The sequence below is a fragment of the Peromyscus eremicus genome, chromosome 22, assembly GCF_949786415.1.
Source record: "Peromyscus eremicus chromosome 22, PerEre_H2_v1, whole genome shotgun sequence".
In the NCBI taxonomy this organism is placed as follows: Eukaryota; Metazoa; Chordata; class Mammalia; order Rodentia; family Cricetidae; genus Peromyscus; species Peromyscus eremicus.
The window spans coordinates 32,024,557-32,168,735 of record NC_081437.1 but is presented as its reverse complement, the minus strand read 5'-3'; the positions used below and the strand labels follow the sequence as shown (position 1 = coordinate 32,168,735).

At 44.4% G+C, this 144,179-nt stretch overlaps 2 long non-coding RNA genes across 3 annotated transcripts; one reads left to right on the top strand and one right to left on the bottom strand.

The window, feature by feature from the left end:
* Positions 1-84,537: 84,537 nt before the first annotated feature.
* Positions 84,538-131,056, bottom strand: LOC131897400 (uncharacterized). 2 transcript variants are annotated; one of them, XR_009375670.1, is made up of 3 exons: positions 130,980-131,056; positions 119,448-119,559; positions 84,538-84,938 (listed from the first exon to the last, which is right to left on the bottom strand). It is a non-coding gene; the product is annotated as an uncharacterized LOC131897400 (long non-coding RNA). The 2 variants fall into 2 exon arrangements; XR_009375669.1 differs by lacking the exon at positions 84,538-84,938 and adding an exon at positions 102,376-102,848.
* LOC131897402 (uncharacterized) lies at positions 127,511-141,251 on the top strand. The gene is made up of 2 exons (XR_009375671.1): positions 127,511-127,576; positions 140,784-141,251. It is a non-coding gene; the product is annotated as an uncharacterized LOC131897402 (long non-coding RNA).
* The last annotated feature ends 2,928 nt before the right edge of the window (positions 141,252-144,179 follow it).

The window sequence follows — 144,179 nt, the reverse complement described above, 5'->3', positions numbered from 1 at the left end:
TCTGTGAGCATGTGCACAAAACCATGATCTTTGGCAGCCTAAGCCTGTGACGGTCAGGGCAGGGCTCAGTGTTTCCCCTTTAGATAGAAGAGAGGGTCCAGGTCATACTGAGTAGGTGAGGTAAATTTGGCTCAATGCTGAAACGCCCCCCCCAAAAAATAAGGTTTTAACGTGGAAAGAACACATCCCCTCCCCTAACAATTGATTCTCTCTCTCTCTCCCTCTCTTTTGCTTTCTCTCTCCATCCTAAAAGTAGTCATCTGTGTCTCAATTTTTCATTTTTAGTATTACACTAGAAATATTTTAGTATTACTTAAAAATTAATGTGTTCGACGGAACCTATTGTTTATACATGTGGCTATGTGGACGGCTATTTTCCATTTGGGAATATTGAAAATATTTGCCATTTTCCCAGTGATGGTTGAAATTCACTAGGTTGTATCATCCATATAATTTTCAGCAATGAAAAACCAGGAAAGAACATGAAAACCTTTGCTACCTGTTATTCCATAAGTTCCCGCCAACGAGCCTTGTTCATTTACGTAATGAGAATTTTATTTTGCATTATTTACTACTACTGAGTGTGTGCGCATGATGGATGTGGGTTTGGGTACCCATACAGAAGATGCATGTGCAAGTCAGAAGCCACCTTTGCGAAGTTGGTTTTCTCCTTCCACCTCTGTGTGGGTTCCAGGGATTTAACTTAGATTATCAGGCTTCAGCTATCTCAGGGTCACAAATCATCCGAATTTTAGCATGGCAGTTCCACTAGACTGTTGTTTGTTTTTGCTCTTTTGGGGGGGCCTGCCACTCATCTCCCAAATAAATCACACACAGAGGCTTATTATTACTTATAAATACCCAGCCTTAGCATGGCTTGTTTCTAGCCAGCTTTCCTTAACTTAAATTATTCATCTGTCTTTTGCCTCTGGGCTTTTATATTTCTCTATTCTTCTATACCTTTCTTTATTTCTTACTCTGTGGCTTGCTGTGTAGCTGGGTGGCTGGCCTCTGATGTCCTCCTCCTTCCTCTCTCTTCTCCTCCTAGTCTCCTTCTGTTTATTTTCTCCACCTGCCAGCCCCTCCTATCCTTTGTCTTGCCTTGCTATTGGTTGTTCAGTTCTTTCTTAGACCATCAGGTGTTTTAGACAGGCAAAGCATCGCAGCTTCACAGAGTTAAACCAATGCAACATAAAAAAATGCAACACACTTTAAAATAATATTCCACAACACTCGACTCTGCCAGCACTGGAGGCCAGCAGATTCTGAGAGAGTTTTAGTGACATTTTGTGTGGGTAGTAAAATGATACAGTAGAATTTGCTCTTCTTTGATTTTTCTTTTCTTGTTTCCTTTTTGTAAAAATTTATTCTTCTCTCATACATTACATCTCAACCACAGTTTCCCCTCTTTCCTCTCCTTCCAGCCCCACCACCACCTCCCCCTCTGCCCCAGATCCACTCCTCCTCCATTTCCCTTCAGAAAAGAGGAGGCCTCCAGTGATATCAACCGAACATGACATAACAAGTTACAGTAAGACTAGGCACAAACCCTCATATTATGGCTGGATAATGCAACTCAGTAGGAGAAAAGGGGTCCCAAGAGCAGGCAAAGGAGTCAGAGACACCCCAGCTCCCACTGTTAGGAGTCCCACAGTAACACCAAGCTACACAACCATAACATCTATGCAGAGGACCTAGCTCAGATCCATACAGGGTCCATGACTATAATTTCATTCTTTATGAGCCCTGCTTAATTGATTCTGTGGGCGGTGTATCCATGGTGTCCTCAACTCCTCTGGCTCCTAAAATCGACTCTTCTTCCTCCTCTTCAGCAGGGTTCCCTGAGCTCTGCCTAAGGTTTGCCTGTGGGTCTCTGCATCTGTTCTCATCAGTTGCTGGATGCAGCCTCTCTATAAGTGACTGGGCTGGGCACCGATCTGTGAGTATAGCAGAATATCATTAGGAATCATTTCATTGTCTTTTTTTTTCACACACCCGATCTTGTTTTCTTTGATTTTTCAAGAGCTAAGTGACCCTTGCCCTGTGTTTACAACTATCTGTTTTTCCTGTTGGGAACATGTCTGTCTCCCAGTCTACTGTATATACTGGGTATCTACTTTCTATCTTCGCTGCAATGTGGGCTGCCTTTGATTCTGTTCTGCTAAGATGCTATAAGCCAACCTCAGGGTGCCCTCACCAGATCAGTACAGGAGCCTTGTTTCCCCGGGCAGAGAAAAGTGAATATTCTAAGTGGGCACTTCAAGGCAGAGGCAGGCTGGGTCTCCAGAAGATGCTCACACCTGAAGTAGGTTGGCCTTCACTTTGTGCTCTGCTTTGCAGGGCTATGCTCTTCCTATGCTTTACATAGCCGCTTTCCAGAGGTCAGAATGGACTGGATGAAGAGATGCTGGAGTCAGCAGAAACTGGTCAAACACCCAAACTCTACACGTGCAGACAGCCTTGCACTTGGATATTTGAAAGCTTCTGGATGCTGGGCCATTTTTGCTTTCACTTGAAAGGAAAGGCAGAAGGTTCATAGAAAAATAAGACATAAGTAAAAGTAATAGTCACTAATAAACAAATCACCGATCGATCAGTTAATTCTTTTAGTCAATTAGCTAAGGTCTGTTATAGATAATACCGCCAACATGGATGACTACTGCTTTGGGGTACTTATCATTTACAAGACCCTTCACATGTGTAGCTGTGTGTTACAGTATCTGTGAGGTACATATTACCCTGCCCAGTTTACAGAGGTAGAAACAAACCCAGGCAAGGGACCTAGAGAGTACAGAGATAGTTTTCTGAAGTTGAATGTCATTCATTCATCCCTGAAACTTCATAATCATCATCTTTTGGCCATGTTCCAGACACTGAGCTAAACCCAAGAGAAAAAAGAAGTGTGTGTGTGTGTGTGTGTGTGTGTGTGTGTGTGTGTGTGTGTGTGTGTGTGTCTGTGTCGGGGGAGGGAGGGGTGATTCATAAGATGCTTAAAAGTGTAATAAGGTGGACACATGGAAATTTGGGAAGAGCATGGTAAGAGGTGGGAATACAAAACCAGGCCCAGACTGCTGGGCAAGTGTAGAGGCAGGATCCTAGCCCAGCACTGGTCATCTGGGACACTTCTTGGAAGAGGTAGCCTTTTAGTGATATATCTTTAAGGATGACTATGTAAGATTAGGTGGGGCTGGAGAGATGGCTTGGCAGTTAAGAGCACTGGCTGCTCTTCCAGAGGACCCAGGTTCAATTCCCAGCACCCACATGGCAGCTCAGAACTGTCTTTAATGCCAGTTCCAGAGGATCTGACACCCTCACACAGACACACATGCTAGCAAAATACCAATGAACATAAAATAAGAAAAAAAAAGCCCATAAAATATGAAGTTAAAAAGAATTTTTATTTTATTTTTTTATTTTATTTTTTTTTTTTTAGGAATGAAATAAGATTAGGCAAGTAGAGGAATAGTGTGAACATTGAATAGTTAGAACAAATTGTAAACTGCAGGTTAATTCCTAGGATCAAAAATTGCAAGTGAAATCCTCGTACCTATTTGTAAGTGAACTGAATCTTTCTTGAGTTTTAGGCAAAAAACAAAATAAAACAAAAACCCACAAAACAAAATAAACAAAACCTCACCAACTCTGATTTTTCTCTTGCTTTAAAGATTTGAGCCAAAGACAATGTGTGAGGTAAAAGCTTAACAGAAGAAGCCGTCGGACCCACTGGTGAGCTAAAAGCAGACATCGGAAAGAACAGATGTTTTGGGACTTAGGCAGGACTGTCAGGGGATGAATGGGCATTCAATGAAATGGATGAAACTAGTTGGAGGTAGACGGCCGCTCTGGGTAAGCCGGGCAGAGTCAAAGGCTCAGCCCTCCTCAGCAGCAAACACAGATGTTTGGTTTGTTGAGAGGGATTATCAACCCAGTATATATGGATGGGGACAGTAAGTGGAGTCACACATCTATTGTGATTAGGGTCCCAGATATCTCACCAAAATGGATTTTCAGAGATCAGAAATAGGAATGTTATCTGGGCTTTGACGGGTATGACAGAAAACACCCTACAATCTGCAAGGCACATCACATCCTTTCCAATTTCTGTCTTCTCTTGGACCTGTTGTTTGAGCTTGTTATTTAACTCATGTTCAGTATTGTTTCACTCTGAAGTATTGATTTGTTAATTGATTGACTACTAGTGAGGAGGAATCTCTACACACTTCTTGGTAACCAACAACATATTCTGCTGTACACTTGGGTGAAAGAATAGGAAAATACCAGCCTTTCGATGTAACATGAATTTTAAAAGGTCTTTTAATAAAAAACCCAGAGCCTGATATTGGTGTATGTGCTGAAAGATCAGAGAGACAAAGGAACAAGCCACAGCCACCACCTCTTACCTCACCAACTCCTTAGCCGAAAAGCCTCTAGTTCCTGTCTCCTCACGCCTTATATACCTTTCTCCTCCTAGCCATCACTTCCTGGTATTAAAGGCCTGTGTGCTTCCCAGTACTGAGATTAAAGGTGTGTGCCACCACTGCCTGGCTCTGTTTTCTCTCCTAGACTGAGTCCATCTCATGTAGTCCAGGGTGGCTTTGAGCTCACAGAGATCCAGACAGATCTCTGCCTCCCGAGTGCTAGGATTAAAGGTGTGTGTGCCACCACTGCCTGGCATCTATGTTTAGTCTAGTGGTTGGCTCTGTCCTCTGATCCTCAGGCAAATTTTATTCGGGGACACAATATATCAATCACCACATTTCGAAGTCTTCCTAAAGCTCTCCAGTCTGTCTCTGCTGAACCTTCTGCTTTGTTTTGTTTTTTGTTTTTGTTATTTTTGCACTCAGGATGCAGAGCCAGGAGGATCGCTGTGAGTTTGAGGCCAGCCTGGGTTACACAGTGAGTTCCAGGACAGCTAGGATTGTGTAGAGAGGCCCCGTCTCCAAAAACAAAACAACAGAATTGTCAGTTGTGACTGGCTACAGACCTGAACACTAATGCAAAACAAGAGCAAGTGTTCATCACTCATAAGCTTATTCAATTAATGTATGTGTGTATCTATATGTACATATATACACACATGTATACATATTAATTGAATAAGCTTATGTGTGATGGATATACACACATATATGTATATAGATATACATATACACATAAATATGCAAACACACACATTTATACACACACACACACACACACACACACACTCACTCAGTGAGCTCTTGAATTGCTATGCTAGAAGAAAGCACTGTGTAGGTGAAGGGGACATCTGCTCTGTGGGACTGTAATGAACTGAGGATGACTTGATTCAGGTTGAGGTGTCAGGGCTGAGAGGACTGGGATGTATTTGCGACCATGAGGAGAACACTGAAGTCCTTGAAGCTCTGTGGCTTCTGCATATTAAATGCTTTTGTAAACTATGGCTTGCCTGTGGGGACTGATTCTTTCATAGTTCCCAATGTTTTGAACTATTTAAATAACGATTATTGTTTAAAGTGTACTTGGCTAAATGCCCGCCATATGTGAGACCTTCGCTAGAAGTCCTGCCTAGTGCACTCAGTAGGTACAGCCGCCTTGCGAGGCAGGCATTCAGTTCATGTTGTAGTCAAGGAAACAGGCTCTCAGGGCAATTGCTAGAGGTAGAATGCAAGCAAGCTCCTAGTAATGGCAAAGCTGATGGTCTATCATGTGTCAGGCATCTTTTAATAGCCTCCTCAGTGATAAGGATTCCAAGGTTTCTCTCCCTTCTTCCTCCTTCCCTCCTTTCCTCCTTCCTTCTTCCTCTCTCCACTCTTTTCCTCCCTCCCTTCCTTCCTCCCTCCCTCCCTCCCTCCTTGCCTATCTGTCTGTCTGCCTGCCTGCCACTGGACAACATAGGGATAAAGAAGATGGCAGTCTCCATAGTCATTCTATACCAGGGCACAGATTGGGAAGTTACAAATAAAACCTTAACAAAAAGACCAGTTCCCAGGAGAGATTATTGAGGACCAATCTACCAGAAGCCTCTGTGGGAAGTTACAAATAAAACCTTAACAAAAAGACCAGTTCCCAGGAGAGATTATTGAGGACCAATCAACCAGAAGCCTCTGTAGTGCCCGGGCACGTCTCAGCCTATAGACTTGGAGGAGAATGTCAGCAGTCCATGAGATTTCAGGGGCAGGAATCTGAAGCCGTCGCCAATGGTTATCAGGATTGTGTAGGTTCGTTCTGAATTGGTGGCTGTGCCTAGCACGGATGGGTTCCCAGAAATTTAAATGTTCTATCAGCATTGCCAACATTTGATCTGCTGCTTTATTTTAAAAGAAGTCCGAAGAAGACTGTATGTGCATAAGGGAAATAATAGGATCCAGATTTTGCCGGTGCAGCTGGAAACCAACCCGGGGTGTTGAGCCAGATGAGCCTGGAAAGGTGCGTGTTTCCATATACCTGATGCCAAGAGGGGACTCGCAGGTTCCTTAAGCCAAAGGCTTCAGAGTTGAATCTTTGATTCTCTTGGTAACTTACATTTCCTTTGTCCATTTTCCTAGTGTCGTTGATGCGTGGTGATGCTGGGGTCCCTGACTGATGGCACCGTTGGGAGGCAGAGCCAACTGTAGGGATGGGAATCTAGTTAGAAGAAGTAGGTTATTAGGAGGATGCCCTTGAAGGAGATCATTTCTCTCTGCATCTTCCTCCTCCATGTTTCCCACTTCCTGCCACCATGACGGGACCAGCTGTGCTCCGCTGCATGGTCAGCTTTATTTCAAGCCCGAAGTGATGGAGCCCAAGTGACCATGGAGGGAAACCTTGAAGCCATGGGCCAAAATACCCTTCCCTCATTGCGTTGTCTTACACAGGCATTTTGCCACAGGCTGCAGATCTGATGAACACACCTGACCCAAGCCGTGTCTTTCCCTAACCTGCCCCGCAAGCATTTTCTGAGCATCTTCTCTACCCAGGAGTAGGCACTTGGGATATAACACAAGTTCTTTGCTCTTGAAGGTCTTCTGTGCTACTTGAGCCATAATCAAAGTGCCACCAGGTGATGTGCAAATCCCAAGGAGGGGTCTCCAGTCCACCTCTGGCTGATAGTGAACTCGATGTCCAGGAATCTGTTGGTTGATGGGCTGCGTGCAAAGGAGGAGAGAAAAATGTCTAGAGAAAGGGGGAACACACAGACCTTTCAGAAAGAGCCACGGCTTGTCATAGATGGCCCAGAGGAATTGGGTATCATATTATCATGGATGGGGCTAGCAAAGGAGAGAGCTGAACTTCCTTCTGTAGGTAATAGGGAATCAATTAAATGAAGGTTTGATTGTATATGGTGCTTTAGAAAGATAGGTAGGGCTTCTTATTTGGTGCTGATGTGGAAGGTGGAGTCCAAGGGAAGAGAACAGTGAGGAGAGAATCACTGTAATGTCTCATCAACGAGGGCATCCTTTTGATGGATTGAGGTAACGCTGGATTAATAATGAAACCAGAGATGTCCTAAAGTACTGGTGAGCATCAGCACCCGTGTTCTGAGTAGGTTATTAGGAGGATGCCCTAACTGTTGCCAAACATCACTGAATTCTTCAAAGGACAGCTTTAAACATCACTGTTGCCAAACATCACTGAATTCTTCAAAGGACAGCTTTAAACATGTATGGCCTCTAGTCAGGTGTGGTGGTGAATGCTGGCACATCCAGAACTTGAGAGGTGGAAGAGTTCTATGCCAGTCTTAACTATACAGTGAGATCTAGGCCTGCTTGGGATACACGCAACTGTAAGATGAATTGCTAAATGGTCTTATTAATAAAGAAAACCCAGAGCCAGATGTTGGGGTGAAAGCTGGATAATCAGAGAAACAGGATAAGCCAAAGCCAACCTCACCTTACCAACTCCTCAACCTCCAACGTGAGACTTCCTGTTTACTCATGCCTTATATACCTTTCTGCCCTGCCATATTCCTTCCTTCCTAGTGCTGGGATTAAAGGTGTGTGTCACTGCGTCTGGCTCTATTTCCAGTGTGGCCTTGAACACACAGAGATCCAGACGGATCTCTGCCTCCCAGAGTGACAGGATTAAAGGTGTGTGCCACCACGCCTGACCTCTATGTCTAATTTGGTGGCTGGCTCTGTTCTCTGATCCCCAGATAAGTTTTATTGGGGTGCACAAATAAAATATCAGCACACGAGACCCTGACTCAAAACAAAAACAAACTACCACCATCACCAGTGTGACCCACAAAAACCAGTACAGCCCATCGGCCATCTCCCAAGAGCTTCAGAATCTCTACAGAGAGCCCAGCCAAAGGCAAGCAACATAGTTCACAAGTAACTAATCGTATGAAGCCAGGCAGATGGACGTGTGTGAAGCTCAGTATTGTAGCACTTCTTCCTTTTATAATGGTTCTTCCTTTTTTTTTTTCTTTTTTTCTTTTTTTCCAAAAGTAATTATCCACTTAGTTGCTCCAATGAGAACTCAGACCACTGTCCCCCTCCTGGGGTGCAGAAGCAATTTATTTTCCGTCTGCAAACGGCGGGCGCACTGTCTTTGTTTAGACTGTCCTCTTCATTACTCCTCTCCCTGGTGTCTAAGGGCTTTGCGCGCCTTATCTCATTGAATTCTCGCATGCGGCTACCAGACTCCCCATGGTAGCATCGTCCTCATTGTAAACATGAGGAAGCAAATCACGCCCAGCTAAATCTGCAGTTCACAGGGACCGTGAGCTGTAGAATCGGCCCCTCACACAGCATGCTGTGTCTTTGGGGGTTCATGAGGCCTCACAAGCAGAGAAAGAAGCACCCCCAAAGACAGGACTTTGGCCTCTGGAATCAAGCTTCCTTCCGTGAATTCTGCCTTTTATATATTTGTTCGTTTATTTTAGTTACTTATTTTTATCTTCGTCTGTGTGTGCCACAGTGTGTGTGTGTGTGTGTGTGTGTGTGTGTGTGTGTGTGTGTGTGTATGTGTGTGAAGGTCAGAGGTCAACCTGTTTGAGGCAGGGCTTGTGTGGTTGGTTAACCGCTATGTATGGCAGGCTAGGTGGCTTGTGGATTCTGGGAATTCTCTGCCTCCCATCATGACACAGGAGTGCTGAGCATGTGCTACGTCCTGCACATGAGCCTTGGAGTTTAAAACTCAGGTCCTTCCTCACTCACATGGCAATGGCTTTGCCTCCTGAGCTATCTCCCCAGCCTTGAATTCTACTTTGGCACAGGCTACCTGTGTTTGCCAGTCTTATGCCAACTTGACACAAGCTAGAGTTATTGGAAAGGAGGGAACCTCATTTGAGAAAAGGTCCCCATGAGATCCAGCTGTAAGGCATTTTCTTAATTGGTGATGAGTGGGGGAGGGCCCAGCCCATGGTGGGTGGGAGCATACCCAATGGGTGGTCCTCGGTTCTCTAAGAAAACAGGCTGAGGAAGCTGTGGGGAGCAGCCCAGTAAACAGTAACCCTCCCGTGGCCTCTGCATCAGCTCCTGCCTTCAGCTTCCTGCCCTGCTTGAGTTCCTGTCCTGACTTCCTTCAATGATGGACTACAATGTGGAAGAGTAAGCCAAATAAACTCTCCCCACCCCTACCCCCAACTTGCTTTTTGGTCATGGTGTTTCATCACAGCAATGGAAACCCTAACTAAGACAAGTTGGTACCGGGATAGTGGGGTATTGCTGTGACAGACCTGGCCAGGTTGTTTTGGGGAGGTTATGGAAGGACTTTGGAACTTTGGGGTTAGAAAAGTCATTGAATGTCGAGAGCAGGGCAGACAATGGAGGCCTGGCTTGTGAGATTTCATACGGAAGCAAAGACTCTACCAGGCTTTTTGTGTGAAGAGTCAGCTGTGATTAACAAGATACCAGAACAACTAAAGTGAAACCTGAGATACTTGACGGTGGTCGGCTGGAACTGAGAAATTAGCAGTGATTAAGAAGAGACCAGCATCACTGAGGTGAAGTCTTCTGGGAAGTGTTTCCTGAGAGCACATGGAAGCTGTGTTCCAGCGGCAGCCAAGTTTATGTTATACCACATGCTGGCAGTCAGACTTGGTAGTGCAAGAGTTACCCAGGTGGTGCTAGTTTTGAAGGCACGAAGGGGTCATGGAGAACAGCTGAGGCTTGGCTTGTGAGAGGCCGTTGGTGAAGGTACAGCCTCAATGGCAGTCCCGGTTGCGGGCCCAGGACTGAAGGGGTCATGCAGAGAAGTTGAGGCTTGACACCATGAGGAGAGCCTATGAGAGGCTATCGGTGAAAGTGCAAGCCCGGTTGCAGCAGAGGACACCAGCGCTTTGGAGATGCCAGTACCATGGCATGACCACCAAGAACAGCAGCGGCTGTGGATGGAGCCAGCTGGAGCCTCGAAGACAAGCTGTGTGTGCTGCAGAGGGCGGAGCCGGAGAAGTGACCCAAGCCCTTTGGTGAGGAGCCCAGAAAACTGTGAGTGGATCCCAGACATTGGGCATTCTGTTATTCATACTGTTGGGAGTGTGGTTTTGCTTTGTTCAGATTGTGATTGTGCCCTGGTTCTTTCCTCTTGAAGTAAAGAAGTATTTATTTTTTTATTTTACTGGAGCCCACAGCCGAGAAACTTTGAATTTTAAGATTTGGGGTTTTAAAAGAGCTTGACTATTTTAAAGGGACTGCAATCTTAATGTGCTTGAATTTGTGAAGATTGTAGGGCTTTTAAAGTTATTTTATGATTTGAAAGTTATTATTGTAATGTGAGCTCTTGGGGACGAATAAGAAAGGAAGGGTTGTGGCTTAATTGTGATGTGTTTGTGTGTCAAGTTGACAAAGGGTCAGTTGTGCTGGCTAGTCTTAAGTCAACTTGATACAAGCTAGAGTTATCTGAAAGGAGGGAACCTCATAACTGTAATGATTTAACAACAGAAGAAACCTTGGCAGGTTGGAGCCAAGGGGTTCCATGAAGTCACAGATCCCACATGAAAAGTTTATTAGTGGGGGTTGCAGAGGTGGCCTGAGAGAGAGAGAGAGAGAGAGAGAGAGAGAGAGAGAGAGAGAGAGAGAGGAGAGAGCAAAGAAAGCATGGAGAGAAGGCACTTGCTTTTTACCATGGGCATAGGGAGAGTGCACGAGGCAGTAGCAGCTGGCTGCCCTTGGTGCCTGAGGGCAGACCGGTGGAAATGCCTGAATGCTAACAATAGGTATAAGGCATTTTCTTAATTAGTGATTGACGGGGGAGGGCCCAGCCCATTGTGGGTGGAGCCATCCCAGGGCTGGTGATCCTGGGTTCTGTAAGAAAGCAGGCTGAGCAAGCCCTGGGGAGCAAGGAGTATGCAGCAGCCCTCTGCGGCCTCTGCATCAGCTCCTGCCTCCAGGTTCCTGCTCTGCTTGAGTTCCTGTCCTGACTTCCTCCAATAATGGACTACATTATTGTGGATGTGTAAGCCAAATAAGCCCTTGTCTCCCTAACTTGCATTTGATCATGGTGTTTATTGCAGCAATTGAAACCCTAAGAGACTAGCTATGGTCTCTGTTCAGGGGCACATAAGCAGGAACTTATATGAAATGCAACAGTGTAAATAAAATGCTCAAAAAGGGCCCAATCAAAATGGGTGGTCAGTACTGTTAGGTCTCAAACTCAGAACAAATAGCTCACTGGGGTGCTTCTCTAACATTTCAAGGCAGATGCTGGCCCTGGTGGCATCTCAACCTTGCCAATACCTGTTACAAAGTCATCCTGGCTGGTATACCCCACCCCTTACCCTGAACCTCTCCAGCCTCTGAGCTTCCCTTCCCTTCCCCCAACTTCTCTGACTCCTATGTAACCAGGCATTTTGGCTATCATGATTGGGTTATCTTGATTCTCTTGATCTCTGGGTTCCCAGGAGCAGTCATGTCCTTTTTTTTTTCTTTCAAATACGTTCTACCATTACATAAGAAATTGTCATGATCAATCCTCCCAGCCTCAGGTGACCCCAGTATTTCCAAGCAAATTGTGTGTGTGTGTGTGTGTGTGTGTGTGTGTGTGTGTGTGTGTGTGTGTTTTGGGGACTTGATGGAGATGTTTTGTAAAATGTCATATGCCCATCTTGGGAGAAAGCACTGGCCAGCATATATCTAGTATATACTGATTCATTTACTCCCCAACTAGAAAGTGCACAAGTCAAGATTCGAACTCAGGCACTGGCTTGCGGGCCAGCACATGTCACTGCCTGTCATTGTCCTTGTTTGTGGCCAAGTCTGGAGCAAGAATAACGTGAGCAGTTAGAATCCTGAAAGGGACAGAGTATCTGTGCTTCACGGGTGCCCTTGAAGGGATTGCTCTTCATGTAAGATTTCAAATGACACACATTTGTTCTGAACGATTAACTTTGTGGAGCTGGGATAACACAGATTTCTTTTTTTTTTTGGAGTCCTATAAACAAAAACAAGATGTTAATTAAATAGTTACTTTTAAGAGCTCAGTCATTTACTAGCTTGGAAAAAAAAAACCCTAATCATTGCATTATCGTGTTGCCATTAATTCAAATATTTCTAAAAAGAAACGTGGAGATGGAAGGCTTTTATTGGGTGTTTAGACTTACATAAACTACCTACTGGGCTGACTGGTTAATATCCTTTCTGATATAAAATCTTCACCATAAGCTCATGAAGTTATCCCCATGGCTGAGAACAATGCAACGCTCAGGGATGCACTATAGCTTGCCCAAGTTCACAGCCTCAACAATGGAGACCTAGAGCCAGGGTCTTTCTGTTTTATCATATGCTCGTCTGAGCAGACAAAGGGCCTTCCAGATTAAAAGTGGTGAACCCCCTCTCCCCTACTCCCCCAAGACAGGGTTTCTCTGTGTAGCTTTGCGCCTTTCCTGGAACTCACTCTGTAGCCCAGGCTGGCCTCGAACTCACAGAGATCTGCCTGGCTCTGCCTCCCGAGTGCTGGGATTAAAGGCGTGTGCCACCACCGCCCAGCTGAACATTCATACTCTTGATCTTCATCCTCCACACCTTGCAGATATGACATTGAGCCCATGCCCAGACACTGGCCAAGAGACACCAAGGATAGGCCTAGAGGGCAGAGCAATTCTCAAAGACGTTTAGTCTCCAGTTACTCCGTCCGTGAGCAAGTAGGACATCAACAGTTGAGTTGACGAGGGGACAGAGATGGGACTGGAGACAGAGGAGACGGTGTTCAAACACATTGATGGGGTCATGATGCAGATCTCTAGAGGGCTGGCATTATACGTGGTTTAGAGTCATGAGTTGAATTAGGCAGGTGTCTTATATACTCTGCCTGGGTTGGAATAGTCTGGAGAGCCTGTTGGGTCTGAGTCTACAAGCACTAGTGGAAAATGGTCATTGGTAACTGAGGAGCTGGAGATGCTGATAGGGAAGTTGGGTTCTGACCAAGGGAATGCGGGCAGGGAGAGACAGGTCATGAAATAAGCCCTAAATTATTTCAGAAGATTTTCTAAGCAGGATGATGGGCATGAGTTCTGTGGAGAAATTAAACTTCTGAAACATGGCTGGTCAGGCCTTTCTGTGATAATGGAGGATTTTTTGTAAATAACTATTCTCTTTAATGTGCAGCCAATGGCTACATGTGATGATGGAATATTTAATCTGTGGATAGTGTAACTAAGGGACTGCACTTTTTGCTTTATTTAATTTGTATAAATTTAAACTTAAATCGTAGTCTGTGGCTAGTAACGACCATGTTGGATGGAATTGCTCTATTTAAAGAAGTATGGGCTAAATGGTGTAGATTAGTGGGTAGAGGGCTTGCCTGGTATTCACCAAGTCCTGAGTTCTACCCAAAGACCTCATGAGCCAAGTATGGAGATGTATCCCTATACTCCCAACACTCGGGAAATGGATGCATGAAAATCAGAAATTCAAGGTCTTATGAGCTACACATAGAGCCTGAGGCCAGATCGGAACAGTTAGTCAATCAAACGATCCTAAAAAGCAGAAAATATTCTAAATCCATTTTTTATCAGGGGCTTGTCAACAACTATGAAGGTTAAGCTATAAGTGGAAGAAATCCTCCTCATGGATTCACAGGTACCCCTTGAGTAAGATTTGATGATGGCTAAGTCAGCATAAGAGAACACCCCTGGTTAATTTTTTATTTTCGATGACTATCCACAATTAATTTGTAAGAAGTTTATTCAAAGCACTGTTGGGTGATGGCGTCCACCAGGTCTTTTGGCCATTGTCATTTGGGAGTGGGCAGGAAGGAAGAGGTTCCAAAGGTAGACAAAGGAAAAATAATTTTTTCCTAGTATTTTGAAGGTTCACCCTAAAAGAGTATTCCATTCATTATATGATAATAATTTATTACAAGATCAACCTAATTTTCGAGTTGCTCATTACAAGGCCAGGGAAACCTGAGACAAATGTATAAATGGGTTAAAGGTCGAGGCTAACCCTGCCTGGCTGTCCAGCCATGGCCAGTAGTAACAATTCCACCTTCGAAAGCCTCATCCAGTAACAAGAATGGTCCTCAGGATCACAGCCCCTGTCCCCTAGACAATCCCCCTTCAGGAGAGAGCTGATGGGATCCTGTGGGGAAAAGGCTGAGGCTTCCTTTGTACTTCTAGGGAGCTGGGAATGGGTCTTGTTTCCTTTTGTAGGAAGCCTCAGTTTCAAAAGCAGGGGAAGCAAAAGTTGCAGGGCCAAAGATTCTAGAGACCTTGCAGCCTCTGAGGTTCCCGTGGCCTCCTGGGCTCTGTGACTATTCCCTGGAACAGAAGTAGCTTTTTCCAGGCCTATAAATGAGAACAGTTCTTCTCAAGCACAGAAGAACGTAATAAGCATTTCATGTCTTAATTTTTTTATAATTTTATATCCAGGGAGTAACAGTGGGGATGGCATGACTTTATTATTATTATTATTATTATTATTATTATTACACTATTATAGTTTTCCAGTCTGCCTCTTTGATATTTACAAGTTCAGACAACGTGTGGTTTCCAAGCCAGATTTCATAACCTTAAACTACCTTCGCACTTGGCTTTCGTCCATCTTATTCTGTTTTAGATCTTGTTTATGTTTGGCTTGAATAACGAATTGGCGGTGGAGTTTATTTTGCCACATGGGTGGAAAGCATCAGACGAAGACAGAGTTTTGGATGGCGTCTACGTCGAAGCACAGCTACAAAGCTTGGGTGTCAAAGCTTGCCAGCCCCTGTGACTGGTTGGCTGAGTCCTGAGATGCCCACTGAATTCTGCCTGATCCCTATCAAGTGCCTCGTGAGGCTATAAGCTTCATGTCTACAGGTCTGGTGTCTCTGTTCAAAATATAGAAAGTCTCTTTGCTACCCGATTTGGCATCGAGAGCCATACATCACAAGTGTGTATGTGTGTGGCCTGACATGAAATAACAGGAGAAGCAACTCTAAAAACACACTGTTGAGGGATCCTAGGTGCCAGACTGACTTTGTACCTTTCAGGGGAGGGCAGGTTCCTGAGACAGCATTGAGACCAACTGGAAAATTGCTACAAATGCAAGTTTTGCAGCCCCTGTCCTCAACCAACTGTGTCTAAGAGCATGAGGATGGGTTCCACCAAGATACCTTAACAGGCCTTCCAGGTGCCTCTGAGCTACTCTTAGCCTATGGTGTAAGGGATAGGAAGGAGCCTGTAGAAAACGGCGAGGCAGTGAGTCAAAGTGTCATGCATGTGCATTTAGGAATTTCTCATCCAAAACAGGAGAGACACTGGAGCCAGTACTGAATAGTCAACCAACTTAATTGCAAAATGTCTGCAAGGATATGATGAGTGTCTGAGCTAGGATCTAGCAGTGGGGGCTAAAACTCATCAAACTCATCTAAAAGATGGCAAGGGGGTTGAATGTACAGTGCTTGCTCAATGGTATTTATTGAGTTATGAGGATAAGAACTCAAATGATTCCCAGTTTCTGACATAGGTGGATACCTACATTATTTAACAAGATAGAAAACATGGAAAGTTCTCCCCCGCCCCCGCTTTTTTCTCTTCTTCAAACCAAAAAAATGCCAGAGAATAATAATTCAATATACAGTTGTATTTGTGTGGTTTGGTCTGCTTGGCCAGAACTCTGGAGGAAGGATTCTGTTGAAAGGTTGATAATAAAGTATTGACCACAATGTCATGAGCACAGCGAGGCTTATTGAAACCACATGCCTCATGAATGGGAATACATGTTATGACGACTCTGTCTTCACTTCTCTTGGGCACCTGGATTTTCGGCTGAAGACTTGACTGTGATGGTTTTTCTGAGCCTGAGCACAGGGAGAGCCCTGTTAGCACCTTGGTACCGAGGGGCTGGTCTGTGTGAAGGAAATGGACCCTTCACCATGCCATGTCACATCTTTGACACGGGCAACGGTGCCAACACCAAGGATGTGGTTTTGACCGTGGTCTGTATAAATGTAGGCATTGAGCAGCTCTGCAAAAGAGTGGTTATTCTGTGTGGTCATAGACTTGCAAAGGTCAGAGCATAGCAAGGTCACAGCATTTGATGGCAGAAAGAGACCTCACTAAGTCATCAAACCTGCTTATTTCATAGATGGGAAAATTAAAGCTCAGAGTTGTTCCAGACGAGGGACCCCTTTCAGGGTAAATACAGGATGCTTTGCTCCCCAATTGCTTGAACACAACCTCTAATTTTGTTGCACATCTCACTCAATGGCAGTGATAAGGGGGGAACAGACATCAAGCATGCTAGGTACTAGCAGGCACAGCAACATGGATTTTTTTTTTTTTTTTTGTGCCTCCTGTTGAACACTGGGGACTGGAATTCCTTTTTCAGCAAATGGAAATACAGAGGTTCAAAAAAGAGTGGGATCTTGTTAAATCACATAGATGGCCATGTGTTCTATCTGTCATTGGTAGGATTTGGATGTGTAAGGCTTCTCACAGGCTCACTTGGTCTCCAACTGGCAGTGCTGATCTGGCTTCTAGAACTTCCCCATCTCCTAGTCCTTGCTTCTCTTTGTGGATGCTGCATCAGCTTGATGCCATCCTGTGCCTCTGTCATCACTGTCGTCCTCTGCGAGGAGCCTGTCCCCCGTTTGATTACAAGCTCCAGGTTGGGAAGAACCTACCCTGTCACCTTGGTCATAGCTACTCGGGCAACTGACACCCAGCAAGTGCTAGATGAGTGCTGTTTTTTGAGAGAAGGAGTAGGTGAAGGGATGCGGGCTTTCCAAGAGCAGCGGCCACGAGGTGGCCATGCCATTCTTCCCCAGACCTCAAGTTCTAGAGGCGCCACCCAAAGTTGTTCGAAGCAGAAGTGAAAAAGAAGAATCTTCACTTATGGGTCTCGGGTTCAGGGAAGGCTCAGCTTGTTCTGGAAAAGAGGGCAGTTGCCATAAAAAATGAGAATGAAGAATACCGTAGAGACTTTAGGGGGAGTTTGCAGAGCACTGTAAATCTGGGGAACACTCTCCAGGGGAGTGAGGGACGAGGAGAGGAATGAAGGACACCTTTGTTTAGTGTGTGTGCTGCTCAGCCTGCCCTTCCTCCTGGGCCACACAACCACCTGGCCTCCAGCTGAGGTACCTCCCAGCATGAGTGCACAGTAGGTACACTGTAAATGGTACTGGTGAGAAACGCCAGTAGTTGGGATATTTGTTCAAGCCTTTCCTCTCACGGTAGATTTGGTCATAAAGTAGATTACCATGAAGCTGGAGGAAATTGGCATCCTGGGGGACGGGGATGATGGGGGTGACTGTACAAATGGCAGGTAGCAAGAGGGGTCTGAACCCAATAACATACCTACAGTTAGTTGGCTGTGGGTAAAATGCTACGGAACTCTAGAAGAAGCCCCCAGGAGCATCCTTTCCTGGCGGCTTTTCGGCATTCAAGAGTCCAGAATGGTGATCCCTAAGAGCAATTATTAATCAGCAGTAACAACAGGAAGCCCCAAGAAGAGCTTCTAATTTAGACTATGGGTCATTGAATGGAGATGGTTGGGGAAAAGCTAGTTTTCCTGCACTTTTGTGGGTGATTGCTTGCTGTCTCAAAAAGATAGTCTCAAAAGTCCTGCCTGCATAAAGCGTACCCTAGATTAGAGCATGTTTACTTGTAGGTGGACAAGGGATTGGCCAAACTAATCAGGCCGAGGGACAGAGACCGGAGCTGTCTCCTCTGGGTCTGCGCTCCCATTGTCTCATACCTTCTCACCTGAGACTCAGTAGCCTTTCAGACACTGAGCCCAGCAAGAAAAAGGCAGGTAGTGCTGGGAGAGTCCGTTCTCAGCACACTCTACCTACCAGTGGGCTGCCGAGCTGTGTGGTCCCAGGGAAACGCTTTCAAGGCTTGGCCTTTTGTGTGTGGAGGGGATGGCGATAAAGCTTCCCTGCTCCTGTGGACCCTGAATGAAAGTCAGTGGTTGAAAAGAGCCCCGTGAGCGGCTTGGATGGGGAGGCAGCCACTGAGGGGTCCCTGTGGTAGGCCAGCCTCTGGGAAAGCTGGGCTGTCTGACCCAGTGTTCTGGCAACTACATCTCTCCCTTCACACACTAGTGTGTGAATGTGTGTGCATGTGAACGTGCCGTTGTCTGAAGATGTTCACCATGGCAGCCAGCACTTGGATGGCTAGACAATCTTGTCACTCACTGGGTTTTTTCTAACTCTGTAGGATAAACTCTGTCCCCAAAGCTGACTGCTCTGCCTGGCATCTATTGCATGCACCTGTATGTGTGCACGTCTATGTGTGTGTGTATGCATGTGCGTGTGCCCACCTGTGTGTGTGTAGGTTCATACATGGAAGCTAGAGAAGAACTAGGCTGTGGTTGCTCAGGTACTGTGTATTGTCCTTGTTCTTAAGACACAGCCTCTCACTAACCTAGACTGGCCATAGAAGGCTGGGCTGGCTGGTGAGTTCCAGAGATCCGTTTCCTCAAGGGTAGGGCTACGCAGGCCTCACAAAGTCAGGTTTCCTTTTTAATTGAGTACTTGTGCTTGCAAGGCAAATACTTTGCTAATGGAAACATCTCCCAAGCCCCAGCCTCTATCCTTTAACTCTGCCTTCCTACGACAGAGTCATGGGGATGTGATGGGGACATTACTTGTCCATGTAGCAGGGACTTGTACCCACCATGCTCTGAGCACTCCCAGTCCACGTGTGCGAGACTCCCTGGGAGAATGCACCTCACACTGTAGCCAGGAAGGGGAAAGGAGTTAGCCCTACCTGCTTCCAACACCGTGCTAGACCTAGCCCAAACCATGTCGAGCATCTTTCATTCTCAGTTAGAACTCTAGGAGGCGCTATTTTCCTCCTGGTTTACCAATGCAATAATGGAGGCTCAGAGAGGAGATGTGAGGAGCCAGTAGCCCAGAGACCACCAGCGGGGGAAGCCAGGGCTTCTATTTTTGTTTTCCTGTCAAGATTTCTGAGTCAATGACTATCGAAGCTGTCAAGGCCACTAACTCTGGTGCCTTCTCCAGGCAGGCGCCCCAGATGGGACACTTGTTCCTTCTCTTCGGAGCCTGCATGCTTGAACTTGGCTTTCTCTATGACAAGCTAGTTCTCCTCATAAAACTCGTTTATTTCCATTTTTACCCAGAGCAGGTGAGGTGGGCCAGGTAGAACATTCAGAGTTGAAAGACTCTGAGTTCTAAATGTTGGTCTGCACAACTGTGGAGAAAAATTCTTCCTTCCTTGGCCTTCAGTCTCTTCCTCAGTGACATAAGGTTACTCTAGAATGCTATTGGAGGACCTCTGTTGCTCTGCATTGCATCCTTAAGCATCCTCCTTTTTTCTAAGATCCTAGTCTCTCTCACAGACACTTCATCCCTCAGGCTAGCCTGTCTTAAAGCATAGCGCCACCTTCTGGTAATGAGGTTACTGTAGCTCCAACCCCCCCCCCCCCACACACACACACAAACACCCTTTTTGGCTAGTGTCTGGCTCTGGTTCCTCCCTTCTCCAAATGCCAGACAGAAAACCTAATGAGTAGTCACTGTCTGCTGGCTGTGGGCACCACTCTTCAAAGCTTGCTAGGCAGATCCAGTGGTGAGCTACGTCTTTCTTTTTCCAGAGGTCCTCATGCCTTGCCCATAGCTAAGAGCTGGGGGGTGGATGGGGGTGTGTGTGACTGCTCGCTGCTAGTAATGAGTCCCAAGGCCTAGGGTGGGGAGCTTCTAGAAATACATAAGAGAGAAGGGATGCGTTCCTTTGGAAATCAAAGGCAGAAGTAGGTAGGGTCCCCTGCATACGTTCCTTTTTATTTGTCTTTGAGCGGCAGAAGTGGGCGTCAGAAAAGTATCTGAGGAGCCGAGTCTCCAGATGCTCTCAGATTTATTTACTTATTTATTTCATGTACTCAGGAAAAAAAAAAAAAAAGCCAAGACAAAAGACGTTAGGGAGGCGTGTGTTTCTAGTTGTCTCTGAACACCTGGCCTTTATTCATCTGGCTTCTGTCTCGTAAGCACATGAAGGAACTACTCCAATGGCCTCATACCCATCGATGGACTGAGGACTCAGGGGCTGTGGGCTTTTGTCCCAGGAGCTGTCTGCTAATTACCTGTGGGATGAAGTTTGGACTTGTCTTTATGTTGGAGAAACTCAACTGCCCTCCAACAAGATAGGCTATGTGTGGCTTTAGGTACCCAGAAGTACACTCAGCATTCATCTGAGGAACATTTGCTGAATAAAGTCTAGACTGACAGGTAGGAAGGAGTGCTGGTCCCAGAACTACCATGCACTCCCTGCTCTCTGTGTTTGCGAATGTCTTCCCTCTGCCGGCCTAGAACCTTGCTCTCTAAGGAGAGTACAGATAGATTAAGTTTTCTATGTGTCTTTCTAGTCCATGGTTCTAGGAGTTAGTTGCCTGTTGAGTTTTCGGGTCCTGTGCATGCTTAAGCATCTAGATTGTACCTGCTTGCAGGGTTCTTGGGGAGCTGTGCAATGCTATGATGAAGTGTCGCTGCTGTTAATGGGGGGGTCCTTTGGCACACACAGGTGCCTAGGTCTGGATGGAGCTGTGTACCAGGGTGGCGGTAAAACCCACTTGGGCGGCACATGATCCCACACTTAGAGTCACTAGTGTCCACCACTAAGGCTCCCATCCTAGTTAAACCACAGGAGCTGTGAACAGTTTTAAGAGGAAACGTAAATGGTTCCAAATAACGTGGTTGCTTGTCTCCACTCGGTCTGGTGGTCCTGTATGGACACACCTGTGTGCACAGGTGCTAAATGAAAAGACTGGCAGTGAACAAGACCAGCAGGGTGATGCTCCACTGCCAGATCTCAGCCCTGCGGTGACTGGCAGGAACTGTTGGTGAATCACTCGGAATTCTGTGGGTACCTTGTCATGCTCATTGAAGATATTAACACCTTTTGTCGGGAGCCAGAAGCCGACAGTGCAGTCCCCCCTCCCGCCCCATGCTAGACTTAGCTTGGCCGGTGGAGAAATTAACAGCATAAAACTCAGTTAACGGGGAGATGCTATGGGTTCCATGGGTTCCTTAGCAATTAAAGGAGAATTATGAGATCTTGAGTTTGAGCTCTCTGGCTTGGAGAGCAATTTGGATGGGTTGATGTCACTGGTTGATGTCTCCCCTGAAATTCTGGGCTGTCAAAGTGATTTGGGGAATTACTTACATGCCCCTGCTTCCAGGCAAATGCATACTCTTTCCTATAACCCCAAAGGGAGTTAATTCCTTCAGAGCCCAACGCTGGAGGGAAAAGAGGAAATTCTGTCTTTTAGAGCTCTATAACTCTGCATTCTGCCCCCCCCGCCCCAACACACACACACACACACACACACACACACACACACACACACACACACACTAATTCGGCCACCTTTTAAGCTCCATGGGCATTGTTGGAGATCTGTGGCATTATTGGTTTTTTAACTCGCTTTTCATTGTATTCATTATGCACTTCTTTATGAGACACCGTAAGTGGGAATATGGCCATTATGCTGTTTATCTGTGGCAGGGAGATTTAGTCATGTTGAGACTGGGAATAGGGGCAGCGAGCATGACCAGTGCTCATTCCGGAAGCCGATAGCTCTCCAGCCTCTTAGTTTTCTGTTTTCTTCACAACGGGAACCACAGCTATAAAGAGTTCTCTGCAAACGAGTCTTGAGTCATTGGATCTGGAATCAGCCATTCTGTACGATCTTGCTAGTACGGGCTCCTGACCCTCAGCTGCACTGTTGTGTAAGGCGTAAGGACTTATGAGGAGTGCCTGGCCTCACATCTCCTGCATCAGAATCAGTGCTCAAGCAAGAGCCCCTGCATTTTTTTTTACACATGTGCCAGTGTGAGAAGGAGTGGCTATCTCCCAGGTATGCTTGTTTATTTAAGTGAGGGCTGGGCGGCCCGAGTCTTGGCTTCCTTGGTCCAGAAGACACCCTTTCCTCCCAACCCATCCCCTTTCCTCCATCCATCTCTGGCACCAACATTGTCTCTGAACCTTCTTTGGTGGTCCAGCTTCAGCATCTTGCCAGCCCAAGCAGAGACACCATGCCACACTGACAGATGGCCCTAAGTCGAACAGACAGAAGAAGTGAGCGTTTATCAAATCGGGGAGGAGAAGACCCCCGCTCCCTCCGCAGAGGCTGTCAAACATCTGTCATGCAGGGACATATGGCCCAGCGGTGAGGGGACCCTGGCTAATCCCACTCTTGTGGAGATTAAGTCTGAGGAGTGAAGATAGTTGTACTGCCACCAGGGGCTGCCTATGAAGGGATGGTTGGGAGCTGCGGTGTGGCTACGTTCCCAAACTACCTTCCCTATCGCCCAGATTGAAAAAGACAGCGTAAAGGGTGCTGATGGAAATAGAAACAATAATGATACAAGAAGAGTAACGTATCATACCATAACACTGCGGTCTTATCAATTGCCGGCTGTACAGTATGTCAAGTGACGCACCAGGGTTACTTCTATCTGCTAATTTACTCATTTCCCCCAAGAGCTCTTTTAGGGGTGTATTCTCACGTCCATTATGCAGATGAGGAAAACAGGTATCTGAGATACAACTGTGGGTCTCTTGGTGGTACCAGCGATGCTCTTGGCAGGGCAGGCCACACACACACTCGTGCACGCACGTGCACACTCACGGTGTTACGTGCAGGGACTTACTTCGAACCTGATGATTGTATTTCAGATCTAGAATGTTGTCCCAGACTCATGTCTTAAACACTTGGGTCCAAGCTGGTAAGCTGGTAGAGAGCTGTTTGGGGGGAGATTGCGAAGCCTTTGGGAGATAGGATCTAGCTTGTGGCCACAAGGGGCAGGGTTTGGGAGGTTGTATTTGCCTGTCTAATGCTCTGCTTCCTGGACTGGTCACCATGGGAAGAATTCTGTCGTACACTCCTGCCGACTCCCAACCCCATTGATGCTTCTGTGCCTTGACTGCTGCAATAGATGAGAATAAACTCTCCCTCCCTTGTTCTGCTGCTTTCAAGCGTTTTGTCTCAGTGATGAAGGAAGTCATCCCAGCTTTCAACTTTGCTGTATCCAGGAGAGGGAAGGTGGGACCGGCAAGCCTATCCCATTCAGTATTCCGTCTGGTCCAGAGGCAGAGTGTCTGTGTACCCTCCTAAGGAACATGGTTTCCGGCGCTCTCACCCCTTTACCATCCATCAAGGTGCCCTCCATGGCAGGGGTGGCTCCTGAGATTCCAAAAGTACAAGCCCATCCTCAACGGTGCAGCTTTCCAAAAGCCAAGCTTTCTTGTAGACAGAGGTCACAGAGCCTGGCCCGGAGGGGTTCCTGCCCGTGGAGAGTTGGAGTCGGGGCTAAGGAGAGATGGGTACCTTCTGTCCTAGCGACTGGAGAAGGTGCCTTTGCAAGCCTGAGGTGGCTCCTGGTGGCTGGCATTCCGGAAGTCATTCTGCGTCTTCAGCTGAGGCTGTTGCTTTTGGATTGCCAGGTGCATTTCTCTCTCGGTCCAGGAGCGGAAGCTGCAGGGCTGGAACCTGTTCCCAGTTAGCAACTTGCATTGAGATGATTCTGATCTGATTAGGCTAGGGAGAGAGCGTTGACAGCAACAGCGGAAACCGAAACACGTCTGTTTGTGTTACAGGCTTGGGAATAAAGATCAGACAGGCCGTTCCTCAGTCAAAGCTCAGGAGGCTTCCTCAAGTGACCTTGTGGAGGTTTTTGACCAAGGGCAAGAAGTAGTTAAGTTCAATACATGGTCCTAGATCATGCCCATAGACCAAGAATGCAGGTCTGGCTGAGTCATGGGCCTCGCCCCTCCCAGGAGTTCATAATTGAGAGAGACAAACAGGCGAGAGAACACTCTGTTCGAAGCCTTGTTTCTTAAAGATTTATTTCCGTGTGTATGTGTACATGTGTGTGCATGTATCCACAGAAGCCAGAAGATGACATTGAATCCCCCAGAACTGGAGCTCTAGGGGGTTGTGAGCTCTCTGATGTGGGTGCTGGAAGCTGAACACAGGTCTTCTATAAGAGTAGCGAATGCTCTTAACCACTGAACCATCTCTCCAGCTACCAAAGTCATAGTTTTATTATGCACAGTTGAAATCGTTACTGGGGGGAGAAAGTTAAGTCCATGACCTTTCTTGTAACTTAGTGGGGTGTGCTATAGGTTGTGTCCTAATGTAGTGCTAGAATTCTACAAATTTGCTACCTTATGGGGCAAAAAGGATGTTGTAGAAGGGAACTGAGGTAAAGACCTTGAGAAGAGAAGATGATCCTGAGTCATCTAAATCTGCTAACCCCGAGGGTCCTTATAAGTGAAAGTGGGATGGAGCTGGAAGGGAGGGTGTTTTGTTAGGACTTCTATTGTTGTGATAAACACCAGGACCAAAAGCAATTTGGGTGGGAAAGGGTTTATTTCATCTTACAGTTCCATAGCACCTTCCATCACTGAGGGAGATCAAGGTAAGAACCTGGAGGCAGGCGTTGAAGTGTTGGCCAGAGGAACGCTGCTTGCTGGCTTGCTCCTCATGCCTCACTCAGCCTGTTTTCTTATGCCAACCAGGACCACCCATCCACGGTGGCACCCTTCCCTGTGGGGTAGGTTCAGCCCTGTCAGTCATCAGTCAAGAAATTTCACCACATACTTGGCTGTAGACCATTTTGGTGGGGGCATTTTCTCAACCGAGGTTCCCTTTTCCAAAATGACTCTAGCCTGTGTCAAGCTGACTTAAAGACTAGCCAGCACAGATTGCTGAGTTTGGTTCCTAACACCCACACGGTGACTCTCAACGGACTGTAACTCTAGCTACAGAGATTCTGACGCCATCTTCTGGCCTCCTCCAGCACTGCAGTCAGATGACACACATACAAAACATTCGTTCACCTAAAATAAATAAATCTTAGGAGTAGGAGGAGAAGGAGGGAGAGGGGGAAGTGGGGCAGGAGGAGAGGAGACCACAGTGTGAGGCATGATTACTATGACTGGTCAAAAAGCCTGGGCCTGCTGCTTTCTCTTCTGGAGACTTAGAAAATCCTACAGGTTTTATTCTGAGGCTCTTGGTGTACTCTGTCCCAAATCATCCAGTGGTAGAGTTCTGCCTTAGCTGTAGAAACAGTCAACACTATTCTGTTGTCTATAAATGTGCAGCATCGAGGATTCTGGAAGCTGTAGGTGAAGGGAAAGATGGTTTACAGCAGAATTAAGGTATTCTGAGAAAAGCTTACTGATCATAGAAGTTAACACTGGATCATCACGAAACACCTGCCCTTCTACCCTCAAAATTCCAATGACAGTTAGGGATGCGCATCTGAAGAACACATCCCAGTGACTTGCAATGTCAGAAAGTGATGAATGAACACTCATTCTGGGCCTGTCGTGGAGATAAGGAGTAGCTGCTCATTCTGAGGGAGGCAGGGAGGGGTTCTCTGGTGTCACACCCCAGGGGCAAGTCCTTGGTTTGTCCCACTTGGGTGTCTGAAGGGTCCGGGAAACCTTTGCCTTGGAATGACTCAGAACGGAGAACGACAAAGGGCGTATAAAGCTACAGAGCAGGTATAGAGAGGACCAAGAGATTAATAATACTAGGAGAAGTACCACATGATCATAGACCATTGGAGCTCTTGATGGCCCCCTCACTTGTGTATTTAATGATGTATTTCTGGGTGACTATTTGTGCACCCACTCTGTGAGAAGCAGAGAGGGTACAGGGCAGGCTTCTCTAACAGGTGTTTCCCTGGCAACGGGTCTCAAAGTAGGACAAGAAGTAATGATAAACAGTAATTTTGTACTTGGCCTCTTTTCATACCTGTTAGATAGATGCTTCTGGGAGACTCAGTGTCACAACTTGCAGAGGGGATTTCTCAACAGCGCTCTGATGGTATTCGGTTTGGAAAGGCACTTCCTCCATTGCTACCTCATTAAGATGTTGTTTTCAAATACCTCAAGATTGGTTTCTTTGTTAGACAAGTTAAAGAAAAAAAAATCATCAAAAACTATCATCCAAAGGTGATGCACCAAAATTCAATCTTGGCGTCTTATTCTCTGAGTGAACACACACACACACACACACACACACACACACACACACACATGCATGCAGACAGACACACAGACAGATTCAGAGTTTCAAGATATTGCTGACCTTGAGGAAGCTGTTCCGGATAACGGACGTGATCTTTTCCTTCCTATTATTCACTGAAGAAACATTTTAATCAGATCACATCTTTCAAAGCATGAGCTTGCGTCTATTCCCCGACAGGGTCAGGTTGGTGTAGACCAGCAGAATGACCACAGTCTTCAAGATTTCTTTAACACCCTCATCAAGGTCAGGAGACACGCAGTTAAGGTCCAGCTGTGGATAAGCAAGGGCCAGGTTGACCCAGGGTGTAACTCTTATCTGTGTGATTCATGTGGCATTCAGGGTAAGACTCCTGCCTGTTTTAAACCTTTTATCACAGCCCACTAGGTAGTCATCCTTACCACGAAATAATTGGTGACCTGCAGCATGCTTTTTTTTTTTAAATAATATACATATTTTTATTTTGTGTGTTTCGCCCACATGTATAGGTACTATGTGCACACCTAGTTCCCACAGAGGCCAGAAGGGGGCATCAGATCACTTGGAACCGGAGTTAACAAACAGTTGTGAGCCTCCTTGTGGGTGTTGGGAATCGAACCCGGGTCCTGTGGAAAAGTACCCAGTGCTTTTAACCACTGAGCCATCTCTGCAGCCCCACTGTAACCTGGTTCTCAGGGACAAATACACAGTAACGTTGCTCACGTGGCTGTGCTACACATACACCTTCTGATCAATGGTGACCAGTGTTCTTTCTCGTCACTGCTGCTGTGGGGACTACTCACCCAACAGTATTAGCTCCTGCGGGAAGTAGATCCCCTGCTTCTCTCGGGAAGTAGATCCCCTGCTTCTCTCTCTGAGCACAGTATTTATTGTTAACTCTGTGGGTGGCTTACAAGCTCCTTGACAACAGTGTAATTGTACCTGTTTTTGAGCCAGAAAATTTCACTTCAAACAATGCTTCTTAGGTTTTTCTTTCGCTCCTACATTCGGTAATACAACTTGTTAAATTTCCATAGAGAGGTATTTTATCTAGTTCTGAAATGCTCTATTGGCTTAGCAGAAATGTCAATAGACTTGACTGGAACGTTTCATGGCATGCTATGACGAAGTTCCGTTACATTGTGCTGAGAACTAAGGATGAATAGGTCCTCCATGCCCCCCAAAATCTGTTGTTTTTAGTTTAAGTCATTCTCCTTCCTAGCTCTGTCCTTTTCTCTTTTCTCCTTTTTTGTCTTCTTGAATAAACCATTGCCAGTGGACATGTCCCTGCTCCAGAGTGTGTGGAATCATGTTTTGAGTCATGTTTATTTGCTTAGTCTTTGCTTTGCTTTGTTCTTGAGACAAGGTTTTTCCCTGTAGCTCAGGTTGCCCCCCCCCCCTTCGTGCAGGCTCATTTCATTTAAGACGGAAGTAATGTAGGAAAAGATAAACGCTCTGTGTCTCCTGGCATACTCTGGTCATACAGAATGCTTCTGTGATAAAATGTGTAGGGTTTTCTTTTAGCATGCCAAATAAAAAATATTGATCTGTAGCAGCCTTGTGGACACCAGCTGAGTGTCCGGTATTCAATCTCATTCCAAAACCATCTACCTGGGTTTAGCTCAGAGTCCCCCAGGTTGAGGACATAGTCCCACACTGAGAGGCCAGTTTGTAAGTCCTATGAATGTCTGATCTACCGATCCCGGCTCTTGTGACTCCTTCCCTGGGGTCAATAGATTTACTAGAGTGGTTCACAGAACTTGGGGAAACACACTGGCTAGTTTAACCGAAGGCATAATGAGATAACCAAGTGAATAGCCAGGTAAAGAGGGAGTTCTAGAAAGTGTCAGTATATGATGCTTTGGAGGCCAATCCATAAGCTCTTTGGGCTATCTTTTTGGTGGAAGTTTCACTACGTAGGCATAAATTGGTAACTCCATTTGTCAGTGGGAATAACCTTGACCTCCAGGCTTTGTCTTCTCTCAGAGGCAAGGGTTGGGGTTAAAAGCAACTGCCAACCCTATCATCCTGCCTTGCTCTTTCTTGGTTTCGGCTGCCATCCTGAGCTACTCTCTAGGAGTGCTACCTACCAGTCACCTCATAGCACACACAAGACATTTTTTTTATATTGGCAGTCCCAAATATTTTAGGAGCTGTGTATAAGAAAATGGAGATGAAGATCAGCTATATGTCTGGTAATAGCACACTAACTTTACTGTGACATAATTATTTACTACTTTTATGGTGGCTTCCATACTTGCTACTTCTTCTAGTTCCACCTGTTAGCCAATAATTCATCATTATAGGACTTGGAAATTTGCACACCTAAACAACAGGAATATATATATATATATATATATATATATATATGTATACACACATATATGTATGTATGTATATATATATTTTGTAGATTTCACTAAATATATAATAGCTTGCAATGGGATGAAGAAAACTTTGCCAACATATCCTAGTAACAGAGTTTCTTAAGCAAACCACACAATTGTGAAGCATATAGTGATTATAGAGAAAGCTTCTTTGACAAATCAGAAACAGACTTCCATCTCAAACTTGCGAACTGTGTGTGAACGCTGCTGTTCTGTCTCCTTTTTATCTGGAACCAGTCCACCACCTGTGGGCACCTGTGAGATCACTGAGAACCTCCAGGGATCTGGGGACCACACTTGAGAGGCACCAGGTTTCTTGGAGCTGCATCCTTTCCATATGGCACTCTCTAGCTCCAGTGTGGAGGACTTGGGCATCCCCTGAGTCCCACTACTGCCAGCTGCCAGTATTTGTCACGGACATCATTTGTGACCTTTCACAGTGGGTTTCTCCTGCTCACAAAATGAAGTCCAGCTTGCTCAGGGTGGTAGCCAAAAGCTATGTGTGTGGCCTGAAATCTCTCTGTGGTGATTGTTTCCAAATTCTTTGGCTCTTCTTAGACATCCTGTGCATGTCTTTTTGCTCAGGTGACGTGTCCTTGCTCCTCCCACATCCTCTGGTCCACCTGTGATGATATGACGACGTCCTCGTCTGCCTGAGAAGTACCTGAGTTGATGCCATAGGCTGGCATCACTTCTGCCCTCACACAGACATACTGGTATGACGGTAGAAAGATGACTGACTGGCAGGCATCACAGCACCCCTAAAGATTGAGTTTGGTCCAGAAGTCTGGGCCAGTACTTTGTGGTGCCCATAATGGTCTCCCTTTAATCATGGGTGTTTTTCCATGTGAGCTGTGTGCCTGCCCCATCTGCCCATAGCTAGGGATCCTGTTGGGCACCAGAGGGTGTCACTTTGTCTAGAACAGTGGTTCTCAACCTCCCTAAATGATGAAATCTTTTTTTTTAATACAGTTCTTCATATTGTGGTGACCCCTCAACCATAAAATTATTTTCATTGCTACTTCATAACTGTAATTTTGCTACTGTCATGAATCATAATATAAATATCTGATAGCAGGATATCTGATAGGTGACCCCCCCCCCCCGGGGAATATCGACCCACAGGTTGAGAACCACTGCTCTAGAAGGTCATGACTTAGGGTTCAGCTGCCAATTACTGGCCATTCACATCAGGGGTTGTGGTCTTCCACTGCTCAAATACACAGGCCCTTGTGAATCTGTCACTTTTACGGTCCATGTATCCTTGAACTTGACCACATCTACAGTGCGCACCTATTTAATCCTGAACTCTGGGATGGCCACACCTATGTGTCCTCTGTCCTTACAGAACAGAGGAGCCTAGTTTCCTCAGCGCAGCATTTATGGTCTTCCACAATGTGTGTCTCCTTGTCTCTTCCACGGGCCCTCTGCTCCTCCTTGTCGTGGGCCCTGATTGTTCCCGAGGGTGTCAAGCGCTAGCTCCCCTCCAGACCTTTGCTCACAAACTCCCCAGGTCTCTTTCTGCAGCACCAGGAGTCTCGTGGGGCTTCCCTGGCTCCAGTGCCTTGTTCTGTATTGTTCTCTAAGATCCCCACCAATACAGGTTCTAACATGAGACAGACGGACATCCAAATTCCAGATCCGCTTGGGATTCACCTTGCATCCTTTCATTTTGTTTGCTTAACCCATGTGGGTTGAGCCCTTCCCAACTCTGAAACAGGAGCAGCCATCTCCACCTTTGAAGGAAGTTGTCACAGTAAAAGCAACTGTGTTTCTCTGCCATTTCCTTCGCTTTCCTTCTCTGTGTTGATTTTACTTCTCCTTTGGTCTCTACTTCATTTTCTTTATAACCAGGGGAATTCTTCTTCTGTGCTTGATCTGAAGTAGGTGGCTGTGTGGATTTCTGATCATCCGAACTGGAATCTTTGTTATCATTTATATACAATATGCATCTATATGATTTATGCATTCACTTTGGAAAACAGTGAAAATGAAGACAGAGCAGGTCTTGCTATGTCAGTTAAAAGCACGGTATAGCTAGAAGAGCAGCATTTTAAGATTTGTGTAGATGGTGCTGTGCAGAGAACAGGGAGGAATTCAAACAGCTTCCTACCCCAGGAGAGAAAAAACAAAAAACAAAAACAAGATGGACAGGAAGATTGAGGGCACATTCAATGGGATCCTGAAGCTCATAGTCCAAAATCTCTCTGCAAAATATCAGCGCTTCTTTGGGCAAAGAAAGGGCCATGGTACCAACTGAACAAGTACCTTGTTCAAGCCGACCCCAGATATTAGAGGGTTAAAGGCACAAACACACATCTAGACACACACCACTGTTTCCTCTTTGCAAGATTAGAGTTGCCTGATTTCCCCACAACCGTATTCCTATGTGATGATCCTTCGCCACACACAAGACTGTCATTGTACATTCATTCATTAGAGATAATGATTTTGAGTCTGTCCCCACTGACCTGTGGACAGATGGCTAGCATGAATGCCATGTTTATCTGGACACCAGATCAGCCCCGGCAGCCCTGTGATGGGTCTGATCACCGTGTGGCAGCTGCATCACAGACTTCCTCTTTTCTCCTCTCCTCCCAGGGTGGGGGGCGGCGGGGGACTGCCAACTGGGTGCACTGCCTGTGAACTTCTGCAGAAATGGGCCTTTTGGTCATGACCAGTTCTGCTTTCTTTTCATGACCAACCGATAAATGTCAGGGCTGCTTAGAGCTAATCAGTTCTGATTGGAGGGGAAACAATCTGAAGTTCTAGATTGCTGGAAGCATGATTCAGGTCCGAATGACGAGTCGCTTACCCTCCTTGCCTTCTCCACATTAATGTGGATGTGCTGGAACAAAGCGTGGGTGGAAAGGCAGGTCCCCGTACCTGCAGAATCTGGGCTGGGTCTAAACGTCTGGCTGCAGAGGTAGGAGGAGAGATCCATCCCTGCCTGGATACATTAAGGCAGACATGCTTAACAAAAATCAGACCAGCCACTAACTTGATCACTGTAGACATACAGGTTTCTGCAGTGATTATTGTTATCATTTTAACAAACATTGTTTCTTTTAAGAAGATGGGGCAATTTACAATATGTCAATTCAAACCATCTATTTTCTCTCTCTCTCTCTCTCTCTCTCTCTCTCTCTCTCTCTCTCTCTCTCTCTCTCTCTCTCTTCTCTTTGGTTTTTTGAGACAAGGATTCTCTGTTTCCCTGTATAACAGCCCTGGCTGTCCTTGAACTCACTCTGTAGACCAGGCTGGCCTCGAACTCACAGAGATCTGCCTGCCTTTGCCTCTTGAGTGCTGGGATTAAAGCCATGCGCCACCACGGCCTGGTTAACTATTTCTTCTTAAAAAGATACTCAACTATGTGAAACTCACAGTAATGCCAGATTTATATGAAAGGATCAAGTCTGTTCATTTTTATTTCAATTCATGGTTACAAAATATCTTAGGATAAATAAACTCAGGGCTTTGGGAGATCGGTAATAATTCATTAATTTACTTGATACATAATCTTTAGTTAACCTCTATATGTCAAGATAGTTTTTGGCTTTGTCAAGGAAGATGGACTGACTGTCTCTCAAACTTCACCAGGAAAGGAGAAAGGGGAAGTCATGTTTAGAGATCCCTGTGAGATTTCACAATTCACTCTGTCCCATTAGCACAGCCATTTCCTCCCTGTAATGTTAATATTTTGAACCGAGGTTCTGTGTGTGTGAAGGTCCTTAAGCAGATTGTTCCTCCTCCTCTTCCTGCATCTTCTCTCTGTCCAGAGTGGCTTCCCTCATGCTCAAGCCAAGAGTGAAAAAAGCCACTTACGGCCACGCACAGCTATGGATTTTTCTAGTCAAATATGGCATATTTCTTTCAAGACCTTCCCATCATTTCTTATATTCTTTTTCTTTAAAGATTTATTTATTATTTTATGTGGACAAGTATTTGTCTGCACCTATTATGTGTATGTACCATGTGCATGCCAGTGCCCACAGAGTCCAGAAGAGCTGTCTGGTCTAGAAACTAGAGTTATAGGTGGTTGTGAGCCACCGTGTGTGTGTGTGTGTGTGTATGTGTGTGTGTGTGTGTGTGTGTGTGTGTGTGCTGAGAACCTAACTCAGGTCCTCTGCAAAAGCAACAGTTGTCTTCAACTGCTGAACTCTCTCTCCCTCCCCACCCCACTTTCTTAATTCGTAAGTGGCTGCATCCATCTTCACCCACCCTTGCCTCACTCACGCTTTGAGATCACTCCAGGGTCGCTTTCTCCATCTGCACGCTTCCGTCTCCCCTTCCACATGCTTCTTCTAGTCTTGTCGATCCTTCCTCTCACGAAGTCCGCTCACTTCTCTCTGCCTGCGTATGAGATCAAGTCCATGCATTGACTTGGCTGCGGCCTCCCGCTTAATTTTAAAAATTACGGATTTTATTATTCTCTCTGTGTATGTGTTGTATACACGTGCATATGTGCATGCGGAATTGCCTGCCTGTGTTTGTGCATGTGTAGGAGGCAGAGGTTGGTGTTGGGGCATCTTCCTTAGTCACTCCCCACCTTTGGTTTTCCAAGCCAAACTGTACCCAACTTTATCCAGGATCCTTTTTGTGAACAGGGATGCTACTTCAGGCAGGATATGGGCAGAAAGTAACTGACACAAGAACTTTTAAACTCTTCTCTCTTTTTTTTGGTTTTGGTTTTTCAAGACAGGGTTTCTCTGTTTATCTCTGGCTGTCCTGGAACTCATTATGTAGACGAGGCTGGACTTGAACTCGGAGATCTGCCTGCCTCTGCCTCCCGAGTGCTTGGGATTAAAGGTGTGTGTCATGCCACTGCCTGGCTTTAAACTGTTTTCTTACATGGACTACTCAAATCAGAATCACACTACGATGTCTAAGCGAGTCCTCATTTGATTCTTTGAACAGAAAAAGTTTAGAGTTGGGGCTGATGTTTCGCGTTTATTATTTTGTTTGGCAACTGCTCACAGCCGATACTGACTTTTGGAAAAATGAAATGAAAATGGCAGAATTATGATTTAAAAACCCACGGTCTTTTAGAAAAGGAGCCTCTGGCGCTCTAGAGGATTACAGTTCGGTAACATCACCACAAAGTCCAGGTTGCCCAACATACTGGAAAATCCCAATTTAAAGGGGTCAGATCCAATAGGTCTGTGGTTTTAAGGGAGTTAAGTATGTGCTAAAGGTGGAGAGGGAGGACATAAAAATGAATTTCTAGTTTTCTCACAAGACGAGGCATTTCGTAGCAAGGTGGCTACGTGGGACATCAGACTATCCTTCCTGAGTCATTTTCTTCAACATCTTTCTTCTTTTTCTTAATATTATTGTGTGTGTGAAGGTGGATACCACTGTCTGTATGTGGAAGCTTGGGAACACCTTACTGGAATTAGCTCTTTCCTTTCACCACATGGATTCAGGGGGTTGAACACAGACCTCCAGGCTTAGGGGCAACTATCTTTACCAGCCAAGCTGTTGCATCAGCCTGAGGATTCTTGTCAAAGCTAAAAGAGAACAGAGTCCCCCTCACCCCCACATCAATTCTTCTTGGGAAACATTCTGTTAGTGACACATGCTCCTTCCTCCCAAACAGTGAAATCGTCTGTGTTAACAACGCAGCTCCTTTGAAAAGAAATAAATAAATAAAGGAAAACAAAAGTCTGCATTTTTTTTTTTTATAAAACTTGATAAAAATAGTACTCCATACTGCGCAGTCCCCAGAAGCACACAGTTATCAAAAATGCATGCTTCCCATGTGGCTTCTGCAGCGTCAGCTTTCTGTGCCGGGGTCTGTTTCTACATTTGCATTTTTCTGCCGGATGGTTCCCACGCTTACCGGCATCATTTGTCCTTTGGATACCTTCTTTCTCTTGAGCTTTCAGGCTTGAGCTCCAACTTTGGAAAAACAGGTGTACCATATAACCTGGTAGATCTTCTCTGTGGCCTGCCCTTCATCTTGGCTTTATCACCTCCAACATCCCCCTTCCTTGAGGGGTAGGGATGAGGGAGAAGGAACATGGGTGCTGAATTAGAGGCTATTGCAATGCTAGGCTGTGGTAGTCCTGGCCAGGGAGGGGGCTGAAGGAGCGGAGACTGTTATCACTGGTCACGCTGCTCCTCTCCATTTTAATTTTTGAGAAGAGTCTCTCACTGAACCTGGAGCTTACCCATTTATCTGGGATGGCTGGCCAGAGAATTCTAGGGATCTGTCTGTTTGCATCTCCCAGTGCTGGGATTACAGATGAGCCTGCATACGGAATTTTAACATAGGTACTGGGCATCTGAGTTTAGTCTCATCCTTATGCTTACATGGCAAGCATACCAAGTGAATCATATCCCCTAGCCCCAACATATTTAATTATTTAAGAACAGTTTTTAGATTTCCTAGAGAAGCTGATATGATAGTATAGAGCCTACTCATTTAACCTCTCAAAATATCACAGTATATACGTTATAATTAAAAAAAAATAACGCTGGTCCATTAACAACCATTAACAACTAAAGCACCTCTTTATTTGAATTTCTGTTGCTTATATATAATGACCTCAACTTGGACATCAATTCACATTTTGTCATCCTACCTCAAAGGGTCCTTTTTAATCACCTTGTCTGTTTGGGGAACACCAATCTAGTATTTTGTAGAAACCTTTTCTCCTCGCCTCGCCCTGGGATTTGTGTAATAGTCCTTCTCACAATGAAGGTAAGGCTGTGTATTGCTGAGAGGAAGACTACCAAAATAGAATGACCATTGTGTTGTATCAACCACATGACTAATGGCTCCTGACACTGACCTAGCTCACCTGGTGGAAGTAGTATTTTTCAGGTTGCCCTACTTCAAAAATTATCCCTCCCCACATTCAACATTGTGTCCTTAAGGACAAAGTCACCCTATGTAGCCTCTACCTAATACAGTAGTTCTCAGCCTTCCTGATGCTGTGACCCTTTCATACAGTTCCTCATGATGTGACCCCCAATTATAACATTATTTTGTTGCTACTTCATAATTAAATTTGCTGCTGTTCGGAATCATAATGTAAATACCTGATATACAGATTATCTGATATGTGACCCCTGGGCGAAGTCACAGCCCACAGGTTGAGAATCTCTGACCTAAGGATTGCCGACCTACACACTAACCTTGAAGGCAGAACACATATAACAGCAATTTGAATTAGTGAATTCTGCACAGAAAGTTTGAGTCTTCTAAAAAAAAAAATAACAACAGTTGACACCCAAAATTGAGAGAGTTGAAGTAATAAACCTGATGGTGGGGTGTGTGGGCCTTTGGGACTAGTTTGGTGGGAGGAATGCGGAAGAGTCTGGAGCCGTAGGCGATAGAAGCCCAACCATGCTGTCAGCAGAAGTAACGAGCACATCTCCTGGGAATGCGGATGACGAGGATGCCAATAGAAATACAGAATATGGACTCGCTTCTTGAGGCATCAGCTAAAGAAATGTGCCAAGAACTGGGCTAGAGGCCATTTCGTGGTGTATTCTGAAAATGAATTTGGCTGCATTCTTCGCGTGTCTTAAAATTTTGTGTGAAACTGCATTCACAAGCAATGGACTAATTTACTTGGCAGAAGAAATTTTAAGACAGCATAGCATTTGGGCTGTGGCATGGTTATCGCTGCTTTTAGCCAGATTTACAGTGAGCAGAAAGTAGAAGAGAAAGTGGTAAAAATATGTGAAGTTTGGCAAGGAAAGGGTTGTGAGAACATTTAAAGTTTGCAGACAAGGCAACTGAGGACAAAGGAGTTGTTAAACAGATCAACAGCATAAAAAAAAAAAAAAGGAATGCATGCTTTGTATCAAGACAATAGAAATGATGCTTTGAGGATGGGACTCTATTCACTGAAGGCTTCAGGATGTTAAACACACAGAATCATTTGAGAACACTTTCCACATTCCTTCAAAAGTGGAGTGTACAAAGAAATAGAGCTTCCTGATTGTCTTGTTCCAATAGCCCCCATGTCCATTTCATTCTCCAGTGCTTGAATAGCCATAGCCTAAGAGGAAAAGGGTACATTGTATGCTGGTAGGAGAACTGGGCACTGTTCATATGATGCTACTTTTGCAGTTACTTAGAATGCAAGAGCTTTGAGGTCACTGAGGCTTGTACCAAGGTTCTTGGGGGAAAAGAAAGAAAAAAGCTGAGGCCAGGCAAATGCGTAATGAAGTTGAATTCATTAAAGATACGCCAGAGAGGCCCATGCATGAGGTTATGAAGATGAAATCTTTGTTGCAGCAGTGACCTCAAGCATGAGAAAGATGATGGGAACACGAGACATTTGCCAATGAAAGGTGCAAGCACCACATAGAGGTAACACGAGAGAGCGCCCATGCGTGCTACAATGGCCAATGCGATAAAAGGACACTCAAGCTGGTTGAAGCCCAGATGATACTGCCACAAACTGAGATGCTGGACATGGAACCCCAGGGTTTCACGTTCACCTTGCTGGCTTTTATTCTGATATGGTCTCCTCCTTCCTTTTTAGAGTGGGAATGGTTACTTTGTGCCTTTGTGTATTAAGTATGCAACTCCACCCCACCCCCAGCCATCTCCCCACCCACCACCTTCCCACCCAGGCATTCACAGCTGAGAGTTTGTCAGAAGAGACTGGACTTTTGAACAGCATCAGAACTCAGACAGCAGAGAGATTCTTAAAGTTGTACCGGACGTGTTTCATGTTACGATCCAGTGCCTGATACTGGTGGATGGAAGCCTTGGGGACCGTGGCTTAGCCGGTAGGAGTCGAATGGACCCTGAAGGTGACATCCACTTCAAGTTGTGGTCTGAGCTTTCTGCCTTCTGCTGCAATGTGAGCATCTGTCTCCTGCTCAGATTGCCGTGGACCAGGGTGAATCCAGTGATCTCTCTGAACTATGAGGCAAAATGAATCCTCCTCATGTTGCTTTGTCAGATGAGAACTGGACACTGACAATGAGAAAAAGCAGCCCCTACAGCACCCTAAGCTTTCTTGATATGTTCCTCGATACTTCTCAAGTGCTCTTTTCCTTATTTCTTCATTCGGCTGTCTCATGAGCCCTTTGAAGTGCAAATGTTTTGATTTATTCGTTATTTATCTCTCCGTTACCAGGCACAGTAGCTCATGTCTCATGTCTCCAATGAACAACTAGCTGAATCATTATGACATGGCTATGTGCCTATCAGGGCCAGAGGTGGGAGATTATGGTTTGAGCATGCACCGTCCATCATTAGGATCATGTGTTTGTGCAGTTGGTCCCCAGCTGACGGTGCTGGCTGGATGACTCTCTACACATACACCTATAATTGTCTCCCTGCAGGGTGTCGATGTGGAGGGCATATAATATGGCTTTTTCTTCTTGACATCCTCATTGGACGCCCAATGGCACACCTATACACAGCGGGCAGTTAGTACCTGCTGTCTGGTGGCTGAGAGAGAAGTGCGGGGGTGAGTCCTCACTGAAGGATGGATTTGCCGTATGCACAGAGAACTGATGAGTGTAAACAAGTCATTGAACTAAGTGGCTGCTTCATCTGAAAGTCGGTTTTGGTTGCTGAAAAAAAAAAAAAATGCTGACCATCCTTTAATACCGAGACAGGAAAGCGGCACTGCAATCAGACATAATTGGAAAATTACAGGATCTCAGAATTACCCTATTGCAAAAAAAAAAAAACTCTCTTTCATGCTAGGCAGAGAATCCCAGGCATTGATTTTTTTTTTCTTCCCCCCCCCTTAACTTCATGTGAGGAAGCCTCTTGAAGATAATCAGATTTTACAGAGAAGATACAATTTGTGAATTTCTGTTAAAATAATACTTCAGTGGGTATTCGGGACGCTGTCAGAAGCAACACAGGAACCCGTCACGGGGGAAATTTGGATTTGTGTAAATCTGAGTTGGCAATGATGGCGTGTGGAACTCACTTGCCGATTGTTTTCCTTGCTATTCAGGTATAAAGCCCTAGGTGTGCCGTCACAACTGGGCTATAATACCCCATAATAAGCTATTAGTCTTTCTAAAGGCATAGGCAACTGAGATACACACATTCTTACATATATGCAAATGACTATATATTCTCCTAAAATATTATATCCTCAGCGTTTTCACACACCACTAGCAGGGCTATAAATTGCTGCAAGCTTTGTAGAAAGCAACTTGACAATGCATTTTAAATACCCTGGAAGCACTCATAGCCAATAATTTTATTTCTGGGTGCATATGTTCAAGTTTTTTTTTCCCCCTGAAAAACTACCATAATGAGAAATTTCAAGCTAATACAAGAATGGAAGAGAATAATGAACTCCATTGCAGCCAACCTCCAGCTTCAATCATTCTCAATTTGTGGCTGATCTTGTTTTCTGTACCTAGTCACTTCTCTTCTACTGTATTATTCAGAAGCCCATGTAAGACAGAATACCATTTCTACTACTTATTCTGGAAATACTTCAGTCCATGACTTTCAAAAAGATAGGGACTCAAAGAAAAATAAGCATGATGCTATGATCACACCTTAAAAATAGTCACACTTCACTAATATTACCAGTCCTCAAAATTATCTGATTACTTAATAATATTTCATGGTAGATTTGTTTAACATGAATCAAACTAGATTCTTATACCACATTAGGCTTATATGTTTGCTTTTTAAATGATTTTATGTTAAATTTTAGTTGAGTATATATGTATACAAAGGGAGGGTACACTGAATTTGATGCCCATGGAAGCCAGAAGAAGGTATCAAGTATGATGTGGTAGTGCATACCTTTAATCCCAGTACCTGGGAGGCAGAAGGAGGAGGATCTCCAAGTTTGAGGCCAGCCTGGTCTTCATAGTGAGTTCCAGGATAGCCAGGGCTACACAGAGAAACCCTGTCTCAAAAAACCAATGAATGAATGAATGAATGAATGAATGAATAGGTATCAGATTTCCTGAAGCTGGAGTGACAGGTCGTTGTAAGTTGCCTGATGTGTAGGAACCACACTTGGGTCATTGGGAGGATAACCATGCTCTTAATCCCTTAGCTATCCCTATGACCCTGGCTCATGAGCTTCTTATGCCTCCCAAGGTTCCAGTCTTCCGTTTTACTTGTATTGCAATTTACTTGTTGGAGAATCTGGATTGTTCTATAATTCCCCACATGTTTTGCTGCTTGTTCTAGTTAGCTCTAGTTTTCAACCTGACACAGCCTAGAATCATGTGAGAGGAGTGTCTCCACGGAGGAACTGCCTGGATCAGATTGACCTGTGGACATATCTTTGAGGTGTTTCCTTTATTGTTAATGTAGGTGGCTCCATCCCACTGTGGGTGGCACCATTCCTTGACAGGTGGTCCTGGACTGTATAAGATAGATGAGCACGAGCCTGTGAGTGAGCGAGTGAGCGAGACAGTGAGCAGTCTTCCTCCACTGCTCCTGCCTCCAGGTTCCTGCTTTGAGCTCCTGCCCAACTTTCCTCAAAAGAGACTGTGACCAGGAAGGGAAAAGTTAAACCAAATAAACCCTTTGTTTTCTGTTTCTTTTGGTCAGAGTGTTCTATCACAGCAACAGAGATCAAACCAGAGCATTGTTTCATGAGAGAGAGCGAGAGCGAGAGAGAGACAGACAGACAGACAAACAGACAGATAGACAGACAGACAGACAGTAGCTGCTTGACCTGTCTCTCTGTCATCTTTCTGCTCCCTCATCCATCTCACACACTGGAGATTAGCTCTAGAAATCTTATATCCTGGTTTAATTTTTGGGCAAGAATACCTTCAAGATAGTGCTGTGCACTTCTGTTGTGGTTTGGATATGACATGTTCCCCCCAAAAGGGTCACATGCTCTCAGCTTGGTCCATCAATGGTGGAACTACTGAGGGGTGAATGGGTGGTAATGGCACTAATTGGTCCATGGATTAATACATTGGTAAGTCTGGTTGAATGGGCTCCTAGGGGGAAGTAGGTGAGTGAGGGTGTGCCTTTGAATGGTATATCCACTCCCTGGAACCTGGTTTTTTGTTCATTGTTTTAAACCTCCTGTCCTGCCTAATGAAGACCAATTTGCTTCATCACATACCCCATCCTGATGTCTTGCCTCACTGTTCAGGGACCTAGAAGCAATGGTCCAAGGACTGAGACCTCTGAAACCCTGAGACAAAATAAATCCTTATTTCTTTGAGCTGGTTTCATCAACTTTCATTAGCAATAACTAGTTATCCCTTCCATGCTGCTCAAAGCATACATTCAGGTGACTCAATTATTGTAATGTTTACCAAGAGCTTTTCAAGGAATAGAGTTAGTGCTAACTGACGATCACTGCTTAGATCTATTACTTCCTTAGGGTTACACAAAGATGACATCTGATTTTTTTGCCTTTTAAAATTGGTTAGCTATACAGATTTTTGTTTGTTTTTGTTTTTTGAGACAGGGTTTATCCTTGTAGCCCTAGCTGTCCTGGAATTTACTCTGTAGACCAGGCTGGCCTTGAACTCTTGGTGTATAATACATAGACTATAACAGATGTTCAGTGAGTGTTAAACACAAAGGTGGATCAGTTAGGTGGAAGAAACCCCTAATTCATTCTAGACAGTTATAAAGGAGTAAGTGAACCCAGCTAGCATCCTGCTTTTCAGACTTAAACTGAGTTCAACCAAACTTGGAAAATTTGACAAACAGAGATGCTGAAATCTTCACTAGTCCACAGAACAGTGTAGGATGTTTCATGGTTGTGGTTACAAAACCTAAACACAGCTTCTCTCTGAAGCTGGCCCTGTTTCCCGGCTTGATGTCTTTGGGTTAAGGTACTCGAGTGCTGTGCATATGACTCGAGATGTCCATTAAGGAGCTAGACTAGCAGGGGTGTATTTCATCTTTTTAAATCAAGTCAGCCTTGGTGGAAGCCTCACCCTGTCTGCTTACAGGGTGCTGAGAGGTTGGGTGTCTGAACCCAGAAACCTAAGAATGATGCTTTCTTCACACCAAAGTCCTAATACTTACCTAACTCCAATCTCCATACCATCTCCCATTTCCACAGTCACCTGTCGTATCTGTGGAGGTGCACAGTCTCCAACTACTTATCATGATGATGTTGATGATGAACAGATACAGGTTTTTTTTTCCCCCACTGACCTATATTGCTCCATGTACATTACATACTGAAATTAAGCAAACAATGCGAAACTTATAAACAACAGGAAGCGGCCCCACCCCATGTCTGATCCAACATTGCAGATCCCCTTTTTTTTTTCCCACTTGCAGAGGCCATGACCCTGGCCAGCATGGTCATGGATGTGCTCTGAGCAGCCCCAGGAAGTGCAAGCAGATATGTCTCCAGATGTCTCCAGGTCACAGGCCTGCCCTTCTCTGCATCTTCCAGACACTCCTCTAAATAACCTTGTCCTTGGTCACAGCTACTCAAGGTCTCCACTTGGACAGATGACAGGCTCAGAGCGTAAGTCCCCAAGAGGCAGAGAGTGGGAGCAAAAGGGAGGGTATTCTGGGAAACAAAGGGCTTTGGGAGCGTAGAGAGAAAGAACAAACACGCTAAGCACAGATTTAGACATTGCCGATTTGATTTGATTTTTCAGACGAGGAAACCAAGGCTAAGGTAAGCTGAAGCCTCAGGCGATGTTGTGCTGTGGGCAGGGATTCTACCATTTCTTAAACATCCCACAGCTCCGCTTCCCTCAAATAGGAAGAAAGGAATAGTGAAGTCCAGTCCTAAAGGTGAGGGCTGAGGACAGGGAGATTTCTAGAGCTTAGCTTTATGTGAGCAGAGACGTCATTGTTACCAAGATAGACCCCAGGGTTAATGCAATATTTATCCAAAGAAGCTAGTGCTCCTCCTGGTCTGCTTTGTCATCTTCCTGATGGACTCATGTGACACTGGGACAGCCAGGCCAAGCAAAGGAGGAAGCATCAGTGGCTGTTCTAAGGCAGCGGGTCTCTCAGCACGTGGCCCTCAACAGCAAAGGCAAGTGTATCACTAAAAATGGGTTTGTGCAGATTCCATGACAGAAGCAGCTCAGATTTGAAATCACTGGCATCTACCCACCCATCCACTCCACCTACAATTTAGTCTTTCTTTCAGAATAAAATTTATTATTGGAGCTCTGGTGATACCTGTATCTATAAAGCACAGGCTGTGTAAACATGATGACCTGAGTCTGATCCCTAAGACCCACACTTTTATTTTAATAGTTGGGTGTGGTGGTACATGCTTCCAACCCTAGCACTAGGCAGGAAGAGGCAGACCAAGCCCCGAGGCTTGATGGTCAGCCAACCTAGCAGGTTCCAGGCTATAAAAGGAGACCTTTTTTTTTTTTTTTTTAAAAAAAAAATAAGGTGGATGGCTCCTGAAGAATAGCACCCATGTGCATGTGGCCTTCATACACAGAGATACACAGACACAGACACACACAGACACGCACACACAAACACAGAGACACACACACACACACAGAGGGAGAGAGAGAGAGGGAGAGAGAGAGGGAGAGAGAGAGGGAGAGAGAGAGGGAGAGAATGAGAATGAGAATGTATTGAATGTCTGCTGTGTTCTAGACGTCGTACCTAGTGTTAGCAATAAAGAGATGGGTAAGGCCTTGGAGTCTATGGGAAGTTGGAGATACAGAAAGTACATGATTTCCACAAAACAAAGGAAGAGATGGTGCAATGGAAGCTATATAAAGGATGGAGAGTGCAGTGGAAGATGCAGATCTTCTTATGGGTATCTGCAGTTTTCATAAGGAAGAGGAAGCTTGATTTTGGTCATTATAGATGAACAGGAATCTCCCAGGCAGACGCATTGACAAAGGCCATGCATGCTTGGCTGTAAGAAGCAAAAACAGCAGACACAAAAGCATAAGAGTAGGAATAGGCCATAGTAGCCCATGACTGAATCAAAAACTTTGTGTGTGCATTGGGGCAGGGGACCGTTCGGTCTTGGGTGAGGGTGGAAAGCGACCAGACCACAGGGTTAGAACCAGACTAGGAGGCATCGCAGACACTAGGGCAAGAAGACTTGAGAGAAGGCACAATTAGTAAGATGCTTACCCCACAAGCATGAGGACCCAAATCTGAATCCTCAGAATCGATGCAAAAGTTGCCTCTGGGAGGGTGTGACAGTGCATACCTATTCCTCAAGCACTTGAGGAATGGAGACAGGAGGACTCTTGAAGCTCATCATCTAGTCAGTCATTCTGGCCCAATCAGTGAGCTCCTGGCCCCAGTGAGAGCCTCTGTCTCAAAACATTGAGCGAGGAGTGATGGAGGAGGGCATTTGATGTTGACCTCTGAATCTACATATACATAAAGTTAATAGTACGAAAATGAAATGTGTCTGATCCTGTAGACTTGGAAAATACTGAAGTTCTCCCTAGATTCTAATCTCCACATTGGTATCACATTGTAAGCTTACCATGTCCAGTTGTGTTCTTTAGAACAGCAGTTTTCAACCTGTGGGTTGTGACCCCTTTGGAGGTTGCCTATCAGATATTCTGCATATCATATACTTACATTATGATCCATAACAGTAGCAAAATTCAATTATGAGGTAGCAATGAAAATAGTGTTATGGTTGGGGGTCACCATAACCTGAGGAACTATATCACAGCATTAGGAAGGTTGAGAACCACTGCTCTAGACCGTATTATTCAGATCTGCCAGCTTGTGTGATTAGTGCACATTTATGAAAAGAGTTTGTATTATACTGGTGGAACATGAGCTTATATAAACTGTACCAACATCTTGCTGGTATACAAAAGATATTTGTCAGAATTGATCCCTAACACCCCAAGTCTCAACAAAACACCTCGAGTGGTCTCAGGGACCCTTGAACATGGCGTCTCCTGTGATGCAAAGGAGAGGGTTGTATTTGCTGACTTGGAAAAGATGGCATGGGAGAGGAGGAATGTGTGCAATTGGAGGTGGGGGAGCCTTCCTGATGACAGGGCTCTTGGGCTTTTGCTGCTGTTGAGGTTTCTATTGTTGGCAGGTTTATTTTCCCATGCATGCTCGGGGCTCAGCCCTGCTCTCTGCCTCGCTTTCTGCTGAAGAACAGACGAGACGATGCAGATGAAAGCAAGAGAAGGCAAGTCCCAGGAAAGGAAACATCAACATGAACATCGCATCAACCTCACAGGCTCACCTGGGGATCCTCTTTGTTATAGGACCAATAGTTATGGCTGCAACCACCTAAGACCTTTCAAAGACATGCTTGGGATTCTGATAAATGCTGAGCTCTGTGTTCTATTTGGAAGAATAAGACGAGATCAGACAAGATCCTCAACTCTCAGGAATCCTTGCTAAAGAGACTTTGGGATGATGACGCCAGTTGACCCACTCAGCATTGACTATCATATATTCTCCTCATGCTCTGACCACTCCAGCTACCAGGGATGACCCTGTCATAGCCTTTCAAGATGGAGTAATAGTTTATAATTGCCATCAGCTCAGGTAGAATCTTTGTTCAAAAAACTCTACCGCTGAGCTATACCCCCAGCTCAGAATGTCTTTAGATTGCTGGCACCCAAGTAACAGAAGACTGGTACCTTAAATATTACCTGGGAGTTCAAAGAAATCCAAAACCCTTGGGCCTTTTCTAGGCTGAGTGCACCAGAATCTGTCACCTAATCAGTCTTCAGGTGATTCATATTCATGTTAGAATTGCATGGACACTGCTGATAATTGGACTGGATGATTCTTTGTTGAGAAGAGAGGACTGTGCCCTGTGTATTGTACAATGCTTAGCTGCATCCTTGGTCTCTATCCACTAGATACCAGTAGCGTGTCCTCTCCAGTTGTGAAGCTCAATATTGCTGGACATCTTCAAATGTCTCCTGATGAGCAAAATCACTCTATCATTGACAATCACTGGGTTAGAGCAGGGTTTCTCACAACATGGCCCCAGCTGCCACCTAAACACACTGGTTTTCAGGGCCACCCTAGGTCTGCTGAGATGCATAGTTTTCTCATGTGCTATAGGTAGTTCTGGGGACATTAAAGGATATAAGAATCATGTGGTCTTGTCCCTAGGGCAGCGGAACATCAGCTGGGAAGTTTGACAGCTGTGTACTGTCCCCCACCTGACACCAGTGAAATCAGGGCACTGGCACTGAAGACCAGGGAGCTGAAAAGACACAGCCCAAGCTGAGAACCAGTCAAGACAAACACAGAAGGTAGGATTCATCCAGGCTTGTAGAGGAAGCCAGCAAGGAAGAACCAGATCCCCAAGTTCCTGACTTGCTATTTCAGGGGCCCTGCCCACTAGGAAGATTGAAGGTGACAGTCCCTTCAACTAGTCCTGAGGAATTCCATATCTACAGAGTGTGTGAGGGGGGTACATCTTTGATCAAGCATACTGGTTGTGTGCAAAACACTATCATATCTGAAATGCTCTGTGACATATGCTTCCTGGCAAATTTCACAGATAGGTTTTAAACAATCCGCTCTTATTTTCTGGACACCAGTGAGGAATTTGGGGGCACAGACGCCCTTCTTTTTGTCCACTGTCTCCACCCTCAACACCCTGAGGTCAGAGCATGTGTTGATTGCTTTTCACAGGGCACCCTAGGTGACGTGGTCCTATCAGGAAACACCAGAAATGTCAGCACTCACATGAAAATGTATGTCGTGGGTGATAACCCGTGTAGTCACTCAAGTACCACAGGACAGAAATAGCTGGAGGAGCTTTGGAAATGCCTTAGGGGAAGTTAGGTGGTAACCGGGCTGCACACACTTTTCTCAGCCTCCTCACATGCTGTCCCAAACAAGATCAGAGCTTGACTCCCGGTGAAAGCAGACATTAGCCATAGAGGACTCTCTTGTTCTGTCAGAACCTGAGCCCAAATGCCACATGGACCACTCACGAACTTAGTATTGTCCCAAAAATTCTGTGGAGAGGGATTCACATCTTCTTTCCAGTTGTAGAAATAACCTTTACCCTTTCTTCCTGTTCCGTTGGCCCGTAGACATATTTTGGATGTCAACAGTTGAAGATCTTAGCCACACAGTGGGCAGGTGGTGATTTTTGCCAGTCCAAATGATCAAAGTCAAGATAAAGTAAATAACACATCATGTGGGACTGAGCTGGTTATTTATCCCATACTCTGCAACACTGGGATGGGGTCCGAAGATAATATTTCCCAGCATCTCTTGATAGCTTTGTTACATCTTGACACTAGTGGGTGACATGGAACTTCCATCTTGTTTCTGCAGCTCTTACACAGTAGCAATAGAGAGCTCTAACCCTCATGGTTTGTGGGGATTTGAGAAAACGTTGTGTTCTCTACATTACACTATACCTGGTCTCACCCATCTAGGGACAGTAGGACCCCAAGTCTCAGTGTGTCCCCTGACCAACCACGTTTTTGCCACACTTAGATGTCCAAGCACTATTTCGGGCCCTTGCAGAGGCCCTAGCCACACAAATGTGACAGGTACTTGGTGTTTACCTTATGCCCCTTCACTAAAGTTCTAGATCCTGGAAACCCCACTTACTTCATTTTGTTCCTCAGACACAGTCATGGCTTCCCACATCCCGAATAAACTCCATACCAATTTTGGAAAAATCCATACTAGCTTTTCTAAGCCTGTCTAACTGGTATTAAATAACCTTAATGTGAATAACCTTCTAGGTTCTGACTAGAGTTTGATTGAGCTAAGGAAACTAAACTTGGGGAAGGCTTTCTTAAGAAAGCGATGAAGCTGAGATTTGGACAATGAGGAGGAGGAATCCAGGTGAAGGAGGAGGAAGAGTGGCAAGAAAGAGGAAAAACATGAACCAAATTCCAGCAGTGGGAGGGCACTTGCTGCAGTATGAAGTCACTTCCTGTAGTGTGAGGGCACTTCTTGTAGTGTGAAGATACTTCCTCATTACCGGAACAGGGTATGGGGTGGGGAAGCATTGAAGTGTTGGAAGCATATGTGAGGCAGGGTGTACCTTAGAGGGCCTTGGGCCTCTGCGTAGCTGTTCAGTACATCCTTCTAAGCGGCACCATCCCATGCATATCTTTCAAAAGTGTGATCACCCCTGCATGTGTAACACGGATGGATAGCAGAGGCTGGGCCTTGTGTGCACATGATTGGACCACCGTCTACATACTACTCCTTTGTCCTATGGGGAAAAGGACTGACCCTCACATTCTCTAGAAGGTTGTGAACCTCCCAATTCCTCATCCAAATATCCCCCCACCAACACACATGCAGTGATTGCCACTGGCTTGAAATGCTGGGTGGTACTGGGAGTTGGATTCTCAGCATTCCATTGCCTGAGAAGTGTGTGCTGACTGTCTGGAGGTGACTGACTACCCCTCCGAATTGCTCTCTTTACACACAGACAGCCACTCCATTGCTTGTGGCTTTTACTAGAAGACCAGGGGACACTTGTTCACTGAAACTTCCCAGCCCAGTGAGGCAGCGGATCAGATGGCTTCATCCTGGCCTGTCACTTGTCCGAAAGCTCCTGAGGCCACCATAATACCTACCACCTCATGCAAAATGCCTTCGGGAAGCTGGTCCTGACTAGTGGCCATGGTCCCTACCTGTCTCATTGCTCCTTCCCCCTGGCATATGCCTTCCTCCAGACTCATTCCTCTCCCCTCTCTGGCCGCATAGCAGAACTGTCCAGAAAAATCAAAACCAAGTTAAACTCACCCTCAGTTTGTTTGAACTGGGCTCACTAGGTCCCATCTTCAGAGGGAAACACTGCTTGGTGCTGTAGAAATTATCTTCCTTTTGGTGAAACTGGGTAGGGTAGCAGGATGTTTTAGGAAAGACTAGGGTCTTCCCACCATGCCCTGGAAACCAAAGCTGGATGCTCTTAGTTTGGGCCCTCCATGTCCTGCCTCCCAGCCTTCAGCCTCCCTCCTGCAATCAGGCTGACAGTGGAGACTCAAATGCCTTTCTGATGACTCCCGCGTGCCCCGTCTTGCTGTGATTTTTTTTTTTAAATTTCTCTATGGAAGATTTTTATGGCCTGTGGCTCTGGTCACTACAGGGCCAAAAAGACAATGGATTTATGGCAAGTCTGGAGAGCGACAATCCAAGGATGCATTTCCCCAGCCTTTTGTTGGTAATTTATTTTTAAATGATCTTTCTATTATTTATGGGTCTCAGTGACTCTGATGGCCCTAGTGAGCTGCCTCTTAGTAGACTAGCCAAACTATCCTGATTAAAAGAAAACGATGGCATTTCACCGTAGGGAAGACCCAGAATGCCGCTGATATAGCTAATGCCTTGACTCCCTTTTGTCCTTGAAGAGCAACTCTGCTCAGGGACACTCAGGTCTCTGAATGCACAGAGGTCACACCTTCCTCTGGCTCTTCAGTGACTCACAGCACAAAGGCCTGCCCTCAGTTTGAATTCCGAATGGTAAGGTTCATGACACCCACCACGTATGCTTGAAGCAGGAGAAGAGGAATTGCAGAAAACATCTGGCCCTTGTGTACTCAATAAACACTACCTACGGGACTATTATTCCTTTCTTTACTGGGCTCACGGCTCCCCTTTGGGAGTATACAGGCCGGAACCTAGGATGGAAAGATTTTCATTTTCTCATGGGTTTGAAGCTTTTATAATATGAATGCAGACAATAAACCCACTTGGAGTTCTGAGCCCTGATGTTCCAATACCATCGGAAGGTAGCCAGGCGAGCAAAGATGGCGATTTATTCTCCCCCAGAAGCAAAGATTGGCCTCCACTCCGGCATAATTACAGTTAGCAGGGCCTTGTCTGAGGCTGATGATTCTCCCAAGTACACAACTGTCTATTGTTCTCCTGCAGCTTGTTACCATGGTGATCTAATTAAAGCAGCATCCGATGCTGCCAGCCCAAAGGTAGAGGCTGTGTGTACATCTCCTAGTGGTTGGGGGGGGGGGGGGAGACACATCTTACTACTCCTGAGGGGCTTTCCAAATTCTGAATGGAAGTTGGTAGTTCAGGATACGACTCAGAAAATGCCTTCATTTTAGAAAGGGGCAATTAAGTGTTACTTTCTCTGTGATTTTTTGAGGGGAAGGTGGTGAGCCAGGTACGGAAGCCTTTGTGACCTCCAGCAAGTTGTGTACAATGTTTCATTCTCAGGTCCCTCACGTATAACCGGGGTGACAATATCTGTCTCCCCGAGAAAAGAAAAGGCTGTGAAAGCACCTGGACAGAATGCAAGGGAGGAGGCTTTGTGTCCCCACATTTCTGCTGTATCTATTTACAGAAGTACGAAGAGAGAGGAGTCATGAGGAGGAAGCCTGAGCCTTGCCTGGTTGGTTAACGTCTAGATTATGGCCTCGAGGCTGACAATAAATGAAATCCATGGATTTTTACCTAGTATGTATGATGGAGACAATGCCATCCGTTCACATGGCAATGAGCACGCCATGTGAATTTGTGTGACGTTGCCCGACACACAATAGCCTCTTGGTAAATGCAGGACAATGGGAGACCTTCCAGGGCTCCCAGTACAGGGGCCAGTTGCCAGCATGATGCTCTGACCAGGCCTGTGATGCAGTGATGAAGAGCATGGGTTTGGAGGTGTGCTTAGAGTTCATATTACTGTATTCAGTGTGACACAGTTAATTTCTTCATGCTCCCAGTCCTGTCTCCAAATTGTGTAGAATCCCAGGTTAGCCTTCTTGCTCCTGATGTCTGTCAGTGCTTAGAGTACAATGAGCCCCTTCTGGATACAGCGTCCCACGCCTCAGCTCTGGTCACCTTTCTGAAGAATGAGAGGTTACTCAGTGCCGACATAGACACATGTTACCTTCTGGCATCCTAACATCCGCTCTACAATGTGAGTAGCATCCACCCTCCTCCCATTCATAAGAAGGATAGCCACAGATTTGGAGAGGTAAGGTGCCTCACCCAAGGTAGCTCTGCTCGTAAGTGGACCAGGAGCATCACTTCACCCCAACCCTGCGGCTATTCTGAACCCCTCTGCTGTGCTGCCACTCACTGGAACGTTGAAAATCTGTGAGGCAGACTTTGGGTCCCTCCACTTCCTTCGAAACAGGTCTCATCATATGGTCCATTTAAGTACAGATGTGAACAGATATTCATTACATGGATTCTTCTTGGGGAGCCATAAATAAACATCTCCTCACCCCATATAGGGCACCAATCGCAGACCAAAGTAACCTTCCCTCCAGAGTCCAACTTGGGAAACCAGTGAATTCCTTTTCGAGCGTGGATGGAAGATGACATGCAAGAGCGTGAGTGACATCCAGACAGCTGTGACACTAACACATCTCACCCCAGCATGGATGAATGAAACCTTCCCCATAACTATATGAATGGAGTATCCCCCTTCAGCTAACCTTCTAAACTCTGTATATCGCCGCCCATACTGAGAGACTCCATGAGGAGGCAGAATTTTATTCAGCTGTCGGTGTGTGTGTGTGTGTGTGTGTGTGTGTGTGTGCGCGCGCGCGCGTGCATGCATGTGTGTATGTGTGCAGGAGAGATGTCCTGGAATCTCAGCTACAGGTCTTATGACTCTGACTCTGCCCAACCCTTCCTTCTATGAAGGGGGGCCAGCAGTGCTGATCTTCAGGGGCTCTTCTGAGTCGTCACGGCTCCTCTGTTAAAAATGACAATGGCTGTTACACTCAGAGGACCGCTTTTCATCATGACAGATTCAGGGAAAGACAATGCCTAATATGATGTCCAGCGGTCATATAATAGAGGGGAAAGACCCCCATGTTGACTTTCCCTAAATTCAAGGACAAGTGTTCTCCTCGTCCACTGCCTTAAACTGGAAATGTCATGTCTGATGTTAGCAAGTGATCCAGTTAGCCACCTGCCAATGTCTCCCTCCCTGCGCCTCTCCTCAGGACTTCCTCCAGCATTCCCCGAGTCCTGTGTGAGCTGGCCAGTGAACATGTGCTCCTGATTATTCCCCGGGCTCATCAAAGGCCCGCTCTCTTGCCTTGTAGCCAGAACAGCTCAACACCTCATCCACCCACCACAGCCCTTACTTCCTTTTTTATGAAGATTGGGGAGCAAAATCATTTCAAAGGCTACCAATTAAATGAACCCTGCCAAGTCTGTAACCACAGTTCACCTTTGGAGAGCCAGCGAGTTACAACCCCTGTAACGGACAGGCCGGCACATGTGGTTCCTACCCCCTAAGACACTGACTGCTTCCCCTCCATTCCTGATGCCCAGTACTCTTCCAAGGCCATGTAAGGGATGAGGGCATTGGCTCTACCTGGCCTATTTCTCACTAGAGTCTGCTAATCACACATTACCTGTAGACCCACAAGCCAGGGCAAGCTCATAGCCCTAGAGTGGTATTGACTTTTATAGGGGGAAGACTGAAACTTTTACCTTTGATTGTTTGTGTAAGCCCAATTGCCCTCTGGATAGCTTCTGAGACTTCTCTAACCCTCCACTCCAACACCACAGGCCCCCAGTTCGGGTTTGAATGTCTCCATTCTATGATGTGACAATGGTCCCCTAAGTGACCTTCTTTCTTCTACTGCCGTCTCTAGCCTCAATCTACCCTTTACATGGTCACCTAAAGGGTTTTCTGGGTTACTGACATCCAAGGCACTTGAATTCTGCCAGTGGCTCCCTGTTGTCTGTGACATAAATCTTCTTGGGCTATGATGCTAGCATCTATAATGGCTGTCAGCCCAGTTTCTGTGGCTGTTACTTCCTAACTTGACCTCTGACCTAGCAGCACCAAACAGCAGGTTACCTGGGGATGCCAAGCCTGTTCGTGCCTTCGTTCCTTGCTCACACCATCTGCTCTGCCTAGGATACCCTTCCAAGTTCTTCACAAAACAAGTTCTATTTACTTTCTGATACACAGCCCAGTCACCCAAGTTCATGGCCTCCCTTTCGGGCTTCTGTGTTGGGAGGTTTCTTTCTGCGTAGTACTTTTCTTATACCCGAATGATCTGATGTCTCATTTTTTCATTTCTGGTAGGCTGATGGACCCCTGTGAATAGGCTGTATTTCTTCTTCTTCTTCTTCTTCTTCTTCTTCTTCTTCTTCTTCTTCTTCTTCTTCTTCTTATTCTTCTTCTTCTTCTTCTTCTTCTTTTTTGTAGTTCTGATGTCTTATTCAGTTACTGGCTTAGAGTAGTCACTCAATAAAAGCCTGCTGAATTGATCCAGCCCTGAGATGTCTCAGGTCAAAAGGAACAGCTAGCACTCTGGGAATGAGATATTTAGCCCTTTGAGATCATGTATGTGCTTGACTAACCTTGAATATAAAAAGCCAAAAGAGGAACTCATTTGCCTCTGGAAAACAGGGAGGTTGGTATTTGACAGGATCTTTCTCCCTGTCCGTGTCCGTTCATCCATCTGTCTGTTTGTCCTTCCGTCCCTCCCTCCCTCCCCAACCTTCTCTGTGTATGTATTTGTTCATCATCTTAGCCTTAAACCAAGAAAGAGCTGAGCAAGCCTTGCAGGATCTGGATCCTATGAGTTAGTCGTGTCTCCAGGTTGGAAACATCTTCTTCAATATTCTTATTTTTTGCCACAAGAATGCCAGAGCAAGAGACACCATTCTTCGAGGGTGCCATATTGGGAACTGAACTCAGTAAAATCATCTCAGAGTGAGTGTCTGTGTTGAGCACAGGACAGGGACGATCTTGGGGGAAGTAAGAATAAATGATCCCTGACCTTTGCCTATAGAAGTTGGTAGTTAGGTACAGGATAGGCTAGTTCATGGTTAGGTGGCAGGGATAATAATAATCCCTGGGGACAACACTATCACTCAAAGAAATCTCATGGGCTACAGGAATGTCTCTTCATCTAGCTGTATGGTCTAGAAGAGGGCGCTCCTGAGTTCATTTTCAAAGGACCATTAGAATAAACCAAGGGCACTGGGCAAAGGAACTGCTGGTCCGTCGGCCAGTTTGTAAACTTCAACAAACACTGTGTTGTGTTGCTTAGAGAGGCTTCCGGTCACGTAGGCCATGGCCACTCCACGTTGACAGCCACAGAGAAAGCGGGTCTTGAGGCATTTTCCTGGACCTCTTGGAGATTTGTAAATAGCTTGGCCTTCTGCTCTGCTCTGTAGCAGGGTTCTTGCCAATGTTCTTCCTTCTAGACACTCCTTACGGACCGTTGCTCCTAAAGCGAGGGCACGGTGGAAATACTGTGCAGATGTATCTGTCTGTAGGCAATGTGAATTGCTGTGTTGTTGGGCTCTGCACTTAGCTGATTTTACTTTGATTGAGTCCCCCTATATCCCTGAGCTTTAGTTTCCCAGTATACACTCCATATGCTGACTTCAGTGGCCCTGGGGAAAATTGGCTATGAATCTCCTTCTGTTGAGGTTTTATGCAGAAGAAGTCCTCTCACTGCGCTGTCAGAGTCTCAGTTTGGAGGTGGAAAGGGTGTGCAATTTTCAACGTGGTGTGTTAGAAGTGGGGCAGCTACTCCTGGGCTTCCTGTTTGGGGCAGGCAGGGCTGTGGTTCATTGGTCCATTGCATCTTGGACGGCCATCGCAGACACAAAGCCTCAGAATTACCCTGCAATGCACACAGGTCATGAAGTAATAAAACGCCTTTTAAAATGTCATCTGCTGCACTGCAGATTCCAACTAATAAATCCCCGTGACCTAGAGGTACCTAGGGGTCAAGCATTTGCAATATGGCCCCTGGAGCTACCCTGTTCCCTGGAAGATGAGCCGGCTTTATGAGTTTGTTGTTTGATGGTTGCCATGGAGGCCAGCACACTGATGCAGGTGGAGGCGGGGACACAGGGCTTTGGCAATGTCTTGTCATTAATCTCGTGTTCCCAGGGAATCATTTTTTCAGGACTCAAAGTTTTTTTTGAAGGGGGAGTGGGAATAGAGACTCTCCAGGGATCGGCTCTATCATCTGTCAACGAGTGTGGTTGCCATCTAGGCCAGGGGAATGGGATGCAGGCTTTGACTCGAGAGTCTTCAGAGAGCAGAGGGAGAGAAGGGCCTACTGACAGCCACAGAGAAAAGACGGACAGAGACAGGCACTTCTGCCAAGGAAGGATGCTGAGTCAGGACACCTCTTCCATCCCCATGAACATCTCAGCATTTCCTGGAAGTAGGCTTTGGCAGCTGGTGACTTTAAGATGCCACCAGATCTTCATGTGCTCTCAGGACTTCCCGAGGAGTGTGCAGGGTTGGCATTCTCTTAGATTTCCAGGCTGAGTGTTTGGGGGCTCTTTCTTCAGCTGTGATTCCCTTCTCATACTACCACCAGTGCAAGGAGTCTTTATTTCCTCTACAGAGGTCAGTCTTCTCACAAAGGGCGGAGTAAGGCCGTCCCTCTCATTTTATGGATGAGCAAGTGATAGCTTGGAAAGTGGAGGAGGACCAGTGGAAGCCGCCTTGGAAAGAGATCAAGCTTTGGGTGGCCTATAAGGGACCGATTGTCTCTGGCTGGGAGGGCGAAGAGCCCATCCAAGGAGCTGGCATCCTGAGGGATCTGAGGATCCTGGAGCAGAGGGTTTCTGTGATCTCACTTGGGGACTGATGCTTCCTGGCCAAGGCATTCCACGTAGAATGTCTCATCAAATCACCATTGTAGGGTGCTCCTGAATGAACCCTCAGAAGGTAAGTCCTTGTGCTACTGCTGTTTCTCTCCCAGCTTGCGCCTTGCTGAGGTCCCAGGCCATGTTCTATTTTCCCATGCAATATCTCACTCTTCTGATGTGTCTGTCATGTTATTCTCTTCTTGTTCCCCCTTCTCATATCCTAGAGAATCCACTTCCCAGAGCATAGCCCAAGGCTTTTTAGAAATCCATCTACTATCCCAGACTCTCTGATTTCCTTGCCATACTCAAATGATAGTAACTCCAATAGTATGAGGTGCATAATAACCATATATGATATAATAATTTATTCATCACATATAATTGATACATAAACAGATTCCTCTTCTGCCTTCACACCGTCCTTATATAGTGAATTTTCAGCCTTGGCCTTGCTCTTGTTGCATAGAATACCATATCTTGACCAGTGCCTGATAAGTTGCATGGAATGCCAGGTCTCAATTGATTGGCGTTGCCATGGAAGCAAGAAAAAGAAAGGGAAGGCTGACCACACTTTGGTGCTTGATGGCGTGATTGGGTCATTGTAGCGCTTTTTGATGACAGTAAAACATACTGGAATAAGCCTCCTCTTGGTACCCATTGTTTCAATCTTATGGATTCCCAGAGATGGAAACTGTATATATTGGAACTCCTGTGTTATGTGATTCTGAAAACGGCCAGTATCTGCATATGCAACACAGCAAAACATCCCCCTGTGTGCATTCTGCCTTGATTTACCTTTGTTCTGCTCATAGTCTCTTTTTTTTTTTTTTTTTTAAGGCAGGGTCTCACTATGCAGCTCAGCTGTCCTGGAGCTCACTATGTAGACCAGGCTGGCTTTGAACTCAAGGAGATCTGTCTACTCTGGCCTCCTGAGTCTGGGACTTAAAGGCATGCACCTGCAGTTGGAATATCAGCTTTTGTAAGGTCTGAGTGTCTGGTTTCCCCTGGGCCCAGAATTCCCAGAAATGGTGCAAGCTCCATCCACTCTGAAGCCCTCCCTTCATTGCTACTAAACAAACAAACAAACAAACAAACAAACAAACAAACAGAAGGCATGGAGTGACACTATTGCCTTTTCCTAGTGTGAAAGACCGGGTGTGGGTGGGGGCTGTACTGCCGTCACTATGCAGATGTCATGGGTGAAGGCAGACTTTTCCACAGGGAAGTATTGATGAGGATTTAAAAATAACGACCCAGTTAATTAATGATGCACTTTACCAGGGTTCCAGGAGAAGACCTCTGGACCTTTTCATTCACAACAGAAACAGGAAGAGGGAGTGGCTGAGAAGGCAGTTGCTCCCAGCTTGCACACTGGGACATCTAGAAGCACAGGTGACAGGGACTCTGTCTCCTCTATGATTCTGACCCGGTGGCCATTGGTCACACACACACCCCAAGTCTGGCTCCAGCCGTGTGGCTTCCTCACCTCCAGTGATCATGGTCGTGACAAACCACACTTGCCCACAATTCATTTCTGAATTCCCCTCCATATTTCAATCTTTATTTCATATCCATACCACGAGCTTCCCCATTTTACTCGGCTTCTCCTGGACATTCTCCTAGAATCAGATCATTCTACCCTCATGGCAGAGTCACCTTTATCTCCTGCACCAGAGGCTAAAGGTCCCTCTCTGGAGAAAGGTCAGTGGAGACTGGACCATAACAAGTAATGGACTTTCCATTAAGTACCTATTATGTGTCAGATTCTCTGATAAGCCCTTTACAAACAGTCATCCTCCACCAATGTAAATACCTCCGCCCCATGACAAAGAGTTAACAGAGTTACACACAGTCACCTTCTACCCTGTACAGACCATAGGAGCTGTGAGTGTCGTGAGGCTGGTTTGGACCCAGATCTGTTTGGCTTCTGAGAGCCCAGTTTTTGTATAGCTACACAGAACAGGACAGTTTGGTGGATGGGCCACACGGGAATGCACCTGCTGTCTCTCACAAGGCCACCTTTTCTTACGGTGGCTGCTCACCCCTGAGAGGTGGTCTTTTTTAGGCGCTGTGATCTTCCAGTCTCCTGCGGTCATGAATTTAGGTGAAATCAATAGAAGCTTGTTTTGGCTTCTGATTCTGAGGTTCACAGGGTCCCATTCTTTCTCCGTGAATGAACCAGCTCCGTGGTTAAGGTTCCTTCTCACCTCCAAGCCTCTGCACCTCTCTCATAGCACAGCATAGCGTTGCTTCACGTCACCTGGGCTCCAGCAGACTCACCCAGGTGGGACCCCCTGGTGGCTTGGATACTCTGGCTCCAGAAGGGTCCCCCAAAGACAGGCCCCACAAGGGGAGCTTTTGGCGGGCCTGATTGCATGACAAACACCACGCATATTGAAACACTCTGGCAGTTTCCCGGTCCTCCCAGTCAAAGGCCTGACCCCTTTTGACCTCAAACATCTTATTAAAGCCCCTAGAGCCCCAGCCTCGGCGAGGGAGAGAACCAGCAATCCCTGGACTCATTCTCTCCCCTAATTCATTCAAGTAAGCCCGGCTGAGTGGGGCTTGGGCCTTTGATGTTAAAGGCCCCTAATTGGAAGGAAGTGAAGTGTTAGCCTGTCAGCCTTTTAGCCTCTCATCAAATACTTTAAGAGGTATCCACACAGTGCGTTCTCACACTGGTGCCGACCAAGCGCGGGGTGCACTGCTTTTTGTTAAAACTGTTTAAACTTTGCATCTGTCTAACATAAAGTTCACTACAACATGTCACAGTGCCTGGTGGGTTCTCTCTCCCTGCCCTCCTCCGGTCCCTTCCCTCGGGTCCCGGGGTGGGGGGTGGGCTTGTCTCGGAGCCCGCAGCTCACCCACACGAGAGGAAGGTGGCTGCAGGAGCTAATTACCGACCCCAGACACAGGCCTGCAAGCTCCTGGTTGGGGCCTCTCCCGTGGAGCCCCTTTGATCTCCCTGTTTGGGATTGTGTCACCCCCCAGGAATGTGGCTCCCCCCCCCCCGCCAGCATCCCCCAGTGTAACCCTTTAGTGTCGCCTCTTCATTTCACAACCAGCACCCCTGAAGCCTTGAAAGGGAAAGTGACTTGCTCAGAATTTTTTTTTCCTTCTTTCCTTTAGGGAGCTGGTGGCAGAGTCGGGTCCATAAGCTTCTGACCCCAGAGAAGGGGACAGATGTTGCACGCATCTCTTTGCCTCTCTTCCGTCAACGGAGGTGGTGGCATGAGCGGCTGCGCTCTGAGAAATAGAATTTACATATAATCCCTAGAGTCGTGAACAATAGGCTGGATTAAGTCAAACACCCCCCCACCACCACCACCGGGGGTGGGGTTGGGGCGCGGTGGCAGAGGGCAGAGCCTGAGGGTGCAAAATGGTGGAAATGGTTCTTGTCCTCACGGGAGAGAAGGCATGCTGGCTGGCACACGTGGTTTTGCGCCACCGAGAAGGCAAAGGAAGGGTAAAAGAATTCGTGTAAAACGGAACAGGGAAACAGCCACAGAACCTTTGCTCAGCAAAGCCACTGGGGGTAAAGCAGGAAGAGAATAGCGCCACCACTCCCCACCCCCACAACCAGGGCTAGAAAGGGAAATTGGCTGCATCCTTCAGGGCAAAGACAGGGAGGGTAGGAGTGTTGAGAGCAGGTGGAAGAGGAGAGCAGACATCTCTCTACAAGGCCTCTGATACCTGGAGGCTTTTGAACAGCGGGATTTTGCGGGGCTCTCACACCGCCAACAAGTTCCCCTGTGTTTCTGCTGGGGATGGAATGCAGGCCCAGGGCCAGGGGCTGCCCATCAAGGACACTGGGCTCCTGACTTGCTTTGGACCAGTGTGGTGATGGTTAAGCTTCTGACTCTCTCGGGGTTGGTGCGGAGATCGGGAAATGTCTGCCTCACAAGGCTCCTGGAGGTCTCTGCAGGAGCCACTGTGATAGAGGAACAGGCCCCCACTATCTGACACAAGCCACATAAAGAAACGTATTTTCTCATTTTGACTTTCAGCAATTGAATTCTGAGAAGCCAAAATCTGAAGCAACCCAACTTTATTTCGTTCATTCTTGTTCCTGGGTTTCCTTCTTTTGATTCATAAATGCAAGTGAATTGATGGCTGTTTGGAGAAACCCATTCACTTACTTACTCCTTTACTGAAATCATACTCGCTGCTCTCCTGCTTGAGGCCAGAGTGGAGGACCTCACATCCCCTGTTTTCATGTCATTTATCTTCTGTAAAACAGAAAAAAAAGGGGGGGTGGGGAGGGAAGAGCTGACATCTGCTTTGCTCTGTTTTTGTTTGGTTTATTTGTTTATTTATTGTCGAGACAGGGTCTCAAGCAGCCCAGGCTGGTCTTGAACTTGTAGCAATCCTCCTGCCTCAACCTCTCAAGTGCTTAGAGGCGTGCGCTGTCATGCCTAGCCAAATCATAATATCTGTTGTCTTAAGCATGAGGATTAAAAATGGTCAGAGGGGGCCATGATGCCCATCAGGGGCCTTTGATCACGCACGCGATGGTGTTAGATTGTGCCTAACCGATACAATCTGAACACTTTCCGTCGCTTCCATTTTAGACATCATATGTGCCTTGTGTCAACAGTGGGGCTACTCCATGGCTAGGAAGCCTGAGTTTGACTAGACACTTTCCAGGCACAACGTAGGGTGGTGAACTGGGATAGGTGGGGCTTGAGGATCAACCTTCAGCAGTAAAGCTCCTAACTCAGCTATGTGGTGGAAGACACGGCGGAGGCATTTGAGAACTGAATTAGACTTGGCTACACTCGCCTCTGAGATCCAACAGCCTAAGCATTTCCTTACAAGCAGAGAAGGGAAGAGTCCTGGCAGGCAATGGTGGCCTGACCTAAGCAAGCCCCAGGCCAGTCCAGCAGACCCTTTTATCTTACGTACCTTCACCTTAGGGGATCCTATGGTGTCTACCAGAAGAAATCCTTGGGCAAAGCTACTGTTGGAGGAACAGTTGTAATACTCAGGTGGGGGCCAGGGAGCCAGAGCCTCCACATGTGTATGTATTTTTCGGTCCCCTAAGTCCTCTGAGTATTTCTAAAATGAAGCAATTAGAATAGATTAGCCTGAAGATCTGTTCCAGAGTGAACGCTTCATGATATTACTCGGGCACCAGCACACATGGAAGAGTTTAATTATCATTATTAAATATGATAGTCCCCAGGTTGCCAAGTATTTGAATAACAACAGAAAGACAGGATTTTTTTTTCTCCCTGAAGCCTGTCTTTATAAAGCTCCCCCATCATCTTCCCCTTGTTAGGCATCATCTGGATGTTTCATGTCAGTGTAATCCAACTCCGTCAGGTTCTGGTGAGGGTCCAGGCAAGTCTGCATTCTCACCCATCCCAAGTGAGGAAATTGAGGCAGAGAGAAAAAGAACCTGCCTCAAATCTAACAGCCCAGGGGGCGCTGGCACCAGGTGTCCTGAGCACGGTGCCCCGCTGGCCATCACACTGGTCATCTAGAATCCTGATGAAAATCCACCGCTGTCATGTGGAAGCAGAGGACCACAGCTTTCTTTTTTTTCATCCATTTGAATGTTACAAACAAACAATACCAGGAGTTACTCTTTTTTTTTTTTTTTTTTTTTTCCACAAGGTGGTACCTAGTGACTGTGACGAAGGTCAATGCTGTTCTTGCAGTTCTGATTGCATGGAAATACCTTAATCTCACCAAGTCAATTCACTAGTAGCATCTAAGACTTTAATCGACCAAAATTTTGGTGCTAAGGCAAAAGCAAACAAACTATTCTAAAATGAGAAGCCGTTTCTAATCAACTTGACTCCCACTTTAAGATAGTTTCACTAGAATCTTCTTTGGCCTCTTTCTAATTGTCTAATTAATGCAATATTAAATTGACACCACGCAAATGGGAGCTGGATTGTGTGCTAACAGTTTGGGCAAGCTGAGAAGAAGTGTAATTTCTGCACGTAAGCCCAGATGGGAGGAGGGGACAGGAAGAGCTCTGTGCATGCTAATTTGCAGTTTGACGGACTCTCTCTGTAAAAATAAACATTTCTGCAGAAGTCCAAGGGAAGCAAATGCCATCCGCTTCACATCACACAATGACTACTTGGAGATAGCGAAACGTGCTCATTTCCAACTGTGATTTCAAGTGTCACATCGAGCTAAAGCAGAGAAATCCGCTGCTTTATACTATGGCTGCCGTATTGGCTGTTGGTGGCAGAGACTTGAGCTGAGCTAAGAGGTACACGCAGCATTGTGTTGGGAGGATATGCTCCTGAGTTCCTTGTCCTGGGACTCATCAGAGATCCATAGGACTGGGCAGTCCTCTAAGCTATCACATTTGGCAGATAAAGGCATGCCCCTGGTCACAGTTTAGGATGATACATTATTTAGGCTATGCTCTTCTATCAGTCCTTCAATACCTAGTTTGATGGAGAGGGAAGAGTTTACAGGAGAGGCATTAGTGGAATGAAGAGTAATCAGTAGGGCCAATGAGTAGCATAGGGTTCATCACTAGAAGAGGCAGACATGCGAATATGCTATCTAGATCATCCAAGGAAGCTCTTGCTGACAGTGATTGGGAATGAGACCAAAGGACACCTCCAGCTACTTAAAGGGCTTGTGCAGCTGCAAAGACCTCCTTCGTGCCAGGGTTATACCTTTCTAGGAAGCTCTATCAGGTGCCCATGCTAGGCAAGAGAAACATGGAGATCCAGCCGTGTTATGTCAGCATTGGATGCTCTGAGAGAGAGCACTGCATCCCACTGTATCATCTCCATATGCCCATATTGCCTCCTTTTCTTTGAAAGTACCGCCCTCTAAGAAAATATCTTGCTTTCTGAACAGCTTCCAGGATATTCAACACATTCTTGGTCTTTTGGCCCCTACCTTCTTTTTCCTGTAAGCATTAGTGATAAGATCCCATCAAATAATCGTTGCAGAGCATGCTTACATAGTAGAGAGCTGAGGCTATTTGGTCTTGTTTAGGACTTTAAGCACTTTGTGGGGGCGTGGTCTGGGAGCCTCAGGGGTGGACTTCTTTGGACCTGTGCACCATTTGACTGGACCCCCGGAGTAGCAGAGAACAGGGACTGAGTGTCAGCAGTGTCATGAGTTAAGTCCTTATACTGGGGTGTTAAGCAGATTGCTCTGAGTAGGAGCCTCTGGGGGATGCAAGTAGATGAATCTAGATAGCCCAGGCAATTGCTTCTAAATGAATTGAATTAAGCCCAAAGGCCAATTCAAAGCTGAAAAATAGCCTGGGGTTGGGAGTTGTATTTCCAAAGAAAACAAACAAACCAGAGCAAACAGCCTGTTTTTTCTTGGACCAGTAGATCCCTCTGAAATGGGATCTAATCCAGAGCCAACTGTTTTACTAGAAGGAGATACAGACAGTCACAAAACCCTTAGCAGACATCATGGGCTACTACATCACAACTTCAAAATGTCCTGCGTAAGTGGTACGGGGAGATCAACCCCCTCTCATCTCAAGTGACACAAGGAACCGATTTAAAGAGCCCTGGTTAGAGAATTCAACATAGCCATCCATAAGGAATGAAAGCCGTCACACCCAGATGGTTCACTAGGACAAACGGAGGCCCTCACCAGAACGCAAGAAGGAAATGCCATAGCTCAATATTTACATGAAGCTAATTGTTATTTGGGCTTTATCCGTGGCTTCGAGAGATGGCTCCTAATGAAACCTGAAGTGTCTCGGCTACCACTGCCATGGCAGAGCTTCAGACCCAGAGGCAGAGGAAGTTTGTTAACTTTGCCAGCAACTGGCAAAGCAGGAATTATTAGAAAACATACTGGCATCTGGTGATTAGAGAAGAGAGGACCCTAAATTGAAAACAGGAGACAAAAAAAAAAAAAAAAAAAAAAAACCCACTGTGGACTTTTTCAACAAACCACAGGGTAGGATGCAATTTCAGCTGAACTGAAACCAACGAGACTTAAGAATGGAAGGGAGATGAAAGATAACGCATTCAAGGACGTTTCAGTGGTCCTGATTGGACACTTGATGGTCCATTAGAATTCTTGGAAAGTATAAAAGGAGAAGTAGGTTGTTGCCGATTACCACAGGTCATCAGGCACACACCCTCTGGTCTGCCTTCCTGGTGGCCATTTGGAGGACTGGATCTCCATTTTCTTAGCGACTCCTCAGAGAACCATGGAATGCTGGAAGGATGGGTAGGGGTGAGGGGGTGGGACTCAAAGATGCTTCTACGTCACCGATGAGGAAACTGAAATCTGAAGGGACGGGCTTCGCCCACGTCCATCCAGCTCCCTGCTGCCATGTGGGTACCAGGTTTCCTTCTTTCAAATCCATAGTTCTTAGGGGATTCAAGAAACCAGGCCAAGTGCTTCTTATGATGTACCTAAGTCCTCTCCAGTGTCACAGTATTTCATGCAGAAGCTAGGGTCTTCCTGGGTTTAGGAACAGTAACTACAGCCTGTCCTGCATCCTCCATACTTGGCAATCCCACTGAGCCTCCTCTGAGGATGCTCCCAGGTCAGATAGGTCCTTTTAGAGCATACTTGTTTGGTTTAGTTTTGGCATCAATGTCACTATTCTGGTTGGTATTTTGGGGAGGGCACAGCAGGTAAGAAGAGGATTGAGCCCTTTTGTGTACCCAGAAGTAAAATGGTGTGACACCCTTTTGCACAGGTGTGGACAAATTGAAACATTCATGTCTTGCTGGTAGGAATTTTCAATGGTGCAATACCATGAAAATAATTCTACTGTTCTTTTAAAAAATGAATGTGGAATTACAGTATGTTTCAGCAGGCTCGAGTCTACATTCAGACCCCAAATAAATGAAAGCAGGCGATTGATGAGGTATTTGTACATCTGTGTTTTATAGCAGGATTTTTTTTTTTCATTATAGCAGAAAAGAAGACGTAACACAAATGTTGAGCATTGAATGAAAGCGTAACACAATGTGGTGTATTCATATCACAGACTCCTATTCAACCTGGAAGAAGAAAGGAATTCTGATAGGTGCCACAACTCCAATCAGCCTTGGAAATATGACATTGAGCGAAATAAACACAAAAGGCCAAGTACTGCGTCATACAGCATGATCTATATAGAATAGTCCAGTTCTTAGAGAAAGAAGGTAAAGTGGTGGCAATTGGAAGCTGGATGGAGAAGGTAATGGATAGCTATTTAATGGGTACCAAATGTCAGCTGGGATGAGGACAAACTTCTGGAGATGGACGCTCAACACTATGAATATATTTAATTCCACTAAACGCTCCCCTTCAAGATAGCTAACATGGTAATGTATATACATTGTTATGTACATTTTGTCATAGTAGAAAAGGAAATGGGACCCTGAAAGGCCAAATTTGAGTCTAAAGATGCAATACACCTTTTGTGGCTTTGAGATAGATAGATGCAGTGCGGGTTTGAGGCAAAACTGTATAGTCAGGCTTATATTTAGGGAATCTCTGGGCCTGAAACTCACCCCAAATTATATTTCCTGGTCCAAGTTGCAATTACCTTCATTGTTCAAAGCTTTTTTTTTTTTTATAAACATTTTTATAAAATACTTTCCAGCAAAGTGAGGAATGTGCAAACATATTGTACAAAGTTTGTTTCTTTCATAACTAGACGATGCTATCTTAAGTATATATGTATAGTTTTATCTAAAAATGCAGAAATCAGGTCCAATAGAGATGTGTTGAGATTTCCAAATGTGGTCAGGAATGCGTTTGCATCTCTCTTGCATACTTAGCTCCACAGGTGTTCAGTGTATTAAGCATAAAAAAAATGTAAAAGTTGCTATAACTTCTGTCTTAGTGTCTTTTTCTGTCTTTGATAAAAATCTCCTCCAGGGAGGGTTTATTTCAGCTCGGAGTTCAAAGGTAATCCTTCGTGGCATGGAAGTCAAGGTAACGGGGGCTTGAAGTAGCTTGTCACATCACGGCCACCATCAGGAAACATACAATGGTGGACACCTGTGTTCAGCTGCTTGCTTTCTTTTTGTATAGTCGAGGATACCAGCCCAGGGAATGGTGCCGCCCACAACGGTCAGGTCTTCACACCTCAATTAATCTAATCAAGGTAATACCTCACAGATTAAACCCAGAGGCCTGTGTCCCAGGTAATTCTAGATCTCATTAACGCAACAATTGAGATTAACCATCGTAGCCTCTAAATGACCTGAAATGAACGTTCTCTCCAATTTAGCACAGGAAATAATCTCAAGAATTGAGAAATGAGGTTGCATGGAATGGAAAGGCTTCTTTACACTAAAAAAGACATCCTATAGAATGGGGATTGGTCTTTGAACACCAAGCAGGGTAATCTATTTTCCTTCTTATTGCTGTGACAAACACCATGACCAAAAGTAATTTAGGGGAGGAAAGAGTTTATGTCACCTTAGAGGTTAAAGTCCATCACTGAGAGAAGTTAGGGCAAGAACTCAAGCAGAACTCATGGAGGAATGCTGCTTACTGATTCATTCACTTAGCTCACTCTCAGGTCCTAGCTAAACTTTCTTATATAGCCCAGAGCCATTTTCCTAGGGAATGGTGTCACCTACAGTGGGTTAGGTCTGCCTACTTTAACTAAACAGCTAAGATAATCCCCCATAGGCATGCCCATGTTCTAGGCAGTTCTTCAGTTGAAACTATCCTCTAGTCTGTGTCAAGTTGACAACCAAATTAAATTGACAATGTCATTCCACCCTTATCAATTTGATAAATGCATCACTTTAAACCATAACTTTTCAACTTCTTCTCCACAAGATTTCATGTTAATATTATCACATAAAATACCTTTAAAAGTCTGAAGTCTCCCTAAAAATTAGTCTCTTAACTATGAACTCCTGTTTTTGTTTTTTAAAGTCACATATATTCTTACTGCAAAAGGGGAAAAGCAATCACATGAAAGCAAAACTCCAGTTCAGCCAAGTGGATAGAACTGGAAATCACTGAGCTAAGTGAAATGAGGCAGCCTTAAAACAAAACAAAACAAAACAAAAGTAAAACAAAACCCCTGCATTCCGCACCTTAGATGTATAACCTAGATTTAAAATGGTGTGTATGTCTTTGTATATTTATATATGTGCATATGTAGGTCATAAAACTGGAAGGGGATCATGAGAGGGGAGGAAGGAGGTCTTAAGGAAGTAGGAAATAGAGAGGGCAATGAAATTGATGTAATAAGAAAGCAAGTAAATGGGCAAAGGGAGAGAAGCGTATGGACAGGATGAGGGGACTCAGAGCAGGGCAGTGTGGGAGAGGGATGGACGAAAACAAAGCATGATGGGATACATGTATGAAGATGTTACAATGAAACTTTGAAAGCTGATTTTAAAGTTAATTATTATTTGCAAAAAAGGAGACATTAGTGTTCTAGGTTTGAAAGAATGGTGCCTACTCTATCTTAATGGTGCTTTAGATCTTAAAATTTATTTACTTTGTCAACGTAGGCAAAAAAAAGTCACTTTCTTATTTAGCATATCTCTCGTATCTTCTTCATCATTTTACTTTCTTTCTTTTTTTTTTTTTTTGGTTTTTTGTGACAGGGTTTCTCTGTGTAGCTTTGCGCCTTTCCTGGGACTCACTTGGTAGCCCAGGCTGGCCTCGAACTCACAGAGATCCGCCTGGCTCTGCCTCCCGAGTGCTGGGATTAAAGGCGTGCGCCACCACCGCCCGGCATCATTTTACTTTCAACCTGATGTTTTAGTATCTTTTGCAAGCGTCATACACATGAATTTATAGATTCAGTAGAATTTTTTATTTCTAACTTTTTAGGTTTATTTTACTTTGTGTGTGGGTATGTTTTGCATGCACTTATGTATGTGTACCATCTATGTGCCTGGTGCCCATGGAGGTCAGAAGAGGCTGTCAGATATCTTAAAACTGGAGCTACAGATGATTGTGAAGCACGTGGGCACTGGAAACCGTTCCCAGGTCCTTTGAATAGCAACAAGTACCCCGAACTGCTGCGCCATCTCTCCAGTTCCAAAGTCTGAAGTTCTTTTGTGCATTCCATCAACGTCCTTTTATTTCAGTCGCTCATAGACTGTGGAATGGGGATTTGGCCTTGGACTGGTATTCAGAACAAAGAGGATGCTAGGAACCGGGGTGCTGATGCTGGCTATTTGGTGGTATGTAGTGTTTGTTTCTGACACTGATTCTTTAACTCAATGGGAACAATCTGACTTCCACTTTTGGTTCCCCCTCAGTCTCCTCTTGTGAATTTGTTCAAAAGAATTGTCTTCACTGGGCCTCCGCTTCTTCATTTATATAGGGTGTTCATTTGGGAAACAAAATAAAACAAAACTGACTGTGTATTTCCAACTCAGGGAAGTACACTAAAAGAGACAGCCTATAGTATGTCACCTTACAGTCCTATATTTTATTTTTGCAAGATATTTGTAATAGGCTATATATAAAGCAATTTCATCTCACTCTTCATTGCCAGAAAATCATCATATGACTCTGTTCTTGTTGCTATGACAAAATATCTGATAAGCAGCAATTAAATGACCAAGAAGGAATGGTTTATTCTGGTTTACAGTTCAATGGGTTACATTCTATCATGGCACAGAAGGTATGTGGCAGGGATGAGCGGTCAGGTGCTCATATCACATTAGTACTTAGCAGGATATGGAACGAGCCTATACAACCTTAAGGCCCACCCCCAGAGACCTACTTTCTCCAGCAAAGTTTCATAGGTTTACAACGTTCCCAATGAATAACACCAGCTGGGGACCTTCAAACTGCAAAAGTGATGACCTTGGCTATTGGGTCAGTGGCCTCAGACAAGTTCTTTCTAGGATCAGTTTATGACTGAGTCTTTAGCATCAGATACAGATACACAAAGGTAGATCTTACTGCTGATCAGACATTGACCTTGACATTGGCTATACGTCATCTCCCTGTTTTGTTTACCACCCAAAGAAGTCCAGCAAATGTGTAAATCACTCAAACATATGAGAGCATAGTGTTAAAAACATGCAGGTTAGCCTATGGGATCATCTTCCTTTTGAAAAAAAAAAAAAGATTTCATATTGCTACTTTATTTCTGTCAAGCATGTTGATTTTTTCATCAGGAGGAAAGTTTTTATAATTCTGACTTTTACGGTAATTTTTTTCCCCCCACAGTCATGGAGAAGAGTAGTATTGATTTGTAGATAACCATGGGAAATTCTGCTCAATACCGTCCAGGGAAGGTTTCATGTTCTCTCGGTCTAAACATTTCCTATGTTCATTGTTAGTGCAAGCAAAACTCCCCCAGTCCTGTGGGAAGCTTCCTGGTGAGTTGTGGATTGCAACCGAATGAAAATTGACTATTCATGTAACACAGTTAAAAACAACTGCAAGATCAGTCTCTACTGGTTTAAGAAATCGTTTCACTTAGGCATCTCAATAAGACAAAGTTAAAATTAAAGAATTTCTAATTTTGCAACCGAGATCATCACAGTCTTTGAAAATGGATGGGTTATTGACAGGAGCGTCTCGACAGAAGGTATTTCTTCCAACAGTAGACACCCAAAGAACTGCCAAAGAGGGGGAAAAGCACAAGACATTTTTTTTTTTTTTGTAAGTTATGACTTCAAACCGCAGGTCATCATGGTTCGGAATGTCGAGCTTGATGGTAGAAAATGGAGGGGCTGTGTTCATAGGAGTGAAAGGGCTCACGGCCCAGGTTTCGCACCTGACACGAATGCACGCACCAGGAAGGGAGGTGGGAAGACTGGGGTTAGGTCCGGGAAAGTCTGAGCCACAATAGATGACACCCAGCTGCCTGAAAGGCTCTGGTATTTTGACTCACCTCTTGACTTCACATGTGTCTTTAAATAATGGACTTTCTTCACTCCGGAAGGAAACATTCTTGTCATCCGGTTCATGCGGTTTCTCCTATGTTGCACTTTCGCATCTATTATGGGATGTGTACTACCTAGGGTGCTGTGCAGCAGAGTGATATTAGGCCAGAGTTATAACCACTGAAAATGCCCCCTACAGGGCAGTACTTCCCTGAGCTCAGTGGATCTCAACCTTCCTAATGCTACGACCCTTTAATACAGTTCTTCATGTTGTGGTGACCCCCAACCAAAAAATTATTTTGTTGCTACTTCATAACTATAATTCTGCTACAGTTAAGGATCATAATAAATATCTATGTTTTCCCACGGTCTTAGGCAACCCCTGTGAAAGAGTCATTTGACCCACAGGTTGTGAATCACTGTACTGATTACCATGGGCACCTGTAGGCCTCTGCAATCTGTTTTGCCTCTGAGCTATACTGATTTTTCTCCTCTCTGTGTTACTCACTTTTAACACACAGAAGCATATACTGGGAGACATGGACTCATTAAATCATTTTGGATGGTTTAAAAGGGCCATTCCTGTTTCATGACTCAGGTCTACCAGGATCACTGTATCCTGGAAGACTTTTCTGTTCTGCTCCCAGGCGATTCTTCCTTGGTGCTGCCTTAGAGCTGACGTCCCGCCCTGTGTTAAAGCACTATTGAATCTCTCTCTCCCAGGGCCTCAGGCTGTGGGGTTCAATGAGAATGCAGCCTGTGCCTTGTTTGTCCTCTGTCATCAGGAAAGAACACAGCTCTGGCATATAAAAACGCCCTATAACACATTGCTAAACGATGGAAGAATACTGAAGTTAAATCTTTGGCATTTTTTTTTTCCACATGAAAATTGTAGTTTGGAGGCAGGAGGGATGGCTGAGTGGTTAAGATTACTTGCTGTTCTTCCAAAGCTAGAGTTCATATTCCAGCACCCACGTTTGGCAGGGTAGCTCCCAAATGCCTATGATTCCAGCTCCAGAGGATACAACACTCTCCTCTGGGCTCTGCAGGCACCTGCATTCATGTGGTCAGAAACACACACACACGCACACACACACACACACACGCACACACACACACACACACACACACATATACACACATACATACACACACATACATACACACATACATACACACATATGCACATATACATATATACACAGACACACGTACAAACACACATACATACACACACAGAACTATATGAATCTGATAGAAACCTTCACTTCCCTCTGAAGGAGTTTTCACTGTATTATCACATCAGAAAAGAGAAACAGAGAGCTAAGAAGCCATGTCGGATCGAAAATAACAGCAATCCAACAAAAGCAATCACAAACAGCATTAAGACTGAGCCAAGTCATAATTGTAAATACTGTCTCTGAAGACTTGTTCTGGGTCAGGCTCCACGGCAATCTTCGTTTGCTCTCTTCCAGGTTGGAAAGAGAACTTGGGCTCCATTCTCAGCTGCTGACCCTGTACTCATAATGCCTGGGCGAGTGCGCTTACCTTATGACGGAGTCCAGCCTGGCCTCCAGACCTGTGACTTTCCTCTCTGATTGTTTGCCTTTGCATTTGGGAGACAAAAGGAACTCAGGCTTGGGGAATTAGAATAACTTGTTCATTCAAGCAGGCAGTGGGCCGAAGAGCAAGAGTTCAGACCTAAGCTCGCCTGCCTTGGAAGCTCATGCTTTTAATGTAGGATCAAGGTTGGAATGGGGATGGGAGCAACCTGGCCCGTGGTCTAATTTAGCTATGTGTAGGACCAGAGAGAAAACATCAGGAAGCTTTATAGCAATTGAACGTTGTCCTTCAAGACCCCGTGGTCGATGTCATCAAATAGACTCCAGATGCAGAAGTGACAGCATCTGGGTGACTGGTCCTTGGTAGTCAGGCACATTGAGAAGCATTGTTTTAGATAATAGCAGAGAAATGGGGACAGGTGCTTATTTTGAATTATTTATTTGCTGTTATGAGCATATTAAAAGAGTAAAAGCAATAATGTGAACTTTCTCAGGCATTATTTGAATTATTTAGTTTTTATTTTAAATGTTTATCCTGTGTGTGTGTGTGTGTGTGTAAGTAAGTCAGAGGACAACTTTGTGGATTTGATCTTCTCCCTTCATTCTTGTGTAGGTTCCAGGAATTGAACTGAGGTAGCCAGGCCTTACATAGCTCATGTACCTACCCAGTCATCTTACCCCTCCCTAATTTTCATTTTTTAAAAAGATATGTTTGACACCTCATGTAGATGACTAGAGTGGCATGCTCAGACTGCAGTTCACACTGTTCACAATGCAGTCAGATACGACCTTCCTTTTATGTATGGCAATGATACAATGTAATAATACCATAAACATGCATGAACCACCCCTCAAGTCAGGAAACAAGAAGATTCCACCAATGATCTCAGCAGTCTCCATGATTCTATCTGCTTCCTTATCTTTAAAATATTATTATTCCTTAAAAACTTTGTATGGTGTGCCTGTATAAGTAGTGGATCCCACATGTGTACAGGTGACCTTGGAGGCCAGAAGAGGGCATCAGATCCCTTTCAGGGGAAGTTACAATTAAGAGCTGACTGATGTGGATGCTGGTAACTGAAATCAGGTCCTCTGGAAGAACAGCAACCCTCTTAACTATTAGGTCATCTCATGTTTGTGTCTCTTACTTGTCAACATTGTGTCGCCAAGGGTCATCTTCTTTGTCGTTATAGTCATAATATTCCATGATAGGGATATCGTCATTTTTCTCCTGGATAGGTATCTTCGAATATCAGCCAAACATGTGTTGCCTCAGTTTTCAGATCGCCCTCCACTGCCTGTTCCACCATAATGAGGATGAGTCTGTAAACACCTTCATCAGTCACAGACAGCATGTTCCTAGTGAAAAAGACAGGCTTTCTTGCCTTGTTGTTCATGGACGGTCTTTGCTTCATCCATGTATTTTCCAGTACTGGGGTCTAGCAATGCATGGGAGTCAACAGAATCAGGGAGCAGCAAGACAGACAGTCTCTCTATGGGAAGCTTCCCGTGGATCCCTTTTTGGCTTTGCACTTTATGCTAAACACATTGCCTCATCAGAGGCAGTTCCTGTTAGCACCTCAAAGAGTAGAGGACCATTGAAGTACTCTCATGGACTTCTCTACCACCCAGCGAGTCACAGTTCAGACTGCTCCATGAAGCCTCAATCTGCCTTTCACTTCATCTGTGCTCAGTCAGCCCTAAGGGTCACTTGTGGCAGTATCTTATTAGCACACTTAACGTTTTCTGTTCCAATTACTATGCGGCGACTTTGTCTCACGATGGACACGGACTGATATTTGTTTCTGCTATTTTGCTTACTGTATATGTGATCTGTAAACATTCTTGTAGAGGTCTCCTGTGCACATGTGCAATAATTTTGATTTTTTGTGTAGGAATGTAATTGCACCACCAGAAACTATGCATGAGTTAAACTTGAGATCTTTCCAAATTACTATGTTAGCATGATGAGAAAGCCATGATCCCCATTCTTTTTCATCTCTCTCTCTGTGTGTGTGTGTGTGTGTGTGTGTGTGTGTGTGTGTAACTTCTAAGTTTTTGTCAACCAGAAAAGCAGCATATGACCTATCATTGTAATCCTTATTTGTATTCTCCTGATTAAGAACGAACTTGTACATAGCTTCATGTCTTTATTGATCGTATGGTTTTGCTCCTCTTCCATTTCTCCTTTCAGACTGCTTGTTTTTCTATTGATTTGTCTGATTCTCACTTTGATTTTTAGATTTTATTTATATACATTCTCATCCAGCCAACTTTGTCTGCCATGAGAGTCTTTGTCTAGTTTATTGATTCTTTAAAAACCTTCAGGACAGAATTTTTACATTTTTATTCCTGTGAAATTCATCAGTCCCATTTTATGGTTAAGGTTACATCTTGCTTGAGAAATTCTTATGTAATGCTAAAGCCAAATACGATTGCCCCTGTATAGTCTTCCAAAATTTTACAATTTTTGATTTTGACATTTGGGTTCAGAAGGCTGATATTTGTGATGAGGCTGTAACCTCATTTAATCTTTCTGTGAGATATAAGTTTATAATTTGCCCTTCTTTTCACCATGCTCTTTCATGTATCTTTTGCCATATGTGAAGAATCCTTACATGACGGGATCTGTTTCTGTATTTTTGATTTTGTTCCTTTAAGAGCCTTGTTTTCGGTGTAAGAGATTAAGGATGCTGAAATGACAGTAATTGGTTACAAACGGGTGTTGACAATTCTGAAGCGTCTATCAGGCAGTGTATTGGGCAACTCACTTGCGTTTTATCCTTTGGTCCCTGGCAGTGTCCTCTGAATTACACACCATCGTACATGCTTCCCGTATGAGGAAAACGGCGCTTGGGAGCTTGTGTGACTTGTCTCCTTTCATCCAGCCTGTGAGTGGTGGAGGCCAGGACGCAAATCCAAATTCTGCGTTCCTTCTATGATACTATATTGTTTTCCCTAAACCATCCAAATTGAATGAATTCACGTCTTTAAGAACTGGAGCTGGAGTACGATCAATGTAAGAGTAATTCTATAATTTAATTTAGGCGTTTCTTATCGTCGGAAGACAGACTTTGGAACACAGAGCGAAGATGAAGCGTGCAAGCATCTGTAAGCCTGTCCTTGGCATTCAGAGAATGGGCTACGGGCCACAGACTCATTCTGTCGCCTACCAGCTGGTGGAGTTGGATAGTCACGTACCATCCTGTCTCTTTCCGTTGGCCACGGGAGTGGATGAGGTGGCGCCCTTGGCACCATGCTAAAGTGAAAAGAGCAGAGACTAGCAGGCCTGAAGTTCGGATCCTCGCTCCACCTTGGCTAGCGTAGACATGGACAATCACGTTCTGCTCACCAAGCCTTTACTTTCCCATTTGCAGAACAGGGCAATTAGATGTCGCCTTGTGTTTCTCTCACCAAGCCGGAAACATCTCTTGAACAACTAGCCCCGTGGTTGGCTAACTTAAAGCAGTACATAGATAACAATATTCGATTTCCCCTGGCAAGTGAGTGACGAGGAAGCCAGAGGAGAGACTCTCTAGGCAGTTCCCAGAGCTCCTCTATGGAAACGCTCTTCTCCGTAGGGGAGATCCGACTTGCCAGGAAGGACTTCAGTTTTTATCAATGACATGATATTATTGAAAATGTGTCTGAAGAATCAAGTGTAAGATCTAGGTAATGGTCAATATTAGTAATTAAATGCTAGAAGTTCACAGTCTTGTGTAATTTCATTAGTAACTCTAAGTGCACAGAAGCAGAATTTATGTACATATTACCGGGTATCACCTAGGTAGGACATTGTAGCTGTCAGACCCAAATGGATTATCTAGGTCTCACTGCTACGAGGTTTCTAAGGAAAGTTTTTTTTTGTTTTTTGTTTTTTTTTTTTTTTTTTTTTTGAGACAGGGTTTTTCTGTGTAACTCTGGCTGTCTTGGAACTCTCTCTGTAGACCAGGCTGACCTTGAACTCACAGAGATCCACTTGCTTCTGCCTCCCATGCACTGGGATTAAAGGTATGTGCCACTATGCCCAGCTGAGATTAGTCATTTTTTTTAAAAACTTATTTTACACTTATTTTACGTACATTGATGTGAAGGTATCAGGTCCCTTGAAATTGGAGTTACAGTTGTGAGCTGCCATGTGGGTGCTGGGAATTGAACCTGGGTCGTCTGGAAGAGCAGCCAGTGCTCTTGCCCACTGAGCCATCTCTCTAGCCCGAGATGAGTCATTTTTAAAAGCTATAAGATTTCACATACATGTTGTACGTGAACCCACATATACATTTTCACACATCCACATGAACACCTGAAAAAATTACTTACGCACACATACAAGGGGGATGACAGATGTTGTTTTAAGAAAAGGAAGTAATTTCTTCATGGAACTACAGGGTTTTGTCCAGGGCTTGTTGATGACTTCCAGGTCCGTAAAGCATACCAGCAAATGACAGAAGGGACCAATGGTGGCTAAGTGGCTGGGATTCTTCTCAAAGGGGACACTGCTTGTGATGAGTAGCTTCAATTGTCGATTTGACACAATTTGGCATCGCCTGGAAAGGGAATCTCTGTGAAGGAGCGATAGAAATCAGGTTGTACTGTGGGTGTGTCTGGGGGGGGGATTATCTTGATTATGTTAAGCAAGGGATAATCTGCCCACTGTGAGTGACACCATTCCTTGGGCTGAAGATCCAAACCGGAAAAAGGGTGGATACAAAATGAGCTGGGCACAAGTGTGCGTTCACTAATTTGTTCCTGCTTCTCGGCTGTGAATACAATGTGACCAACTGTCTTGAACCCCTGGCACTGTGACGTCCCATAATGCTGGACTGTTACTTAGAGTTCCGAGCAGAAATAAACCCTATAAATCCTTTCTTGCCAAAGTGTTTTTTTTTTTTTTTTTTTTCAACGCATTTTATCACAGCAGTAGAAAAAAATAACTAAGACATTATTAATGATTAGGCTTTGACTGCTGTGGGTAAAAGGAACGTGTGGTCACTTTTTTAGTAGCTGGCTCAGAGGAAGGAAGCAGAGGACCTGTTGGGTGTAAGTCCTGGTGTGTGGTGGATTCCCACATCCTGCTCATTAAAAGGGAGGTCATTACTCCAAAGATTAAGACTTTGTTCTGGGAAGGCAGAAACCGTGCCAGCTTTAGTTAACCACTACACAATTAATAAGCTAACATAGCTTAATAAAACATGCAGCTATAATGGCATGGAACTATACCTATTATTTACAGGATGGGAAAACACGCCAGCCTCCAGTTTCATAAATCTAATAACTTGGGAACTCAGATGTTCACTTTATTACGATCTTATCGTGATTTTTATCAACATATTAACTTATACTTTTAAGCAAAGAAGCTTTGTCAAGCTTTTGTTGGCCAAACACTGCCTTTGCGATATTCATATCACCATACTCTATCAATTCTCTGGGTTATTAGATGTATACATGACCTCAGCATTATAATAATATCCTTCTCTGTCCCCTGTATACTGTCTGGTTTTGTTTTTCACCATAATGCCTTTAACTTACATGAATATGCTTCAATATAGGACGTGACACAGACACATCTAAGTTCTTTTTATTTTTATATTTTGTGAAACTAATCAAAAGGGCCCAGCCCTGTTTATTAAATGACTGTCCTTTAGCTACTGACCTACAAGGTAGGGACCACAATTAATTTCCTGTCTCTCTGCTTTATCCTTCTCATTTATTTGTTAATCTCTGATCCAAAATCAAAAGAAAACACGTCCAAATTACTCAAGTTGTGTCATTTTACAAAAGGTTTATTTGTTTTTATTTTCTGCGTCTGAGTGTGGTGCCTGCATGTATTATGTATGTGCATCATGTGCATGTCTGGTGTCCATGGAGGCCACAAGAGGGCTTTGGATTCTCTAGAACTGGAGTGACAGATGGTTAGGAGCCATCATGTGGATGCTGGAAGCTTAACCCAGTAGCCAGTGCTCTTAACCACTGAGCCATCCCTCCAGCCCCACGTTAGCTGTGTAAGTCGTGACAGTAAATTGAGAAAGTTTTCCTGTGTCCTGGTTTATCTTTGGCTTTTGTATTGCATTTTACTTTGTCCCCCCCCCCCATTTTAACTTTTGAATCATTTAAATCCTGTGAAAGTTTTGTTCTGATTTGTTTAAAATTGTTAAAACTCTTATCTGATATCTTTTTAGCTTTTCTAAGCTATTGTTGATCTCTCTCTCTCTCTCTCTCTCTCTCTCTCTCTCTCTCTCTCTCTCTCTCTCTTCACTCCCCCACTTGTCTCTATATTCTGATATTCTGATAGGTTCATTCTAACCTGGGACCGCAGGATGCATTTTGGTCTGTTTATCTACAGTTTCTTCCCAACACTGAGAAACTTAGTCCTCCACATTCTTCACCCATTTGCTTATTTTAGCTATAGGTTTTCAGGACAAATGTCATCGTGCGTTACATTTTGAGGTAGTTCTTTCTGTAATCTTTATGTCACTTGATTCATCTTGTGAATGTATAGACTTCTGTCCAGCCTTTTACATTCCCTGTGACTACTATTCTATTTGTTCTTTTTTTTTTTTAAATGTTTCATTTAGTGTTTTGTATTGATTCTCTTTTTTCTTTCTCCCTATCATTTTTCTGGCAAAGCTTTGTTTTTGTTGGAAAAAAAAGAGCTCTTTAACTTTTTCTTGGTTTAAAAAAATCATTTATTTAATTTTATTTTAAATGCATTAGTGTGAAGGTTTCAGATCTCCTGGAATTGGAGTTACAGACAGTTGTGAGCCACCATGTGGGTGCTGGGAATTGAACCCAGGTCCTCTGGAAGAGCAGGCAGTGCTCTTAACCACTGAGCCACCTCTCCAGTCCTGATTTTTAAACTCCCAAACCAAAGTTGTAGTTGCATATGCAAGTACTGTGGATTTGCACTGTAGTGAGCATTTAATACAGGTCTTGATCATTTGTCCTGAATATTTGGGGCTCATCTTGCACCTCGGAAGCTTCAAGAACCTTAGATTTTTTTTTCCTAGACATATTTCATTGCAAAGTTTTCTTAGATCCCATCATCATTGTCCTGCAGAGTGGTCAGATTCATTCTAAAGGAACAGACTTTCTTTATTCCCCTTCATTTTTTTCTCGAGACAGGGTTTCTCTGTGCAACAGCCCTGGCTGTCCTGGAACTCGCTCTGTAGCCCAGGCTGGCCTGGAACTCAGAGATCCACCTGCCTCTGCCTTCCAAGTGCTGGGATTAAGGACTGTCATCTGGGAGGAGTGTGCTCTGAGAAGGAGTAGAAGTGGATTCCAAGTGTCAAATCTTGGTGACAAGGACATCTCAGGGACAATGGAAGGTCATGCCAGTGGAAAACAGATGGCTTCTCCTGGACCGTGTTCCAAAGATGGAGAGTCACATGTCCTATAAAACACTTCCTCCCTGCCATTCAGATCCATAATCATCTGCCGTTTTCTTCCTCTGTCCTTCTTTCTGTTCACCCTCCCCTCCTCTCCCCATTGTCTCCATCTCTTTCTCCATTTCTCTCCTTCTTTTCCTCCCCACCTTCTTTTGTTCCTCTTCAGTCTCCTCCCCTTCTTTCTCATCTTTGCTTCTACTTTTCAAGTTCAAATCTTGGCTCCACCTCTCATCATCTGAGCGAACTTAGGGATTGTCTAACTTAAACAACGTGAGCTTTCTTTATTTCGATATGGTCACTGATACCTTCATTGAAGAGCTTATACCTGCTGTAGGATGGATGGGTATTCAAAATGGTAGGCATAATCATAGCTGTTTTCTCCTTTCGGGTTCTACTCTCTGTCGCTTTTCTCTTTCATCCGATTTCCTTCTGGTGGATCGAAGGCAGGCCACAGAAGATAGAGCTCCACACTTCTGGTAAATTCACACCTGCCTATCTCTCACGGGGGCCAGAGGAGCGGGGGCGGTAATTTTCCTTTTGTCTACAACCAACAGCTTTGAAGTCAAAGGACTAAGGTTGAAATGGAAAGCCTGCTCAAGAGCCTGCTTTGGGATAATCATGTCTAACGCAACGAATTACAATTCAGTTTAGGCAGTACAACCAGGTGTCCCAGACACTTAACAACAAGGAGGGTTTAAAATGAGACTCTGTGAGAAATAATTTACCTGGTACTAGATAATGTTAGTGGTCAACTAATAATAGCTTGCTATTATTATAAAGCCTTTTTATACCACCATTTTATTGGGTGCACACATTAACATTATGAGGTAGTTATTATTTATTGTTATACTTATATTCAGGAGGAATTGAAATCAGGAAAGGAAACGTAGTCATACAACCTAAACCTTGGTCGTATTTCTGGATTTCACTACCTATGCTGACCAGTGTCACATGGCTACTCTTCAACATTCAAACCAGAAAGAAATACTACACAAAGGGACTGTCGTATGACCTTGGGAGCAAGCCCCCAGAAGTCAGAGGATAAAACCCCACAAATAATCTGGTCACTATCTTCTTATGGAACGAACCTTGACCAATGAGATGAGGGGAAATACTGATAACATTTTCCGCTCTTTCTCCCGTCCAATTTCATATCATGTTGTATTAGTTTTCTGGGGCTTCCAAAACAAAATACGGCAGAAAGGGATGCTTCAACAACCGTTTGTTTCCTCAGGGGTCTGGAGTCTAGGAGTTCGAAATTAAGGTATCATCAAGGCTCTTTTGTTCTAGGCTTCTTTCCTTGGCTATCAATGCCTGCTTTCTTACCTTGTCCTCAAATAGTCTTTTCCTCTGAGCACTCACATGCCTGACCTCCTTGTTTTGTGCTCAAATTTGCTTTTCTTACGACACCAGTCAGGTTGGATCCAGCCGGTCAGAATGGTCTCGTTTTAACTTAATGTCCTTTTACAAATGTTCTGTATTTTGGAGGAGCAGGGAGCTAAGGTGTGTTAACTATTTTTGTGTCACCATGCCTAAAATACCTAGGAGAACAGCTTAGAAGGATGCTCACGGTTTCAGAGGGTTCGGTTCATGGTTTCTCATCCCCCACGGACTTGGCTAGAACATTATGGTGGCAGGGGCCTGTGGTGGAGGAAAACCATAGTACCATGCTGAACGGTAAGCAGAGAGATGGGGGAATACAACCACACCAGTGTCGTACCTTCTCCAGCAAGGTCCCAGTCTCCCAAGTTTCCACAACTTGATACAATGGTACCACCCAATGTAAACAAAATGTTCAAAATATGAACCCATGTGAGGCAGTTTGTATTCAAACCATAATATTTTGTTCCTGGCTCTCAAAGTGCAACTTAGTTTTAAGATCATTATAGAGGATCATAGCTCACAGTTTCCCTGGAGTCTCCGAAGAGACTTTAGATTTCAGTTGCGGAACAACGTTGAACCTGTAAATAGTCTGGTGCCTCCTGGAGATGGACTAAACGTGTTTCACATTGTGAGATAGATGTAAGTGTTGTGAGAGTCAAGAATAGAGTGTTAGGTTTGAATAGGAAATGTCCCCCATGGGGTCATTCTCAGTCACTGGAGCCCTGGTGTTGAGGGATATTGAACAGAAGGAGAAACTCCATGCCCACGCTGTTGTCCTATCCCTACCAAGGAGATTGTGTTCAACCTCCTTGAACCTGCCATGCATTTGCACACTTTGGCCTTTTCTCGTGTCTTTTCTCTGTCTAGGATGACCTCACACCTCCCCGTTCCTCTGCCTAGTGAATGCCTAGCAATCTTAAAGACACTGGTCCCTGTGACCTCTTCTGAGGAGCCCCACCTGCAGGCTGATTATCACTTCCTCTCTTCTGTTCCCATCACTCTTCTTTGCAAAAATTGACAAAAAAAATCAATAAGTCTTTTTTGACTAATGATACAACACTTACATTTAATTAGTGTTAATTATTGTGTCCATGTTGTTTATATTTTCTCACTTCAGGTAGCTCCCCCAGGTCAACCCTTATGTTTAACCTGTCATGTGTCATCATTATATGTAGTTGGAAAATATTGGGGTCAGGGGAATGTGATAGACTGCAAAGGAAAGAGATGTGAAGTCAGCTTGAAGCGTGTTCCACAGCTGGGAAAAGATTCATAAGCAGGTAAAACAAAAAAGGTCATAAGACATGCATCCTGATGCATCGTTCAGTGTATGATAAAGCTGGGATTGTCAGTTGCTGAGGGGGCAGATTTATTTAATGGATGGTGTAAATCAAAAGGTTAGCTACTAGAACATTCTTCAAGCAAGAATATGTCTAAGGAAGCACAAGGAACAGGGTGTACCTCCAGAATGCACCTGGCAGAAATGCTGGGAAAGCAACAGCTGAGAATTTTCCAGAATTGGATAAAGATATGAATGAACCCTCAGGTAGGATGTAGTTAAGCTCTGAGGAGACACATCCAAGTCCACAATTAGACATGTCACAGGAAACCGTAGAAGATCAAGAAAAGAATGCAACACATAACAGTGCACACTAAAATTTAGGTTAGAAGTCACAAACAGTAATTCTTCTTTGTTAGATTCTCTCCATGAAGACACATGTTTCAGACTTGATGGTGATACTGTGTATATGATGAAGAATGACAAGGTGTAACTTAATGAAAAAAAAAAAGGAATTGATTCTTAAAGGAGGAACAATAAACTGCAAAAATATTTATGACCCACGGGGTAAAAGCAGAAGAAGGCTTTTATTATATAAAGAACAAATACCTGGTTTGGAAAATCAGCAGCATATGAGAAAATTAGTAATAGAAAATAAGAAAATAGTCGAAGTCATCAGCATGATGTTGACATTTTCACACAATAATTTTGCAAAGAAAGAATTAAATTACTTAAATGGGTAAAAGTGCAATGAATTAGCCCTTTACATACACTCACTATGATTAATAATCAAACTTGTTTTGGAAGACGGTTAGGGACTAAGTTTAATATGTTCAATTAATTAAAATGCATTGAGCCAGCACTGTATTTTCATATCCATTTATTAATCATAGGGCAAAAAGAAGCTATGGACCAGAACACTCATTAACAATTTGTGTCTGTATTTTCATGGGTATCTCTTTTTGTATAGAGAAATGAGAGAGAGAGAGAGAGAGAGAGAGAGAGAGAGAGAGAGAGAGAGAGAGAGAGAGAGAGAGAATAGTGTACTCTTTACTTAAAACTTAGAATTTTTAAATTACGTGTGTGTGTGTGTGTGTGTGTGTGTGTGTGTGTGTGTGTGTGTGTGTGTATGGGCGCATACTCGAGCCTGTGGAAGGATTAGTAACAACTTGAGACAGGATCTCTTTTCTCCTTCAACCATGTGAGACCTGGGAATTGAACTCAGGTCGTCAGGCTTGGCACCAAGTGCCTTCAACTGCTGAACTGTCTTGCAGCCACCGTTAGATATTTTCAATGCACAAAGATTCCATGCAGAGTATACATCCCCCTTTTTCTCATTCCCAAGGACCTTTCTGCTTTATTCCAGGAAGAAACAGTCAATATGAATTCAGTACATATTTTTCTATCTTTATATACATTCAAAGAACTCTTATTATTACTCTATTTTCACATCAACGACGTGTGACAGCTTTGAAGGTTAAACTCTACATACTTGCAAAGTGTATTTTCTAATTATTGAAAAGCTTTTTTCTTTTATGCTGTCTTTATTCTTTAGCTCAGTGGTTCTCAACCCGGGGGCTGAAGGACTCCTTCACAGGGTCACACATCAGATATCCTGCAGAGCGGATTATAACCGTAGGAAGATCACACTTCGGAAGTAGCAACAAAAATGATTTTATGGTTTTGGGTCTCCACAATGTGAGAAACTGTGCTGAAGGATCACAGCATTAGGGAGGTTGAGAACCACTGCTTTAGCTGCTAGTAAGTGTCTTCTGTGTCTTGTGTCCTGGTGCTATCTTAGAAACTTCTGTTGCATCAGTTAAAGTAGAAAAACCCCTGTGTTCATGGTACCTACATTCTAGTATAAGCAGATGGACTATGCACACATGAAATTGCAGTAAAAACATTATATATTTCATAAAAGGTAATCATACTACAAAGAAAGAAAAAGTAGAACAGAAAAAGGCAGGTCGAGAGAGCTGGAGTTCCAGAATAAACTGGTGAAATTCACGGTGGCATGATCAGGGTAGATCTCCTGAGAAGGTGATACTTGAGGCAAGACCTGATGGAGGAGAACCAGTAAGAAAAGGGTTGCCTAGCAACTGTTTCAAGGGGGACCAGCAAGCAAAGGTCCTGGGCAGGGCAGCAGGCATGGTTTAAGGAAGGGCGAGGAGACCAATGGGGTTAGCGATCTTACAAAAGGCAAATCATAAAGGGGCTGTAGGCTCATAAAGGAGTCACCCAGGAAGTTACTGAAGGAAGCTTTGAGTTGATGAATGACTTGGCCAGACTATTTGGGGAAAAAAAAATAGTTTTGGCTACTTCAAAAAAAAAGCACTTTGGCTGCTCTAACAGTAACAGACCTAGAAGAGCAATCTTGGAGGAAGAAAATTTGTTTCTTTGCGTGAATGTGGTGTTGGGTGGCCAGTGTGTAACATTCGGTGTGTGAAGAGAACAAGTTGGATTTTGGGTGCGTTTTAGCATGTGTTTGTTAAAGGAACAATCAGGATAATTCCGAGGATTTCAGCCTGAGCAGTTGAAGCTAGGTGGATAGAGTTGCCATCAGCTGACCTGAGGATGGCAGTGGGTCCTCAGATGCTTTGATTTTGTTAAGTTTGAGAGCTCTACTAGTCACTCAAATTGGAGAAGAATCCATTCCGAATTGAATTAATTTTTGTGTTTGATTGCTTTAAACCTTTCCTTAGCGGTACAGAAGTCTACCTTCTCAGCTCTGACATACAGTGCTACATTCATAGTCACCCACATGCTCATTGGTACCTATTGGTGCTTGGTCATTACCCACGTGCCCATTGGTGCTTTGTAGTCCCTGTGTTCCACTGGTGCTGGGTAGCCAGCACATGCCCAGTGGTGCTGGGTAGTTGCCCACATGCCCATTGGTTGTTGGCTCCAACCACCCATTTTCTTCATTAACTAAGCTATCTTGATCATATCCTATTATTTTAATGACGTTAGACATTAGATGGGGGTGGGTGGGTGGATCTCACTCTTCTTTTCATTTCTTTGATTCTCTTGACCAAGGGTTCCCAACATTTCAGTGTCACAATAACATAATTTAAGAATTGTGTCTTTAATACAGTTAAGTATCAAATGGCCAAATGAAGCCATGCGTCCTAAAACCAGGCGACACCTGGAAAACTAGCACAGCCACACTGAAGGAATTTAAAATTGTATCTCATCTTTGAATATCACAATTGCTAATGGAATGTGCATCCCTGTTGATCGTTGTACAGTTTCTCAAACCTTGGAGCATCAATTGACATTGAAATCCTCATTTTCTGGTCCACATTCATTTTGGGGAGGTGTTTGTTTGATATCCTGGCAGCCAATGAAAACCCAACTCCGTGAACATTATGTCACAGACAAGAATGTAAGTCTGATCTGACATTCAAACTGGGAATTGTCTCTAGTCAGGAGTCATGGACAGGCTCAAAGCTGTTGTTGCTGGTGGTGTAGTTGTGTGTGTGTGTCTGTGTCTGTGTGTGTGTGTTCACATGTGTAGAGGCTCCTGCATATGCAAGTATGCATGCAGTAGAAGCCAGAGATTGCTATCAGGTATCTTCCTCCATGACACTCTTCTTCATTTGTTGTGGCAGGGTCCCTCAGTGAACCTGGAGCTCACCTATTCCTGTAGTCTAGCTAGCTATCTTGTCTTAGGGATTCCCTGTATCTGCCTGCCAAGTGATGGGATTAAAAAATGGTCCTCCTCCAGTGTGAGTCCTGGGATCTGAACTCTGGTCCCCTGGCTTCCACTGAAAGGACTCTCTCTGCTGAGCCATCTCCCTGGCTTCTCCCTTGAAAATTTCAAATGTCCCCTGGCACTCCTCTGAATTCACTGAATTATGCTAAATGCCTCACTGAACAGTTTGAAAACTGCATGTCTTCCTCATTGTTGGATATTTTCTGAGCATATGAGTTTGCCAAGTTCCACAAAAAATTCCTGCAAAATTTGGCTGTTGTTATACTGAATTTACAGAGTAAATTAGGGGACAATTGAGATTATTGTCTTTTATACATGGCGAAGATATTTTCACTTTTCTTCTGGTCTTTATACAGGTCTTTCAAATTTTGTTTACTCTGCATTTATGTCCTGTAATCTTTGTAGCCATTACAAAATGGGAAGCTTTTCTTTCCCCTCAAATTTCATGGCTGTTTATTTTGTGTATTTGTTTTCTAGTCAATGAAGCTTGGAAATTCCTTTCTTAACTATTTCTTTTTTGATGCTTTTATATGCGTACTGTCATATGATCTGAATATTGAAGGGCATTTGTCTTCTTTTCTCCAAGTTTGTCTCTTTGTACTCTGATCAATGGCAGAGGGTAACAGCCAGCATCTCTGTTTCATTTCTGATTTTACTGAAAAAATAATGAAATGTAATCATTGGGTATAATGCTGTGGAAGCTTTTTTCACAGATGAAGGTTATATACCTACAATCAATCTCTCTCTCTCTCTCTCTCTCTCTCTCTCTCTCTCTCTCTCTCTCTCTCTCTCTCTCTCTGGTGGTGGTGGTGTTTTAAATGAAATTCTCTCATATGGGACAGCAATGCCCCCTCCAAAATCCAAAGCTCTAACAACCCCACCACCACCAGGAATGAGAAGCCTTCTTTGGAGTCTTTGGTCAGGGTTCTCCACGAGACTCCCCCAACACTACAGGCTGTTGTTACTGCACTTGGTTGCCCCCCAGAGGTGGAAGGGAAGGACCTACTTTTGAAGACTCCATGCATTTCATTCACAGGGCCAGGAGGCCCCAAGCTGAAACTGACCTTCCGTGCAAGTGGTAGATTCTGTATTTCACTTAAGGAACTTTCTTCTTAGGGTTCAAGTAGTAATGGGGTAAAGAACCGATCAAATGCCAGCCTCAGGTACACAGTGTACCACATGCCTGACCATACATGGCAGACATATTTGTTCAGTTGTCCATGTCAACCTTACACATGTCTAATTTTTGGCCACTTTTGTATACTTCCGATTCTGGGTCAATAAGATGAGGGAGGTATTTCTGTGACGAAGGGCTCATAAAGTTGGTGGTAGTATTTTAAGGCATGGTTGTCTTTTGACACGGTTTTCACCATGCTGTACTGTAATCTGCATGTGGAGTGCAAAACCAAGGTGAAAAAATGGTTTATTTGGGACCTCTCAGATCTAGCCTGACTGAAAGCCAGAATTAATTTTAATAACAAAATGTTTGAAACTACCTAACTCTCAAGCTTAAGGAAAGGCTAACTAAATTACAGCATTTTTGTAGTGTGGAATTCTGTGCCGCTCTTTAAAGATTTTAAAACAATTTAATGACATTTGATAATTCTCATGCTGATGGGAAGAATAAGGCTTTTAAACTGTGAGTGTACTGTAGCACCAGCTAAGTAAAATCAGCGCACACTGCTGTATCAACAGGCTGGAAGGAACCATTAGGATAGTGACCATCCTTTGCCTGCTGTTTCTATGAGTGGTTGGATCGCTAAATAATAAAATTTCACAACTTCAGGATTCTCATAATGAATACTCAACTCACCAATAAACAGACAGATGCGAAAAACATAGTAAGAGCAACAGGTCACTCACCACGTTGGGCTTTTCGGGGGAATGTTTCCCAAGTCTTTGTTTCTGTATCAAACCTTAGATACTCTCAGACCAACCAGTACCTCAGTTGGAGGATGATAGACTCTGAAGGATCTCTGTCATATGCATTTTCATGGGAATATCTGGAGGCATCTATGCACCCCAGACAGAGAACCAATAACAGATCAAAGAAACAGCTTCTTCCAAGTCTAGCTTAGCGAACTAGTGATTCTACTGGGTTGCTTATAGGAACATGGGTGAGAGGTTACCTATATGAAAGTGGGTGACTTCCAGCCAGATGCCTCCCTGAAGAGACTACCAGCATGAGTGATGACCCACAAAAGCTTCATCCCTGGACCCTCTGGAGCGATTGCGGATAGCTCAGTAGGTCAGAGGCTCTCCTCTATCTAGCAATTACTGTCGTGTGTGTTTCTTGTACTTCCTGAGTCTCGCAGGCATCCCTTCTCTCTCTAGGAGGGAGGAAATAGCTTTACAACACCCCAGACCATGGCGAAGCCTATAGTAACCTGCCCTGGTTTTGAACACTCTCTGTTCACCTGCACCCTACATGGTCTTCACATCAGGTTCTGCCTCGCTAGGAGACCAGAAAGCTCTGTATGTCATCTCAGCTACAGCATGATTGATAGAATACTTATGTTCTAAAACTGCTGGGTTCCACAGGGAAATAATTTTCCATATACTAGGACTTAAGTAAAAAGAAAAAAAAGAGACAGGATCTTGCTATATAGCTAGGACGTCCTCAAACTTGCTATTTAGCCCATGCTGGCTTCAAATATGAAATCTTCCTGCCTCAGTCTACCCAAGCACTAGAATGGCTGGCATTTCCCACCATCCCCAGCTTTGCTGAAATCATCTTTGCCTGAAGAATCATTTAGGATGAAGGATGCAAAAAATATATATATAAAAAATAAGTAGTTAGATACGTTATTGGAATTCTGTGTGGTTCTATATTTTAATTTAAAATTTTCTAGTTTGGTTATAATGTTTTAAAATGAATTTTCTAATTGTTTTGAGTTCTTCATAGATAGGATTATGAAAAGACTTTGTCCCAATAACCCATCAACCATACCTCTTCTTGGAGTCTCTTACCTTCAGCAGTAAAATAAAAATAATAATATTGACTTTGAAGGTTGGATGGGCTCAGTCAAGGTCACATGTGCAAATTCTCTTGTATAAAGCAGTTAATCCATGAGAAGATTCATCAAGACATTAATCTTGGCAAGGTTATGGGGTAGATGTACTTTGGGGTCCCTGGGAGAAGGGGACCTTTGCTGCAGCTAAGCAGTTTCCAACATGAGATCCAAAATGGCTTTATCCAGACAAGCACACACTCTTCTTGTGACCTCTGCCTCCTCTGGGGACACATACCTCAGCAAACCCGGGCTGCGTGTTCTTCCCTTCCCAGGGACATTCCCTGTGATTACCCAGAACACCTTTTTCATTTCTCAGACACCTCTGCCTTGTCTTTCATCTTAGGAGAAGAGACTCTGATTGGACCTGTCAGCATCTCTAAGGAGGCCACTTGAGAGTCATTTGAAGAATTCCCACGCCGAGTCACATCTCTGAGTAGCTGGAATGGCCTCAGTGACTTGGTAGCTCTGAGCTGTGTTGTGCTTTTAAAAGCACAAGGCTTGCTTCCCGTGGGATTGCCAATGGGTTTCTGTATGGGGTCACTGATGGTTTTATACTCATCACCGTGGTAGAGAATGCTACAGACACTATTTAATATTAGGATGGTATTACCTAATTTACTAATACTAAAAATATATGATATATAAAAAAAACAATACTGAGTATCAAACCACCATTGTGTTCCAGGCTCCTTTGTGAGTGATGAGGACTCACAAAAGCTGCATCCCTGGACTTCCCTCCAGGTCTTCAGATAGCTCAGCCAATCAGAGCCTCTCCTTTCCCTAGCAACTGCTAACTGCTTAAATAACCTTGGAGAGGATGGCATGCATCTTGAAATTTTCAAGCTCTTCCTGAGCCTTTGTTTCATTTACTTCCTGGGCCTTGTGTGTTTCATTTACTTCCTGAGTCTTACAATACAATGCCCAGTACTTCCCTGTCTTATGTTAACTCCTGCAAGGGACCAGCCCAGCAGGAATTATGGTTTCTAACTCCTGCGGGAGAAGAAACTGAGGTTCACAGAGGTCCAGTGGCTCTCCAAAGGTTATTGTCAGAGGAGCCTGGATTAAGGGGGTGGGTCTGCTTTCTTTTTAATCTTATGCTTCTAAAAGAAGCCCATCTGCCTCTCAACAAGCATAAAGATAGTTTGATGAGAAAGAAATATGGGAAGTTTCTGATATCAAAAGCCGGGACAGAGGGAAAAAGGCCAATTTCCCGGGGCTGATATTTGAGTTAAAAGGTTCTGGGTTGGTATGCAGCGCAGTTAAACTGGCACCAATTAGAGTCAAGTGTAATGAAAAATAAATACAGCTGAGCTGTTAGGCCCGCTGCTATGGCCCAGCACCTGTCAGCACTTCTATTATACATTGAGGTTTTTCAAGGAATTATAAGGGCTGTAAAAATGTGTGCTATGGTGGAACTTGACAGAAAAAAAAAGTTTCCATTTAAATAGCTTTTCAAATGTATTTTCTAAAGTTTCCAAAAATTGGTTTGGAACTGGAGTCATGAAGTTCGCAACCATTTACATAGTCCAACACCCTTCAGCAGACTGCTGGGGTGACAAAGCACTTTGGAACATGGATGCTGTTCTCCCTGGGGGGTTCTGTCTCACTTTTCTTCCCTCAACTGTTCCTGTGGTCTATCCAGGACCTCACAGGAGGGGTATCAGATGCCATGTGCCTGGAGGAGGTGGACGTGGAAGCCTTGCAAAGACTAGTACCTACAGATGCGGCTGAGAATTTTAGACTTGAAGATAGGAAATCCTGGTGTCACTGGTTACCTCTCTGGTTTTTTTTTTTTTTTATGGCACGCATACTGTCTAATCATGTTGGCCTTTAGTTAACAATGAATAAAAAGGGAAGTTATAATCTGTTACACATCACAGACTCATAGCATATGAGAATAGTGTGGATAGAAATACACTGCACCCTTTAAGCGCTGTACAGATAGAATGAACGCCACCCAGGAGAGAAATGTGAAGAACACAGCATCTACCCACAAAAGCATCCAATGGCAAAGATGGGCCAATGTGGGCATATTGACAAAAGAGTGCATCCAAGGCAATAAGGAGTGAAGGCAAACACGCGGTCCACTCCAGTCCTTTATCAGGAGTATTAACTGTCATCTCTGAAGCCCCAGGTACCCGGAATTCAGACATTGTCTGTCCATATTGCCTTACGTGTGTGTTGTGTCTCCCCAGGACAGATTTTGTCACACAACAAATGTCCTTGGTGTCTCTTGTCACAGATTCACAACTAATGTGGTAGTAGGCACTCAGATAATGCTTTGGCATATGCGGGACAGAGGCAGTGTGTCTATGCACGGGGTTGGTGGTGCTCGACTGGATTTTGTGTAGGGCTCACTTGCGACTCTCCACAACCATTCTGGCCCTGGTAGACAGTCGCTCAAAATTTGACTTTCTAGGAACTCCCTAGCTGGATGTGGTCAGCATTTTGAGAAATGTCCAATTTAGATTTCTCTGAAATGGCCACATGGACTCAAATAATCAGAAAGGAAATAGTTCCTCTAACTTCCTCATTTTTTTTTCCTGTGTGTAAACCATTGTTTTGTGGTCACTGAGTACTAAGTTACATGCCAGACTCCAGGCCTTCGTTTAATCTAAAGCCATCTCGTCTCCTCTTCACAGTATGTCAGAACCCTCCCACCTAAGGCCTTTCCCAAATCCAATCCTAGGGCTGAATTCCAGGCTGTTTCTGCCTCCAACACACGGGCAGCTACAGTGGCAAAATTAGAACCCGGTCCAGCTTAGTTTAAGCCTCTTTCTCATAGAAACACAACCCTTGGTGACACTCTGGGTTCTTCTAATCTCTCTGGAACACCCCTTCTTTCCTTCCCATTCAGACTTCTTGAAATAATATTCTTTCTTCACTCTTCTTTTTTGGGACAGGGTCTCTTTGTGTAGCCTTAGCTATCCTAGAACTCTCTCTGTAGACCAGGCTGGCCTTGAACTCTTACCTGAGTGCTGGGATTAAAGGCATGCGCCACCATGGCCCAGCTTTCTTCACTCTTATTCTAAGTGCTACAACTCTGGGGGGAAAGGTGTCCCCGGGGCAAGTGTTTCAGCTCTGAAGGGAAAGTTATCCTGGCATTCGGGGGCTGAGGAATACCACAAAGCCAACACCGCACAACGAACCTCATAGAAGAGATTTATTGGGAAAAACCCAGGAGGGCGGCTGTCAGGTGAGAAGCAGGAGAGAATTGAGTGGGAGGCAGGCTTGTGGAGGATTCCTTGGGGGCAGAGCTTTCTAGAGGGGAGATTTCCTGGGGTGGGGATTGGTGAGATTTCAATGCGTGAGCTTGGGGTGAGCTCAGGGATTGGTGGGATTTCAGCCCTACTTACCTCCCACTCACTAGTCAGTCGTTTTTGCTGTTGTGCTAGAACACCCAGGAAAAGCAACCCAGAGGGAGGGAAATTCACTCAGGCTCACGGTTTCGGAGGTATCCATCCATCGTCTGCCGGCTCCATCGCTTTGGGGCCTGTGCATCATGGTGGAGAGTGTTCAGTGGGGAAAAGCTGCTCACCCCAGTGGCCACCAGGAAACAGAGAGACTGAGGAAGGGAACCGAGACAAGATGTACCACCCACCAAGAGCATCCTGGGTGACCTACTTCCTCCACTGGAGTCTGTCTGCAAAGGTTTTAATGATTTCTCAACAATGCCGGCAGATTGTGATCTGTCAGTGGGTTTATTCACAGATAAAATCAGAGCCCTTAGGATTCAAGCACTCTCTCAATGATTGAATCATCTGGGGACCAAGTCTCTAATATGTGAGGCTTTGGGGAGGACATTTACTTCCTGACTGTAGTACTTCTCCAGTGTATCCCAGAGTCACTTTCCCTTACTGAATGTCAGTTAAGGTCTCCACTGACATTCTTTGGTCCAAGTCTAGAGGATAGAGACAGAGCTGCTTACAAGTATGGAAGCTTCTTAGTATGGGGCCTCAGAAGGAGTGAGCAGTCAAGCAAACACTTCTCCTCTCCTTCCTCATTCCCATCTCATTATGACAACTGCTGCCACTGTACGCCCTTCTATTATACGTGACATTGACAACCGTTCTTATCTTTTGGGGTAACTGTTGAAGGTTGTCTGCTACAGAAGGCTTCCTCATTTCCTGACTCTGCCTTAACCCATGCCCTGGGCTTCCTTATTCCTTCTGCTGAGATCCAGGATTCTGTCTTTGGATTTTTCCCTTCTTCATCTTTTTCTGCTGGGAGAACTTGAGCGCGCTCATGCCTGCAGCTGCCATGAAATGTCAATAAATTTCATCTCCTTCTGCCACCGAGACATGCCCTAGAGCTATGTCTTTTCCCATAGGACCAGGAATATGGAAGATGATGCCAAACTGCTGGTCTCTTGAAAGCTTCACCTAGTGGAGTGTGTGTGTGTGTGTGTATGTGCACGCACACACGCGTGCATATGCACTTGGACATGATAGTATGAATGCTACATGTATGTACAGGCATATGTAAGCCAGCCGCCTTCCTCAATTACTTGCCTCCTAATATTTTGAGGCAGGATGTTTAAATGGAACTAGGTGATCACTGATTCAGCTTGGCTGACTGGCCGATGACCTCCACTTGCTCCCGTCCCTGAATCTCTGGGTTATAAACATGTGTCGCCATACTAGGATCTTTATGTACATCCCAAGGGTCCAAGCTCAGGTCCTCATTCCCATACAGCAAGTATTTTTACCAACTGAGCCCCTCCCTGCCTCACCCTATCCTATGCTCTTACGCTGTCCCTAAAGCACAGGAACCTTGACTCCACCCAGAGAGCATGGTGTCTGTGTACTTATGTTCATGTATGTGGGCTGGGCATGCACAGGCGTCTGCATGTCTGTGTATGTATATGAGAATGTAGCAGCTCTGGGCTCTACTGCCTTCTGTCAGAGATGGAGCACACTTGGCAATGTGAGGTCTTGGGTACAACTACCAGATGGCATAGCGCCGGTTGGAAAGAAGGGAAGGCATAAAGGAGAGAGTCGCTGAGGAGGTCTGAGCCAGCCCCAGGCAGTGGTGATTCAAAAACCCATCATGATGATCTGGAGGGTCTTGGACCCTATCGAGCAGGAATGGTGGCAGAGGGAAGAAATGGAAATTTTAGAGCCTGAGAGACAACAGTGAAAAATTTGTTTCCAAGTTTGATTCACAGCGCTTGTTTCTTACATGTTTAGTTCCTAACTTTTCCATAAATATGTATGGAAATTTCATATTGGCATGTGAAAATATCCCATCCGCGAGTTTGATGTAGGACAGAAATGTGTTTAAATCTCAAACTCAAGAAGACCCAGGCTTATGTGTGGGCTTTTCTCTTTAATAGTGTGACTGCTTGCTTTATTTACTTTTCTGGACCTTGGGTGTCTATAATAGAAAGACAGCACTTGCTTGAAAGAGTTAGTCGCTCATGCATGTGGCACTGGGAGCTCTGTAAGCCCCCGGCACCAAGACGGGTGCTGAGCTGCTGAAGAGGAAGCCGTGTCTTCACCCTCAAGGACTTTGGAGAACAGAAGGAGTGTACATGGGAAAGAGCAGATGGGGGGCCTGAGGGGACCATGCAGGGATGCCAAGTGGATAGGGATGCTCTGCTCCTGTCTGGTCTAGAGAAGATCTGCAAATACATGGGCTGGCTCCTTAGCACTGACATGTCCAGTGAGCCCGAGCAGAGTGAGTGATGCTTACAGAGAGGGTGGCACAAAAGAGCATCTTAACACAGCAAGAAAGGGGGCATCCCAAGGGGGCACCACCCAGAAAGAAAAGAAGGGCGTGGTCATATAGAAAGAGAGGGCAGAGAGGATGTGTGCGGGAAGGTCTTTGTTTGCCAATGAGTGGACAGAATAAAATGGATTTTATTGTGACATCTTCACACACGTGTGCTATGTACTTTGCTCATATTTACCCCTATTACCCTCTCTTGTTCTACCATTCACTTTCTATTAGTCCTCATCCCCCTGAATACTCCCCCTTCTATGTCATATATATGTATATATGTGTGTCTGTGTGTTTATGTATACATGTATGTACATTGATATATCATGCTAACATGATCTTCAATTCCATGCATTTTTCCTGCAGATAACATAATTCTTCTTTATGGCTGAATGAAACTCTCACTCTAGATAGGCGTGTGTGTGTGTGTGTGTGTGTAGAGATACACATATGTATGTATATACATACATTAATGTGTGTGTGCATCTTCCATTTCTTTATCGGTTGATGGGAATCTACTATGAATAGTGCTGCAATCAACATGGATGTGTAGGCATGTCTGTGGTGTGTTGACTTAGAGTCGTTTGGGGAAATACTCAGGCTTAGTGAAGCTCAGTAATATCCTAGATGTAGTTGCAGTAAGCTTAGTTATTTGGAAAATTTCCACTCTAATTTCTATAGTGACCATCCTGATTAACGTTCTCACCAGCAGCATCCACACCCGTAAGGTGTGGACTGCCACTTTGCTGTTCTTGCTTTGCTTCTTTGAGGCCTTTGCAACAAGGCCTTGCTATGCAGCCCAGGCTTCATCTCCCAGCAATCCTCCTGCCTCAGATTCTAAGTGCTGGGATTATAGATGGGTGACATTTGTTTTTTTGGTGACAGCCATTCTGGTTGGGGTGAGATAGAATCTTGGTGCAGTTTTTCATTTTCCTGATGGCTAAGGATGTCAAACGCTTTTTTTTTTTTTTTTTTTGCATATGCATCAAACGTTTGTACTTTTGAGACTTGTGTATTGGATTCACTTAAGGTCAGGGGTTTTGAACCCAGCAGAATTGTGTGAAGAAGTTGACTGTGACAAAAGCCGGAAGGCTGAATGATGGGGTTTGGGACAGGAGAATTCTCGTTTCTTCTGCTCGGTTTCCAGGAGGATACAAAGACACAGAGATGGAGAAGAGCTTGCAGGTGGTTTGGCAAGATGTCCTAGGTAGATTTTCTTGCTTGTAGTTCTGATTTGTGATGACATCATGATTGACATCTGCTCAGAGTCAAGACAAGCTTGTAAGGTGGGAACTCTAAGAGAGGGAGAGGATGTACACGGTTGGCATGTGGTTGTACAGGAAGTATGGGGAAAAGTATTATCCATCTGGTTGGGGAAGCTGAAGAGATGGCTCAGGGCTTAAGAGCATTGGCTGTTATTCCAGGGATCCCGAGTTCAATTCCCAGCACCCATACACAGCTCATAATATAATGGGAAAAAACACATCTGGATGAGGGGAAAGGGATCATTAGTATAGAAAACAGCACGTGTACAGGGTCCCCTTAAACCACACTAATGTGCCATGTTCCCATTGTGGGTGCAGAGAAGATGGTTGGCTGGATGCTGGGTCTTCGTGTATCTAGATAAGTATAAAGAAAGAGTAACTGAAGACAGGAAGGAGCACCTGGTGGTCAAGGGGAATAAAAGGGCTGAGAAACAGGGCTTCAAGCGAGCCACATAAGTAGTCTGTGAAGTGATAGAATGAAGGAAGAAAACTTGGGAGGCGTGGTCAGAGGAGGCATGGCTGTTTCTAGCTAAAGCAGCTCTGTATAATGGCTGATTCCTGTGTGATGTCATGTCGGATGTAGCTGAGTCAGTACTGCTACTCCTGGATGGAAGGAAATCCTGAGATATGAGAGTTGTGATCTTCAGTGAGTGGAGACTGAGGTGTGGCGGGCAGGGGTAGACTTGTGTTGAACATGAGTACACCTGTGCATGATGGGGAGTCATCTTCAGTTACCATGGTCTTTGAGCAATAGGGTCATAACATCCTGAACTGCTCTGCAAAGCCAGGTTCTTTCCAAGGCCTTGACTACTGACCTTCAGCCTGTCCTATTCTCTGCTGTCCAGGGACAGCCCCCCGGTTCATTCTCCCACTGTGCCATCCATGGGGTCTTACTCATAGGGTTGTGTAACCAAGATTCCTGGGTCAGCCAGGACAAATAGGGTCGGTCAGGCTTTTAAAACAGAGCCTGAGTATGGGCTAGGAAGCATGTTTCAGAACATGTTCCTGAGGACAGGAGGGCAGAGAAGGAGATGGAGCTTGTTAAGGCTTCAAAAGGCATTTCAGTGTCTGGCCCCACCCCAGAGTTCATCCGCAGGTGTGGCGTTTCCCTGCCGCCCGGTTGAGGTTGATACTTGGGTGGAGCCCAACAAGCAGCCTGTCGCTCATAAATGGAGCCGGGTTTAAAGTTCAAGTAATAACTGGATGGTGACTATTTGTCTCTGACCAACACTCGGCACAAAAAAAGATTGCACTTCTCTCTAAAAGGCAGCAAATGTGGACAAATATTAGCTCTTGGAAATAAAGGGGGAAGTTATTCATTCACTCAGCAACATTTTCCAAGCCATCAATCTTCCGGGGATTTCTATTGCTTTAATCATCAAGGTTGTTTATTTGGAGCAATTTCTGAAAGAATAAAAGTACCTTTGGCCTTTATCTGCTGTCATCAAAGCATCCATTAGGGGATGGGAGCCCTGTAGGGAGGCTCAAGGGATTATTGAGAAAGGTGCTCTGAAGCGCACAGGAATTCTGCTTTTCCCCTCCCTGGGCAGCTGTGGAGTTTAGACTGCAATCTGAAAAGGTGGGGTTTGTCCTCAGGTCTGTAGCATTTGAACAGGATTTTGTTCAAGGCTAACCTACAGATGAAAGCATGCTAAGGACTCGAACAAAGGCTGGCCGCCTGCCGATCTGCATAGTGGTTGCTGATGTCCCCCAGCCTGTACCTTCTGACAGTGGTCCCAGGAGGCCTTAGAAGCTTGCAGAATCACAGAAAGTCATCTATCATCTTCTGGGCAGAGGGCAATGGGAGAAGAAGGTGCAGGCAGGGCATCCCCCATGCCGCCGGAAGGTGAGGGTTGATTCTGCCTGGTGAGCCAGTGGAATGAGGAAAAGAAAGTGCATCGACCCTGTGAGAAAGCAAACGTACAAGTTCTGTGTGTACCAACGTGCAACACACATGCATATCCAGAATACACAGGCTCAATCCGCACACAGTTTCATATATCCACACATGTATCCAACATACAGGCTCATGCACGCATGTGTGTGTACACCATACAGGCACAAGCTTCGCCACCCCGTACCGTTACCCTTAGCCTCCTCACCCTACCTCCTGATCCTCTCCCCATTTGCAGTCCTGAACTGTATTAGCCTTCTCAGATAGGCTATCCTACTGCCTTGCACCTTTAAGAACAACAGCAGGACTCCATCCCTATGGGCGTCCTCAGCCATCCATGGTCTTGGGGAGTGAGGCTTGGTGAGTAACCATTGCACTTCTCACTGGGTCTTTGAGGAGCACTTATTTGACATGTTTTCCTCCCAAGGCTTCTGTCTCAGTAGTGCGCGTTCTGTGCTCATGGGAAAGCTGGGTCAGCCATGGACACATTCACGCACACGCTTGCGCATGCCCACCATGCAGATCCATGCAGAAACAGATAACCACAGACACATAACTCTGAGACATACGAGCAGGTAGCGCAGAGTTCTTATTTCTCAGACATGCACAATTCCCACCTACAGTGCTATCTCTGCACTCACACTATAGCAACAGACACATGTTCACACACTCCCTATGCCCTATAAAGTAACTACGCACATATCTCAGGGATAGGCACCAGCATACCCACCTCCCACACACATAAACAAGGGTGGCATGCATATATAGACACATACCTGTCACAACGAGATGCACCCAGGGCTTGACTGTGCATCTAAATGTGAGCACGCAGGTAGGCACACAACCGCTGAACATATGAGCCCGTGTTCTTTAACTCTCACACACCAGCTGTGGGAACTTCCACAGAGCCCCACACTGCCTTGTTGGGGGGGTGGTTCTGGAGTAATACAGATCCTGAAGAGAGAGATGGGTCAGGTCTGCACCCACCCGGCCCAGTGGGAAAGGCAGGCAGTGATCAGTTGAATCACTCTTGACCATTAGTTTGCAACCTATGGGTCGCGACCCCCTTACTGGTCAAACAACCCTTCCACAGGGGTCACATATCAGTATCCTACATATCAGATATTTATGATTCATAACAGTAGCAAGATTACAGTAATGAAGTACCAACAAAAATAATTTCATGGTTTGGGGTCACCAGACATGAGGAACTGTGTTAAAGAGTTTCGGTATTAGGAAGGCTGAGAACCACTGATCTAGACCCTAGAGCAGCAAGGTGCCCAGACTAGAGAGAGCTGTCACTCTTGCTGGACAAGGAGATTGAAATAAGAGTGGGAGGCGAGGCCAGCTGCTGTTGGTAGGGTCTTCAGCTCAGGCCCCTGCTCTGAGGTCCCGAGTAGGACTCTTTCGGCCCTCAGGTTGCCCATCTCTAAAATGGGACTGATGTGAAAGGCAGGTGAAGGAAAGCTGGTATGCAGGTGTGTATTAGTTCCTTGTAGTTGTGTCGGAGTACCCAGTGAGAAGCAGCAACCAAAGAGAGGGTGGGCTTTTTATGTTAGGCTCTGAGAAGGATGCATTTCATCACTGAGAGGAAATCAGGGCAAGAGGTACTTACTACAACTGGTTACATCACAGGAGCAGTCAGGAAGCAAAGAGAATCTACCCCAGGGTGCTAGAGAGCATCCAAGTGGACTGTCTTTGTGATGATTTTCAGGACCTCTTCACAGAAGTCAAGGCATGAGCGCCAGGTCTCCTGGACCTGGGAGCCCATGCACTGTCCTCTTTTCTTGGCTCGGTCTGGGCTTTTCAACAGAGCTTTCCGGGATCGTTGATTTTTCATTTCACAGAGTCTCTGGAGTCCCTAAGGATGAGATAAAGTGGGGAGGAAATGGGAATGTCGCGGGAGGTAGGTAGGCTTAGGGATGGTGCTTGCCCAGTCTGTGGGGGACGAGGGTCTGAGTGAACTGTGGTGTTTGCGGACAATGAGGGAGCTGATTCCTGCTGAACCTCCATTCCTACAGGAGTTGCCCAGGCTCTCAGACTCCCTGGGTCTGCAGTGTTACTCATACCCGATATTCCTACCATCTGGCATGATGTGGATACATCTTAAGTAGATAATATTTTCATACCAGGAGAAGCAAACTAAGGTATCTCTGAATTTTAGCCAACCCTTTAAAAACCAAGTAAATTACCTCCTGCTCGGTAGAAGCCTGTCTGAGCACACTGGTGGCCCAGTGTTGTTTAATCAATGACATGCTATGCCACAGATATACCACTGATATAGCACGAATGCCTCGGACAAAAACAGATTCATGTATTTGTGAGCATGTTTGCTCTCCTAGACTCTAAATGATTTAATTAGCTATTAGAGAGTGTGTGTTTGTGTGTGCATGTGAAAGACAGAGAAGAGCATATGTACATACCGTGGCAAATGCGTGGATATCAGAGGACCACATCTGGTGTCAGTCCTTGTCTTCCATCTTCTTGGAGACAGGGTCTCTCATTTGCTGCTGTATAAGACTAGCTGGTCCACAACCTTCCCAGGAACCCTCTTGTCTCCACTTCCCATCTATCTCCGGGGATGGATGTAAGAGTGCTGGTACTAGAAGCATCAATCAATATGCCCATCTTTTCGAGAGCTCTGGGGTGCTGAATTTAGGTCTCCATGCTCGTGTGGCAAGAAGTACTTCATCCACTGAGTCAGCTCCCCAGCCTAATTCTGAGCACTTTCATCTCAAACCCTTAGCCCTTCTCAGAGTATGTATGTGGTAAATGTTGTAGAACTCTCAGATTCCATTGCATTTTTCTGACCCTGACCCTGGCCAGAAACCCTGTGGACAAGGGAATGGTCCCGAGAAAGTGAGTGCTTGCGTACGTGACAGGAGACACATGTAAAGAAAGGGTTTTGGAGTTCCAAGGAAGAGAGGTCACATCTGCTTGAGGTCATAAAATGGTTTCTGAAAAAAGTTACCCTTGGGCTGAACTGTGCATGGGTGACTATCTTGCTTCCAATCTTCCACGTCGGAAGTCCGTGACTACCCTGTTTTTGATCTTCAGACATCTCATTGTCTCCTGGGGTATTGTACAAAATGGTCACATCGATTTTTTTTGGGTTAACCTTGGTTTCCCTTGGCAAATAGAGCTAGCAGACTGGATGCTGCTTCTTGGGATGTTGAGCGGTCAACTGTCTCCCGGAAACCCACAATGCACTGCGCACACAGCATCGCTACAGCCCTGGGCATGCAGGATTAGTGGCCATTTGTATAGGTGTAATTGTGTTTTTTTTTTAGGCTGTGAGCTGCTTGTGGCCATCTGCCCAATCACTTTTATTTTTTTCTGCATGCAGCAGAAAGCTGAGCCCCAGACGGTACTTTATGAAGATCTGAAAAGGAGAATAAGACAGTAGACTTATCTGGAGACGGGTGGCTTAGACATTCTACTTAATTCCCAGCTGTTTCCTCCAAGGAAGACGATGTTTCCAAGTTGAAGTTTGTTGAGGAAGCAGTGATTTAGAATGCATTTTTTTCTACCCACACAAAGAGTTTGATTTTCTCATTTCAGTGAGAACTGAGCAAATTATTAAAAAATAAGACTCGGTCTAATAATAAAATCTTACCATCTAGAAAACATGTTGTCATTGATTTTGGAGTTACTTAAATTGAAGGGCACCTTTCTGAATTAAAACATACTGCTACTGTAAGCAGGCTAAATGTTTTTTCCCTACCTCATTTTTATGCATTCTGGAAAATGTAGGGATTAATCACTAAATGACCATTTCTCAGCAAGTTCTGAAACAGCAGTAAAAGTTCTAGAGTCTCTACTAAATCATTGCTGTCCTTCTCTGGACCTGACAGATAACTGTAAGGGCCACAGACTACATGCTCATAGACCACATGGGAGCAGTGGCCTCTAGCTTGCCAATCATTGTATGATGGGGGCAGTACAGTGCAGAAGGAAGAGACCTCAAATCTTGGCTACATATTAGACTAGTTCTGAACCTAATTATAAACCATAAAATGAGAATTCTAGTGTCTAAATGGCCATGGTTGTGGGGTTGAAAATGTAGGAATACAGTGTCTGTCATGGACTTAGCATTGTACTTGGCAGATGTGGGGTACAAGGTTCTGTCACCATCATTACACATGGGTCAAGACAGAGCCATCGACCCTCACATAGCTCTTGGTTCTTGAGGTGTTTTGAATGGGATGTCACCCAGAGTTTAGGGATTTGAATACTTGGTCCCCGGCGGGTGGTGCTGTTTGGAGAGGCCGAGGAGGCATAGCTTTGCTGGAAGAGATATGTCTCTGGAGTTGGACTTTGAGAGCTTAAAGACCATGCCATTTCTAGTCTGCGTTTTCTGCTTTGTGCTCGCAGATCAAGATGTGAGCTTTTAACATCTCCCCTGATGGGATGCCAGGCACCTGCTGCCTCTGCTCCATCATCATGGACTCTAGCCCTCTGGAAGTGTAAGCCCCAGTAAATCCTTTCTTCTATAATTGCTGCGGTCATGGGGTTTTATTACAGCATATAGAAAGGTAACTAATAATAAAGTTCTCAACTCAGGGAAAAATGTAATACTAAGAAGACAGGACTATATTTTATGCATTTAAAATCTTGATTTAAATCACTACAGACTTTTACTGCTTCTTACTATGATTTCAAAATTACGACGTCATCGTTATGTTCGTGTTTTCTAAATACACCAATCAGACCAAGTTTTGAAAGTTTAAGCCAGATATAGCTCTTGAGATCCTAATTAGACATAAAATCTATCTATGTTTATGTGCAGAGGTATGGCTAGTGATATGAATAGCATATAGAAGACATATATCTATATATACTACAGCTATGTATGACTTCATAAACTATATGTGAGTATATTTGAACATACTCATTTAATGATTAAGACATACTGATTGTATGTCAACTTTCTTTATGCTACTTGGATTTAGTATTATAGAAAATTTCATTTAGAGAAGTTGGTAATTATCCATGTAACATGCAGATTACATATGAATTTAAAATACATATATTTACATATACATAAAATACATATATCAGGTGTCCATTTATTTTCAGATGCTCAGGAGTTCAAATAGCCCACTGGTGGCAGCACATACTAAACTACTGCCCCCACTGTGCCCTTGTAGGGGACTCCGCACAGTCCAAGACACCAACTACACGGAAAAGTCCGGAAACAAGTAATTGGAATGGCATCGGATATATTAATTCCAGGTGGGACTTGGTTTATCAGAACATGATGGGAAGGTGCTGTCACCCCAAAGATAAAGATGGCTGGGACCCATCAGACAGTTCAGAACAAGAGACTGGCCATCTGCGCAGAATGGCTGCAAACGTTACCTACTTTATCTGCTCGAAACCTCTCTTTCTGAAACCCCAGCTCATTTCCTTTTCTTCTCTCCCTGGGGAGACTGGAAGAGCAGGTCATGACCTTTCTTATATTCAGCTGGGCCCAACAGGAGCCATAAAGATAAGCCCAGCTCTTCAAAGCCCTGAGACCATTGACAATTGCTCCAAGGATTTTCCTGGCTCTTACAGGAAAGAGGTTTGGGGAAGCTGGGGTCCTTATCAGCTTAGGGGTGTTGCCTGGGCCTGGGCTGTGGTGAAACTTAAAGAATGCCCAGCTTCTAGAGATAACAAGCACTTCAGAATGACACCTTAGCTGGGGGACATCCCAGGGTAGTCGCTTGTGGGACACGGCTTTACAAAGCCTGGGTTTTTGTTGTTTTGTTACTTTTTTTAAATGAACCAGTATTTTATTTGCAATAACTAGGATAATAGGCTCCAGATACTTGAAATCACAGAAAATATTTTACGGATGTGACAATTAGATCTGGAATTCATAACTACTACTTTTAAGCAGTCCACAGTAGGAGCGTGTTTTCCCTGTGGATAAAGAGGACCATGTCTTCAACTGTGTCCTGTTAACACTAACGTCTAACTGTATTAGGCTGATAGGCATTTACCTTTAAGAATGCTTTATTAGTTCTTTGAGGATTTCATACAATGTATTTTGATTATATTCATTCATCTCTCTCCTAAATTCTCCCAGATCCACCCCCTTTCCCTATGTCCCCAACTTAATGCCCTTTGGTTCTGCTTTGGGTTTAGTCATACTTAAGTCGTAGGACATGGGGAGACTGAGCTGTTTGACTTGGAACCGCCCCCCCCCCCACTGCCCCCGGCTAGATTTCATAGTACCAGAGGGTGTGATGCACTTCTACCAAAGGAGAAAAATAAGCATCCATTCTCACCAGGTCTGAAACCCGTGAGCTACAATAATGCCCTGCCTGGCAAGATACACACATTGGTATAATAGTGGGACAGGCCTGAAACATAAGCAGAAACTGGTCTGATTTATTGTTGTTGTTGTTCGTACCTCTAAGTCAAACCCATTGCCGGCACTGTTAGGAAGTCAAGAACCAGACGGGTCATATGCTCTGTCACTGTTATCCTGCTCAATGAACAGAGGATTGAACTGACTATGGCTTTTTGTGATGCCCAGAGACTAGTGTATATGTCCACCTTTATCACAGAAAACTTCGTTTTTGCAGTTGATGGGTATTAATACGGAGACTCACAACTGTAGAATGCTCAGCCCTGAATCCGCCACATCTACCGCAGCCCCTTCTCCCCAGGATCAGGGATCCCTGTGGAGGAAGGGGTAGAAAAGACCTTAAAGAGGTGGTGGGTGATGGCAAAGAAACAGTGTTTTCTGGACAGTTGCACATATAAACTCGAAGCTGTCGTGATAGCACGCACCGTACATAAGCTCAAGCCAGACAAACTTTCAGCGTGGAGAGGGCATATGTAATGAAGTCCCCACCCATTGCTGAGGATATCACCAACTGGAAGCTGCTGGGAGAGGGAGGGCCAGTTTTTTGTTGTAGTTGTTGTTGCTTTTTCAAAGGGTTCAGCCAGCCACATATCCAAGAGTATATGGACAGCACCAATTTGATTTAACGGGTTCAAACAAACAGAGTCTAGTTTTCTTTGGCGGGGGGGAGGGGGGGGAGGGGGAGAAAATCTGCAAAACTTCCTAAAGTCACCTGAACCAAAGTTCTCCTTTGGTCATAGCTGGAGGTGATCTATATCTGAGCACTTTCTTTGGAGAAATTTCTCCATAAGCACGTGCATGTATTTGTATAAATCCCAGCCCTATGCTAAGCATTCTAATGACTGTTACCTAATTTTTGCCAAAATTTGTTGTAAGTCTCAAACCCATTCTTTCAGGGGCCAGCAGGGGATAGTTTTACCAGGTCATAGCACTTGATTCTAAGCCTGTTGACTAGAGTTGGATACCCAGAACCCATGTGGTGGAAGGAGAGAGCTGACTCCTCTAAGTCTACTTCTGAGATCCACACAAGTGCTATGATCTGTGTGTATGTATATATGTGTGTATCTGTGTGCACGCGCACACACACACACACACACTCAATAAATTTAAGTAATTTACGGATACTCCTTTCTTCTCATAAATTACAACAATGAGAAGTGGCAGGTTGGCAGACTATTTCTCCAAGCTTGTTAGGTTTGCAGGCAGCGGGGATGACTTGGACTCATGTAGACGGTAGCACATGAGCACATGCTGCCTCTCCTGTCCAGGTGAAGAGAAACCACGTAGCTGGCCTTCAAACACCTGGAGCCAGGCTGCACTCTTCTTTACTCGCCTCAGCCTTTCTTGGTGATCGGCCTCCATCCACTAAGGTTTTCTTCTCTGTTTAGCTCCCAAATGGTGCTTACTCGTGCCCCCCTAGTCCCTGTAGATTGACATCCATGCAATGGAGAACAAGTCTTTCTCTGTGTCCCCGTTTAAATAACTTGGAGGGAGGAGGCCCTGATGACTCCCATGGACCATGTGTCCCTTCCTATGTGTGACAAAGATGTACAATGATGCTTACTCCTGGAGCAGACAAAGCTGTCTCCTGGACATCTGGACCTCTTGGTTAAAGAGGAGATTATTTCCCAGAAGGAAAGGGCATGATGGATACATAATACATGTCTCCTACAGATGGTCATTCAGTCCATACTTTGTCACAAAGGGGATTTACATGACTGTCACCCTATTTGCACTAGATCTGCTGGCTTTGTGGGACAGAAATTATCATCCTGATTTGACAGATGAGGAAACTGATCTCAAAGGGATGAAGCTGGGCCAGAGGTCACACAGCTAATAAGTGTCTGGGGAAGTATTCACATGCTGATTTCCAAGACTCAAATTTCATATAGCAAAGAAGACTGAAAGGCCTTCTGAATGTCCAAGGACAAATTCAATTGAGCATTTGTGTAATGATAATGGTGTGTGTCGGGGTGTGGTGTGCCTGTGCGTGTGTGCCTTTAATGCTGGGTAACTCTAGTACAGCTTAAGAAACAGGATTCCTGGTCAAGCTAGGTGCTCAGATTTTGTAATTAAATGGTAATTTTAGGCAGTCTGTTGCAGAAAGAGTTAACTGTTATATCTTGTAGGGAATTCTACTTCTATTAAGGCTATACGTCAAAGATTTTTATTTGTTTTCTGAGTTTCTTTCAATGTTCTGGCAACGCTTATTTCCTCATCCATCTATACATCCCTCCACTGGCGCATCCATCCATCAAGTCATCTATTCACTCAGAAGCCTACAGACGATGTGTGCTGTGCCCGAGATCTAACCACTGAATGGCGTAGAGATAATGGCACACAAACCCTCTCTTTACAGAGTTCGCAGTCAAGGTTGGAAGGCATCCTCTACTAACAAAGAGGCAACTCTACTGAGGCCACCCGCGATTCTCACGCTGAGTGAAACAAATAAATACTCACTGCATAGTACGTGATAGAATGTTCCTACACCAGCAAGACCTGTCACTTGATTATAATCTGATAGAGCATTCATACGTTTTTCAAAAACGACAGAAAAGAGAAGGGTCATGGACATAGAAGAATCAACAGTAAGGGATGCAAATGTCACAATTCTCATGTTGTCCAAGAGATAGACATTGGGAGTTGTCACCATCAGCTCAGTCTAGAGGCATCCCTTGAAGAGCAGTATACCCTTTTCTATTCGGCTAGAGCTAATCAAGCCCCATATGTGGGAAAATAATTTATATTTCTTAAGTACCAGGATTTCAGGATGTAGCAGAGGTCTGGAATATCCTAGAGTTCTCAACTACTTCCCTAGCTGCCTCTTAGTATACTCAATTGTCAACATACATGTTCAAATCTTACTGTATCAGGTTCAAAAGCTTTGAACCCGATTCTTCAGGCATTAAGATTGTCCTGCAAGAGTCCTACATGGAGTCATTGACACACCTAGAGAACATCCCCATCTCTATCACATCTTTCTCTTCATCTTCTCCCGCCACTCCAAAATATAGCAGGTGCATGGCATGATTCAAACAAGCGAAGGAGGAGGCATAAATTATTAACTAGCTCAGGAAGGGCTGCAGACAGAAGGAGAGTTTGAGGTGAGCCTTCAATGTGAGAATAATTTTGATAAGCAAGGAATGCAGGTGACCGCATTCCAGGCTGAGGGAAACACAGGAGCACCATGTGGGAGTCAAGGGTAAGCTCTATGAAGAGAAAGGTACATTGGTAAATGTGGATTGACTCAATACTCAAGAAATTTGCAGTTAAGGAATTTGGATTTTCCCCTCCAAAAAGCAAAGGGATTAATCGGGGTGGGGGGGGGGGAATGCAAGAATCTGATTTCTGCGTTTGCATGACTATTCTGAAAGGAAGACAGGGTTGGAGGGAGAGATTACTGTGAGGGACTAGCTGGATTGGCCTAGGACAATCAATTTCTAATTTGTGAGGCAGAATTATAATTTCAGGGGCTCTGTACTTTTTATACATGAGGTCATAGCTTCTCCTGAATCATGAGAACTCTGCCCATGTTCATGAATTTTCTGTGCTGTGATTTCTTTAATAATTTCTGCCAACAAAGCTAAAAATGCCAGTGGGCTATTTGATGTGCGTACCCCAACACATGAGAAACTCAACTCAGGTCCCAAATGTTTTCTAAACACGGATTCTGCACATGGTATACTGCCTGAGACCTATGGCTGGTGAAGAAAAGGTGTGAGAAAATGGGTTTCTTTTCCTTCAGTTTACTGCTATCTTGTTGGAGGAAGAAAGCTAGGTGTCAAAAGCCTTTCGGGGCTCTGAAATGAGTTGACAGTATTCTTGACCACAGTAGCTGAGGGATTCATTCCGAGCTAAGCCCTTCTGTGGAAGCAGTTTTGGGTTCTGGTGTTCCACTGGGGCTGTGCCTTACAGGGAGAGTTCTGGATATGTTGTGGTGCGGACACTTCATGACTGTGTCTCATCTAGAGCACATCGGACACACGTACTAGACTACCCTTGCCCCTGAAGGACGTATAGTAGCTAAATGTACACACCTGGACAGAGTAGAGGGAGACTTGTCTCTGGCTTGTCTACATGCAGCAATGGATGACCAAAGTCCACGGAGTTTTACACTCTGGGACTTGTCCCCTTTTCTGCAGCTTGAGTAGACAGTAGATCTGGGTGGCAGATTTGGGGCTTCGTGTTGCCACAAATGTGGCATCTCAAGTGCCTCTGAGGCCTGCAGGTTCCTCCGTCTCCCCCAGGAAATCTGAAGACAGGGGGAGGCGCCTCCACCGTATTCATGTCACAGGACCCTTTCCATCAACCCTCACAGTTTTACAGATGGGGGAAGTGAAGCTTCCAGAGACCACGGCATGCTAACTAAAGACCCACTTGCAAAAGCACGGACCACAGCCTACGCCCTCTGTTTGCAATGCTCACATTCTGCTCCAACAGAAAGATCCCAGAAGCCCAAGGAAGGCTCAGAAAGTATTAGAAGGTGTAGAGTAGACAGCAGCACAGTAGGAGCCCATTTCAGTCAGCAGTGGCTTCCACAACTTTTGTTAGAACACCACAGCCTGGTTCATTTCACAACAGAAATTCATTTTCTCCCAGTTCTGGGGGCTTGACAATTTATGGACTTGATGGAGGCATTATTTAGTCCTTAAAAATGCACAGAATATTATTAAAAAAAAAACCCTACTTAACATAGTTAAGGGAGCTCTACGAGGCTTAGTGGAGAACACTCTGTCATTTATGCAGCCACCGCATGCTTCTAAATTCATTAGACACCAAGAGTGCCTCAGACCATGCAGAATGAACGGCACTGAACCTCCTCAGCTACGCAGTTGTTATTAACTTTGTTCCCTAGAATGGGGAGGAGAAGGCTTACAGAAGGTCATAAAGCTGTCCCCGAAGCATAACACATATAGCATGGTCAAGAGGGGATTCGAACTTACATCTCGCCAGCCTCATTCTCGGGGCGGTGGTGGGGCGGAGGGGGACTGTCAAGGGAAAGTCGTTTAGATTGAATAGCCAGCTCCTTCAGTTCCTTTCCCACTTTTGCTCACATTGAAATTATTAAACGGACAGGGGGGAGGGGTAGGAATGCAGATACTATTGCTTTCAGAAAAAAACGAGGCTCCGCTGGGCGACCCTTTCTTACTGTTTCAGCTGAGAAAGAGCCCCTAGCCAGAAAGAATCAAATACTTTTCAAATGTCTCATTAAAATATAAAGGTGATGCTTGCATTGGTGCTGTGATAAAGACTACAAAGTCCTGCTATGAAAACTCCCTGGTTTACCCCTCTGAATAGGCCTCGGCTCCAGCAGCAGAATGAATTAGCGGCCACCCCATTATCTGTAACCCTTAGAGAGCGCAACTCGGGCTTTGATCTGCCAGTGTCAGGGAAACTGATAAAAACTCGTTCTGTTTCTGAGCTTTCCAGGCCTGAAATTCTCCTTTCCCTTCAGTGCGCTATAAATGACCCTCTGAAGTGGCTGGGCATTCTTTCACAGTCTTGTTTCCAATCTATTCATAACCACGGTTATCAATTATTATGCCAGCTGGAATTCCTGAGGGCCAGGAGCCTGTCAGGAACTCTAATTGTGGTTCAAGGATAAAAGCAAAAACACACAAATTTTAGCCAATCATAATTAACTTATTCTCCAAGTGCAAGGAAAAAAAAAAAAAGGACCGCCCCCCCAAAACAAAACAACACAAAACCAAGGCCTATGAATCCCCTTCTGCTAATCACTCTTGAAAGCAGCCAGAAAGTGGGGGAGGGCGCTTTTATTACCATGGTGGCTCTGGATTGGCTCCCCTAGGAGGGATTGAAGCCAACTGGCAAAGAGAGGACTTCTCAAATCATTGGGGCCCTTTTTGGAGAAAAAAAAAAATCTTAAAAAAAAAAGCAACCTCATTTTTCAAAGTACCATGATGTTTTCCAAGCTCCTGACAGGGCTATGAATAAACAGGCATCGATTTCTCATTGAACCCTAACAACTGATTGAGTGGCCCCAAATACTTCATTGAAGACGACGACCTGAGGTAGCTATCATATTCATAATGTGGGCACGTGTGACCTGGAAGGGCGCCTAAGTCACCATATCACCAGGCACCCAGGGTTAGGCAACAGATGTCCCGTTAGGCCTCAGCCCCAGGCTTCATTCTTGGTGTGTGCTCATCAGGTTAGTCTATGTCCACACCCTGCTCTTGGGCTTACACTGGCCAGCCGCCAAATGTCTCCAAGGCATCTGGCTGGTGGCAGAGGCATCTGAATGGAAGGCCCATGATGTCATGGAAAAAGCATGGCGAGGAGGGTGACAGGTCTCCATTTTTAAGCCTCTGTGAGCCTCAGTGTCCTCCCTTTCACAGCGCTGATAGCAGGCACAATTTGTAGGATTGCTGTGGGGGCCTAAGAGAAAAGCCCTCAGCAAAGTGCCTCACACAAAATGGCCGATAAATAAATGTTTGCTGTGGTTCTTGATGACGTTGGACTATACGGTCTCAATAAATGCTGTTTCTCTTCAGGGTCTCTGAAGTCTGTGGTTTTAGTTAGCATTAATACAGAATCTTTTTGGGACCCTTAGTAGGATAGCAGGTCAGAAGGTCCACACCTTCTATAGCAAAGATGCTGGGAACAACATCCCAAGAAAAGACACAATCAAATGCTCACAGGGGCAAAAAAAAGGTAGACATTCAAATGTGGTGATTAAACACTAATTATTTCCACGCAGAATAACTGATGACAGGAAAAGCTTATTTGTATTTTGGTCACTGCTATCTAGCCCTTCAAAAGCAACTCATGAGGATCCAACCACCATGAGGTTGTCTATGAACTCAAGAACCCAATTATATTTGTGACTTTGGTTAATACGATGGCAAACTCAGAGGTTCAAAACTTTGATTTATGAATGATATGCCCATAGTCTTGTGTTAGCTTTTGTTCCCCCAAGAGGCAAAACCATATTATACTTTGTTTTGCATGAAGAATCATTTACATGTGTTTTTCAATATATGCTCCTCTCTGGGTGTAAGTTGGAAGATGGTCCCGGTAAGTGGTTAACCATCAACTTTCCTCAAAATGAAACCTTGAAATTATAATGGCTGGACACAATAAGGGTTATTTCTCAGTGAGGTGACATTAGGGGTGATCCTGACCCCATTTGGGTTTCACACTGTGGGGACTAACGCAGCTAATATTTTTAGAACTTGGGAAGAAAAGGATGAAGGAAGAGCATGAGCTCATGAGGGCTTCAGAAGAGGTGGGATTCCAAGTCTTCTGACTGTTCTAGCCATCTCCATGGATGCTTACTAATGACCAGGGAGGCTGGAAAATGTTGGAAAACACACACACTACTGCTGAGTAGAAATTGTCCCCGCTCTTAGAGAACCATAGAGACAGGGTGTTGGCTAGTTGTTAAGACAGAGTGGTGAGATGTGGGCTGGGTGGGGTAAGCTCCTGAGTAAAGGAGCCCAGGGACATTGATGAAACGTTGCTTAGGAATGTGACACAGATGTCTGTTCACCACACAGAGGGAACCAATGAGAGATAGATGAAATGTTTGGGTAACTTAATTAAGGAGTATGAGTGCTTAGGAGCACCGACTACTCCTGCATGACCAGAAAGTCCTCCTCAGCCTGTGTGAAGAGCTCACAAAAGCTGTGTCCTTGGATTTCTCTGCACAGTGTGTATGCACCTCAACAGGTCAGGAAGTCTCTTCTCTCAGGTTAGCGCTTCTATAACTAGATGAGGGAACTTGTGAGTCTTGTTTTAGCTCTAAAGGACTTGTTTACTTCCTGAGTCCTCTCCTCCTTCCAAAAGGAAATATTTTAATTAGGAGGAAATTACTACATAACAAGGGAGTAGAGCTGGCCTCCTCAAGAACTAATCTGGAGAACTTAGCTGGTGGTACCCCAAAAGCAATACATGCGCTTCCTGACCACAGCTGTTTTCAGCATTGAGTGAAGATTTGTGTACCTAACACAGATGCAGATAATGCATCATTGACCATAAAATAGACTCTAGGGCTGATAGAACATTTATCAAAGGCAAGCATGCCAGTCGTCCAGCTTGGGCCCAGAGATGGATTGACCAATTTGGGACTCAGAGGGGGATCCAGGCGTTGTTGAAACTGACAAGAAGTGACCATGTACCTCCATGGTCTTAAACTCCTGACAGCAAAGTATAACCAAAACCAACTTGAAAAAGTTGATTGAGAATTTTATACGTGCATTTCCACCACTATTCCCCTTCCAAGTTTGTAATTTCTCCCTCTCTCTAAACACCATCACCACCACCTCAAAGAATTCACTCCATGCTGCCAGTAGCCAGGTTGTGAAAGGGGAGAGGATCACCTACTGGATAAGGGTTGCCTCTCAGGGGCCAGATACCTGCAGAAGACGCTTTCTTTCCCAATAGCTATCGGTTGCCAAGTAGCTCTTCAGCAAGAGGTGGGACTTCCTGACAGTTTCCTCCCTTCCAAGCTGGGATTTTGGCTGGCTTAATCTTATACAGGTCTTGTGTCCAGAAAATGCTCTTTTGCTATGGTCATCCACTGCTCCTGGCTTTTAGAGTATTTCTACCCTTCTCTTCCACAACGATCCCCATCCTTGGGAGGAGAGAGTATGTATGATATAGATGTCCCACATAGCGCTGAGAATTCCAGTTTCTTATTCTCTACATCTTGAACATTTATACTAAGATGCACTTATCTATGAATATAACAACTCCTAAAATGATTGGTATGTTTCTTTAATAGTCTAAAGGATCACAGTTTCCAGACACTAAACTGGGCTTAAGTCCATATGAGATGCTATTTAGACAACTATTTAGCACTAATTATTTTCTTCTTAATAAGGAAAATGTTGCCCAGATACAGGACATCATGCCCTTAGCTGATTAAATCCTACAGAACATAACTGTGGCCAGAGTTAGGCCCACAATTGTTTTTAACATAAAAATTGAATGACAGTTTAACTGTTACTTTTCCTCCTCCTTCCTCTCTCTCTCTTTCTCTCTCTCTCTCTCCCCCCCCACCCCTCTATCCTATCTGGGATGGTCTTCACATTATAATTTTAGCCACTCCAATAGTTACCAAAGTGTCTAGAAACAGATCCTGGGTTCATCATTCTGGAGTGTGGTTTTGGAGGTCAAATGAAAAGGAGTCCAGTGGATGGATGTACTTGTGGGGCAATCAAGAGATTCTAATGGACTTTGATTTGGATATTTAAAAAGTGTTATCTATCTTGGCTTCTCCTGGTTCCCTGCCTAGGATGTGGAATGCCAATAACTCTAGCCTTTACTTTCTAGGTACCACTCAAGGACTTTCTTTCCTCCCCACATCTGGCTGTTACACAAATGGAACTAGCAGTCCACTTGTTGGGGCTCTTAAGAGATGGGTAGAGAAGTTGGGGTACCCTTTCAGTGAACCTAACACCCCCATTCAGCTCAAATGAGCCAGATTGATCATTACCCTAATGGCAGTTGGGGTTACCTTTTCAGAGGTAGAAAGGATGGGAACAAGGGGTAGAAATTGGACAGGCAGCTCGGCAGGACTTCCAGAATTGCCCTTGGCTCTCTGGCTGGAAGGGAGTTCTGCTTATCTCCTAAGTGAGTATTCCTACTTAAAGGCTGTGTGTGAGGGTGGGCACTAGATCTCCAGACAGACACCAGCGTCTTCTGGTAAAGCACTCAGAATAGAATCTCTACATTTTCATGATGAAGATGGGTTACATCTATTTTCCAATATTAGCCAATCCCCTAAATGATTTTAGGGTTACCTCCTCAGGAGGAGGTTCTGTAATAAAGAATGGAATTCAGTTGGGTGGGTCCTGACCAAGCGACCACCCCTCAGGGATGTGAAGTCACACCTAGGAAGGTAAAGGTCATCTTGATTGATGCTAAACAGATAGGTGGAATAATTATCCCTTTAATGAGATCATGTTCTTTTTCTGCCCCGAGTTTCCACCCCCAGCACAGTCTCTTATGGAGCTTATAGACACGCAGGCATCTTTGTATGCCTGCTTGCTTTTATGATTTACTTGGAAAAGCTAAGCTCCCATCCCTTTTGAGACAAGGTCAACCAACATAGCATTCCTGGCTGGCTTGGGACTTGCTGTGTAGACCAGGCTAACCTTGAACTCAGAGCTCTACTTACTTGCTTCTGTCTGTTGAATGTTGGGATTAAGGGTATTACATTGCCATGCCCAGCTCTTCTATCTCTTTTCTAAGCTTCCCTCCCTGCCATGTGACTACCTGCCACCATGTAGCCGACTTCTCTTCCAGCTTACCTCAAACAACATGACATTTTTCTTTCTCTCCTCCATTCTCATCCTTGAGATCTGAGATTTACAACTTGCTTGCCCTGAGGTTTCTCTTTTAAACTAGTAAAATTTGGTTATCAGTTAGATGGTTGGTCAGGCAGGGGGACAGTGATGAATGATGAAGGGTAGATATGATGGCTGCTCTCTTAGGTTAACGCAGATATCTTGGTGGTAAATTATATCTCAGTGGCTACCAGCAACAAGAACAGCAAAAATATTTCTAAAAGACTGAGCTTACTGGGGGAAGATTTTAGGTGTTTTTACTGTTTGTTGATAGGGCTGGCACTATTAAGACATATAACTGCCCCAATAAGGGCAATGCCTAAACTAATGTTAACTCTATCTTAAAACTTTTTGTTCATCTTTCTTTTGAAAGCAAAGATCCAAAGGGGGGGGGGGGAAATCAAGATCCTACAAAGAACATGATGAAAATTCAGTAGAGAAAAGGTTAAGACTTAATCGTGTGTCTGGTGCATGAACATTTTCCATTTTCAGGCATGAGAATTTGTCATCAGGAGTCTGTTAAGTATGCAAGATTATATTTATTACTCTTCCATCAATAATGAAGCTGAGATCTTTCCAGAAAGTCTAAGTGATTTGCTCAAGGCTGCACAGCTGAATTTCCCAGAGCTAGAATTCAAATGCAAAGCTGATTCTAGCTGTAGAAATGACACTATTGTGCCCTCTCAGCAGGTAGGTTGTGAGAACTGTGGAGGTGATGGCTGGCTACTCCCTCATTTACTAAACTTCCTCCATTGTGACCGCCGCCACCACCACCCTTATCCTTCTTATCATAGCCATCCTCCTCATTATCATCACCATCATTTTCTTTATCTAAAGCAGTGGTTCTCAACCTGTGGGTCAAGACCCCTTTGAGGATCAAAAGACCCTCTTTCACAGGGGTCACCTAAGGCCATTGGAAAACATATTTATATTATGATTCATAACACTGTCAAAATGATAGTTATGGAGGAGCAACAAAAATAATTTTAAGGTTGGGGGTCACCACAACATGGGGGGCTATATTAAAGGGTCACAGCATTAGGAAGGTTGAGAACCACCAATCTAAAGGATAACCCCACTGTTAATATTCTGGTCCACCCCTTGGAAATTGCCCAGCATTGACATAAAGTCCCCTTTAAGAAAGAGAGCTGCCCCTCCATCCCCATTCCCACGAGATATGCACCCTTGACCTTTCTCCTCCCCTTCCCCCCTCTTTCCCTATCTTCCTCTTTATCTCTCTATTATAATAAACTTATCTCCATGTGGATACAGTGACTGACTGTTCTTGTGCCACAGCCTGCTGCTGCATCTGCCCACCATGTTTCCCTGCACATGTGGGTAGGGTACCTCGTACAAAATAACTTAATATTGGTGCCGTGACATCAGCAGGCTATCCCACTGCTTTCTCCTGCCAGCTAGTGGTTTGAGGACCTTTGGGACCCTGTACTGCCCACCATTTTCCAACTGGAGGACTTCTGGGACTCTTCACCCTACTGGTAAGATTTCCCTCTTCCCTTCTGGGCATTTCCCACAACTGAGGATTCACTTATCTCTCCACCATGGTCTCCTGAAGTTCTGGTGCCGGCACCATGTGTCTTTCTGGCTTTAAGCCCTCTAGCCCCTGTCCCTATATGACAGCATATGGAGACAGCATGTGCCCACTCAATTTCATGGCCCAAAGCCTTTGGTACGATGGTTTACTGGTGACCTTGCACTGTTCATTGGTCCTCGCTGACCCTCTGGGATGCTGGAGGCCAGTCTACTGGACCTTGTACCTCACCATAAAAAATGCACCTACCCTCTCCTATTCCCAGGTCCTTCCTTATTGCCCCCCTCCTCCATGTTCCTCCACTCTCTGCTAAGCAATTACATCATCACCTGCCACCAGGTTCCTTTCTGCGACATGTAAAATTGCCCCCAGGAAAAGATTGCTCCTTTTGCCTGTCCCTTGCCTCTAATTCCTCTCCTTGTCTGTAATTTTATCTCTTAAATCTCTTCACAACTCTGTTTCCAGGACCTCATCCACCTGTTCCACCCACAGGACCTTGGCTTGCAGCCCTGAGCCCTGCCCCACAGGCTGCCAATGGGCAGGGGGTCAGAGGAATGGAGCCTACGGCTATGGCATGGTTTTGGCATTCATTCCTCTGCGGCTACTTGCACCATGCCACAGCCCAGGGGGTCCCTCTCTCCCATCCGGCTGCACTGCTACTCAGTTTCCCAGTCCCCTCCACAGTACTGCTTCAACACATTAACTGTTAAAATTTCTCAGAAAAACTCTATTTCCTATGTGCAAATGGAAATGTATGATTGATGTGGTCACCTATATTCCTTTGTGACTGACTTTTAAATGTTTCACTTTATATGTTCCTTATCTGCTCAGTTTATTTTGGGAAAGAAAAATAAAAAAACAATAAGCACCACTTGACCATGTGGTCCGTTGCCATACTTGGCACCTGCATGACCACGTGATTGCCCTTACCATCTTTGCTAAGGTCAAAGGGGAAGAGGTCATATGACCTCACAGCCATCTTTACTAGGGGCAGCACACTCCTATGCCAGGATAATGTAGCAACACTAATGCTTAAGAAATTTTAAATCTTTTTAAATGCCATGTACTTTATTTTTGATATCGTAAAAAGACATTTGAGATATCTTGAACCTTTTCTTGGGAGCAGTTTTTAGGCCTCTTGATAAATGATTCAGGATATTTTTTAACCCAGATGTCTAATTTTGCTAGGACTCAAAGGTAGGAGCCTAGATACTCATGACCTGCTTTTCTATGATTCAGATTTCAATACTGATTGATAATACTAATTTATCTAAAATTTTTATTTCCTTTTATAAAATAAAAATTCATATAAGCCATCAAAAGAAGCCATTGGATCCACTTCACAGAAGTCAAAAGAACTCCAGGTAAGTGAGTTTTCCTCACTTGTCTATTCCTGAGGATGACACTTTTCTCTCTCCTGGTCTACAATTACTAAGACCATAGACCTAAAGTTTCAGAATACGTTCATAAAATTTTAACTCTGTCTCTAGTCTGTATCTGTTTTAGTGGGCTTCCATCTGGCCAAGTGACACATCCAGGCATTGGCTACTGACTTCAACCTGTGACACATGGATGTGCTAAAGGCTGATGTGGACTAGTTCAGTCAAAGGTAATTATTTCCTGTCTCTACAGCTAGGTCAGATGACCATATACTTCTGATAAATACCCCATTGCCTGGGTTCCCTCCTTACCTTTGACTAGCCAGAGTCCTGAGCACCTGTGTGCCATTTCAGCTTGAAGCCGTTATGGAGAAAAATACCTCATCCTGTGCTCCCTGTTCCCAGGACAGGCTAGAGGGCTAAGTGAAGGATGGAACTCCTGGCATTTTCAGATTTAATTATTTATACATGTGGTCTCAAAGTTAATTTAAATACATCTAACAAATTTTGTCCCACCCCATCCTCAAACACCTTTAGGGATCTGAGAATATGGCATTTCATATAAAAGCTTTTTATGATAGAGAGACATGTCAGTTCCTGGCAGCATCCTGTATCTTCTCCAAGAAGATAGATGGCCACAGAAGAACTTCCACCTGGAAGCTTATGGCAAGGCCGGCCTTGCAGTGAAAAGTTGAGGTCCCGTCTAGACTGTAGAGGAGCAACAGGGATCAATTGTCCTCTCTGCCAAGACAGGTAGGATGACCTCCCTAAATTTCTACTTCACAGAAAAAAATAATCTGTCAGATCTTCCAGGCTTACCAGCTGAACAAGTGCTGCTTTGGGGCTTCTGCCAACAACAACCACAGAGAGATGAGACTTGGGATTGCTACTTAAGTACCTGGAAAGCCGTCTCACTTCTTCCTAAATTTATCCTTCTCAGATCTGATGATGTTTAATGACTAGGGTATCAGTTTAACAGCCCCAATCCCAATACTACAAGCACCTTCATAGCTCACTAATAAAGTTCCTGTTAAAAATACAGACAGATATGTCTCATTCACAGACTTCATGGTACAGGATATACTGGTTTCAGATATAATTCCAGAGGTTCAAAGTTTTAATAATGATAAATGCAGTTTTGATAAACTAACAGAGCATTGACTACCTATTCCAGCTGTCTTACAGATACCTACAGATTCGTGGGAGAAGTTCTGCTATTGTATCAAGAAATCTGGTCTGATGAAAACTAACAGTCTCCAGAGCCCAGTTTTGACCCCACCCATTTTTCAAGCCTATTTTGAAGATTTACTCCTCCTGCCTGACCTCCAGAGAAACAGCAGATGCCATGGCTCCTGTACTCCTGATTTGGTGTGCCATTTCCCCCCGAGCTCCTGGAACACCACTGCTGCAGCCTGCCTTCTCGGCTCCCTCAAGGAACCGATGCCTGAAATCTCCCACCACGCGTGACTCCCGCTTTCCTCACTTCGCCCCTTGTCAGCATGAAGCAGCCTGGAGAATTCGGCGTCCTTGTTTTCCCCACTTGCCATCTATCCATAATATTTCACCTTTTTATAATAATCAAAATGGAGGAATGTTAGTATTCTGACCCGCCCCTTGGAGACCTGCCCAGTGTCCTGATGTCAAGTCCTCTTTAAGAAAGAGAACTGCTCCCCCATTCTCACGAGGCGTGCACCCTTGACCCCTGTCCTCCCCCCTTTCTTTCTGCCTTCCTTTTTTATCTGTTATAATAAACTTATCTCCACGTGGATGCAGTGCCTGGCTGTGACTGACTGTTCACGCGCTGCAGCCCACCGCTGCATCTGCCCAGCATGTTTCCCTGCACACATGGGATGCCCTGGTCTGGCTAGCTGGGGTTCCCCACATGCAATATTATAACACCCACTCTTTGGCAATGACTACTATATCTGTTTTCAGTTTTGTCTTCAGTGGTACCATGTTTGCTTTAAATAATCTTTTTGTTTAAAAATTAGATCACATTGGTGTGTGTGTGTGTGTTTGCACGCACACGTATGCCATGGTATTCAAGAATCAATTATCTCCTTCTTTTATGTGGGTCTTGAGCATCACACTCATGTCATCAGGCTTAGCGGCAAGTTCCTTTACACTGCGCATCTCACTGGTTCACCTTCATTCAATTGTTAGAAACCCTCACCTGCGGCCTCACTAATAGCTCTTTCCAACAATGAAAGGTGATTATTCAATAAAAAAAAATGATCAAAAATGATCTTTTCATTGGGCCTCATTTCTTCTCAAGAGGCAGCAGAAATGACCCAATTTTATTCCTCAAATAGGGGGAATGAGTTGGAAAGAGTGAGAATTTGTAAGCATGTGTTTACTCGGCCCGTGAAGAGTTCCTACACCATGCGGTGACTCTGCAGGTAGCAGACTGAGTGTACCTGTTGTACGTACCCTGTGCTGGCCTTGAGCTAGCTGCTGGCATCACAGAGAGGAATCAGTTCTGTTCCCTCCTGGAGGGAGTCTATCACCAGATTAATTTGTCACGGATTTCCCTGTGAGCCCCACTTTCCAACTCATCCTTGGCATTTCAGTTTGATGGAGAACAATACACGATTCCATGAGCACACTAGAGATCAGCAAACTATTGCCCAAACTGAAACTGTTCCCAAGTCACCTGGATTGGAAACGGTCACGCCACCATGTACATATTGCCTATGGCTACTTGAGAAAATACATCAGCAGAGCCAAGTGGCCACAGCAGGAAGCATGGCAGCTTAAAGATAAAGAGTGACCTTTTGACCTTCGGAGGCTTTGGGGCCCCTCCCTTCGACCTGAACTTAGAGTCTTTTATTCTAAGTGGACACTGACTCCGCTACCCTCACATCCCTCAGAGCACTCCAGAGCTTCACTCCGTTTCCCTTCAGCATCTTACACTCACAGACCAAAATGCTGTCACCCTTCCCTTTGGGCCAACAGCGACCCAAAGTCTCCTCTAGCTTTTCTACCCACATCTGAATCCTTCTCTGCCTGCAGCGCAGCACAACTTTTCAGGGGAGTTGTGAACCCTACCCACATCACGCTCTCAAAATTAATCTTAAAATTACGGAAATAGTCATTACTATCATGACCGACTTCCAGTTTGGAAACCACAAGGTCGGCCAGTTCTTTGTTCTCGTCTTACTCAACAGCTTCCTTGCCAAAACAGAAGCATCAGCCCCCTCCCTCACCTTCTTCCTTACTCATCTTATTCTAGCTTCCCGAGTCAACCAGTTTCTTGACTTCCTCTACACCCCTGAAGCTGGGCGTCAGCTGCTTCTGGCCTTGGAGAGTTCATGGTGTGGGTCTTAGCTCTCTGTTCTCTTTTCCATCACTCATCTCATTCAGCCTTGCTTCGTCAGCTAGGCTGTAGGGTAACCAATTCATACAAACAGCATCTATTTCTCAGGGATCTAAAGTCTAGATGGCCAAGGTCAGGGTGCTAACGTATTTGGTTCTTGATGGTGGGCTTCTTCCTACTTGCAGTTTCTCAGGGGAAGAGGGAGAGAAAGAAGAGGAGGGGAAAGAGGCTAACGGCATCATCATGGGGGCCTCGCCTTGGTGACCACCTCTAAAATAATTACTTCTTCAAAGTCCCGACTTCAAACATCACCACATCAAGAATCAGACCTCCCACATGTGACCCTGGTGCAAACCTTCAGTGCTGAGCAGTTTCCGTGGCTTTACTGCAGAACAGAGATGGTTCCCAGGCTCTCATGTCCACCCGGCGCCTTCCTTCTGTCCTTGACGATTGTATCTCTCGGTCTCCTATAAAAACGCATGACTGTCAATGAGACGTGTCAAATCACAGGAGCCCAAATGAAGTCTTGACACTCTCCCCATATATATACCGTATTGAGACACTTAAGACAGGCAAACCTTAGAGTCCTCCATGACTGGGCTGTTCTTTCACATCTTAATCCAATCCATTAAGAAATAATACTAGCTTTTCCACTGTGCCCTTACACTACTTTGGACCGACTGGACTCCAGGTTTATCTCATCTAGATGATTACAAGAGTTTCCTTGCTTCTACACAGGTGTGCGCACACACAGACACTCACACACAGACAGACATGAAGACACACAGATACAGATATAGATAAACACACACACACACACACACACACACACACACACACACACACACACACACACACACTGTATGTAGTCTGCTCTTAACCGAGTAGCCAGCCTTTCCTTATGACTCAGGTCAACTTCGGATTCTGCCTTTCCTTCATCCTTTCCCACCGATCTCCATTTTACTCAGAGTTAAAACCAAATCCTTGAAAGGGCCTAGAGGACCTTTCTTCTCCAAGCTCACCTTTATCCCCGTAGCCCTAACCGCTTCCAACCACATTGAGCCTTCTCTGACCATGCTTAGCATCTCGATACCACACAGAACCTTTGCTCGCTATCTAAAAAGCTCTTCCTGTGGATGTGCATGCTCCTGCTTGCACATCCACCGCTTGAGCACAGTAATTGCCTTATTCACATTTTTTACCATTGCAAACCTCCGCCTTCAGCATTCTTTTCCCTGTAATCGCGCCCCCCTTCCCCCGGCCCCCCTTCCCCACCCCCCTCTCCCCTGCGCCCCCTCCCTGGTCCCCCGGCTGCCAGCCCTTGCCCTCTTCTGTCATGCCGTTCTCTCCACCCATTTGTTATGTCTGTTATTGGCTGTTTGTTTTCTTTTACTAGACTATAATATCTGCTAAGGCAGGAATTATTTATTGTCTGGTGTACTCGCTGATTTATCTTAAGCAACGCGAGCAGGGCCCCCGCTCCGGGAAGGTACTCAACAAATATCTGTCCAATTAATGAATCTCTGTGTATGAGGTAGTGACTAACACAGATAATTGGCAATGCTCTCTGCTCTTAAAAAGAAAAACACTGGGAGAAAGACAGAGACTTTGGAAGTCTCCAGGAAGAGGCAGGCCCGTGGAAAGCCAGGCTATACTTCAGGCTTTCTGTGTTGCTGACTGGAGCCGACCAGAGGTTCTCCGGGCATGTGGCTGAGTGGGGCTCCTTGCCTGAGCGGCCTGCATGTCCCAGATAAGCAACCATCATGTGCACTGGTCCGAGCTATGATGAGTGCAGGGACTATTTTTACCCAGCAGAGGGTAAGATAATCCTATAGACATGATGTAAAGGTCTGAAACATGTTGTACCATCCGTGGGGCTGGCAAGCCTTGCTGTCGATCCCAGGGATGTCTCACTCTCAGATAACAGTTTGAAAGCCCAGAGAAAGAATTTATAAGTTGCTTCTAGAGCCTCGTGACCCATGAATAGTCTAGGGAGCTTTCCTGGGGTGGAGGTGGAGCAGGCACAGACTTGAAGTCAGGGTAGGATTTGGGGTTGATTATATCTCTGTCACCCATAAATTCTCCCACCTTGAGCAAGAGAATTAACCTTTGAATATCTCTATTTCCATTTCCGGAAAAGTGTCAGCTCTTTCAAGAATCAAGCTTAAGGGAAAATGAAATAGCCCATGTGAATGTTTTTTTAACATCTATAAATTTTGAGGGCAGTATACTTCCTAGGCTGACACATAAAAGTGGGATAAACAAATAACTAATGTTATTTTGTGAAATACTTTTCTCTGCATTTGTCTCCGTGTATGAAGAGGATATTAATGCTGTCAGACCTCACACGGATACGTATCTGTTTCTATGAATTCAATATCTGCTGCTACGGGCTGACATTCTGTGTCTCTTCAAAATTTGCGTGTTGAAATGATAAGCACAATGTGACAATGTGAGGAATTGGAGCATTCAGAAGGTGATGATGTCATAGGCGAAAGCCTTCAGGAATGAGATTACTCTCTGATACAAAGAACCCAGGTAGGTCCTTTGCTTTTCCCCCCAGAAATATTTGTTTTTTGACTGATAGTCACAACAAAAGAGTGAAGTAAGGAGGTGTAAAAAGAAATCTGACTTTTCCTGTCTTGTTTTTAATCTCAGATTTATGTGAGCATTGTGGTGCCCATCAATTAATTTTGTCTTTAAGTTTGTAATTTTCTCCTATTTATACTGACTCGACAAAATTTGTAAATGTGATTCGTATCCAGGCCTCTCCCAGGATTAGCAGCAGACCCAGAGTTCCTCAAAGGGGCTTCCATTCTAGGTCAGGTTGGGGACAGCACAAACACAAACATGGATTACACGCTCAGGTCACAAGAAATTTCTGTAACTTGTCCAGAGACTGATTTGATTTTTTTTTTTTTTTTTAATTCCAAAGGCTTGTGGAGAGGCCTCTGTAAGGGAATAATTAAGTAGAAATGAGGTTTTTTTTTTTTTTTTTTTTTTTTTGGTTACAAGCAATAAATTTGTATGTGTGTGTTCCATGTATGTGTTTGTATGTATGTGTTGTACATAAGTGCACATGTAGCCACCAAAGTATTTCACTCCCTCTTATTGAAAATAACCTTTTTTCTCACGTAATATATCCTGATTATGGTTTCCCATGTCTTTATTCCCCCCAGCTCCTCTCCACCTCTCCTCCCATCTGGATCCACACCCTTTCTGTCATAAGAAAACAAATAGGATTCTAAGGGAGAATAATAAACTATGATAAATATAGATATATAAAATATAATAAGATAAAACAAAAATTAATACATTAAAAAAGAACAGAACAAACAAGAGAAAAAGAGCCCAGGAAAAGGCACCATTAGTTGAAGATTCTGTCTTTTTTTCCAGTGTATTTCTGGCTTCTTTATCAAAAAATCAAGTGTCCATAGTTGTATGTGGATTTGTGTCTCGGTCTTCAATTCAGTTCCATTGATCAACGTATCTGATTTTTATGTCAATACCATACTGTGTTTATTACTATAGCTTTGTAGTACAATTTGAAGTCGGGGATGGTGATACCGCTAGCAATTCTTTTATTATTCAGGATTGTTTCATCTATCCTGATTTGCGTGTGTGTGTGTGTGTGTGTGTGTGTGTGTGTGTGTGTGTGTGTGTGTGTGGTTTCCATATGAAGCTGAAAATTGCCCTTTCAAGATCTGTGAAGAATTGTGTTGGAATTTTGATGGAGATTGCATTGAATCTAACTATGTTAGCTCTACTGATCCATGAGCATGGGAGATCTTTCCATCTTCTGTCTTCTTCAGTTTCTTTCTCCAATGTCATGGCATCCAGAAGTTAACATGGGTGCCCCCTCTATTGCTGTCCACCCTACTGTTTGAGACAAGGTCTTTCACTGAACCCAAAGCTCAATGATTTGGCTAGACTGGCTGGTCTGTGAGCCTTGGTGAGCTTCCTGCCTCCATCTTCTCAGCACTGGATAGCCTGCGTGTGTCCACACCTGCCTTGTTTTTCACATGGGTGCAGTGGATTTGAACACAGGTCCTCATGTTTTACCAACTGAGCTTTCTTCCCCCAACAAGAAGAAAAATCTGTTGTACTCTAAGATACCATGAGCCAAAGGTGGCATATCAACTTTATGAAGAAAATCCATTTCCCAAGCTGAAATGATGTTTATAAACATGGGGATGTCTTTCCTTGGTTTGATGCAAATATTCTCACATCTCAAAGCACTGTTGGACAGCTGAACATTTTAAGTGAGTTTTACCTTTGGGCTCAAATATCTCTACTTTCAACATACATGGAAACTAGTTTTCCTTTGGAACGTGAATTGTTATTTGCTCATCAAAATCTTTTTCTTCCTTCTAGATGCTAGCCCCATTCCATTTCTGTCTCCTATAGAATTAGGTGTTGGACTTGTACCTATGTAACAAGTGAAAAAATTGGACAAATTGATGGTGCTGACTGGCCTTGACCATGAAATCCTCTAGTCTGAGTTCTCCTACACTTTTTCCTCTCTAACAGATGAACAAAGATGTTGATGAGGTCCAAGAGGCAGCAGATCCACAATTTGGCATGAGTGATGGGCTCCAGAATGACCAAGGAAAGACAATTACCACATGTTGAGAAACTTATTCAGTTTCTCAACCTGAAGTAGAAATGGGCTTTTCTTTTGTTGAGCCATTACCTGTCATAATTCTATTCAGGACTGTTTTGAGCTAATGTGTGTTGGGTTTAAAGCTATAGAGTAAGTCTTCCATGACTAATATGCCCTAGAATATCACAATATATTTGCCAGACATAACCATGCTGTATACACTTCTGACATCATACTACATTGATTACATTAGGAAATCTAGGCTTAGATTTCCTAATGTAATCAATAAATATAATGTAATTAATAAATCAAACATGATTTATTTTTCTCCCAAAAGACAGGATAAGGGAAACTACAAGTACATATCTATTTTTTTTTCCTCAAGCATAAGTCAGCCCATGATGGGAGAGCAGGTGCTTAGTATGTGTTAGGCATGAGATGAATAATCACATTCATCTGGCATATGGATTTCATACACCGAATAGCCAAAGAGTGGTGTTATTAGGCCATGTTCTTGCCTGTGAAAATTTATGGGCTGGTGTCAGACAGAGAGTGGCCACACTCATCTGAGAGACAGACCATCAACAACGGTGCAACCCCAAAGGGACATCATACTTTAATCTCTGGCTAAGCAAAGATGGGAACAGACCAGATCCCAATTAATTTCCCGATATGCTTTGGTTCTATGGTGCTTTGAATGATACCACGTAAACCACTATTGAGTTAACACCTTAGCATAGCCTGGCTGGCTGGCCTGTGACAGTGACACAGCAGAGTGGGGGGTGCCTTCCTTCTGAAAAGCCTGCTGGGCAAAAAAAGCAGAGACCACACTTTGCAAAATTATCAAACACTAATTGCTGTGTGATATCAAGCACACAGGACAATGCCCTTTATGAATACACATGAATGGCCCTCCCCCATAAGGGCTCCCCTCCTTCTTATTTAAACAAATAATCCACTGTTCTTGGACTCTGAGCTGGTCAGCTGGGACATGACAAGCACCATGCTGCAGGAAGTATCTAAGCAAAGCTTAGTAGCCATGACCCTGGGGACTTACGGAAGTTTCTTTCTTTCTGTAGAAATTGTTTCTGGGCATTGGACTGAGTGCCAAGCTTCAGTGAGGGCTGTACCATGGATGGATACACACATGATAATCTCTTTATTTTTAACTTACAGTCAGTGCCTGAAGTCATTAACGAAGATGTGAAAAATAGACTATGAAAGTAAAATACTGCTAAAGGCGCACTCACAAACTGAGTATAGCGCTAGCATCCAGTTGCCTTACCCTGCCATTTATATTATCTGCAGCGTGGACTCTGCTGGTGCAGGGGAAAAGCAACAATCGCTCAATTCAGTCACAGGATGGAAGGACAGACACCCCCTCCTCAGGAAATGTGCTTATTTGCAGAAAGGAAACACAGCGAAACGTCCTCCACAGGATTCCATAAAAGCCATACGGAATACATTGTTCCAGAAACCATCATAGAAAGTGTATGGAATCCCTTGGCATTGATCCAGCGACAAAGCTAAGGTGTCTTCGCAGTGCTGATGTGGAAGGAAGGCCAGCTGTGTGAGGGAGTCCTCAGGACTTTAGCTCTCTGTGGTGTGAGGGGACATGAGCCTCATGGAATAGATGTTTCTACTTCATGAAGTTTGCACATTTCCATAAATGACCTATGTGAGCCCCAAAGGGCAGAGAAGAGGTGGTTGTGATCCCGCCCCTCATTTGAAGGGTCTCAGGTTGAACGGTCATTGAATACTCCCAAGGACCAGAGTCTAGAGATTTCTTTCTTTTTTCCCTCATCAGTTCTTACTCTCAGGAGAGAAAGAATTGAGAGTCAAAAATCTATGCCTTATATTGAGGCCAATCATTGTTTTTTAATTCATTACAAATTTGTTTCACAGAAAGTCCCTAGCATGAACCATCATCATTATATAGGAAAAAGGCAATTGGGAGTTCTAGAAGATGGTAGAAGGAAGGCCATCATTTTTAGTATGAAGCAGAACAGCTGAGAAGCCAAGTCATGTGAACGGATCAGCACAGCTGTCCTGAAAAGAAGCTGGACCACCCCTGCTCCTCCTACAAGCTGCCATTGAGGGTTTGGACACCTAGCAGGTACCCACAAGACTTCTACAGATGACATACATAAGAAGGAACACTTAGAGGCCACTGGTGCTGAAGCTTGGAGAGCTTTGTTCTCATCTTGGGAGAAGGGGTAAGACAGTGACTTCATAGGTCTGGGGGTGTAAGCATCCTATGCTGTAAAGGTTGTTCAGGACCTATAGCTGGGAATCAACCAGGAAGCTGACAGTGAGAGGGTGGGTGGACTCAATATCGAAGTGGGAGGGCTCGCTAGGATGCTCCAGCCTCCGTGAAGGTCAGAGTCATGGAAGCTCAGGTGGAGGACATCGGGCAGCACAATAGCTTCCGGAACTGAGTCAGCAGGAAGACTACTGTGCAAAAGAACCACACTCTGGTGTCCATACAAAAATCAAAGATAATGAAAACAAAACTGAAATTATTAATGTTCATCAAAGTTTACAAAAATCATTTACTGTAGAAGGTAATCAGCAGGAAGACTACTGTGCAAAAGAACCACACTCTGGTGTCCATACAAAAATCAAAGATAATAAAAACAAAACTGAAATTATTAATGTTCATCAAAGTTTACAAAAATCATTTACTGTAGAAGGTAATCAGCAGGAAGACTACTGTGCAAAAGAACCACACTCTGGTGTCCATACAAAAGTCAAAGATAATGAAAACAAAACTGAAATTATTAATGTTCATCAAAGTTTACAAAAATCATTTACTGTAGAAGGTAATCAGCAGGAAGACTATTGTGCAAAAGAACCACACTCTGGTGTCCATACAAAAATCAAAGATAATAAAAACAAAACTGAAATTATTAATGTTCATCAAAGTTTACAAAAATCATTTACTATAGAAGGTAATGAGTTTATTCTAGCCTTTCCATTCGTATGTCTCAAAAGCTAAGTTATAAAATACTATATGGCTATTCCATACTTGAATAATAAGCAGATGGAGTAAGCAAGAGATTTACATATTCATAATTCACGGTAATAGAAAATATTCAACAGCCACACAAATGAGAAAAGTAGGAGAATAAAAATAATTTTTCTTATGTACATGAATGAAAAAAATCAACAAAAAGATTATGTATTATAAATAGATCAATTTTCTCAAGATGATTTACAGTTCAGATGCAATATCAACATTTAGTATTATGCCTATATGTATATATGTGTACCACATGTGTCCCTGGTGCCAGTGATGGCCAGAAGAGGGGGTCATAAAACCCTTAAATTGAGTTACTTGTGGCTATTGAGTCTCCATATGGGTGCTAAGACCTAAACCCTGGTTCTCTGCAAGAGCAACTAATGCTCTCTCTTAACCATGGAACCATCTTTCCAGCCTTAACAAGAAACGGTGCTTTAAAATTATGTTGATGTGTGTGTGTGTGTGTGTGTGTGTGTGTGTGTGTGTGTGTGTGTGAGATGTGAGTGTGTGCATGCAATGTCATGGTCCATGTGAAGAGGTTACAGGACAGCCCGTAGGAATCGCTTCTCTTTTTAACTTGTGATCCTAGGGATCAAAGGCAGGTCATCAGACGTAGCAGCAAGTGCCTTTACCCGCTGAGCCATCTCAATTAAAGTCACTCCTCAATTAATGGTCTAAGAGAAAGCGCAGCTACTTTCTTAAAGCAGACGGCACCGTATAGTAAAAGTAGCATTGCCGTCCCTCAGCAAAATGATTACATAACAAATGGGCATTGTTCAGCATCATGGTTGCAGGAAAGACTCCCATAGGAATAGTTTTTTCCCCCTTCTGTTGAACCACGGTGGCTGACATTATCATGGTAAGAAGAAATATTGGTGAATTTTCTAAGTTTTGACTTTTGCCCTAGAAACTCAAACTCATTGAACTGCCCAATGGACCGATGTGGACAATAATGCTAAATTACTTGAGCCCTTTTCTTGAAAAAGGAAAGGAGAGTCTTCACAGTACAATGGTTTTGTCATACCCCTTCTCAGCTGTAGGTATTACCCAATTTGGTTGTAAAGTCTGTTGGATCTACAGATTGAATGTGTACTTTATCTTTTCTAGGTACCCAAACATTTTTTTCCCAGTATTTTTTCTCAATAGCTTTGCATTCTTTAGATATTTAAAAAAATGGTCTCTCAAACAACTGATTCATAAGTATGCTGGCATGACACATTTGGTCCAGTCTTGAGTGCATTTTAATGCTACTCAGTGGGAAGGAACACAACTGAGTTTTCTCTTTCCTCTCTGCCTGCAGTGACTAATTCAATCCCACAAAACATTCAGACTAATATGGTTAAAGAGAAACATCTAAAGCTTATGCATAGCTCAGACTATTTCTAATTTTGTTTCAATTTCCCAGGAGACCCTCCACTTCTGAATGTATTAAACTAAGCATTTCAACAATAAATAGCATGCTGTCTTTGAAAGGAGGAAATATAGAGCCTCAGCAAGAACAGTTATTTCATTCACAATTCTTTTAAGTTTGAATGGCTCGGGGTCAGAGGAGATGTGCGGTGTAGAGTCAGATGGTAGATTGTGTGTCCATCTCCTGAGTGGGTTCCTGCTGGTCTATAAAGCGCCACAGTCCAAGTTAAGTGAGCCCCACACTTTCCCAACTCTTCTGGACCACTGAAACCTTAGGTCCTCTTTGCCCATGTGGTTATTGGTTTAATCTGTTTTCGTTCAGTGCAAATCACCATGAACTTGAATATACCAGACCTTGGATCCAGCACGCACTCCTAAACCATGGCCCACAGGACCTTCTCTTTGCAGCTCAGCTTCATCAGAAACTTCTTTGGGGAAGGAGAGAGGTGGGGAATTGGTGTTACTGACCCCAGGGGATGGGGTGGGCATATGCCGAGTCATACTTGGGGAAGGCAGAGGACAACCTGCAGGAGCCGGTTCTCTCCTTCTACCATGTAGGACCTGGGGATCGAACTCAAGTCGTCAGGCTTCTCAGCAGGAGTCCTTACCCACTGAGCCATCTCATGGACCCATTAATACTAATTTCTAACGACAATTTAAGCAACAGGGGCCCCTCTGAAGAATGCTCACTCTTCTGAAACTTTAAAAAGATCGGTAAAAGCACTTGATTTTTGCCCAGCAGTGAGGAGATTCAGACGGCAAAGAAAGCTGTGTCAGCACTAGGACCTGAGTGTGACCCTAGGTAGAAAAGCTGGGTGTGGTAACTACACAGTTGTAACCACAGCCCTGGGAAGGCAGGGCTGCCCGACCAGCATTCTAGCCTACTCACTGAGCCCCAAGTCCCATGGAGACCCTGTCTCAGAACAAAAGTTGGGCAGCCCCTGGGAATGATGCCCAAGGTTGCTCTCTGGCTTCTACAAGGGCATGCGAATATATCACCTTGTACACATGCATGTGCCTGCATGCACATGACCAACACACACACACACATGCACACACATACAGCTGTGAGAAATTTCATGTAAGAGGCCATTCTTTTCATTTTCCTCATTTTGGGCATTTCCTTGGGAGAATTCAGATCAACACCCAACTATGGGAATAAGGATATATTTCTATTCTGGCTCTATATAGGAGAGAAAATTGTTTCCAAGTTTTACACATTTTACTACAGTGTCAAGTCTGACCAGTATTGAAAGTCTTATTTATATTTAAGTTATAAGAAACCATGTCATATGCCAGCCTTTGCTGTCATCTAGTGAAGTCTTATCTACACTCCACAATCACTCTCTTAAGTGGCTGAGACCTGGAGAGTTCATTGTTTTGAACACGGTCCTCCCTTTTAGCAGAGGCAGCTAGACGTGGCCTGGTGTGTGCAACCTAAGTGTTATGCGTTCTGCTCTCCATTGATCTCGGATTGACCCTCATGAGCTCTGACCAGGGTCTTGCACGAGATGCCTTATTCAGGTCACTCCATTCCAAAGGGAGGTTTTACAATTTCCAGGTCACGTGTTTAAGAAAAAGTAACCGGTCAAGGCTTTGCAAAGAAAGTTAGTGGCTATGCCCACTAGATTCTCCCACTTATAATGAAGTGATGATTGTGTAGCTCTTTGTTACTGTTTTTAACGCTAGCTGTTTCTTCTGAGTAGGCAGAGGCAGCGATGACTTATGACACAGTCATTAGGCAATGAATCGCTTGTGTATCTTTCTATAACGAAAGCCAACAGTACCCACTGGTTTAGGTAAACGTTCAACCGCGCTGTGTAGGCTGCCTCAAACCCAGTCTGCATGGGATTGGTGCTCTTCTAGTATATGCAAACAAACAACTTGTGCTTGCCCCGTACGGCTTCCAGTGTGGTGGAGGCTAGAGGTTGTAAAGCATTGAAATTTAGACGATGGAACCAAGCCAGGTAATGACCACTGATGCCACCAACCCAGGTAGAGACACAGATCTCAAAGGCAGGAAGAGCCTTGAAGGGCAGGTGAGTCCATCCATCCAACAGCAGGTGGATAGACCTCCCAAGGTCACCCAGCCTGTAAGTAACCACGCTTTTCTGTCTCTCTGCTCTAAGCTCTTTAGTAGTTCCTTAGCAGTTATATGAGATGTATTAGTTATCTATTACCACATACCAGATAACCCTAAATTATCTTAAACAATAGACACTGATAGATCCACCCTTTCTGCAGGTCAGGAACTCGCTGGATAGACAGGCTGAGCAGTTGTGACTGAGCTGAGGGAGCAATCAAATAGGAACATGCCATTGCTGGCTGGGCTGTGACACTGTGCCTCTAAGTTCCATGTGTGGTTTCTGGCAGAGGGGCTTTGCCAGCTGTGGGCAGGTAGACTTGTTTCCTCCTCATGGGGATTCTCCACAAGGCCCTTGAGTTTCCTCATAACATGGCAGCCACCTTTCTCTAGAGTAAGGTGTAGCCAGACAGCAGCTGCAGTATCTGCTGTCACGTTGTGTCACACACTGCCACCTGCACCAGCCAGTTAGCAACCAGTCAGTGAGTTCTTCTCACTTGAAAGGAGAAGTCACTTCGGCCTCTGGATGGGGAGCGCCCATGCACAGTCACATCCATCTCAGCAACAGGAATGCAGCGTTCCTGTATCCTGGCATCAGGGATGAACTGATCATGAACATCACTGTCTTCAGGCATCAACATAAACAATGGTACTTCATTTCTAGCTCAGTTAACCCACGACAAAGTACAGTGAGAGATCTGACCAAGGCCTATCCCAACAAACTTAGATCACGCCATTTTATAGGTAGACAGGCATTTACAGAGGGCACCTTAAGTGTAGGGTGGCACACTGTCATGTTCACCACTTTGCCTAGTAACTGGTAGAACTCTCGCCACTCAAACACCCAGTTCCATTTCTATTACTTGTGAGAACCTGGAACGCCTACAGCCTCTGCCTCAAAAAGAATGCTTTGCCCACGCTAGGAAACACAACAGCTTGTTACTAGTATGTTCATAGCAGTTTTTTAAAATTATGGGGAGAGTCCAGAGCTCCTGGATCAGACCGGCAAGCACCTAGTGGCACCTCCACCACACACACACACACACACACACACACACACACACACACCCCTCTTTACAACCCCAGTGAGGGCTTTTGGTTCAACAGCTTCATCCTGGGGAGTGTTGGGAGAGCTGGCAAATACTCTAAACAGATAAAAGATAATTGAACAAGGAGTGAGTGGTAAAGGGTGACAAAGCGCTATTTCCATTATAAGCTTATCTCGGTAAACTTTCTCAGAGCCCCCGAGTTCCCGAGCAGGGTGTGGATTTGGCAATAGTAAAGAAACAGGGCAGGCCAGGAATGTCTGGGGAGCTAATGAAAGCCCCTGAAGTGGTTGAGGCTGCTATCTCTGCTTTGGATCCCTGCCACCTTGACGCAAATGTCAGACAGTATTTAATTGGCAAACAGGGCTTCAAAGGGTTGCTGGGCCCTGCTCCCAAGGCCCCGGGGCCTGTTAATGTTTAATTGTCATGTGCAAGGGCCCACTAGGCCTTCCTACACTTGGGCGTTTTATTGCACTTTGCAAAAGCGGTATTATGAGCCTCCTTCTTGCTCCACGAGCCTTTTACAGACATGTCTTTGGTGTCATAGGCTAACCTAAACCTTAAGAAGCAAAGTTCCCTAGTAATCCACCAGGCCAGAGAGAAGTACCTTCGAGTTGAAAAACAGTGAAAAGACTCCCCGTTCACCGAACTGGCCTGAAAATCAAGACGTATCCCCGGGGACATCAGATGGGGTGGGGCTGGGGCTAGCTGAGGGTTTGGAGCAGACCCTGGGGTGACTTTGCTGGGTGGGAACTGGTGCAAGTTCCTCCTAGAGTGTGGATGGTGTCTGCTCTAAAGGCAGGCAGGCCCCAATGCAAAGAGGGTTGCTTTTCCTTAATTCCCTCCTCTGCCCCAAATAGCTAAGTGTTTTTATGTTGTTCTTATCTAAAAAGTCAGAGAGACTGTCTTGACAAGACTCTATCAATCCTGTCTAATTACATGAGGAGGAAGAAGAAATAACAAAAGACAAACACCCCCTCCCCCTACCACACACACCCCCGGGAGGTGGAGACTCGGAATAAAAGACTGGCTTCCAGCTTGTGACGTCTGCGAAGCTGCACTTGGAATTGAATATGAACGATTTCTTTGAGTTGTCAACTGAAGTCAATGTAATTGAATACATCTTCACTGAGTGAGTGAGCACTAAGTGTTCATACCAAACAATTCCTTTGGCTTCAAATTAGTGCTAGTTAGAGAAATGGTCTCTTTGTTGAATTGTGGAAATGTATTGGTTCGTCGTTTCAATCATTCTTTTGCTGATTGTGAATATCTCTCCGAAGAATGTAAGGAGAAATATCTAATTACACCACTTATATCAGAATGGCGAGGCGTATATTTATCCTGTTTGTTAATTATATGTGTCCCAGCTAAAGACCACACATCAGCTAATGTCAACAGCAGCCGGAATGGCCTGGTAAACATCAAAAGGGAGGTGAACACCAAATTAAAAAACAAAACCCCAGCAGAGCAACTAAAAAGTATGCATGTTTTTAATGTATTAACATGAAGTCAAGACTTTGTTGTTCTCTTTTGCCTGACTCGACATTCAAAGGTTATCAGATTTTTTGTCCCATGGACATCTAAATTCTTCCCAGCAGAATCTTCGCCATTAGCAGGTGTCTGGACCACTGAGCCTGCAGGTTGAGAAGCTTATTAAGTCTCTCTTCTGAAGTGCTTTTGTTCGCTTGGATTGTGGCCCTTCCATCCCTCCTGCTGACTTCCTGAGCTCTTCTTTTTTTTTTTTTTTTTTTTTTTGGCCACGAGGAGATGAGCAGGTGTCTCCTTCCACCACGAAGTCCAGTCACATCCAGGGACGCCCAGCCATAGAGCCTTAGGCTCCTGGGAATGGAGACTTGGAAATAATCTATTGTGTACAAAGCGAGTGCCTTCTGAATCTACACACACAAGTTAATTAGCTCAGGGACCTAAAATATTCCTTTCCCATAGAAGTGAGAAGTAGTAAAAATGAGAGGTCTTTATGCACGCTTTCTCAGCAATTTTCTAGGAAGGGGTATATTATCTTCTAGATAGATTTACAGGAACATGCATTATGCACCTGCCTCTTATTCTCATTAATGGCGGGAACTACATGCACACAGGAGCATAGCACTTGGCTTGTACACAAGAGGCCTCCCTCTTTTCCTCCTGTAGTTAACAATCTCTGCTTCACATTTCTTAAATATCTTCCAAAGGAAACAAAACACTAAGTGTCGTTCGCGATTTAAACACTATCTTGGGTATATGTTTTTCAAAGGAAGCGAGATTAGCACATTACAAAGGCTTTCAGATTCACTTGAGGGGAGCAAATGGTTATGGCTGCCACCCTCAGCAGTTCTCAAGAGGGCCTAGGTGGGAGAAGGAGCTGAGGCTTTCTGTCTCAGCCGTGTAGGAAGGACTTTGTTAGGAAGGACTTTGAATCCTTAGCCAGTCTCCTACCAGTGTTGACAAAACCAGGGCTAAGGCAGCGAAGGGACAGAGCTCTGAGAAAAAGACACTGCTAAAGCTTCCACCTATGGGCGAAGCCTACTAACTCCACACACCCACTCACTCATTCATTAGTCTATTTATCCTTCGACTCCTTTGCTCAACACAAACGTAATGGATACCTACGATGCGCCTCCCAGGGTGCTGGGCTCCGAAGATGTGGTACCGAAGCGCGTTAGGGTCTGGGCTCATGAAACACACCATTTAATGAGAACACAGGAATTATATAACTAATTATGCAAGCGGCTCGCTTACTATTGCTATGCACAGGGAACTATGAGCACTTTATAGAGGAAGTGACTCATGGAAATGAATGCAGGAGCTTCAGTAGGGTAGAAACATATAACTGTCACCATAGTGATAGGAACCCATTGAGGAAAAGCGTGGCGTTGGCAGGGAGGAGCATGTGCAAGGTTCCTGAGCCAGACGGGTTCAAATTCTGTAAGTGATTTATAAAAAATGCTTGCAGATTATTTATAGAAAATATAGTATTACAATGTTCATAGGTACTGTTATTTAACAGTAAAAGACAATTCTTTTATTTTCAGTCAGTGAAAATAACAACAAAACATTCTCTTGCCCTCTTCTGTTGGCTTAAAAAAAAAAAAAAGAGGCATTTAGAACGTGGGCGGATGTTTCCGTGGGTAGAGTGCTCAAGGCCCTGAGTTCAGATTCCTAGAGCTGGGCAGGGTGGATGGAGCATGTCTGTAGCCCCAGAACGGGAAGATCAGAGATAAGCATGTCCTGGGCCAGGCAAGCTTCAGGTTCAGCAAGAGGCCTTGTCTCAAAGCATAGGTAGAGAGCACTGAGGGCAGACACACCAATCTGTGGCCTCCATATGGGCATGCACTCCTGCATATGCCCATGCATGAACACACACACACACACACACACACAGAGAGACACAGAGAGAGAGAGAGAGAGAGAGAGAGAGAGAGAGAACTGATCACATCATGAATCAGTTTTCCACAAAGCTGAAGCCAGACTCAGAATAAGTAAATCCTTAAGTTCTGAATGAAAAAAAAAGGCCATAAATTCTCTTCTAACTCCCCCTGTTCAGCACTTCATTACCCATTCCTATGAGACCAGTGACACCTGTGTCCCTAATCTGTATTTGTCCAAATATTTATGAGGAATGCCAGATTTTTTTTTAAGTTTCAAACTTACGCTTTTATAAAATATAATAAAAAAATTACGAGAGAAAACTACATACTTTGATATGGACTGCTGTAAAAATCTCCATGATTACTCTCAATTGCAATGTTTCTCGCATTTTAGATGGATAGCAAGCTGCTTCCACCAACTCCCCTTGAAAGCTAAAATTTTTTTCCCCAGCTTCAAACACTGCCCCATGGACCTGTAGGCAGCCTATTATCCAGGAATCTATTGACAGCTCTTGAAATTATTCACATTTCCTGCCTGGGCCCTACCGTGAGTTAGAAGTTACCTTGTCTTGGTTCACAACCACGAGAAACAGTATTTCCTCAATGGAACTGTGTTTCTGAAACTATTAGGAGAAATCAGCCTCAAGTCTTGGTGTCTCTAGGTCTGTGAAGAGAACTCCAAGTGTCTCCAGGTCATGTAATTGGTTTTTCTTTTTTGGTGCTGTTTGTTTGTTTTGTTTTTTATAAGTGTGTCAACATTACTGTAAGAACTAAGTTTCAGACTATAACAGGAAGGCAGGCAGAAATGTCTGGAATGATGCTTGTACCACATGAGCAGCCAGGGACATGGATGGCCACTGTGAAGTTGGAGTCATACACAGGTCCCCAGGAACTCTGAGAAGATGAGACCCCAGAAGTAACCTCAACTCCTGGGTACCTTCCTGATTTTTCTCCTTCCACTTTACTGACTTAGAGAATGCCAATTTTCATCTCATTCATCTCCTACCATGCAGTATTGCCTAGACCAACCCAACCCCCCACAACTATTTCCTTGAAGCCTAAGACTTCCAAATTACACTTCCAACACACATTCTCATGTAAGCACCAATTCTCATCTAAGACAATGTATCAAACTATCTCTAAGCCTTCCTAGTAGGCCAAACCATGCTCTTCCCTCAAAATGTTCCTACCTAATTGGAATTCTATATATTTCTCTCATAGCCCAGGCTGGCCTGAGCTCACTGTGTAGCCAAGGAGGAACTCGAATGTTTCCACCTTCCAAGTGCTGAGATTACAGGCATGCACCACTACACTTGGTCTAATTGCAATAAATCTTAAATATCTCATCCTCAGACTAAAGATCTTTAGGTGAGAGGTTAGTTTTGGGCTGTCACGTGGATTCAATAAAACTGCAGAAGACCACAGAAGAGGTAGTCAGGGAGTAAGAGACAAAATGGAAGTTAGAACAATGTGAGGATAGACACACAAGGAAGTGGGCAGACTCCAGATATGGGGAGAGGAAAAGGAAAAACATTGCTATTCCCCACAGACTTTGGAACGAATGAAATTTTGCCCCTGGGACCCAACATTTCTAACATCCATTACTACAGAATATCTCCATTTTATAGTGGTTTGAATTAAGATCTTTCAACTTTCCAGTGGTGTGAAAGGGTTAGTCATTCAGCAGTAACTATGCTTCATTTAAATCATATATTTATAGTTTGTATGTGTGTGCCTGGGTGATGTACACGCCTGCCACAATTCCATGTGAGGAGACTAGAGGACACTTTGGTGGAGTGAGTTCTCTTCTTCCACCTTTATATGGGTTCTAGGGATCAAACTTAGGCAGACAGACTTGTGTGGCAAGCACCTTTACCCGCTCAGTTATTTCACCCTGGTATCTTTCCTAAGGACAGCACATTTATAAGCTTAGGGCCCTACCCTTGTCATCATAAAGTTGATAACTCTTTAATTATTAAATCCAAGGATACAGAAGTAGTTTTAATGTTGGACAAATAATTCAAAGGTCTAATTTTAAAAATTGTCAATGACTCCAATGAAAATTCAAATAAACAAAGAACTGAAGATGTTACTTCAAGACTTGGATGAGAAATTCACCAAGTTGGAAAGAATTTAAGCCCAGACAGATTTGGCCTGGGAAGAGGTATGCGTAGAGGGTACATGGGAATCATGGAAATGAAAAGTTCAACAAATTATATTAGGGAAAAACCCACCAAACCTTGAGCTGGGGAGAGGGCTCAGTGGGGGGTAAAGGTGCTTCTCATGAAAGTATCAGGATCTGAGTTCAGATCCCCGGGATTTGTGTAAAAGCTGGATGCACAGCACAAGCTTTCAATCTAGCATTCCTCCTGGGAGTTGGGAGGCAGAAGAGAATACTCCAAAGTGTGGCATACACAGTTGCAAACACACACACACACACACACACACACACACACACACACACACACACACCATCATTGGGAAAGAATCACAGCTAGACCAGACTAGGTGGAGGAAAGGATTGAAGAATTAGTATCTTCAGATAGCAATAAAGAAAATAAATAAGTAACCATGGCCACAGTGTCAAAGACCTCTAGGACATGATTAAAAGACCAAACTTAATGAATCTGTCCTAGATAAGAGGCAGCTGAAATACAAACAGAAGGCATAAGACATCTATTCAATAAAATTACAGCAGATAATTCTCTAAATCTAGGGGGGAAATGGATATACAAGTACAGGATCTAAATAGAGCCCCAGATAGACATGAGCATAAAAACAGAATTCTTCTGTGTCGTATTACAATCAAAATATCAATGGAGCAGAACAAGGAAAATACAAGTCGCGAAAGAAGGGTCAAATTACTAGTCTTCACGTGGAAGGCCTTTAGGGCAGTGGTTCTCAACCTGTGGGTCGTGACCATCGGCAAACACAGATATTGACATTATGATTCATAACAGCAGCAAAATTACAGTTATGAAGTAGAAATGACAATAATTTTATAGTTGGGGGGGTCACCTCAACATGAGGAACTGTATTAAAGGATCACAGCATTGGGGAGGTTGAGAACCACTACTTTAGGCCGTACGGGTACTCAGGGCACCCAATGTTTATACAAACAATGATTATAATGCTTAGTGGTCACCTTGGGAACAATCAGACATGGCGCGTGAACATTTTCTAAGCCAAAACCCTTAGCAAACAAATCATGAATAAGCAGGATGTTTCCGAAGGTTAGGATGTCTCCGTCTTTTGTCAACTCGGCACAAACCTAGACATAGCTGGGAAGATGAACCTCAACTGAGAGAATGTCTCCATCTATTGTCCTTAGGGAAGTCTATAGGGCATTTTCTTCATTAATGATGGATACGGGTGGCCCATGGGTGGTGCAAGCCTGGACAGGTGGTACTGGGTAGTATTAAGACAGTAGGCTGAACAAATCATGAGGAGCAAGCCAATAACCAGTGCCCCTCAGTGGCCTCTGCCTCAGTCCCTGCCTCCAGGCTCCTGCCCTGCTTAAGTGCTTTGCTTTGGCTTACCCTGAGAAAACTCTGCAGACTTCAAGAAGGAGTAAATCCTTTCTTCCCCGAGTTGCTTTTGGTCATGGTCTCTATCCAAGCGATAGAAACGGCACTGAGACCGAGTGGGTCCTTGTACCTTGTCTTAATCCTCATCTGCAATTGCCCCCATTCCCAACCTAAAAACTCAGAGTGCATTTCTCCATGAGACGTATGCAGGGGACATCTCTGCCGCTACAAATGCCAAATGGTTCCGAAAGGGCACAAGCTGGCTCCGCCCTCACCTCTGAGCTTTCCTGGACACTGAAAAAAAGACCCCAGACGTGGGCGGCCTCTAGACTTTGGGTGCCTCCATCAGTTCCTCTCGTGGAGTTCTGTCTCTGGTGCCCGGAACATGGCCAATTATGTATGCAGGTCAGCATAACCGAGGGGTAAGGACAATCTTGGCTGCTTACCTATATACTTTCCCAGGATTGAAAGGAACACATTTAAAACCCCTTTTGGAATACAAAAGCCATCTGGAGCAATTTCTTCTGGGAGTTCTTCATGCAGGTAGTCACACAGTCACAAGCTATAGAACAGAGGCTAACACGGCAGACCCCCAAGGAAGGGGACAAGCCTGCCAAGGACAGGAATTTTAGCTCATTATGCTTACTTAGACTGACAGTGAATAGGAAGTGACTCAGAAGGAAACAGCAGAAGGAATGGGCTAAAAACGCCTGTTTTCTAGGCTAGCTCTTCATTGAACTAGGCCTTTTATTCTGTTAAAAGTATTTATTGATCCTATACTATTTCTGATGAAAGCTTAAAAATCTACCAATCAGAAGAGAAGCAATGGATATCTCTCATAGTGTCTCGGGACTGCCCAGCACACTTCACAAGACAAGGAAAACTTGGGAGCTGAAGAGAGGTTACGTATTCTCATCCAGAACAGCTCAGCGCAGAGAAGAGACCCAACCTTCGAGGGGGCCTCAGCTGGAAGCAGACGGCCCAATATCCCTTTGCATTCTTACTGCTGTCTCCTTTTTGTTTGTGGGCTCAGAGGCATCTAGCTGCTTAAAAACAATCCCAGGAGCAGCCAATGCTGGGCACTGGGAAAGAGAGAGTCTCCAGGGAGCACTAAATCTAGAGAGGACACCTAACAGCTGGGTGGGTATCATGTTTGGTTTATTCAGCTGCTTGAATATGTCTGCTCCACCAACCAGATTTCACGCCACCGCGAGGCCTTTGTTGAGTTAAACTGGTTTCCAGCAGTAAATGGAGATAGACTCTCTCCCCTCTGCTGTTCTTCCTGTGTTCAGAATCTTTCTCTGCGGAGCCACTTAGACGACACACAGTGTTAGGCACGGCTGTTGTCATAGCCATGCTACCCAGGTATCCGTACAAGCCTGTGCTCCTTAGCCAATCCCCAAGAGCAGAGATAAAGGGTGGGCAGAAACCAGGGTTGCTTAAACATTTTTTTGTCAATGAGCCCATTCTACCTGAAAAAAATTGTACACAGTTGTGATAGAAGTATATAAAACAGATGTAATAAAGGAAGCATTTACTGATAATAAATCACAGAAATAGGTTTTAAAATAACTCTTTGGTATACATATAATTTTACTATTTATTAAAGATGACAGAAAATTTTCCTGCTAAGGAAATGGATGTGCTTGTTTATTTTTACATAAAGAATTAAATCCAGCCGGGCGGTGGTGGCACACGCCTTTAATCCCAGCACTTGGGAGGCAGAGGCAGGCAGATCTTTGTGAGTTCGAGACCAGCCTGGGTTACAGAGTGAGATCCAGGAAAGGCGCAAAGCTACACAGAGAAACCTTGTCTCGAAAAACAAAAAACAAAAACAAAAAAAAAAACCAAAAAAAAAACCAAAAAAAAAAATAAATCTTGGTTGACTATTTGATACTACAAGACTTAGGTCATGTTTAATTTTTCCAAAATTGATTGGTATTTTTTTATACCCACTAATGCTGAGAATTATACTTCCTGTAAATATGCTGGAAAGATATTGTAGCTATTTCAGAAATTGTTGGAAATTCTGTTCTAATCTCAGGTCAAAATTCACTTAGCATTTTAAAAAACGATACTCAAGTGAGCAACTCAAATATCAATTTTAAAAATTAAATGTTCTAACACAATACAAGCCAGAGAGATATAGTAAGGTAAGGAATGATGGTAGAAAAATATTGAAAGTCTTTGGTTGCCTTCATTAGACCAGTACATTTTCATAAACTCAGAAAATTTTGCACATAAACACCGTGATTCATATCATATAATAGTCAGGAATCTGGGCCAAAGGGTTTCAAGCAGGATTCACGGCCATTGTGTGGTGTGATGGTGTGCACAGCACCCAGTGTATGTGTATGGTGAGAACAGCCAGAAACTCCTCAGATTGATCGTGGGATCAGTTTTGAACTAACCTTTGGTCTTTAACCTTATCCCATCCGTGGCCCACACATTCAGTCCACAATCCAAATGTGGGCTTGTGGCTCCCAGTTTAAACCTTAGGGCGTAGAGTAACCAGAACTCACAGATGGGCAGTGTGAAGCCACATTGCTGGTTAGCAGTGGGAACGTGGAATGGCACTCTGAGGCAGTAGGAGCCCAGACCAGACTAAGACTAACACTCTATTTTGTTACAGCCATTTACTTGAAATTGATACTCATGGAGCTCACCAGAATTCATGATGCTGCTTATGACCACAAGATGAATAGTGACTGCCAATCTCCCTGATCCTTGGTCTCAAGAGTCAGAAGTAGCTCCTAAAAGGCTTTGGGCTGGCTCCCTTTGGATGAGTTCGTTGTGTTTAAGGAGTACACTGACCTGTACTGATGAGTCTCTTCATTTATCCACTGGCAAGCCAGGCATTAGCATTTTATCATGCGTCTCACCCTCAACTACCCACAAGATTTCTTTCCTTCTCTTGACTTCTAAATCTGTATCAGGGCCACCTGTGGCCAGATCTAGCCACCAGCCTGGGTTTCTGCATCCCTGGTTAGAAACAGTTTTACAATTTTAAAGTGTTATGGACAAGAATACAGGCAAAAATACCTTACACAAATTATATGTGTCCCTCAAAACCTAAAATATATTACTCTTTTGTCTTGTACTGAATTTTATTTTTTACAAAACCCTGCTCTAATCTTTCAGATTATAATATAAGGAAAATAAATAAATCATCTATATTGATTAAGATGATCAAGTAAATTCTGTTTACTACAGGTCTAAGTAATCCATTGTGCTAATGAGTTTTTTTAAAAAAAATTTATTTTAAATTAACTGTACATAATAGTCTAGTTGTTCCTCTAGCTTTAACCTTTACTAGGTTTTATCCAATCTATCAAAAGCCTATTGCCTTTAAAATGTGAAGAACGTTATGTAATACAGCAGTTCAATTTTCCCTAAGAGTCCCATCTAAGGGGCTTTGGAAATTCCTCTCAGACTTTCTGTTCCAGTTTGGACTATCTCCAGGCACAGTTGTTACCCAGGCACTCTGTTGGATCACCATTCCTGGGAACTTTTCCTTTTTTCCCCCCTCTCTTCTCAAGAGAATATGCTACACATTCATCAGAAATTCCAAAGACATGGAATATAGGAAGTAATTGTTCCAGCCCTTGATATCTGAAAGTATCTTGACTTTGCCCTCCCCCACAACTGACACTTAGCTGAATAAAGAATCCTATGAATTGAATTGCATGCTTTATCTCCAAATACTGGAGGCTGAAGTCCGTTATCTTTTCTACCTCTGTCTTTTCACTGTTACCCTGAAAACTGGGCACGTGTATCCACGCTTCCTGGTTGCCCAACTTGCTGATTGGAGAGGGCAGGCAAGATAAGTAACTGTCTTGCTAGAAGTTCCCAGATGTCTGCATCTGGAGTTTTTCATCTGAGCTGTTCTGTTTCCACAGACAATGTACCTGCTCTCCCCATCCTTGAGGAGCCCAGGCCTGGCTTGCCAGGAGCCTGGGAAGAAACAGGCTTATGCCTACCCAGAGTTCACGACCTGTTAAACCTGCTGTGGCCCTCCGTGCATTTCACTCCCTATCCCTGTGTGATTCTGAGACAGCAACTCCCTATTACGTTTATTATATTGCATAGATTGTACCATGTTATAATGATACACAGTGCTTTCCTGCTCCCCTTACTAAAACAATATGAAGAGACACAGAGGTTCAAGTACTTTACTTTTAAAAGAAAAGATTTATTTTTCAAATATTTTTATCAGTTTTAAATTGTGTGTGTGTGTGTGTGTGTGTGTGTGTGTGTGTGTGTGTGTGTGTGTGTGTGTGTATGCATGCGAATACAGTTACCCACAGTCCAGAAAGGGCACTAAATCCTCTGGCACTGGAGTTACAGGTCGTGGTGAGCTGCCACATGGGTACTGGGAACAGAGTCAGTATAAGCCCTTACCTGCTGACCTACCTTTCTAGCTCTTACGATTTATTTTTTATGATCTATGTGTGTGTGTATGAGAGTGAGTTTATGTGTGTGTGCCTGCCTGTGTGTGTGCCTGCCTGTGTGTGTCCATGAAGACCAGAAAAAGGCACTGGATCCCTGGAAGCTAGAGCTATAGGCATTTGTGAACTGCACATGAGGGTAGGCATCTGAATTCCAGACCTCATGACGGAGCAGCAAGTGTTCTTAACCGCTGAGCCACCTCTCCAACCCTACATTCTGGCTTTCTAACCAAAGCAATCATTGCATCTCCATGCTTCCCTGACTCCCCACACCCTTCATCCAGTCATTCTGTGTGACACCTGAGCCTACCAGTGGCTTGGTGGGTCTCTGAGGATCTCTGAGGGTCTCTGTGGGTCTGAGGGGCACTGTGGGTCTCTGTGGATTTCTGAGGAGGGGCTCTGTGAGTCTCTGTGGGCTCTGTGGGTCTCTGGATCTCTGAGGGGCTCTGTATGGGTTCTGTGGGTCTCTATGTATCTCTGAGGGTCTCTGTGGGTCTCTTTGGGTCTCCGTGGGTCTCTGGATCTCTGAGGGGCTCTATGTGGGCTCTGTGGGTCTCTGAGGGTCTCTGTGGATCTTTGTGGGCCTCTGAGGGTCTGTGTATGGGCTCTGTGGGTCTCTGTGGGGCTCTTAGGGGCTCTGAGGGTCTCTGTGGTGCTCTGTGGGGGCTCTGTGGTTTACTTCACAGTCACTTGAAGTGATGGTCTCTCCTCTGGATTTTTTTCTTTGGATTTTTTGTCTTCAAAAAGTTTGTCAGAATCTCTTAGCATATTCTCTTCCTCATTGAGTGTTTATACATCTTTAATTACAACATGGGCATGCTTGCTTTAAATCCAAGTAACCACAGCATAGCCTGAATGCCAAGTGTGCGATCAGAGCACTCTGAGGTCCAAGGTGTCTGGGAAGGGGCCGCCTAAGGTGTTTGTACTAAATGGACAAAAGGACACAGATATTAAACTGCAGACCAGGCCATGGAAAGAGCAAGATCAAAGGCCCTAGGGGTAGGAAGGTATGTGGACTTCGGAACACAGCACCACAGTCCCATTTATCTGGAGACTTAGATATTTACTTTAGGGAGAGATAGAGCAGGGAAACCATAGCCAAAGCCAAGGTTTCTGAGAACGGAAAGAAAGTGGTGATCCGCTTTCCAGGGAAAACAGTCAGTGGAGAGAAAAATCACAAGCAGCCGACACCTTCAGCAATGATGACCTTTCAACATCTGTTCAGAAATGGAATGATGGTCCAGACGCTGAACCCGTGAGGAATGTGGGGGAGAACAACCCTCCCCCAACTACTCCCCCACCCCCCAGGAAAGCTCAGCTTCTGGCAATCCTGATGTGTCAGAGTGAAATAAGCATGATTATAATACAAGAAAAGATTCTTTTCTTCTTTCTTTAGTTTGTTTGTTTGTTTGTGTTTTTTGAGATTTGTTTATGTATATGAGTACTCTGTCCACATGTTCCTCTGCTCTCCAGAGAAGGGCATTGGATCCCACTATAGATGGTTGTGAGCCACCATGTGGTTGCTGGAAATTGAACTCAGAACCTCTGCAAGAGCAGCCAGTGCTCTTAACCACTGAGCC